This window comes from Scyliorhinus canicula, chromosome 6 (genome assembly GCF_902713615.1).
Source record: "Scyliorhinus canicula chromosome 6, sScyCan1.1, whole genome shotgun sequence".
Lineage (NCBI taxonomy): Eukaryota > Metazoa > Chordata > Chondrichthyes > Carcharhiniformes > Scyliorhinidae > Scyliorhinus > Scyliorhinus canicula.
The window spans coordinates 211,407,021-211,512,579 of record NC_052151.1 but is presented as its reverse complement, the minus strand read 5'-3'; the positions used below and the strand labels follow the sequence as shown (position 1 = coordinate 211,512,579).

General features: G+C 48.0%; 1 protein-coding gene across 2 annotated transcripts; it reads left to right on the top strand.

Annotated features, from left to right (window-relative positions):
• The first annotated feature begins 6,969 nt into the window (after positions 1-6,969).
• LOC119967861 (NACHT, LRR and PYD domains-containing protein 3-like) lies at positions 6,970-91,244 on the top strand. 2 transcript variants are annotated; one of them, XM_038800909.1, is made up of 12 exons: positions 6,970-7,370; positions 19,762-19,878; positions 28,958-29,048; positions 44,377-44,543; positions 47,692-47,854; positions 47,949-48,008; positions 55,206-56,940; positions 67,698-67,784; positions 80,760-80,930; positions 87,884-88,054; positions 89,271-89,438; positions 90,404-91,244. In XM_038800909.1, exons 3-12 carry the CDS (start codon positions 28,991-28,993, stop codon positions 90,489-90,491), a joined length of 2,868 nt encoding a protein of 955 aa, XP_038656837.1. In that variant the 5' UTR covers positions 6,970-7,370; positions 19,762-19,878; positions 28,958-28,990; the 3' UTR covers positions 90,492-91,244. The 2 variants fall into 2 exon arrangements, with proteins under 2 accessions (XP_038656837.1, XP_038656836.1); XM_038800908.1 differs by having other exon boundaries at positions 47,677-47,854.
• The last annotated feature ends 14,315 nt before the right edge of the window (positions 91,245-105,559 follow it).

Below are 105,559 nucleotides of genomic sequence, written 5' to 3'. Positions count from 1 at the left end.
TTCCATCCCTGCTATTTCCGGAAGTACAGATTTCCCCCACTGCAAAGAATTCGATCCAGGTGTATACCTTGTGCACCAGCGAAAAGAACGAGAATTCCCTCTCACCGCGGTGCAGAAATCGCAATGGGTCCACCATCTCCATCTACTCCACGAATGCTCCCAATGCTCTTTTTTCCCGTTCTGTGGTCCTGTATGCAGTTGAAGTCGGTCCCATGATCAGTTGGGGCGTTACCACCAAGAAAGCATGTGAATGCGTCTCTAATTCACTTGTCTCTCAGTCCGGAAGAAACGGTCTCGAACACGTTCGTACTTCAGAATATTCTTTATTGCGATCGGGGCAGCCCTCTAGGTATTCCAAAGGTCCACCTCGGAGAGTGCCAAAGTATTGCTCAAAACATCCTTTCTTTATATGTCTTTTTAAGAGTGCTGTCCCTTACATTCACTTGAGCTTGCCCCCATTACTAAGCATAACTTGTTTTTGCCACAGTTTCGATACATGATTTTACAGACTTTGAGGTTATCTATTGGCACATGAGTATGTAGCAGTCTTAGCATAAACAGCAGGTGTTTAGCCACAGTATCAATGGCTCCCACATTTCATATTCCGTCAACCAGCCACCTTCCTTGTTTCTCAAGGCTATTCGGCTTACAGTCATGAGTCGGCTCACAAATTCAATAACAACTCCCTATTTGTAGTTTTCCACTAATGTGTCCCATTAATTCTGGCTTGTTCTAGCTATTAACCCTTGCTTCACATTCTCAAGCACAACAGCGCCTAGACTTCCTCAGGAAACTAAGGAAATTCGGCATGTCCACATTAACCCTTACCAACTTTTACAGATGCACCATAGAAAGCATTTTATCTGGCTGCATCACAGCCTGGTATGGCTACTGCTTGGCCCAGGACTGCAAGAAACTTCAGAGAGTCATGAATACCGGCCAGTCCATCAGACAAACCTGCCTCCCATCCATGGACTCCATCTACACCTCCCGCTGCCTGAGGAAAGCGGGCAGCAGAATCAAAGATCCCTCCCACCCGGCTTACTCACTCTTCCAACTACTTCCATCGGGCAGGAGATACAGAAGTCTGAGAACCCGCATGAACAGACTCAAAAACAGCTTCTTCCCCACTGTCACCAGACTGCTAAATGACCCTCTTATGCACTGACCTCGTTAACACTACACCCTGTATGCTTCATCCGATGCCAATGCTTAAGTCGTTACATTGTATATCTTGTGTTGCCCTGTTATGTTTTTTCTTTTATTCCCTTTTCATTTCATGTACTTAATGATCTGTTGAGCTGCTCCCAGAAAAATACTTTTCACTGTACCTCGGTGCACGTGACAATAAACAGATCCAATCTGTCATAATATACATACAATTATATGATGGTGCACAGACAGGCATTGATTGACACACAAGGTGACCAATGAACACACAGAACACAGCAGCCAATCACCAGACAGGACACGACCACTATAAAGCCAGCGGGCACTAGTTTTCTCGATCTCTTGGGATCTGTAGCCATCTAAGATGGACACCAGTGAATACAAAATGGAAGACTGCAAAGAATGCAGGGAAAAACGGAGCAAACAGCTTGCAGAAGCTTTCAGCATTGAGACACTTGCAAAAACCGGTTTCCCGACAGCTGCAGAGTTCAGGCAGCGCTGTAAATGGGAAAACAGTTTATAGATTAATGAGGTGATACCGGGACAGTCCCAGGCACAATAGATACACTCAAGTATCAATCGATACTTTCAAAAGCGAAACAGACACGATGGAGCCAGCGAAACCAGGACAATGAGTCCTAAGAACCGCCCCAGCCATCAAGGAACGACCCTAGGATAGGGGGGTTCAAATCATATCGATTGGGAAAAGGCCCAATCGATCCCCAGCAGGTGAGGAAGTCCGCCCCAAGGGGCACGGACCTCCTGGGACATATAAAAGAAGGTCCCGCACATGGTTCGGTCTCCTGTCTCCGGCCTCCGACTCCAGCCTCCAGACTCCTGTCTTTTACACCAGCCGTCGAGCAGCAGCCATCGATAAGTAAGTGCCAAACGATGATCGCTACCTTGACCCAGGCATTACTCATACCCGTGCCGACCAGTAGTAACAAGAAGTTGCAGACCAGAACGGAACAAAGGCCTTGTTCCCTGACCTTGCCTGTTCCTTCTTAGATAAGTATTAGTCGTTTAATGGTAGAAGTAAGTTAGTCTTTAGCGTGTGCATGAGTGTTATTATATTTGTTTTATAATAAACTCTAATTGTTTTGGACTTACTAATTGGTGTATAGCTTTATTTCTTTGAACTTGACCTTGATACTTGTGACGGTGTCTCTTACGGCACCTGGCGACTCCAGAGCATAGAAACGAGAAACAGAGCCAAGCGAGTGTTCAGCTCACTTCCTCTGCTGGAGGAGTGTTAAACACACTTACTCAGAATGAACAACAGATCCAGCCTGTGAGACAGTCAGAGCCTGTGAGCAGCAGCTAGAACATACACCATGTGGCAGTAAGATAGTCTGGTCAGCTTAGCCTCAGGTCTCCAGTCAACTCAGCATAGTATCACCCCACAGTTTAAGTATGTTTAATAGTTAAGAGTTCAATAAAATAGAGCTGCACTTCTCCAAGTGTTGGAAGCCTGTCTCTCTCACTGCTATGGTAAACGCAGTCCTCGCAGACCCAGCTTACCCAACACATCACAATCCAATCCAGTTGGCATGTATCAGTATCGGGGATTTCCGCCATGGTGTTCTTTGTAAACTCTGTGACTTCCCAGTTAGGCACATACACATTTAGCAGCACCAATGGTGCCCCGCCTAGGACACCACAGACCATGACGTACGGACCCCCTTGGTCCATGACCATCCTTATCTCAGTGAATCTTGTCCTCTTGCTAATCAATATGGCTACTCCCCTCACCTCCCGTAGCACGAATGGTATGTCTGTCCCACCCCGCTCCTTCTGATCCACAGTCGGTCCTTCTCCATCAGTTGTGTCTCCTGCGGGAAGATTCGTCGATTTTCAGACTTCTTCAGTCAGCAAAGACTCTGGACCTTTTCACTGGGCCGTTGAGTCCCCTGACATTCCAGGTAATAATCCTGGCGGAGGGGTTTTTGTCACCCCGTTCCTGCGGAATTAACCATATTTACCTGGTGGACGCATCCCTGCACTTTGGGGTCGCCCTTTGTTTAGGGACCCATCAAAGTGGCTGTTTGTGTTTCCTCAGCTTGCTCCCTACCCGCTGAAGCCAATCTCAGAACCAACTCTTTTTTTTCTTCCCGTCCTGTTTCCTGTGTGTTCCTTTCTCCACCTCCTTCCATATCTCTTCCACTCCCCCCTCCCCCCTCCCCCCCCCAACAGCCCTCCCCGTCCCTTAACCAATGTTCCTCCCCGCTCTGGCCAGGCGCTCCCTCTATGCTCTTGAGGTGCGCCATAGCCCCCTTACTGCCTGTCTTCCCGTGCTAGCTATTCCTGCTGGTACGGTGGCTCCCCTCCTGGGACCGATCTAGCCCTTTGCTTATGCCCACTGACTGTCTGCTTTCTCTGTCTGTACACTCTGTCCTCACTCTCTCCTGTGACACGGTCTTTTTGATCAGAATGAGGCAGTACAGTTCCATGCAAACATGGTAACTGTTTAATAAGTCTCTGCTTCTTTAGCCATTTTCCTCCGATGCGCCTTCATCGCTGCCTCACCGGCATTGTGCCGAGGCCATTAGCCTGCGCAAAATCGTTTTGCCTCCGCCGGGGTATTGCAGCAGTGCTCGTTGTACTGGTGTCTGACCCAGAGTCTGGCTGGGAATAGCATGCCAAACCACACCCCATTTTTGTACTGCGCTGACTTTGCCGAGTTGAACTCAGCCCTTCGTTTCGCCAGAGCTGCCCCAATGGTAGATACGGATTCTGTGTCCTTCCCATTTGCTCTTTCTGATCGCTCTTGGCTGCTGCCCCCCGCCCCCCCCCCCCTCCCCACCCCTGGCTTTGTTCTGAGCCTGTGTGTCCTGTTGAGCTCTGGGGGGTTGGGATGCTGTCTCCCCACTAGGTTGCCCAGCATTTGGGCGATGTAGACTGTCGGGTCTCTGCCCTCAATGCCTTTTGGCAGGCCCACGATCCGCACCTTCTGTACTCGGGACCTGTTCTCCTGGTCCTCGACCTTCCCCTTTCAGCTCCCTTGGGTTGCCACCAACCTTTTGACTTCTGCTTCCAGTGTGACAATCCTGTCACTCTGGGCCATCAAGGCTCTCTCTAAGTCGCGGATCTTCCTCTCCTCCGCCTCCACTTTCTTCCCAAACCCGTCGATTGTTTTTTATAAGGCGACCATCGCCTCCGTCACCGCCACTTGACCGTCACATGGATTTCAATTCTGATCGCCTCTTTCATGGCGGCCAGCTCCTTCCTGAGGAAGGTCTTCCATCCGTCTCCATGTGGCAAGGGGGAGTGTGATGCTCGGGTCGATGGTCTCCCTCTCTCTTGGGTGACCCAGGGCCACCTCGCCTCGTGGGTCCACCGGTTCATTCGTTTGCTGTTCGTGACCCTTTCTGCCACTTCTGCCGTCCCTTCGGCCCCTCGAACTTCCCTTTGCTGGCATTCCTTTTGCGGTAATTTTCTTTTCTCCTTTGAAGTTACTTTGCTATCGATTTTTTTCGGGCACAATTCGCCTAAAAGTGCCTATTTGATTCTGGTTGGGAAGAAAGCCACCTGATGTCCGTCTGCTCAGCACACTCACCAGCACCGGAAGTTCGTGCGCAGATATGTATGGACGACTGCTACAAGAGATCAAGGCCCCACTAAATGAAACAATCGAGAAGTGGAAGATCTTGGCATTGCAATAGGTTAAGACTCTGGAGTGAGATACTACGCCGGGTGAACACCACCTATTCACACGCGCGAGGCTCACCTTGGAGCTGAAGAAGGTGGTGCAGAGGGCTCACCTGACCTGGACACGCATAAGCAGATTGCTCCCAGAGATGGCAGCCAGATGCAAGCGGTGTCAGGGGGCGTCTGACCAACTACTCGTATATGTCTGGTCTTGCCCTAGGCCGAACAGATTCTGGACCAGACTCTGGGTGGAGCCAGGCCCATTAGTGGCGGTCTTCAGGGTGTCAGAGCAGCCAGAGCTCTTCAAAGGGACGGGGGGCCGACGCTCCGGCCTTCACCTCCCTAAAAGCCCAACAATGACTCCGACTCCAATGGAGTTCGACGATGCCTCCCTAAGCCTTGGACTGACTGTCGACCTGGCAGAATTCCTGAGGCTCAAAAAATAAACTTTGCCATCAGGGGATTGTATGAAGAGTTCCAACTCACACGGAGGCAATTCCCCACCACCTTCAAAGACCGGTTTGTGATGAGCAGTTGAGAGGGGGAGCTAAGGGTTCATGGGGGTGAGGGGGCGGGAAACATTTATTCGCACCACTACAAAGCAAAATAAAAGTGCACCACACCCATTGCACAGGTGCTTATATGCAGCATTATGGTAACATTGCCCTGCAAATTGTTGAATTTCCATCCTTTTTACTGATCTGCAATTATTCAGGATCTTATTTACTTCAATCAACTCATCCCTCTCTACTAAACCCCACTGGAAAAAAAGTCTGTTGAACAATTTTGTTGCAAATTAAATAACCAAGGAAACTAAATCAAATAAACTGAGGAACAAATTAAAGAGACAGCTCCTTAAAGGGATCCTGCCAGAAACAAAAACAAATCACCAAAGAAACTGAAATCATCAAATCAAAACTTGATTACGGGGGTCAATAAGACGGCGCTCACTTGGCACAGAAGGCCTTGACTGTGTCGTTGAATGTCGTGTGTTTCCTGTCCATGGACACCCGGCCGTTAATGTAGCCGCGCTCGAGGGTCACACAGCTGTCTCAGACGACTACCTGGTTGCCTGGACCTGTGTAGTTGGCCAGGCCTGGTAGCAGGTTCACAAGGAGGTCCTCCTCCTTGTCTCCTGCCCTCCTCTGGGCGGATGCCCGTAGATCAGGGGCTGGGGCAGAAGTGCAAATACAATTGTAGCAATCGGTTTTGTAAATAACTAAACAGGGGTGCAGTCAAAAATAACCTAGGTAAGCATGCATGGTCCATGACCTCCCGAAGGCTGCAAAAAGGTTACTTCTCCAAAGACGACCCACGTATCAATCCAGTAAAACTCCTCGGAACCTTCGCCAACATATTTAGACCACTCCTTAAATAAAGAGACCGGGGCGGCATTCTCCGCGAACCAGCGAGGCGGGCAACTCCGGCGCGAATCCACCGCACCTTCAGGGCCAGGCCGGCGTAGGAGTGGTTTGCGCCACACCGGCCGGCGGGGAAGAGGCTTGGCGCCACGCCAACCAGCGCCGACGGGCCTCCCCCCAGCGATTGTCCGACCCAGCGGCGGGTCGGTGAATCCCGCCCCAGAACTGTACACATTTTCAACATTGGGGCTGGATTCTCAGTTAAGAGTCTGCCCCAATACCACTGCTGGCGAGGACGTAGAATTTGGCTGTGTCTTTTGCTGGCAGCGAGATTCTCCCCTCCTTCCACTTGTCAATGGGATTTCCTATTGAAACCACCCCACAGTGCCAGGACAGCTGAGGGCAGGGGTGCGCTGTCAGCAGGAACAGACAATTACGCCCGTGCACTGCATCACTGAAGCATTAAATTAATTTTTATGTTCACCACTTCTCATAATAAAAGATGGCATTCCATTTCCCGTCTTAATTACTTGCTGCATCTGCACACTATGCTGGATTGGGATCAAAGGATCAGTAAGCGCAGGGTGGAGAGTTCAAGAAGCAGCTGGGGTGAATATGGGCCAATTGTAGAATTGCAATAACAACCGATGATTGACCAATTGCGACCAATGCACAATATTTTGTTTCATCCAACTGCACTTCTTTTCAGCACTTAAATGGTTAATGTGTTTGCCTTTCGGTGTAACAATTGCCTCATTGAAACATCCGACACAGGCTGTTGGGCGTTGGTCTGAGTTGGTGGAGCATTGAATAGGTTCCGGTGGAGACATTAAGATTCATTCTCCACAGTTATTAATAAGGAATTGTTTGATACCAACTTCGTTCATAGTAGAAACAGCTGTGAAAACAAATCCATTTTTATTTTTTAAAACATCTTTTTTCCATCAGAGGACAGAGACAGATTCATTCCAATTCGATCATTTGAACAGCGGTTTTCAGGCAGTGGGTGGAGATAGTCAGATTCATTACAGCACAGCAGTCTTGTCCAATGGCGATGTGACCAATCTCAAATTCGAAAGATCAGTTCCAATTACTAAACTGATCAGGAGCAACCGCCAAATTGGTGGCCATGAATTTACAAGGACAAGAATTGGCAGGTTCCACATGGAAATGGAGAATCTGTGGATCAAGGTAACATTAGTATAATTTCCTAGCCTGTACTCTGTAACTTTCTTTCTTCATGTTAAAGAAAACCCAGTGAGATTATGTTGCACAGACTGTACAGCATTCCTCTTCCCTGTGGCTGTATCCCATCATTACCTAACTGAGCTTGGACAGTGTCAGGGGTAATCTGTTTAACAACCAACGCTCTGGATTTGCTTGTTGTCTACCGCACCTTTCAATTTTAAGAGGGATAAAGTGAGATGAATCACTGCGCTTTCCCATCTGAGCCTGTTCACACATGACTGGGCCCTGCATTTACCTTCCTCGATCTGGATATTTATCACAACATGTCTCCTTTGGGGAACATTTTGTTTTGAAATTTCTGTACAGGAAAGATTGACGCTTCGGGACTTCATGGGCTGGATTCTCCGTTATTTGGAGTATGTCCCCATGCCAGCGTCAGAACTGTGGACTTAGTGCCACATATTCCTAGCCCTGCAGGGGGGCTAGCAGTGACCTGGTGTAGATCTAGCAGCTTTTGCTGCAGATACTGGCCCTGCACTTCTGGGTTGGAGGCCGCGCATGCGCACGCCGGCGGCAGGCCTCCAGCAATGGCCCCCATCCAGGTGCTATGCGGTGTGGCGTACTCCGAGATAACGCTGTCTTTCGGGGCCTGCAGAATGGGGGAACCGACGCCGGTCCAGATTCAGTGCGGGGAAATGGATTCTCCGCCCCGCCCCCGGCCGGCCATGATTTCGGCATTGGGTTGCGGAGAATTGAGCACCACTTTTATGATGTAGTCCTGCCACCTGATGTTCATAACACAATCAAAGACAGCATTGCTCCCTCCCGCCCAAAACAAATACCAGGTCAGGATTCTCTGAGACACCTTCAGACTCTGCACCAAGCGATTTTCATCCTGGCTGATTTTAAACTCTTCAAAATCATCACGCTGTCTCACCTCCCGAGTTCACTTAGCTCCATATGACTCACCTGTCCATAGTCACAGTGCCCTCAACGACCTAGCCATCTCTAGTGGCTTTGCTATCTGATCACTTCTATTACTTTCAAATTATTTTCCCAGCGGTGAAACTAACTTAAATTTCCCACCTGTTCGTACATCGCCAGGAAGTAGCATACCTCAGGCCGCAATTCTCCGGCCTTTGGGATTCTCTTTTCCCGCCATGGGTTTCCAACCAGTGTGGGGGTCGCTTCAATGGGAGATCCAATTGACAAGTGGCGGGAGTAGAAAATCTCGCCGCCAGCGAATGGTGAGCGCCGAGAAATACAGAGCTAGGCGAATGAAGAAACCAGTCTGTAGTAAATTGACCTCAAATTTATGCAGAGATATTAATGTAAAAATGTCTGCTCCAAAACTTCCTTTATCAGCGAATTTAACGGAGGTGTTAATTTGTTATGGAATTGTACGTGAACGAGGATCGAGTGCCGTTAGTAGGAGGAAAAATATGATAACATAGATTAAACTCTAACTCCCTTACTGTTGATGAACATTCATGAAAAATATTCATAATGAATGGCTGTCTCTTCGTAGTGACAAACTAGCACAAGTGAAAAGAAAAACATATCTCCATCGTTCACACACATACGTACACAATGCATCTAAGATCCCAGTCCCGTATTCCAGCCAGGAGATAGGAAGAAGGAAAAAGTAGATATTATATAATATATATCCATGTCAGTCTGGCTTCTTTATAAAATCATTTCTTTCTGTTCTTGAAACTGGACAATTGCTGGGCTGATAAAATAGCTGCATTTGGTTACATGCTGGCTTCTGGAGGTTTCGGACAGCTGGAAAGCAAGCAAAGGCTAATACCCTACACCTTCTGGAATGTGACACTCCTTTCATTGCATCAGTCAACATAATTGATTAGATCTGCCCCAACTAGCTATGGTCAAGGGCAGCTGTTTGTGATTGTTTGCTGAGGTGGTGCTAATGGCCTCACCATAACCGGCTCCAAAATACAATGGGTTTCAACCAGAGGCCTTGCTGGTCGAATAGCTCAACTTGAAACCACCCTGTCACATGGTCAGGACTTGAGATGTCTGAACTTCATTAGGAATATAGATTTTGGATTTTATCTTCAATCGTTGCAGTGGCAAGATACACAGTGGTTAGCACTGCTCCCTCACAGCGCCAGGGACCTGGGTTTGATTCAGACCTTTGGTGAATGTCTATATGGAGTTTGCACCTTCTCCTCGTGTCTTCATAGGTTTCCATCTGATGTTCTGGTGTCCTCCCACGTTTTTTCATCCAAAGATGTCCCTCACAACATCACACAGCAGAGGGACGATGTGCTGGATAAGGAGGAGTAATACTATGCCTTGTCCGACGAGGAGGATGCAGGACATGGAGCCCAGGCAGGCACGGGAGGCCGCACAACATGTGCGCCAGGGCCAACGCGCACGGACCGCTCTGATCGCCTCCAGGTTCCTGTCCAGGAGAGGTGGTAGAGGGGCACAGAATCCGCAACCCAACCACAAACCCCCTCATCCCCACCCCCTCACTTCCAACCCCAGTAACCCCACCACCTGTAACCCCCTCTGTAATACATACCTGCCTCATTACAGGGTGGGGGTCCTGGGTTGGCAGTAAGAGCAGGTTTGGTCCATGGGTTGGATGATGGTGACAACCCATTCTGCATTGAGCTCTGGTGCTCCGCATCATAGGACAATGTCTGCCCACTGTAGCAGTTTCCACCATCCGCCTGGCTGATCCCTGCATGCGAGCTGGATATTCCATCACACGGTGCCATCAAATGTCTGGGGTGGTGGTGGTGGGGACGGTCAGGGGGAGGGTGGGGGAGGAGTAGGGTGGGGAGCACAGGCCACCCACAGAGTCCACACCATTTTGCCCCCCCCCCCTGTCCACACATTCCCACCCCCCCGCGCCGCCCGACTTAGCACCGAGGCAGATTGTAACTGTGGTTACAGGTGTTTATTGTGAACAAATATATACAGGTTTGTGCCCTAGCCCCTATAACTGAACTGTGCCATGCACCCTTGCCAACCTAACGTGTGTCTACCTTTCTGGCCTTACAGGCCCTAATGCTATGCCTCGGTGATTCCCCTGACGGTACAGCAGGAGTAGATGCTGCCTTCTGTGATTCCTGCCATGCGACCTGGGCCTTGCAACACCAGATTAAGAAATCCAGCCTTCAGAAGAACAAGAAGCAGGAGTAGGCCATTTGGCCCTTCAAGCCTGCTCCGCCATTCAAAAAATCATGGCTGATTTTTGTGGACTGAGCTCCACTTTCCCGCCCGAGCACCATAACCCTTAATCCCTTCATTCTTAAAAAAACAATCTATCTTTATCTTGAAAACAATTGCTTCACTGGGCAGGGAATTCCATAGATTCACAACCCTTTGGGGTGAAGAAGTTCCTCCTAAACTCAGTCCTAAATCTACCTCCCCTTATTTTGAGGCTATGCCCCCTAGTTCTGCTTTCACCCGCAAGTGGAAACAACCTGCCCGCACCTATCCTATCTATTCCTTTCATAATTTTATATGTTTCTATAAGATCCCCTCTCATCCTTCCAATGAGTACAGTCCCAGTCTACTGAACCTCACCTCGTAATCCAACCCCCTCAACTCTGGGATTAACCGAGTGAATCTCCTCTGCACACCCTCCAGCGCCAGTACGTCCTTTCTCAGGTAAGGAGACCAAAACTGAACACAATACTCCAGGTGTTCCCTCACTAACACCTTATACAATTGCAGCATACCCTCCATCGTCTTAAACTCCATCCCTCCAGCAATGAAGGACAAAACTCCATTCGCCTTCTTAATCATATGTTGCACCTGTAAACAAACATTTTGCGACTCATGCACAAGCACACCCAGGTCTCTCTGCACAGCGGCATGTTTTAATATTTTATCATTTAAATAATAATCCCTTTTGCTGTATTCCTACCAAAATAGATAACCTCACATTTGTCAACATTGTATTCCATCTGCCAGACCCTAGCCCATTCACTTAAACTATCTAAATCCCTCTGCAGACTTCCAGTATCCACTGTACTTTTTGCTTCACCGCTCATCTTAGTGTCGTCTGCAAACTTGGACACATTGCCCTTGGTCCCCAACTCCAAATCATCTATGTAAATTGTGAACAATTGTGGGCCCAACACTGACCCTTGAGGGACACCACTAGCTACTGATTGCCAACCAGAGAAACACCCATTAATCCCCATTCTTTGCTTTCTATTAATTAACCAATCATCTATCCATGCTACTACTTTACCCTTAAGGCCATGCATTATCTTATGCAGCAACCTTCTGTGTGGCACCTTGTCTAAAGCTTTCTGAAAATCCAGATATACCACATCCATTGGCTACCTGTTGTGTACCCCACTGGTAATGTCCTCAAAATATCCCTCTAAATTTGTTATGCACGACCTGCCCTTTATGAACCCATGCTGTGTCTGCCCAATGGGACAATTTCTATCCAGATGCCTCACAATTTCTTCCTTGATGATAGATTCCAGCATCTTCCCTCCTAACGAAGTTACGACGACTGGCCTATAATTACCCGCTTTCTGCGTACCTCCTTTTTTAAACAGTCGAGTCATGTTTGCCAATTTCAAATCTGCCGGGACCACCGCAGGGTCTAGTGAATTTTGGTAAATTATCACTAGTGCATTTGCAATTTCCCTAGCCATCTATTTTAGCTCTGGGATGCATTCCATCAGGGCCAGGAGACTTGTCTACCTTTAGCCTCTAGTCTCCCACTCATTGGTGCCACTTTGTATGCTTTTTCCTTCAATTTGATACTCTCCCTTATTTCCTTAGATATCCACGGTCGATTTTCCCTCCTTCTACAGTCCTTTTTTGTTGGTATAAACCTTTGCTGAGCACTGTGAAAAACCGCTGAGATGTTTCACCACTGTTCCTCAACATTTCACCGTAAAGTCTTTGCTCCCAGTCTACCTCAGCCAACTCTTCTCTCATCCCATTGTAATCTCCTTTGTTTAAGCACAAACCATTAGAACATACAGTGCAGAAGGAGGCCATTCGGCCCATCGTGTCTGCACTGACCCACTTAAGCCCTCACTTCCACCCTATCCCTGTAATCCAATAACCCCTTCTAACCTTTTTGGTCAGTTCAGGCAATTTAGCATTGGCCAATCTACCTAACCTGCACATCTTTGGACTATGGGAGGAAACCGGAGCACCTGGAGGAGACCCATGCAGACACGGGGAGAACGTGCAGACTCCGCACATACAGTGACCCAGCAGGGAATCGAACCTGGGACCCTGGCGCAGTGAAGCCACAGTGCTAGCCACGTGTGCTACCGTGCTGCCCACTAGTGTTTGATTTTTCCTTCTCACCCACCATCTGTATTTTAAATTGCACCGTATTGTGAACGCTCCTTCCGAGAGGATCCCTAACTATGAGATCATGAATCAATCCTGCCTCATTACACAGGACCAGATCTAGGACAGCTTGTTCCCTCATAGGTTCCATTACATACTGTTCTAGGAAACTATCATGGATACATTGCATAAACTCATTGACCGATCTGGTTAAACCAATCAACATGTAGATTAAAATCCCCCATGATAACTGCTGTACCATTTCTACATGCATCAGTTATCTCTTTGTTTATTGCCCACCCCACCATAATGTTACTATTTCGTGGCCCATAGACAACTCCTATCAGTTACTTTTTTGCCTTACTATTCCTGATTTCCACCCAAATGGATTCAACCTTATCCTCCATGGCACCGATGTCATCCCTCACTACCGCCTGGATGTCATCCTTAAATAACAGAGCTACACCACCTCCCTTACCACCCACTCGGTTCTTCCGAATAGTTTGATACCCTCGGATATTTAACTCTAAGTCGTGACCATTCTTTAATCATGTTTCAGTAATGGCCACTAAATCATAGTCCTTCACGATGATTTGCACCATCAACTCATTTACCTTATTCCGAATACGACGAGCATTCAGGTAAAGTACCCTTATGTTGGCTTTTATACCTCTGTTTTAGCCGCTCCTTTTAAAAAAATTAACTTAGAGTACCCAATTCATTTTTCTTTCCCAATTAAGGGGCAATTTAGCGTGGCCAATCCACCTATCCTGCACATCTTTTGGGTTGTTGGGGCGAAACCCACGCAAACACGGGGAGAATGTACAAACTCCACACGAACAGTGACCCAGAGCCGGGACCGAACCTGGGACCTCAGCACCGTGAGGCAGCAGGGCTAACCCACTGTGCCACCGTGCTGCTCTCAGTAACCTCTCCTAAGCTATTTTTCCCTTTAACTTTTCACCTATCTTTCCTTATCGTTGAACCCATATCTTCATCTAATAGCCTGCTGCTTCACTTTCCATTTATGTTTTTACTTCCCGTTTTATTCCTTTTAGTATTACAGGACCTATTCACTGAGCTGTCCTCAGTCACTGTACCCTGTACTGTGGCCATTTTTGATTTTTGACCATGGCTTCTCTGCCTTACACTTTCCCCCTTACTGCCTTTGGTTTCTGTCCCCGTTTAACTTCCCTCCCCCGGCTACATTAGCTTAAACCCTCCCCAACAACACTAGCAACCCCCCCCCCCCCCCCCCCCCCCCCGCAAAAGGCCATTGGTTCCTGTCCTGCACAGGTGCAGACTGTCCAGTTTGTACTGATCCTACCTCCGCACAGCCAATTCCAATGACCCAGGAATTTGAATCCCTCCCTTTTGCACTCTGTGCCTAAATTCACCTGTGCCCAATCTGTGCCCTCCCAATACGTCTAGATGTATTCCCGGAACACACATCCGAAGTGGAGGCGGCCTGCTGCTTTCCGTACCCTGTTGCCTGAGAAGAACCTGGCGGGCATCTTCTGGAGGGCCAGGACCTGGAGGTCACAGGCTTTTTTTCGAGTGACACTGACGTTGCTGCATGCCCCTCGGATGCGCCTGTATCAGGGAGGGGGGATTTAGAAAGGCTGGTCATTCCCTGGGTGGAAGGCCCTGAGAAGTTCCTCAGTGCTTATTCCTCCCTCTAGGTGCTCATGAGCCCCTGTGTTAGTCTGCGTTACGGAGGGGTTATTCCATGGTACAGAGGGGCAGTTGGAGTAAGCTCGAGAAGCCTCAATGTCATCTGGTGCTACCAGTTCTTAAAGCCCATCAGTGTCTGCAGGATGGTGTTAAACTACTCAGCCACGGTACTCGGGGACTGAGCTATGCTTCGGAGTTCTCCAACCATGACTGATGTCTTGCCCAAGGCTTTCCACTGAAAATGCCACCCTTGTAATGTTGGCCTAGGTGTCATACAGTGGCAGCAGTATCTCCTGGAACTGAAGGCTTTGGGACTCCTCCATTCAGCCTTGCAGTTGCAGGGATGTCACTGGTATTCCAAGATCTGCCTGCACACCTCAAGCAGCTGAAGGACAAATGTGTCCAAATGTACGGAACCTGACTGGAACACAGCTAAGTTTTGGAATTCAGCAGACCTCTGACTGTCTGTCTTATCTCTGGGACGTTCTTGTCTTCACCTGATGTGCATTGGAAGCAGTGTGTGCTCAGAGATAGTAACCCAGAGGCCTGTCTGCTAAGTTCACCCACCCAGGTCCTTGTCTCTGCGATGCTAGATGGTGCGGGTGATAGCTGTGACGGGTCATCTGTGTCGTCCTCGGAGATCCCCTCCTCGGTGCTGTCGAGGCTGGCGGGGAGGGGGGGGGCACTGCTGGTTGACGACCAAGGCTCATAGGTTGATGATCCTGCAAGACAAGGGTCGTGGTTTTAGTACATGGCCTGGTCAAGGGTATGGACAACAAAAAAAACTATTTTGAGGCTGTCATCTGGATGGAGGTGGAGTGGCTCGTCACTTTTCTGTTACAGGCCAGGTCTGCTCCTGGTCCTCCCCTGCGAGTTCCGTCGCCCTCTCAAACAAAGTCGAGATCCTTATTAGGCATTCCACCAGCTGTCTTCTCTCTCCCTCTGCAGTTGTGTGCAATCTTCTCCTCCAGGGACACAAAAGGGGATAATGTGAGCTGGACGTCTCGCAGGTCAGAGGACACGAACAGCTGGCATATGTGGGCACTGCGCTTAAACTTGGAGAAGTTCTGATGAGAATGCTGGGAGATCAGGTGCTGGGAACCCGCGAGGTGGTGGCATGTTGGTTCAAGGTGACATTCCTGGGGTTTATGGAAGGGTGGAGTGCTAAGAGGAGACAGGGGGCGTTTACATTGAACTCCCTTTCTCTTGGTCAGGTTGTTGGCACTGACCAGTGCTGTCACTGTCTCCCAGGTGGGATTGGTGACCTTGGATTGGCTGGAGGTTCTCCTGCCAACCCTTGGGGAAATTATGGCCTGCTTCTCCTCCCCAGCATCCAGCAATCCAGTGAGGGCCCCCTCCAAAACTTTGGGAACTGTTCTTCCAGCTGCCAACCTCTTGACTTGAATGAGATGAAGTTCTGTGGAGCCGGTTCGATGACCACCAGGGCGGGTGAATCAGTCCTTTGTGCCACAGGCATGGCGTCTTTCACATGGAACAGTTTTACGAAGTGTCCAGATTGCGATCCGGATCGCGCTGCTCGGGGCCAGCAGGATTCTCATCAATTTTCACCCCGAAAATCACACTTTGCCTTTTTTGGAAAATTCTTCCCCTAGTCTCTGAAGGGATCAAGGTGCATGGGAAGGAGACAGGCCTGTGGCGTTGAAATAAAGCATCAGCCATGATTACATTCAATGATGGAGCAGGCGCAATGTGCCGAATGGCCTCTTCCTCCTATGGGCTGAATTTTCTGCTCCTGTTTTCGTTGGAAGGGTTTAGTGATGAGAATGGAAAATCTCTTTATTAACAATGGCATGGAGTAAAAGAGCAAGGAGATATGTTGAACTTGTACTGGACAGTCGTTTGGCCTTAACTGAAGTATTGTGTACAGTTCTGGGTGGCGCAGTTTGTGTTAATTATTCTTAGTGACCAAGGCCAGTTAGATGCTATCAAACTGTTTCTGCTGGCTGGAGAGTCTAGGACCTGGAATCAGGTGAAGGGGTGGTCAATTTGGCGTCAAGATGAGAAGGAACGTCTTCAATCTGAGGATTGTGAATATTCACAATCCTATACTCCAGAGAGCAGTGGATAGTCAGTCAAGGAGTATATTCAAGAGATTGTATCACATTACAGGCTTCCCATCGGAACAAGGGCAACATTGGCTGAGTGACAGGAAACAGAAATAATCATGAATGCTGGTTGCTTTTTTCAGACTGGAGGAAGGTAGTTATTGAGATTCAGCATTACAAGAACCACTGCACTAACTCGGACATCGGAGAACAGGGCGCATTTTAAAAAATTACAGATGACCCAAAACTTGGAATTACCGTGAACTGTGAGAAGGATCGAGACAGACCTCAAGGGGATTTTGACAGGCCTGAGGCGTGGACAGACATGGTGGATGTTATTTGATGCAGAGCAGTGCGAAGTGAACATTTTGGTCTGGAGACCCAGGAGAGACAATATAGAATAAAGTTCACTGTTGCAAAGTAGTTGCAGGAATGAGAGACTTGGTGGTATATGTATACAAATTGCTGAAGGTGGAAGGCAGGTTGAGAAAACGGAGAAAAGGACACAAACAAATCTAGAGATATTGAGTACAAAAACTAGATATTTTTGATGATTGAAAAAGCACAGTCAGTTTCAATTGTAGTATTAGGTGAGATTCAGCGACCCATTTGTGCCCGGCACGGATCTGGGCACAATGGGTTAATCGCGCTCGAGCCCCAAATTGGGCTCTGCGCTGAGTGCAGTGATCCGACTCGCTCCACCTAATGGCGTATTGGCTCATTTAAATACTCGGATGCCAGATTCACCCGGGACTCAATGGCCACGTTTGTGAGACCTCGCCAGGGCTCCGTTTAGTATTGGACCACACAAACATGGATCAGGCATAACGGCACCTCGGAGAAGGGGGGTGGGGGGTCTCTCAGGCCATTGTGATATGATGGTTGGGGACAGGGTATGATACCCTGCCACTCCCTCTGGCAGCTGGGCACCTTGGCACTGGCAGTCTAGCATTGCTACTCAGGCACCCAGGCAGTACCACCCTGCTAGGGGCATTGCCAGGATGGCACTGCCAGAGGTTGGCCGAAAGGCCAAAGGAATTGAGGGAACGCAGGCCATGAAGTGTGAAGTGAGTATGCATGGGAAGGTTATGGGTCCTTGACCGACCCCCTGAGGTGGATCGAGTGCACAGGTCGCTGAAGAGGAGGCCGAAGGTAGGGGAGCAACCGAGGGCAATGGTGGTACGATTGGTTAGCAGAGATATGGCTGTTTGGGGGGAGGGAGGGGGGGTGTGGCGGCTGGGCACCCCTTCCCCGACCCGGCTGATTTCATGGCATGTTCAGGGATTAAATGGGCCGGTTAAGAGGTTGCGCGTGTTTAAAGAGTTTGAAGGCGGACGTCCTGTTCATACAAGAGACTCATTTGAAGGTGGTGGATCAGCTGAGGCTGAAGGAGGGACAGGTGGGACAGGTGTTTCATTCTGGGGCTGGATATGAAGAATGGGGAGATTGGCGGCGCTCTTTAATAAGAGAGTTTCATTTGCGGTGGGGGAGCAGAGTGGCGGACCCTGGGGATAGATTTGTTTTTTTTCAAATAAATTTCGAGTACATAATGTCATAATATGCACCCATGCACATCATGAGGTAAAAGCACGCAGTGACAGACACCCAGGTGAGCCAATCAACATACAGAACAGAACACGACCAATCACCAGAAAGGACACCAGAGAGGGGCTTCCACCTATAAAACACACGAGGCATCAGCACTCTGCCTCTTTCCACTGGTGATAGCTATACTGATAGTCAGGGTGTACAAATCATTCAACACCTCCTACACATGGATCAGAGCTAGCCTGGTCTAGATAGTTAGCTTTAGTTACTTAGGGTAGTAGAGAGTCAACCCACAGGCAGCTGTGTGTTTTTTTACTAGAGTTCAATAATTCTCATATTGAACCAACGCCTTCGTTTGGTGTATACCTGATCAGTTAATTGCATCGTGTGCAATCCGTGTTACCCCAGGCTGAACAACACAACACCTAATTCATTTTTTTTCCAACTAAAGGGAAATTTAGCATGGCTAATCCACCTACCCTTCGCATGTGTGGGTTGTGGGGGTAAGACCCACGCAGACACGGGGAGAATGTGCAAACTGCACACAGAAAGTGACCCGGGGCCGGGATTGAACTCGCGTCCTGGTGCCGTGAGGCAGCAGTGCACCATCATGCCGCCCTCTTGATTTGTTATGGTGAGCGGGAGGTGTGGTGCTGGTGGAAATTTCTGCCTCAAACTGTGACAAGTGGAGTTTAAGAGGCGAGTCTTTGCAAAGGTTCCAGGCCTGGACATGCACCGGCGAATCATGGGGGGTGGATTTTAGTACGATGCTGACCTCAGGGTTACCTCCCACTCACCATAACAAACCTACCCTCGAGGTCGGCATGATGGTGCACTGCTGCCTCACGGCACCGAGCACACGGGTTCAATCCCGGCCCTGGGTCACTGTCTGTGTGCAGTTTGCACATTCTCCCCGTATCGATGCTGGATCCTCGGTGATACCGGTCGTGCCTCGGTCTATGAGGGTGTCAGCAATGGCGAAGGAGTTGTTGGGAATTATGAAGTGAATGGGGGCGAAGGACCAATGCGGTTTGAGAAGAAAAGGGCAAAAGGAATTCAGGGGTTACTCCTGGATTGGTTTTTTTTTTGTCCTGGACTAGGCACTGTTGGCGGTGGGTGATTGGGACTGAGTATTTGGTGATTGTGGTGTCTGACCACTTGCCACAATGGATGGACTGGCGTGTTGAGGAGGCGAGCTCCAGAAGCCACAGTGGAGGTTGGATGTGGGGTTGTTGGCTGATAAGGAGGTCTGTGATAGGTATGGGGTAGATATTTGGAACTATGTGGAGCATAATGACACGGGGGAGGTCTCTGCGGCTACATTGAAGGAGGCATTGAACGCAGTGGTTAGAGGGCAGCTTATTTCGATGAAGGTTTTATAAGAGGTTTGGGTTGGAGCTGGAGCTCCTGTTAGTGGAGATGTTTAATGAGTTGAGGGGGGGGGGGTAGATGAGCTTCCTCCCACACTGTCTCGGGCATCTATCTCGCTCATTATAAAGAAAGACAAAGACGCAGAACAGTGTGGGTCGTACCGCCCATTATAGTTGGGTAGTTTTGGTTCAGCCCCTCCGAATAAACAGTTGGCAGTTACTCCAGGACTTTTGAGCTAAAGTAACTGGTAATTTAGAAAACGGGATGGGATTCATTGGGAACTGAATGGTTTTGTTGTTGGGAGAATGGACACAAGACAGACTGTGGCAAAAGGACGGAAACAAATGGACATCAGGGCCGTGTTTGTTGTGTGAGTCTGTAATTCACACTGTGAACATTTGTCTCCTTTTCTACCATACTATTAGATATAACCATGAATGACGGAGTGATGGAAGTGAACCGGATTGTGGACTGAGAGACAACCAGCACAAGATTGAGAGAACTCTTCTAATTCAGAGTTCCCGCAGATCGCCTGAGGAAAGGTAAGAGAAAGTCCCTTTTACTCTAATAAACGCTGTCCCTGTAGACAGTACACAAAGGTTACAGGCCAAGGCAGGAAATAGTGAGAATGAGAATGGGAAAGTGACCATGGAGAATAGATATCCAACATGAGGCTGTGTTCAGGAATGTGAAGTGAGATCAGTTTCTGACTTAAACCATAGTCACAAGTGGAGCAAGTGTGCATTTGGAGAGAATTCCAATCGAGGGCAGAGCCTAATTTAATGATACATGCCTGTTTATTGGGTGTGTTTGAACATACACTCACTGACTTAGATCTCAGTATTAAGATATTCTGAGACTAGTGACAAATCATATGGCAGATTGAACTGAGAAAATATTCCTGTGAATTCACTGAACATGATGCACAGTGAACCTCAGATCACCGCGGCCTCTGTAGAAGCAAAGATAGAATGGTTACAGCACAGAGGGAGGCCAGTTGTGTCTGTACTGGCCCTCTGAATGGGGAAATTCACCTCGTGCCATTCCACTTACTTTTCGCTATGGAGTATTGTCAGGCAGTGAAAACAGAACACAGCTTCATTACCTTTCCACATTCTCAATTTTTAATGCTGGGGGCTGTGAACATTAAACACTGGCTGAGTGTTTCTGTCTGTTTCGTTAGTCACAGTGGCACACCCTAGATTCATAGAATCCCAACAGTGCAGAAGTAGGCCTTTCTGCACGCCCTACCCCCCATTGATCATGTCCAAACCACCTATCCTGCACATCTTTGGACACTGAGGGGTAATTCAGCATGGCCAATCCATCTAACCAGCACATCTTTGGTCCATACAAGAATACACTATACAGGAACAGAGCAATACACTATACTAGAACAGAACAATATGAAGAGAGGTTGAGTAGATTAGGATTATTTTCATTAGAAAGACAGAGGTTGAGGGGGGTCCTCATTGAGGTCTACAAAATCATGAGAGGTATAGACAGGGTGGATAGCAAAAAGTTTTTTACCCAGAGTTACTCAATTACTCGGGGTCACAAGTTTATGATGAGAAGTTTAAGGGAGATATGCGTGGAAAGTTCTTTACGCAGAGGGTGGTGGGTGCCTGGAACGTATTGCCGGCGGAGGTGGTAGAGGCGGGCACTATAGCGTCATTTAAGATGTATCTAGACAGATATATTAATGGGCAGGGAGCAGAGGGATACATCCTTAGAAAATAAGCAACAGTTTTAGATAGAGGATCTGGATCGGCGCAAGCTTGGAGGGCCGAAGGGCCTGTTCCTGTGCTGTAATTTTTCTTGTTCTTTCTTTAATACACCATACAGGAACAGATCAATACCAGTCAAAGCAAACAGTGTAAGGGTCCTTCCTGTTGATTCCTTTCTTTATTTTTTGCTGTTATCATTTTGATCCATGGATGCTTAATAGACATATATCTTTAAGTTGAGCAGGGGAAATGGGGAATCCAAAATTTACAAAAGAGAACACCTTGCTAGCTTTGGACAGCAAAACTCAGACTTTGTGGCACCCAAGAGAAGGGGTGGGACTCGGTTCAATTGATTGGCTGGTGGCCAATGAATTGGCCTAAAGGCTGTTCTGTCAGGTAACAGGTGGTGGTTGGATCCTGCCTGAGTGGGATGATTTTCAGAGACCAAAGGAAAGCATAGTTTGAATCCTAGCCGCTAAAAGGGAAGGACATGCTCCCTCTCCCTCGTGTGCTCTCCAGAAGAGCTGCCATATTTCGAAAACTGCAGAGACCTGAATGAATCTACAGTGAAAACTTCGAACTGAAAGCAAAGTTTGGGGGGAAAAAAGGTGCCAGAAACAACCATCTGAAACAGACACTCTTATCTTTTTCCTTTCATCCTTATTATTTTCACTTCGCTCTTCCCCTCTGTGCTTATTTGTTGTGTGCGTATGTGTGTGTGTCTGTAGAATGGGGGCAAGTTAAAGTGAGGAAAGATTAGGAATTAGATAATAGTTAGTCAATTGTATTTGCTGCATTCTTCATTATAGTTCGTGTTATAAATAACAAGTAATTATGTTTAAATTTACAAACCTAGTGACTGTAATTATTGGGCAACTAAGGGCCAAAGACTTTGGGTATTTTTCTCGGAATTATTGTTTAATTCAATTGTATTGCAACTCCAGGTCAAATAGAGCTGGAATTGACCACACACTAGCCCAGGGGGCCATAACAGCAGGGAACATATTCCCACAACCAACATTAGATACAAAGCTAACTTCAGCTTCCCAGTGTGTTCTGAAATGGTAAGAACACAAACCAAGTAAAACAGTATGGAGTCAGAAATAGGGATGAATAATAGTATTAGAAACATGTTGGGAATACACAGTGCCTCTGGGGAGAGGAAAATGGGGCTAATGTTTCACCTCCATACCTCGTTCTGGATTGGTCATCAAACTTAACTGTTTCCAGCATTTTTTCTCTCTCTGCCACATACTTTCACTCCTCTGAGTTCTCTATCCTCCCTAAATCTCTCCCTCTAGTAAACGCCATTCTTGCGACCGACCCCGTGAACTTGCATCCTCAGGTGACCTCGTTACTCCCTTAGTTTAAATCTCAGATAATGCTATCTCTCATCATTTCCTTGTATCATTTTCCACCAACACCCTTTTTCAAGACCCAACCATATCTCCTTCATTATCTGGGCCTGGAAATAACTCATCCCCCAATTGATTTTCAGTTGCACTGTCAAAATCCCAGCTAATGCTTTTGACGCTGTTGTTATGGGAGCGGCGTTTTCGGAACCCCAAAATGTATCATGGAGTTCAACCAACCTCTCCCTTTAATGTATTGTTGCTTTTGAAGCACACAGCTTGGTCTCCGGGTGTGGTATTACAATTATGGACATGTGGGTTTTAAACACAAAAGAATGTTTATTCCATGAATTCAACTTAACCTTCTTAAATAAACATTGGATCCCTTAACACCCCTTACTTAAAATAATACAACACTAAATAATCCCTCAAAATGTTCCTTCAAACCTCCAAAAGACTTAACACCTTTAAACAGAAACACATCAGGTTAAATACATTACTATTATGAGTTTAAATCATCCAAATGATTCAGAGATAGTCTTTCATGGCAGAGATCACAGCAGACCCAGCTTACTGAAAACACAGACACACCCAAGCTCTTTTCTCAAAACAGGCTTTCTCCTTTCAAAACAGCTCACAGCAAAGCAGCCAGGCACTTTTTAGCTGCTTTCTCAAACTGAAACTAAAAACAGAAAAAGCAGAAGTGAGCTTCCCCCACCCTCTGACATCACTTCAGTAATGTGAGCTGCTCCATTTCTTAAATGTACATTACTTAAACATCCATTTCTTAAAGGTACTCTCACATGACACTGTTTCTAACAACAATTCTGCAGCTCCTGAATTATTCCACTCCACCCTCAACATCCAGCTTTGAAGGCCCAGGTGGCGGTAAAATAATTACTCTCTCACTCTGGCCATTCCTACAGCACAGCCTTGGTGTATGTCCCCTTAAGTACAAGAGATGCACATTTGAAAGGAAATGGGCGACAACTGATTAATGGTCACATTTCGCTGGACCACATGAAACACTGGTTCCATAGAACCATAAAATCTCTACAGTACAGAAAGAGGCCGTTCAGCCTTTCGAATCTGCACAGACCCCCCAAAAGAACATTCTACTAAGTTCACCCTCCACCCTATCCCTGTAACCGTGCACATTGATCTTTTCATTCCACCAAACTTGTACATCTTTGGATGCCATGGGACAATTTAGCATGGCTAATCCTAATCAGCACATTTTTGGACTATGGGAGGAAACTGGAGCACCCGGAGGAAACCCACATAGACACCGGGAGAATGCGCAAACTCCACACAGTCACCAAGGCCAGAGTTGAACCCAGGTTCCTAGTGCTGTGAGACAGCAGTGGTAACCACTGCTTCTGCTAAAACTGGTGATAAAGGAGTCCATTAATTTCTCACACTTATTGTCAGAGGTGAAGATGGAGGAGATAGAGGAAAGGGGCGAAGAAGAGAAAATTGACAAAATTGGCGTTTTGTGATAATCCTGGAAGAATTATCACAAAACGCCAATTTTGTCAATTTTCTCTTCTTCGCCCCTTTCCTCTATCTCCTCCATCTTCACCTCTGACAATAAGTGTGAGAAATTAATGGACTCCTTTATCACCAAGATCAACACCATCCAATTAGTTGCCTCGATCCTTCCTCTCACCCATCGGGGTGGAGCTTCCTCTAAAGTGCCCTCTGTCCCAGCCCTGAACTTGAATCCTTGTCTTGTTTCTCTCCACTCCCTTCATTCCCCCTCAGAGGATGGGTTTTCTATCCCTCCCGAGGCAGGTTCTCGCCCCGTGGATGCGGTGAGCCATTCAAATTTCCATCTATTTGGGAGGACTGGAGAATCCTATTCAGATCCTCTAATAGAATCCCTACAGTATGGAAGGAGGCCATTCAGCCCATTGAGTCGATGAGGCCGTTAAATCTCTTGATATGCCTCCCGTGAGATTTGCGGCACACTTCCTGATGTTAACAGATGTTTCTCTCACGTGCTGTCATTCTCTCCTATAAAATTTCTGTCCATATATTTTCTAACCTCTGTGAAGTTCATCCAAACTCCACTGTCCATGTCTTAACTCGCACTAAGTCCCATTCACCGTAACCCTCTGTGCTCATTAATTCCTGATGGTAACCAATTATTCTTCCTGGTGACTACCAATCATACCGATCCCTGGAAATTGTCTGAAGTTGAACCAGATTGCTCGCAATCTTTCTTGACCCCGAGATTATCTTGCAGTCATCTATCTGAGCCATTACTGAAATCACCGATTTCCACCTCAGTAACATCAATCGACTCCATCAGTTCATTAATTGAAACCCTCATCCATGCCTTTGCCTGTCTAGATCAGAATATTCTTATACTGTCCTGGTCAGCCTCCAATATTCTGCCATCCACAAAGTAAACTTCCTCCAAAGCTCTGCTGCCCATGTCCTAACTCATATCACTGGCGGGAATTCTTCGGAAACCGCCGGGATGGGCAACCACTCCGCACCTTCAGGGGCTAGGCCGCCGCCGGTGGTTTGCGCTGCGCCGGCCAGCGTGGAAGTGGCTTGGCGCCACCCTAACCGGCACCCAAGGGCCTCCGCCGGCCGGCGCAAGTGGGCGTATGCGCGGGAGCGCCAGCGTGTGCTGATGTCTTCCCAGCGCGTGCGCAGGGGGGTTCACCTCTGCGCCTGCCATCGCGGACTGTTACACCAGCCGGCACGGAGGAATAAAGTGCCCCCACGGCACAGTGGGCTCCGATCACGGCAGGGCCACCATGGCCACCATGGGGGCACCCCCCAGGGCCAGATCCCCTGCACCCCCTCCCCCCGCGAGGACCCTGGAGGCCACCCGCGGAGCCAGGTCCCGTCGGTCAGTACCTGTCGTAACATACGCCGGCGGGACCGGCCGAAAACGAGCAGCGACTCAGCCCATCGCTGGCTGGAGAATCAGTGGGGGGGGGCGGGGGCCGCTGCTAGCGGCCGCCGACCAGCGCGGTGCGATTCCCGCCCCTACCAAAACCCCGGCGCCGGAGAATTTGGCAGCCAGCGGGGGCGGGATTCACACCCGGCGGGGGGTCGGAGAATCCCACCCCACATTCTTTCTTACTGACCTATATTAACTTCCATTTTCATGACACTTCAATTTTCAAATTATCATCTGTAATTTCAAATCTATTCATAGCCTTGGCCCTCCTATGTTGATAACCTCCTCCAGCTCTACTACCCCTTTCTCTAACAAAAACAGTCCCAACTTGTCGAAAGTACCTTCACAGCTGCTTCCTCATCCCTGGAGCCATTCTGATTAATCTTTTCGGCACTTTCTCCAATGCCTTCACATTCTTCCTCAAGTTTGGTGACTGATATGGGCATACAACTCCAGCTGACCGAACTTATACAAATTCAACATACCCTCCTTGCTCTTGTACTTTATACCCAATTAATGAAGCCTGGGATACTGTGTGCTTTATTAAAAGCCCTCTCAACCTGTTCTGTCACCTTCAATGAGTTATGCACATAAACAAGTAGCAGCTGCACACCCTGAAAATTGTACTCTTTATTTCATATTGGGCCCGACCGAATGTCCTTGTCACGTCCAACTAATAGAAGCCCTAAAGTACAGAAACAGGCCATTCATCCCATTGAGGCGATGAGGCTGTTAAATCTCTTGATACGCCTCTCACGACGTTTGCAAAGCTCGGGCTGCCCCACAAGATCTAATGAGATCTTGCAAGACATCGCAATATGGATCTTGCCCTCATTGGGCGGGATCCTGATTTACAATGCTCACTTAAATATGTCAGCACCGGATTCTCCCAACGCCTAGGAACAAACGACTGCACCTGGAAGACCCTACCATGGTGCTGTTTAGCACTGGTTCACACAAATGTTGACCATGCATAACGGCACCTGGGGGGGTGACCCAGGTCATTGGAGGCCCCCAGCTGGTTGGGCTCTGGCCAAGGTGGTCCCCAGCTCTCCCGGGTTCCTGGCACTGTGAGGCAGCTGTGGTAACCATTGCTTCTGCTAAAACTGTTCGTTCTTCCAGGATTACAATTAAATGCCAAGTTAACTCAATTTTCTTTCCAGGAAATTATCTTCTTCGCCCCGTTCCTCCATCTTCACCTCCAACAAGTAGTGTGAGAAATTCATGGACTCCTTTATCACGAAGGTCAACGCCATCCAATTAGCTGCCTCGATCCTTCCTGTAGCCCATCGGGGTGGAGCTTCCTCTAAAGTGCCCCCTGTCCCAGCCCTGAACTTGAATCTTTGCCCTTGTTTCTCTATTCTTCCTTCATAGAACATAGAACAGTACAGCACAGAACAGGCCCTTCGGCCCTCGATGTTGTGCCGAGCAATGATAACCCTACTCAAACCCACATATCCACCCTATACCCGTAACCCAACAACCCCCCCTTAACCTTACTTTTTTTTAGGACACTACGGGCAATTTAGCATGGCCAATCCACCTAACCAGCACATCTTTGGACTGTGGGAGGAAACCGGAGCACCCGGAGGAAACCCACGCACACACGGGGAGGACGTGCAGACTCCACACAGACAGTGACCCAGCCGGGAATCGAACCTGGGACCCTGGAGCTGTGAAGCATTTGTGCTAACCACCATGCTACCGTGCTGCCTCGTGCTGCCTTCATGTTCTCTAAGAGGACGTCTTTTCTATCCGTCCCGAGGCGGGCTCCACTATCGTGGATGCAGTGAGCCATTCAAATCTCCATCTACTTGGGAGGGCTGGAGATTCCTATCCTGAGATCCTTTTCTCCAGGAGACACACTTCCTGAACCTTTGACCTTATTCTCCCTAAACTGCTGACCAATCAATTCCACCCCACACCTCCAAAGGTCCCATGCCTTCACTCAGTCTTTTTATTAGTTGATGATATTAATAGTGGTTTTTCTCAGGTGCTGTAGTTCTCTCCTTTAAATTTTCTGCCCATATATTTTCTAACCTGTGTGAAGTTTATCCAAACTCTACTGTCCATGTCTTAAAAGGGACTCTGTTTTTTCCCCCCGTAAATCACGGGGGGGGGGGGAAATCCCACCAAAATAAATCACTTCACGTGGAACTGTGGAGATCAGTGAGTCCCACTGGATTTCAGTAGGCAACTTGTTTGTGTCATGCCTGATGTTTTTTTTCTTTGTTGATGGGATGTGGGTGTTGCTGGCTGAGCCAGGATTTATTGTTCATCCCTTAGAGCATTTAAGAGTCTGTGGGTCGGGAGTCACATGCAAGTCAGACCAGGTAATGATGACAAATTTCCTTCCTAAAGGACATTCGTGAACCAGGTGGGGTTTCACGACAATCGACAATGGTTTCATGGTCATCATTAGACTTTTAACTCCAGATATTTATTGACTTCAAATTCCACCATCGATTCCAACCTAGGTCCCCAGAGCATAACCCTGGGTCTCTGGATTCATAGTCCAGTGACAATATCACTGGATCACTGCCTCCCCAGAGGGTGAAGAGTTGATAGTGACACTCGGGAAATGTTCGATCTCAGCTGTTGTATGATTGGGGAGGATGGACTTGTGTCAGGTTTAACAATGAACCAGGGGCAGCACGGTGGCGCAGTGGTTAGCACTACTGCCTCACGGCGCCGAGGTCCCAGGTTCGGTCCCGGCTCTGGGTCACTGTCCATGTGGAGTTTGCACATTCTCCCCGTGTTTGCGTGGATTTCACCCCCACAACCCAAAGATGTGCAGGGTAGGTGGATTGGCCACGCTAAATTGCCCCTTAATTGGAAAAAATGAATTGGGTATTCTAAATGTATTTTGAAAAAAGTTTAACAAGGAACCTGTGTTTCTTCTCATTTTTATATTTCTGTCTGACCCCTCATTAATATTTTTTATATTATGGGCACAATTTTACATTTCCCCATTAGCTGGTTTGTGAGTGGGGGAGGGGGAGCATAATATTTATTCGATAGCCTTCCTCCAAATTTGCAACCCCCAAGACTCTCTGTACTTTAATGCTTGGCCAGACGAGCTCCCCTCCCCGCCCCCCCCCCCCCCCCCCCCGCCCCCCTCCTCCCCAGTTCAGGCCGCCACTTACAGAGCATTTCCCCACCAGCCTCGGTGTTCAGGCTGGCTACAGGTGCTCTGAGGCAGTGGGGAGGCTGAAAATTAACCAGATTCAGGCCTTTGAGGGAAGATGGGGTGTGCTGATGAGGGGGCACGTCCATCAGCGGCCCCCTTTTTGATGTCAGGCTTCTCCACTGACACTCTGCACCCCTCTGCCTTTCTTGGGCCTTCCCACCCGGGGACAATTACATTTTACAGTCATGCTGCATGCAGTCCCAGTCCTGTCCACTGCAGCTTTTGACATCCCGGGAACGAGAGAGCTTCCAGCCAATTCGTGACAGGACTGCAAGTGAGGGGGCAAAAGTCCTATCTCCAGTCAGTCAATGCACATTGGAGCATCAAATGTTTGTGGGCAGTAACTATTGGCAGGAATGTGTTTGTTGCTGACTCTTCAGATGATAAGGGAAGCTCCTTCAACCTAAAATTCTTGGCCTGTATTTCTTGCAGAGCATCAGAAATCTGGGAACGGATGTCAATGTAATGGCTGAAGGTCCAAACAGGGGAGAAAACTCAACATCTTCAACAGGGATAGGAACAGGTAGGTTCACAATATATTTGGAAGCATGATTTCTGTTCCGAAACAATTTGCATGCTTTGAGCAGGAACCTGCAGCTCACAGAGGAAGAGAGAGCAGGACAGTGGCTGAGACAAATCAGGGAAGTTAGTGACCATCTGGTGATCATCTCCATTAGCAGCTACCGTCCGCCTTTCTCTCTCTTCCCGCCCCCCCCCCCCCCCCCCCCCCAATATCGAAACCTCACCTTTCCTCCTTTCCCTCAGGCCCTAACTTTACCGAGCCCTGAACATCTGGAACTTATGCTCTTGTCCTCTGCAGCTTCTGACATTCCTCTGACTACTCCAATCAGATTGGCCGATATGTAAAGGGCTACCAAATGGAATATACTGATGCATGACAGAGCTAGAGGAAGTCATAGAATTTACAGTGCAGAAGGAGGCCATTTGGCACATCGAGTCTGCACCGGCTCTTGGAAAAAGTACCCTACCCAAGCCCAAACCCCTACCCTATCCCCATAACCCAGTAACACCACCCAACACTAAGGGCAATTTTGGACACTAAGGGCAATTTAGCATGGTCAACCCACCTAACCTGCACATCTTTGGACTGTGGGAGGAAACCGGAGCACCCGGTGGAAACCCACGCACACACGGGGAGAACGTGCAGACTCCGCACAGACGGTACACCTTGTTGATTAGCCGCTGAACTGCATTTGTAGCCACAGTATGTATATGGATAATCTAGTTCAGTTTCTGGTCAATCATAAATCTCAGGATGTTAGCAGCAAGGGACTCAGCAACGGTGATGCCTTTGAACAGAATTTACAGTGCAGAAGGAGGCCATTTGGCCCATCGAGTCTGCACCAGCCCATGGAAAGAGCACCCTACCTAAGTCCACCCCTCCACCCTATCCCCATAACTCAGTAACCCCACCCCATCTTTTTGGACACTAAGGACAATTTTGCATGGCCGATCCACCTAACCTGCACATCTTTGGACTGAGGGAGGAAACCGGGGTACCCGGAGGAAACCAACGCAGACATGGGGAGAACTGCAGACTCCGCACAGACAGTGACCCAAGCCAGGAATTGAACCTGGGACTCTGGAGCTGTGAAGCAACTGTGCTAATGTGCTGAATGTCAAGGCACGATGGTTAGATTCTCTCTTATTGGAGATGGTTGTTGTCTGGCACTTGTGTGGCACGAATGTAACTTTTCAGTGCACGTCTGGAGATTGTCCAGGTCTTGTTACGTTTGGACGGACTGCTTCTGTATCTGAGGAGTTGCGGCTGGTGCTGAACATTATGCAAGCATAAGTGAGCATCCTCACTTCTGACTTTATGATGGAAGGAAGGTCATTGATGAAGGAGCTGAAAATGGTTGGGCCTGGGACACTACCTTGAGGTACTCCTGTAGTGATGTCCTTGAACTGAGTTCATTGGCCTCCATCAGCCACAACCTTTGTGCTCGGTGTATATCCAACCAGCGAAGAGTTTACCCCCTGATTCTCCTGGACTCCAGTTTTGCTCGGAGTCCTTGATGCCTTTCGTGGTCAAATGCAGATGATGGTGTAGTGGTAATCTTGTTGGACTAATAATCCAGAGGCTTAGGTTAGTGTTCTGGGGTCATGGCTACAAATCGCAGCGTGGCAGTGGTTAGCACTGTTGCCTTTCAGCACCAGGGACCCAGCTTCGATTCAGACCTTGGGTGACTCCTCAATGTGGGTTTCCTCCCACAGTCCAAACATGTGCCGGTTGGGTGGAGTGGTCATGCTAAAATTGATGTTGGGCGCTCAAAGGTTAGGGAGGGTTACGGGGCTAGGATGTGGCGCAGTGAACCAAATGGCCCTCTTTCTGCACTGTAGGGATTCTATGATGGCAAGAGCACCTCTGGAGTTCAGTTATTTTCTTCTTGTTCAAACCAAGGCTCTAACGAGGTGAGAAGCTGAATGAACCTGGCAGTACACAAACTGAACTTCAGTGAGCAGGTTATTGCTAAGCAAGTGCTGCTTGATAATACGATTGATGCCCTCTTCTAACACAATTATCAAGAGGAGACAAACGTGGGATTGCATTTTTCCTGCTTTTTGCGTACAAGACATTCCTGGGCAACTTCAATCATTGCAGGGTAGATGTTAGTGTTGTAGCTGTACTGAAACAGACTGGCGCGAGGAATATGTATGTTATGGAGCTCAAGTCTTCAGTTCTATCTGGTAATGTGCAACAAGTCAGGATTAATTATTGACCGCAGAGGCAAGGCAATCCTTGGTAGCAGTGAACATAACTTGACTGAATTTCGCATTCAGTTTGAGGGAGAAAAGATCGGCTCTTAAACTAGTTTTAAAAAATTCAATAATGGAAATTCTATGAGCATGGAGGAAGTGCTGGCTAAGTGAACTGGGAAATTAGATTGAAGAATGGGTAAGAAGATGAATGGTAAACATTTAAGGAGATATTTCATAATATTCAACAACGGCACAGTCAAAGATAACGAAATGGAAGAAACACACCATCTGGGGCTAACAAAGGCAGTTAAAGATAGTATCAAATTGAAAGAAAAAGCACAAAGTTCCACAAATGTTAGTAGCAGGTCAAAAGATTGGACAGACTGGAAAAAGCTACAAAGAATGACTGAGCAAAATGAGCAAGATATTAGTGTGCGAAAGAAAGCTGGGAACAGCTGGCAAGAATTTCTACTAGTAATCAAAATGGAAAAGTGTAACTAAAGCGAAACAGAAAATACTGGACAATCCCGAGTCTGACAGCATTTGTGGAGAGAAAAGGGAGCTAATGTTTTGTGTCTGGATGACTCTTTGTCAAAGCTAGAGAGGACTGGAAATGGAGTCAGATTTATATTGTTGGACTGTGGGACGACGTCACAGTCAGAGCAGGAAAAGGAGAGATAAGGAGGATAAAGGATTCTCTGATGGGATATAGATAGGTTAACTGAGTGAGTTAAAATGAGGCAAGGATGGACAATGTTGAAAAATGTGAACTTGCCCACTTTGGCAGGAAAAATGGAAAAGCAATATATTGAAATGGGGAGAAATTATTGCAGCATGAGATACGGAGAAATTTAGGTGTCCTGGTTCATGAATCACAAAAAATTAATACAGTAAGAAGTCTTACAACACCAGGTTAAAGTCTAACAGGTTTGTTTCAAACACTAGCTTTCGGAGCGCAGCTCCTTCCTCAGGTGAATGAAGAGGTAGGTTCCTGACACATATATATATAGACAAAGTCAAAGAATCAACCCAATTCTTTGAATGCGAGCAATTGCAGGTAATTAAGTCTTTACAGATCCAGAGAGAGGGGTAACCCCAGGTTAAAGAGGTGTGAATTGTCTCAAGCCAGGACAGTTGGTAGGATTTTGCAAGCCCAGGCCAGATGGTGGGGGATGAATGTAATGCGACATGAATCCCAGGTCTCGGTTGAGGCCGCACTCATGTGTGCGGAACTTGGCTATAAGTTTCTGCTTGGCAATTCTGCGTTGTCGCGGGTCCTGAAGGCCGCGTTGGAGAACGGGCATTGCGTGGCAATCACCAGGCAGGAATGTTCCCTTCCAGTCGGGAAACTTCAGCAGCCAAGGGCATTCAGCCTCTGATCACTGGGTAAGCGTACCTTTTTCGAGGTCATGTCCAGGGTTGTGGGGTGAGGTTGGAGCCGTGCCCACAAGTGGCGGTCTGCGGGGTACCAGAACAACCTGAACTCTTTACGGGGAGAGAGGCAGATGCCATAGCCTTAGCCTTCCAGATTGCCTGCCAGAAGCTCCTGCTCGGCTGAACATCAACAGCACAACTCAAGGCCGCAGACTGGCCGAATTCGTCAAATTAACAAATATAAAATTCGCCATTAGACATTCGGAGGAGGCTTCCGCAATACATGAAAGCAATTCACCAACCTGTTCATGACCAGCAACCAATGGGGGGGGGGGGGGGGGGGGGGGGGGGGGGGGGGGGGGGGCAAGGTGGAAAACACCAACCAGAACACAGGGAAAGCAGGACAGAGGGGCTAAGGGGCACCGAAGAGGTGAGAACCCAGAAGGCGCAGGCAAAGACAAGAGGGCGCACCTTGGTGACCCCAAACAAGCCCCTGGCATGTTCTAATACCACGGGGCCAAATGTAAATAGTGGAACAATGCAGTCGGGAGAATCAGCTACTGGGGCCTAAAGCCAACGGGCCTCAAATCTGTATATATGTTACCTATATGTCTCAGTTTTCATTATGTTTTATACTGTGTGTTTCTTTTGGGACTGCTTGTTCCCTTTTCTTGTATATTTAAACCTTTTTCAACAATGTTGTTACAAGTTAAATGTAAACCATACAAAACATATTTTGCAATAGCTGGCATTAGTGAAAATCCGCAAATAATCTGGTGGAAATCAACTCCAACCAGCAACGAAGATTGCAAAAGTTAAACGCAAGTTAAGGCGAATGTCAGTTGGGTTTCTGCAATTTTAACGTTGATTTCAAAATATTGCACTGGGAGCTGGTGCTGCCACCAAGCTCCTTTTCAAAATAATGAGTCGAGCTTCCATTGATTAATTAAGCTTGTTTCTTAGGTGCTCAGGCACCAGCAGGCAGAATTTTAAAGTTTTTACAAATTAAAGAATATTTAATTTACTAATAAGCTGATACCAATTAAATTACTAAATGTTTCAGTATTTTTTTCCAGTGATTTAAAATCGGTGATTTAAAATCGGGTGACTCCCAGGTAAAAAATTCATTTTTGACTGTCTTGATACAACTGCACCAGGTTACCACTATTAGGTGTACCAAAGACTATTGTTGAATGCATTGAAGAACACAGAACATAGAACTGTACAGCACAGTACAGGCCCTTCAGCCTACGATGTTGTGCCGAACTAGTCTGAAACTAAGATCAAATCCACTTCCTCACAATCATTCTAGTGCACTCCATATGCCTATCCAATAACCGCTTGAAAGTTCCTAAAGTGTCCGACTCCACTACCATAGCTGGGAGTGTGTTCCATGCACCAACCACTCTCTGAATAAAGAACCTACCTCGGATATCCCTCCTATATCTTCCACCATGAACCTTATAGTTATGCCCTCTTGTAACAGCTACATCCACCTGAGGAAAAAGTCGCTGAATGTCCACTCTATCTATCCCTCTCATCATCTTATACACCTCAATTAATTAACCTCTTATCCTCCTTCGCTCCAATGAGAAAAGCCCTAGCTCCCTCAACCTTTCCTCATAAGACCTGCAATATGTTGGTGTAATTTAAGACAATGGTTTTATTCAATTACACTGGTCATGGGAAGATTTTACATGTCTGATCATGTTAATCAACTTGGCACCATGACTTCATTGGAAAAGCAGTGCAATTTCAACCATAGTTTGTGCCCAGTTTAATGATTGCACTGAAGTAGAAACTCTATACCCAGGTCTTTTGTTATGAAGTGCAGCATTGTAGTTCAATATCGCACGCTGTTTATACCACAATGAACTGTTAATCCCCATGAAGGTCTTCAGAATATCTTTGGCACTGAACATAACGATAGAAGAACTTTTGTTTTTCCTCTTTCCATCTGACAATAGCTATAGTCAACATAATTCAGCCCCATCCAGAAATCGGCTGAGAGTGAATAAGTAATCTGTGTGTTTGGTGAAGCAAGCTAAACCATCTTCCAAACATTGTGGCTTGGTAATAAATGGTTAAATTACTTGGGAAATTTTTAGTATGCATCACCTTTTTTTTTCACTTTGTTATACTGGAATTGTTACCATGGCCACAACAGGAGCGCCTTTCTCCAACAATTGAATGCATTCTGTTTTTTCCGACTGACTTCAGCTTGTATGATGCTTTATGTAACCAAGGCTCTTGCTGCATTGTACAAATTACAGACTCTGATTTGCATCGACTGGATGTTACACGGTTAGATGAAGTTGGTTTGAATAGTTTCCCGGACCTCTATGATCATGCCAATGTAGCTTACCATATCAATTGTATGCAGTCCAAAGAAAGGTCATACATTTAAGATGTTTTCAAGTTTGCAAAAGAAAAAAAAAATCTTGACTGGATACGTATATTTAATGAAACTTGTCCTTCATTCTGAAGGTGTATAATGATGGCTACAGATCTTTGGTTGTTATTTAGTTGATTGTTTTATCCTGTTTCATTTTGTTGTGCCTTGGAAATATGTTGAAAAAATATTTTTAAAACCAATAGTTTCTCTCTAACTAAAAAGAAAACAAAATTACGAGTCTCCACCTTGGTTATACGTCTCCCCACCTGCATCATCAGCCATGACCCTCAGCGGGTATCCCTTGTCACCCACGAGCCAGCCTGTGATCCTGGGGTGGTCCTCGAAAACACCGGGGATCTCTGAATGCCCTAGGATGTAACTGTCATGCAGCTACATGGATAGTGGGGGTACATGTGCATGATTCAGAGACGGTGGTCGCATAGTAGCTGAATATTCAGGAAGTGGAACTGCTTCCTGTTAATATTGGGCACGCCCTGAAGCAATGGTGGTCGCAGGGTGACATGCATGCCATCTTTAGCCCCTGGACCTGGGACATCTCAGCGATGGCCGCAAATCCTGCAGCACAGGCATCTGTGGGCCTAGTCCAGCTAGAATGTGAGGTATTTGGATGTCCAGGCATGCAGAGCATCTATAACGTCTGAGGACTGTAGATTGCGACATGCCACACAGGTCCCCACTTGAGCCCTGAAATGACCGGGGCATAAAAGCTCTTGGCAGCAGTGACATTCACGGCCACCGGAAGCAGGTGTCCTCCTCCTCCATGGGATGCCATGGCCACGAAGCACAGGTGCCGCACTGTTTCCCTGCTAATAAGCAGATTCTGTGGCACATGGTATCTGGCAGTTCATTGAATGAACAACGACGCCTGTACACCTTAGGCCGACGCTGGCCTCCTCTTCGAGGTTCCTCCTCAGCCTGAAAGGCAGCCGAGCCTTTCAGGTGTGTGGCAGCACCCTGCACATGGGGTGCCATCTCCAGCCTGAATTGCTGCCATCTCCAGCATCTGTCCACCTTGTCTGCCACCAGCAACGCGAGAGCAGACTCCGTGGGATTGATTCCACTAGCCATCGTTATATCTGTAAGGAATTGGAGAAGGAGCGGTATGGTGTCACAGTGGTTAGCACTGCTGCCTCACAGCACCAGGGACCCAGGTTCAATTCCGGCCTTGGATGACTGTGTGAAGTTTGCACATTCTAGCTGTGCCTGTGCGGTTTTCCTCCGGGTGCTCCGGTTTTCTCCCACAGTCCAAGGACGTGCAAGTTAGGTGGATTGACCGTGCTAAATTGTCCCTTAGTGTTCAACGGTTAGGTGGAGTTACTGGGATAGTGGACGTTGGGCCGAGTAAGAGTTCTGTTTCAGAAGGCCGGTGCAGACTTGATGGGCTGAATGGCCTTCTCCTGTACTGTAGGGATTCAATAATTCTAAGGAGAGAGGCCAACAATTAGTTAGGACTTCCACCCCGGGACCCTCAAATCCTCCAAGCCTCTCGCCTACATGTCCCGCCTTCTTTCGGAGTACCATCCAGCGGGTCAGTGTGCTGGCAAGATCAGGAGCCCCTGGACACCAGGCCTCTGCTGGGAACATTAGTAGACCGCGCTCAGCTGCCCTCCACCGATCCAAACACTTACCCTTTGGTCTACAGAAGATCCACAGTGCTGAATTCCTGCCATTGTGTTTGATTGTTGGCAGCTGCCTCAATGGTGCTAACGCTCCTAGAGTTCAGGCACACTGTTCAGGCATCAAAGTTTGCTGGACATGCTATGCACGAATCATCCTCTGAGACATGGCTCCTGTGCCCTCAAGGATGCACTTTAGAGTTGAGGAGCATGAAATGCTATCGCAACTAAGAAGGTTAATTCCTTATTTGCCGTAGCCTTCAGCTTTGAAGCTAGAGGCTGGTCGCAGTCAAAGGGAGTGAAATCGAATTTCAGGACAGAAGCTGCAGCAGATCTCTGTCCTGGAAGAGTTTGATAGGACAGACAGGCTACAGCTGTGGCTGCCCCTGTTGTGGGTCTCCACAACATTTAAAGATGTCTCGAAGGCCTCAGACGCACAGCCCTTTACCCTACCGGCCCTGGGTGACCCCCATCCAGAACGCTTCAATTCTCTGACCAAGCCGAATCCCTCCCCACTGAGGGGGGCACCCACCCCCTCCGAGTACGGGGGCAGCATGCCAGATAATGGAAATGGCTACTCACCTCCTGACTACCCCTCAGTGGCCACTCCGCCAGCTTCACATTTCATTTTTCATTTTTTCATGAAAAGGCTGAATGATACCCGCGTGACTTCCCGCTGGTGAGTCTGGTAATTTCCAGGAGGTTGATGCGTTAACCTCGATCTCATTAATAAGATTGAAAGGAATGCAAATGAGGGTAAACAATAGTCTCACCATTTCTGGGTGTGATCCAGAACTTGCCATCGGGAGCAGCTCGGGTGAATCGCAAAATGGTTCGTGCCTGTTGTGTATCTTAGTTTTGGCCTTTTCCACTATTCACCCAGAGCGCCTGGATCAATGTCAGGCGCAATTCAGCGGTTGAATTGCGTGCCTCGTTTGTTTTTTTTTTGTTTTTTCCAACTGAGGGGCAATTTTGCATGGCCAATCCACCGACCGTGCACATAACACCATAAGAACATAAGACAGAGGAGCAGAATTAGGCGACTCGTCCCATCGTGTCTGCTACGCCATTCAATCATGGTTGATATTTTCTCATCCCCATTCTCCTGCCTTCTCCCCATAACCCCTGATCCCCTTAGTAATCAAGAACCTATCTATCTCGGTCTTTAAGGCACTCAGTGAATTGGCCCCCACAGCCTTCTGCAGCAAAGAGTTCCACAGATTCACCACCCTCTGGCTGAAAAAGTTCCTCCTCATCTCTATTTTAAAGGATCGTCCCTTTAGTCTGAGATTATGTCCTCTGGTTCTAGTTTTTCCTGCAAGTGAATACATCCTCTCCACATCCACTCTATACAGCCACGCAATATCCTGTAAGTTTCAATAAGATCCCCCCTCATCCTTATAAACTCCAAGTACAGACCCAGAGTCCTCAACCCTTCCTCGTACGACAAATTCTATAATTCCAGGGATCATTCTTGTGAAACTCCTCTGGACTCTATCCAAGGCCAGCCATATTCTTCCTTAAATACGGGGCCCAAAACTGCTCTCAATACTCCAAATGGGGTCTGACCAGAGCAGGATACAGCCTCAGAAATGCATCCCTGCTCTTGTATTCTAGCTCTCTCTACATGAATGCTAACATTGCATTTGCCTTCCCAACTGCCAACTGAACCTGCACGTTAACCTTAAGAGAATCATGAACAAGGACTCCCAAGTCCCTTTTGTGCTTCTGATTTCCTTGGCATCTTCCCATTTAAAAAATAGTCTATGCCTCCATTCCTTCTTCCAAAGTGCACAACATCACACTTTTCCACATTATAATCCATCTGCCACTTCATTGCCCACTCTCCTACCCTGTCCAATTCCTTCTGCAGCCCCCTTGCTTCCTCAATACTACCTGTCCCTCTACAGATCTTTGTATCATCTGCAGACTTAGCAACAGTGCCTTCAGTACCTTCTTCCAGATCATTAATGTATATTGTGAAAAGTTGTGGTCCCAGCACAGACCCCTGAGACACACCACTAGTCACCGGCTGCCATCCTGAAAAAGACCCCTTAATCCACACTCTGCCTTCTGCTAGTCAGCCAATCCTCTATCCATGCATGGATCTTACCTTTCGCACCATGGGCTCTTAACTTATTTAACCGTCTCCTATGCGGCACCTTGTCAAAAGCATCTGGAAATCTAAATAAATCACGTCCACTGGTTCTCCTTTTTTTTTTATAAATTTAGAGTACCCAATTATTTTTTCTAATTAAGGGGCAATTTAGTGTGGCCAATCCACCTACTCTGCATATTTTTGGGTTTTGGGAGCGAAACCCACGCAGACACGGGGAGAATGTGCAAACTTCACACGGACAGTGACCCAGAGCCGGGATCGAACCTGGGACCTCAGCGCCGTGAGGCAGCTGTGCTAACCACTAGGCCACCGTGCTGCCCCACTGGTTCTCCTTTGTCTAACTTCCTTGTTACTTCCTCAAAGAACACAAACAGGTTTGTCAGATATGACCTCCCGTTGACAAAGCCCTGCTGACTCAGTCCTATTTTACCGTGTACTGACAAGTACTCCGCAATCTCATCTTTAATAATGGACTCTAAAATCGTACCAATGACCGAAGTCAGGCGAACCGGCCTATAATTTCCCATTTTCTGTCTCCCTCCCTTCTTAAACAGTGGTGTTACATTAGTCACCTTCCAATCCTCTGGGACCCTTCCTGCCTCCAGTGATTCCTGAAATATCATCACTAATGCCTCCACAATTTCCTCAGCTATCTATTTTAGGACCCTGGGGTGTAGTCCATTCAGTCCAGGTGACTTATCCACCTTCAGGCCTTTCAGTTTCCTTCTCCTTAGTAATAGTCACTGTACTCACCTCTGCTCCCTGGTTCTCCTGGAGCTCTGGCATACCACTGGTGTCTTCCACCGTGAAGACTGATGCAAAGTAACTATTCAGTCTGCCTGCCATTTCTTTGTTTCCTATTATTACTTCTCCAGCCACATTTTCCAGTGGCCAATGTATATTTTTGCCTCTCTCTTGCCTTTTATATATTGAAGAGAATTCTTCCCATCTTCCTTTATATTACTAACTAGCTTGCACTCCTACTTCATCATTTCCCCCCTTATTACTTTTTTAGTTGTACTCTGCTCGCTTTTAAAGGCTTCCCAATCCTCTGGCTTCTAGTAATCCTCGCAATGTTGTATGCCTTTTCTTTAGCCTTTATGCTGTCCTTGACTTCCTTCGTCAGCCATGGATGCCTTGTCCTCCCCTTAGCATGTTTCTGTTGTGCCTCCCGAATAACCGCCAAAAACTTCTGCCATTGCTGTTCCACTGTCTTCCCTGCTAGGCTCCTTTTCCATTCAACTCTGGCCAGCTCTTCCCTCATGTCTTTGTAGTTACCCTTATTTAATTGTAATACTGTTACATCTGATTGCAGCTTCTCCCTCTCAAACTGCAGGGTAAATTCTATCATAGTGTGTTCACTGCTCCCTAAGGGTTCCTTGACCTTAAGTTCCCTAATCAAGTCTGCCTCATCACACATCACCAAATCCAGAATTGCTTGTTCCCTAGTGGGCTCTGTCACAAGCTGCTCCAAAAAAACATCTCATAGACATATTCCACAAATTCCTTTTCTTGGGATTCACTACCGACTTGATTTTTCCAGTCCACCTGTATATTGAAGTCCCCCATGAATATTGTAATATTGCTTTTTTACATGCCTTTTCTATCTCCTGATTTATTTTCTGCCCCTCATCCTGACTATTGCTAGGGGGCCTGAACATAACTGCCATCAGGGTCTTTTTACCTTTGCGGTTCCTCAACTCTATCCACAGAGATTCTATGCCTGCTGATCCTACATCGCTCCTTGCTATCAATTTACCTTCATTCCTTACTCACAATGCAACCCCGCCCCTTTGCTCATCTGCCTGTTCTTTCAATAGGACATGTATCCATGGATATTTAGATCCCACCCTTGATCCCCTTGAAGCCAGGTCTCTGTGATGCCCACAACATCGTACCAACCAATTTCAATGTGCGCAACAAACTCATTTACCTTGTTCTGTATACTGTGTGCATTTAGGTACAAAACCCTCAATCCTGCATTGGCCACCTCCCTTTTCACACTTGTCCCCTTTTCTGCTCTGCCTGAGGGTGATGTTATTCTTTTGTTTTGGTTCTTTATTTCCCCTTCAGTTTGACACCTGAGCTCACATTCTGGTACACAGCCCCCTGCCATACTAGTTTAAATCCTCCCAAGTTGACTCTAGCAAACCTGCCAGTCAGGATATCGGTGCCCCTCCAGTGTAGATGCAACCCGTCCTTCTTGTACAGGTCCCACCTGCCCCGGAAGAGATCCCAATGGTCCAAAAATTTGAAACCCTCCCTCCTACACCACCAGTTTAACCAAATTAACCCAATACCCTTCAATTTCCTTGTCACTTCAGAATCTGGCGAACTCAGCCTGACAATTATCCAAGACGCTGCCTCCATTAATCTCTCGGGAAGAGAGTTCTACAGGCTCAGCATCTCAGAGAAATATCTTTGTCTGAAATGGGAAGCCCTTATTTTTAAACTGTCACTAGAACAAGTCTCTTCAAAAAAGACAAAAAACAGCCTTTCAGTATCGTTGTTCGGAAATGTAGGTAGTTTTAAGTTATTGTATTTTGTGGTTATTAGAAATAAGGGACGAGCGGCACGGTGGCTCAGTGGTTAGCACTGCTGCCTCACGGCGCTGAGGACCCAGGTTCAGCCCCAGCCCAGGGTCAATGTCCCTGCGACATTTGCACATTCTCCCTTTGTCTGCGTGGGTCTCCACCCCACAACCCAAAGATGGTGATACAAATCCCTTTTCAAATTGTGGCGCGGGGGGGGGGGACTGATGTGAAATCACAGTAAAGCTGTGACCTGATTGTCTGGTAGGAAATCTGTTAAATTTGAAAAGAAGAATAACATTGGAAAAATAAACGAATTAAAATTTATCAATAAACTAGGTAGAGGAATTCAGACTTCAACCAGGAAATAGTGAATGCAACTTGATCTTATTGACTGGCGGATCAGGTCAAAGGACTGATATATCTTGGGCAAAATTCTCCCCTACCCGGCGGGGCGGGGTGTCCCGGCGTAGCGGAGTGGCGCCAACCACTCCGGCGTCGGGCCTCCCCAAAGGTGTGGAATTCTCCGCAACTTTAGGGGCTTGGCCTGCGCCAGACTGGCTCCCGCTCCGCCGACTGGTGCCAACAGCCTTTGGCGCCACGCCGCCCGCCGTCGGGGCTGGCCGAAAGGCCTTCGGCAGTCGGCGTGTGTCCACACATGCGCTGGAGCGTCAGCGACCGCTGACGTCACCACCGGCGCATGCGCGGTGTAGGGGGGTCACTTACGCCTCCGCCATGGTGGAGGTCGTGGCAGCGGCGGAAGAAAAAGAGTGCTTCCACTGCACAGGCCCGCCCGGCGATCGGTGGGCCCCAATCGTGGGCCAGGCCACAGTGGGGGCACCCCCCGGGGTCTGATCGCCCCGCACTCCCCCCTCCCCTCAGTACCCCGGGACCCGCTCACGCCGTCTACTCCCGCCGGCACAGAGATGGTTTAAACCACGTCGGCGGGAGAGGCCTGACAGCGGTGGGACTTCGGCCCATTGCGGGCCGGAGAATCACCGCGGGGGGCCCGCCGACCAGCGTGGCGCGATTCCCGCCGCCGCCGATTCCCGGGTGGCGGAGAATTCCGGCCACGGCGGGGGTGGGATTTACGCCGGCCCCGGGCGATTCCCCAACCCTGCGAGGGGGGTCAGAGAGTTCCGGCCCTTATTCTTGCTCCAAATTCATGTGTTCATATATATGTAATGACTTGTTTGTCGTTATGAGACTTTACTTAGCTGATGTAATACCAATGGGTTTTTCTGAATGAGAGTTTGTTTTTCAATAAACATTGAAGCAATAAACACTGAAGAACACTCAAAATAAAGTTACATTAAATAAAGTTGTATCCCATATTTGCATTGTCCTGAGGATAGTTGTGTTGACCCTTCAGTCTCTACAGGGTGTCAACTGTCATTGCGGACAAAGAGACACTTATAACCAAAGTTCTGCAGAACTGAATCTTTATTGATGTCTGAACATAGGAGCACTGGACATACACTAAACTGCTTTCTACTCTGTCACTAGATAGAATAAGGCTTACAGAAATCTCAAGGCTCACAGCTTGGATTTAGATATTACCCATACGAAGCAAGTTGATCAGGCTCACGTTGGAGGGTGATGGTCTTGATTGCATCTCAGGGCCTTCTTCGTGCTTGTTGCTTCTACATATCTCAGCCCCGGGGCTCTGAACCTTCTTTCCCTTTCACGGGGTCACTTCCAGCTTCCAGAATGTTCGAAGATGTGCTTAGTCGCTGTGACTGAAGAGCCTCATGACTTGAGGCCTGACTGTTGATTCAATGAAACTTGTAAACAGGACACATCTGCTCCATTGTTAATGGGTGTGACGAGAAAGCGGGACTGGGATACTGAATTTGGATGGTGGAGCAAGCCTGAAGGGCTGAATGGCCTACTCCTGCACCCATATTCCATGTTTTTAACCATGCAGACTGCAGCACTTTCATGCTGAGTATCTCTGGTCGCAATTGCAAAAAATGTTTTCCTCAACCAGATAGTCCTTTCAACTGAAATCATAGCTCTCTCCAGAGGTCTTTGGTCAACCACACTACAACATTGACCATTCTCCCAGAAGGCTTCAAAAAATTTAACTGTTTAGCCATATGGTAGATTTAAAGATCAAGGGTGGTAAGTGGGGGGTATGAATTGGCACTAAGTTGGCTTGGGGTTATAAAGGGCAGATGGGGGGCACACTTTGGCATAAGATCATGAAAGGCTTTAAGGACTGTTTGAGATTGACAAACCTTGACATGGAGGATAGAGAGACCATAGGGATATTTTTAGGGAGCATATCTTGGCATGGAGGCATGAGGCTATAGAGGGGGTGTGAGGGAAATTAGGTGGCATTGATGGGGCAAGGGTAGTGGGTGAAGCAGTAGGGGGTTGAGGGCTGAAGGAATATTTCACGTTCAACTTTTTTGGACACAGCGCCAGAGCTCCGAAGGCAGACTTGGCAGAAGGCCTTCTCCGCACCGGTCAACGTCCTCAATTCTTCCCAGAATCCTACCCACCGTCTGTACTGAAAATTGGAAGCTTCGGCAGACATTTTAGATGGAGGCTTTGGGGAGGCAATCTAGGAGCAAATATTTAGGCCTTGGTTTCTGTATTTTGAGGTCATATTAGTTAACCTTTGGAGATACAGAGGTTGATCCATCAGGGTGGAATTGATAAGCTGAAGGTAAATCGCGTGTGACAACTTTGATATATTTTTTAAGAAGTCACTATACAGGTCAGCGGAATGTGGTATATGTGCTTTTAAGTTGACGCTTTGTATCTTGGTTCGCAGAAGTAGTTGGTTGTTCATTATAAAATAAATTAAGAGGGCGCCGCACAGGTGGTTAGCATTGCAGCCTCACGTTACCGAGGACCCGGGTCTGAACCCGGCCTCGGGTTACTGTCCGTGTGGAGTTTGCACGATCTCTCATGCCTCTGTGGGTCTCACCCCCACAACCCCAAGATGTGCAAGCTAGGTGGATTGGCCGCGCTAAAATTAACCCTTAAATAAAAATGAATTAATTAATGAAGGCAGACGCATAGACAATGAGTAATGTATTTCGTCTTCATTGTGTTCACAGATCCAAACTCCACAGTCACTGAGTTCTTGACAAAGTACAATGATTACCAGCTGTTCCAGTTGACAAAATTCTACTGGGTCAGATTAGATCAGGCGATTGAAGAAGTGGTGGATGGAGTCAGCTTGTTGTTAACAGAGAAGAAGCATTTCAGTGGAAAAGAACATGGGGTAAGTGGGAGGAACACAGAAGGAGTTTGGGTTATTTTCTTATCACAAAACAGACAGAGTAATCACAAATGAATTGTTACATGTGGGGGGAAAATATCTGTCCGGATCACTTTCTAACAGGACAGTCATCGACTGCAATGATATTGAAGTTATTGACTAATCACCGGAATCAGTTCACAACAGACCCAGCCATGCAGTGAGGAAAATCCCCCCACAGAGCTTTTAGAACCACTGTCACCTATTTCTCCCAAGAAAGTTACAGAAGTCATCTCCCAAATTAATGATATACTGCATTCCAAAATGTAACTTTTTGATTCAAACGTTTCTTCTTTGCATTTAAATAATTTTGTACTGACAGCGACCACCTGAGGCCCCAGAGAACCTGTTTCTTAGATTCAGCTGCCGGGATTCTCCAATTGGATTTCACCCCACGACCACTGCCAGCGAGAATTGAGGATTTGGCACAGCTGAAACTTCATTCATTGCCATGCAACTGGAGAATGCCGCCGGCATGAAAGAACGGACAATCCTGTCCATGGTCAGAATTATAACTCTACGGTCGGAATTTCTCCAACCGTTCGCTGGCCGCAGAATTCTCTGGTTCCGCCGGTGGCGCATCCCCGCCCGCGGGTTTCCCGGTGGTGTGGGGGTTTTCAATGGGAAATCACATTGTCAAGTGCCGGGGATAGAGATTCTCCATCCTCGCTCACAGCACTGGTATGGGAGAATCCCAGCCTATATAGGTGAATGAGTTTTAAATTCGGTAAAGGGCTGAATTCTCTGTTTGGGAGCTCAATTGTTTCAGGTTTGAGCTGCTACCAAGAGTGGCAGTCAGAAGCGGTCCATTCTGACTCCATATCAGAGGCTCTCCCCACCTCACCCCCTCCCATATCAGAGGACACCCATATAAGAGACCCCTCCCCCATAACAAAGAAATCTTCCATCAGTCATCCCTGCCTGAAAGCTAAAGAGCAATCCAGGCAGAAACAGTGAAAAATCGCTGCTTTTTCGCTTACCTGCTCCTTACATCTTCTGCCTCAGAAAGATGTCCAGAAAGCAGCAGTTGCCTGAAAGCCAAAACGCGTCACAAGGCATTAAACCCTCTCAGACCCTTTGATCTGCAAGGCTTCCATTCTCTTTCAAAGAGAAATAATATCTAGTGGGCTACAATTGGCAGGGTAATAGCTTCCAGTGAGTTAGATGTCTGGATTGTTTATTTTAATTTCCCTTCAAGGAGTTAAGTGCTTTCACTTACTCTTTTTCTGAGCAGAAAGCACTTAACTGCTTTTGTTTTGGTCAGGAGCTGTCAATCATAGCGAGATGTTTATAACATTGCCATTGGGCTCACAGCAGGGGACTTGAGATACATTCAAATGTGAAGGATAATGAAAATAATCAAGCCAAACGTACTGCTGTCCGGAAGCTGTCAATTGTAGGCTACTAAAAGTTATTTATCTTTGAATGTGAAAGACATTCTTTCTAACAGCTGCTGCCTTCTGGACATCTCTCTGAGGCAGCAGGTGTGATGGGCAGGTAAGTGAAAATCAGTGATTTTTTTTTACTGTTTCTCCCTGGACTGCTCTTTAGCTTCCAGACAGGGACGACTGATCGGGTAGGTGGGGGGAGAATCTCTGATCGGGATGGGGGGGTAGCTCTGATCGGGGGGTGGGGGAATCTCTGATCGAGATGGGGGGGGAATCTCTGATCGGGGTGTGGGTATCTCTCCGGGGAATCTCTGATATGGGAGGGTTCGCTGTTATGGGGGGGAGCGTTCTCTGATGGGACTCTCGCTAATATGGGGGAAGGTTCTGATGGGGGGTCTGATGGTGAAGCTATGGGCCCTCCAATGGACTTTGGACCAGCTTCCTTGAGGGAGGGATCTCCTGGCTAATTATGACTGGGGTGGCACGAGTGTTATTACTGCTGCCTCACAGCGCCAGGGACCCGTGGTTTCCCAAAGGTTAGGTGGGGTTACGGGGATGGGTGGGTGTGTGGGCCTGGGTCGGTGTAGACTCGATTGCCAGTATGACCTACTTCTGCACTGACCTGATTCCATGGACTGTCAGGGGGCGAACTGCTGGTGAAAAATCCGGACAAATGTGAGGTATGCATTTTGGAAGGTCTAACGCAGGTAGGGAATATACAGTGATTGATAGAACCCTCAAGAGTATTGACAGTCAGAGAGATCTAGGTGTACAGGTCCATAGGTCACTGAAAGGGGCAACACAGGTGGAGAAGGTAGTCAAGAAGGCATGTGGCATGCTTGCCTTCATTGGCCGGGGAATTGAGTATAAAAATTGGCAAGTCATGTTGCAGTTGTGTAGAACCTTAGTTAGGCCGCACTTGGAGTATCGCGTTCAATTCTGGCCGCCACACTATCAGAAGGATGTGGAGGCTTTACAGAGGGTGCAGAAGAGATTTACCAGGATATTGCCTGGTATGGAGAGCATTAGCTATGAGGAGCGGTTGAATGAAATCGGTTTGCTCTCACTGGAACGACGGAGGTTGAGGGGCGACCAGATAGAGGTCGACAAAATTATGAGGGGCATAGACAGAGTGGATAGTCAGAGACTTTTTCCCAGGGTGGAGGGGTCAATTACTAGGGGGCATAGGTTTAGAGGAGATGTATGAGGCAAGTTTTTTTACACAGAGGGTAGTGGGTGCCTGGAACTCGCTGCCGGAGGAGGTGGTGGAAGCAGGGACGATTGTGACATTTAAGCGGCATCTTGACAAATACATGAATAGGATGGGAATAGAGGGTTACGGACCCAGGAAGTGTAGAAGATTGTAGTTTAGACGGGCAGCATGGTCGGCACAGGCTTGGAGGGCCGAAGTGCCTGTTCCTGTGCAGTACTTTTTTTGTTCATGAAAACTCAGGGAAGAGAACCCCGAGACGTCCGGGATTTTTGCTGGGGGCCATTTGGCTGCAGTTCCAGGCGCCAGGTGTCCCTACCCCATCAGAGTAATAGCGTAAACCACGCCCACTCACTTAAGACAGAATATTCTGTGCCAAATCCTGCCGACTCTTCCGTTATTCTCGACACTTTGGATTGACACTTTGCCATTTTTTGGTTGATCCCACCCGCAGTGTTTATCTTTCACTCTGCTGTTCCATATATTCATTATTATTCAGTATTATTCTTTTCAGAAAGTCACTACTCAGGCGGAGAAGGGAAACCGTTCCGATCTTCTCCTAAATCTGGTGATGGAGAAAGGCTCTCAGGCTCGAAGGATGATGTGGGAAGCCTTTGTGCAAATGCGCCAATCTGTACCTAAATTGGACAAAATACTGAAAGAAATACAGGAATCTGGTACGGTAAAATCGCACACTGAATTCAATTTCAGCTTCAGATATTGTAACATTACACAGATCTAAATTCATGAAATATGAATTGATTCAAACAGGTTTTGATTCAGAAATGAACTTGAAGCGAGATATATCCGAAATACCCAGTCACCTGAAAGGTAAATGATGAAATAGAGATTTCAATCCGTTTATGTCCCCTTGTCTGCGTGCGTTTCCTCCGGGTGCTCTGGTTTCCTCCCATAGTCCAAAGGTATACAGGTTAGGTGGATTGGCCACGGTAAATTATCCCTTGGTGTCAAAAAGTGGGGTTAATAGATTGCAGAGTTGGGTTGTGGTCATCAGCCTAGGTGGGGCGCTGTTTTTGGAGGATTAGTGCAGATTTGATGGGCCGAACGGCCTACTTCTGCACTGTAGTGATTCTCTGATTCTAGGATTTCACTTGTGAAAATCACTTGTTTAGAGATTGTTAGAATCTGGATAAAATTTCAAAGTGAGGGTAAAGAAGACTGAATTTACTTTGGATCTGTTAAAATTCTCAAACTTCCTGCATAACATTAAAATGCACACCCTGATATTTGCCATTTTTTTTTATTCAGGAATTTTCATAAAAACAAACAAAAGCAGAAGAAAAATCAAACATGATAAATAACCAACACCCACTCCCCACAACCGTTCTCTTCTCCCATTCTGCCTTCCCCATTTTAGCCTCCTTCCACCCCCCGCCAACCCTTTGCCGACCCTTCAACCCTCCTTCAAGAAGTTGGCTTCCACCTCCGAGCGAACCCATCAAGTGACCCCACAGGATGACCTTGACCTTCCCAAGCCTCCGGAATTCTGCCAGGTCCCTCACCCAGACCCTCACTTCCGGCAGCTCCGAGTCCTTTCATCCATGCAAGATCCATCTCGGGGCTGTCAGGGAGGCAAAGGCCAAGACATTAGCCTCTCTCTCATCCCCTGAACACCCGGGTCTTCTAACATCCCAAATATCGCTACCTCTGGAGTCGGGGCCACCTTCACCCCCAGCACCTTGGACATTATGTCCGCAAACCCCTGCCAGAAACCCTTTATCTTCGGACATGCCCAAAACATGTGGATGGTATTTGCAGTCCTCGCCGCGTACCACCCACACATATTCCCTACCCCCTTAAAAAACCTGCTCATCCGTATTACCGTCGTATGTGCTCAATGAATTACTTTAAACTGAATGAGACTTAACCTCAAACACAAGGATCCATTCACCCTTTGCAGGGCCTCAGCCCGCGTCCCAGCCTCCAACCCCCCTCCCAGCTCCTCCTCCCACTTCCACATTATATCCCCCACCATGGCCCCCCCCCTCCCAATCCATCAACTCTTTGTAGACCACGGACACCTTCCCCTATCTCCTCCCTCGACAGTACCTTATCCTGCAGCCCCAGGGCGTCTCCTCACAAAATCGCGTATGAAATGAAAATCGCTTATTGTCATGAGTAGGCTTCAATGAAGTTACTGTGAAAAGCCCCTAGTCGCCACATTCCGGCGCCTGTCCAGGGAGGCTGGTATGGGAATCGAACCGTGCTGCTGGCCTGCTTGGTCTGCTTTAAAAGCCAGCGATTTAGCACAGTGAGCTAAACCAGCCCCTGGCACCTCATATTCTTCCGCCAGGTCCTCCAGCTTTGTGAGTCTGCCTCCTATAAACAGATCACTGAATCACTCATTCCGTGCCTGCCATAACACCCCTGAACCTCACATTCAGTCTCCTCCCCCACCCCACCCCTGGCGCAAACCCTGTGCCCACACCAAGGCACCCTCCAAGCCCAAATGCTGCCTCCACTGTCCCACACCCTTTCGGCCAACACCAGGACGGGCTCACGGTGTGTCTGGCCAACGAGGAAGACAGAGGCACGGTCAACAGCATCCTGAAGCTCGTTCTCCGACACAAAGCCGCTTCTATCCGACCCCCCCCCCCCCCCGCCCCACTACCTATTTCCTGACCGTGACAATATTTGTCACCCAGTAATAGTTCACCATGTTCAGCAAAGCCAGCACCCCCCCTCCTCACCCTCACTCCAAAAAAACCCTCCTGACCTGCAGGGTATTCCCTGCTCACACAAACCCAGAAATCAGCGCATTGATCCAGAACTCCTTCAGCACGAAGATTGGGAGAAACACGAACAGAAACCTTGGCAGCACCATCATTTTTACTGTCTGCACCCGTCCCGTCAGCGACAATGGCAGCACTTCTCTTGTCTTAAAGTCGGCCTTCAACTGCTTCACCAATCGAGACACGTTCAGCTTGTGCAGCTGCACCCAATCTCGCGTCACCTAGCTGCCCAGGTATCTAAAACTCGCCCGCTCTACTTGAACGGCAGCTCCTCTAATTTCCTCTTCTGCCCTCTCGTCTCAATCGGGAACACCTCGCTCTTTCCCATGTTCAGCTTGTACCCAGAAAACCAGTCAAATTCCTCCAAAATCCCTATAATTTCCCCGATACTGCCCAATGGGTCTGAAATGTATAACAGCAGGTCATCTGTGAACAGTGATATCCATTGCTTGCCCCCCTACCCCTGCGGACAATCTCACTCCAATCCCCCGATGCCCTAAGTGTCATTTTCAAAGCAAAGGCAACGGGGAGTGCGGGCACCCGTGCCTCGTCCCCCGATGTAGCCCAAAATATTCCTAACTCGCACAGTTCTTCAGCACACTTACGACCGGTGCCTTCTACAGCAACTGGACCCAATCAACAAATCCCTGACCGAACCCAAAACCGCCCCAGTACCTCCCACAGATATTCTCACTCCACCCGGTCAAGCGCCATCTCCTTGTCCATTGCAACCATCACTTCCACCTTCTGCCCCTCCGAAGGCATCATGATTACATTGAGTAGCTTCCTCACATTCACCAACAGCTACCTCCCTTTCACGAGTTTGATCCTCGCCTATAGCCTTCAGGATGCAGTCCTCGATTCGCGAAGCCAACACCTTCGCCAACAACCTGACGTCTACGTTCAATAATGTTATTGGGCAATACAACGCACACTGCTCCTTGTCCTTTTTCAATATTAGGGAGATGGAAGGCTTCGACAGTCTCAGAGGGAATTCCCCACTCTCCCTAGCCTCGTTAGACCCCCTCACCATCAGTGGCCCCAGGTCCCTTCCAAACATTTTATAAAACTCCAACTGGAAACCTGTCCATCCCTTCCCTGCCTGCATCGCCCCCATACTCTCCATAACCTCTCTCAGCCCTATTGGGGCCCCCAATCAATGCCCCAACCTGCCCTTCACCCTGGGAAACTCCAGCCCATCCAACAACTGCCGTCCCTCCACCCTGGCCGGGGGCGCTGACTCGTATAATCTTCTATAAAACGCCTCAAATGCCATTCGTCCCATCCGGGTTTAACACCACTCTACTCATCTCGTCCTTTACTCTGCCAATCTCTTGCTTCCTGAAATGGTGGGCCAGCATCCTTTTCACCGTATGCCTTCTCACCGTATGCATAGACTTCCCCCTTGACCCTCCGTAGCTGCCCCACTGCCTTCCCCGTAGACAGTCCAGCTGGACCCCCTGCCTCTCCTTCAACAGCCCAGCCTCCGGGGTCTCAGAATACCTTCTATCTACCCTCAGGATCTCATCTACCAGCCTTGCCACCTCCGCCCACTCCGTCTTCTATCTATGCGCCTGAATTGCAATAAACACCTCCCTAACCACTGCCTTGAGTGCCTCCCACTGCGTCGGCCGTGACCTCTCCCATATCATTCAGCTCCACATATCCCCGAATGGCAGACCTCATGCCAACCATCCAATCTCCATTGCGGGTGCTTGCCACCCCCCCAAACCGGTCTCCTTGTAAATCCACCCAATGCGGCGGGTGGGAAGCTGAATACTCCGAGTCAACCACCCCCACCAGCAACACCTTGACTAACACAAGAAAACCAATCCGGGAGTGCACATGGGAGAAGTATGTAAGTCCGTCGCACTTAGCCTCCCAAACCTCCATGGGTCCAAACCCCTCCCCCGCCATGTACTACATAAACTTCTTCAGCTCCTTCACCACTGCTGACACCTTTACTGACCTCAGGCTTAACCGGTCCAAACTCGGCTCAATAACCATTTTAAAATTGCCCCTCATGATCAACCGGTGCAAGTCCAGTTTAGGAATCTTCCTCAACACCCGCCTCATAAAGTCTACATAATCCCAGTTTGGGGCGTAAACACTTACCAGGACCACCGGTATCCCCTCCAGTTTCCCACTCACCAGTACGACCCTCCCCAAATCTGCCACAGTATTCCCCACCTCAAACGCCACTTGCAAATTCACCAGCACCACCAGCCCCCTCATTTTCATATCCGGTCCCGAATGGAACACCTGCCCCACCCGTCCTTTCCTCAACCGTGTCTGGTCCCCGACCTTTAAATGCATCGCCTGCAAAAAAGGCCACGTCCACGTTCAGACTCTTCAGGTGCGACAATAGACGTGACCGTTTCACTGGACCATTCAGCCCCCTCACGTTCCACGTGACCAGCCTGTTCTGGGGTCTCCCCAGCCCCCCCTCCACCGCCGATCAGCCATACCCTTTTTTTGGGCCAAACACGGCCCATGTCGCGCGACCCTCCAGGCCCACCCTCGGATGTCCACCCGCCATCAATCCATTTCTAACTGCGCCGCATCAACCACACCCTTGTCAGTAACCCTCCCCACCTATACTCTATAAGAAAACATCAACCCCATCATTCCCCTTCCCCTGGGCCTACCACCTGACAGCCCCCATGACACTCCGGTTAACTAGCCCACCCAGCTAGCCTGGTGGCCCCCGCCCAAGGCATCCAAATTCCCTACTTCCCCAATTCCCCTCCCCACTATCCACACTCGCCTAAAAAAACAGCAAAAGGTGCCCTCACCCTTGGTGTTCCCCCAGGACCAGCCAGCCCTCCAAAATCCCCGCCATCAAAACAAAGGAAACACTTCAAAGGGATAAAACTTTTCAGAAAACAAACAATCAAACACATGCACAAACTCCTCCAAAGTTCAATGTCCTCCCTCTCTTCCCAGCCCATTGTCCGTCAAGAACTCCATCGCCTCTTCTGCCCTGCCTAAATAGTACTCGCGCTTCTGGAAAGTCACCCACAGGTGGTCCGTGTACAGAACTCCAAACTTCACCCCTTCTTAAAGAGGTCAGTTTTGACCCGATTAAACCCAGCCCGCTTACTCGCCAGTTCTGCACTCAAGTCCTGATCACCTGCAGCTCGTTCCTTTCCCAGTTGCAATTCACAGAGCTCCAGTTTAAGAGAGGGAAAGTGGGAAACCAGATGGGAGCTCACTGAAATGGTCCATTGTAGAGGTACAAAGGGATTGATTAATGCATAAGCAGCAGATGACCTAAAGCAAGAGTGGGAGGCGATGGTGACATTATGGGGTTGGAAGCTCCAATGTGGAACAAGTAAGATTCGAGAGAGTACCCTTTAAATCCACCCCTCACCCAGTGTACACAATGCACCAGAGAAACTGTTGATGGTCTGATATAGTAACAAGCAAGCTCCTGTCCAAATGCAGTCATTTGTGTGCAAAATACGCAGATAACTTGTACAAGATTAGACAATGTAATAGTGAACCTCCTGAGCTTTCCCAGCACTTTCACATTGTGGATATCCCATATCCTGTACCCCAATTCTGCAGAAGTTTACTATCAATGGCTGTTTTCAAGCTTGACCCATGAGAACAGTGCTTCTCAAACTATACTCCAATGTGACTCCTTTTTAGCACTTGCACATTAATGTGACCCCAAACTCCATCAAGAGTAAAATGAGCAATCCTCAGACTCTCTCTCCACTCCCGACTACAACACACACTGAAAACAGCCCCTTCTCCCGTTCCATTCAGCAGACCTATAATCAGCCTCTGCCCCTTCCATCCAACACCCTCTATAATCAGTCCCTCCTCTTCCATCCAATACACACTGAAATCCGCCCATTCCATCCAATACCCACGAGTCTCAACCCTTCTTCCCTTCTATTGTACACGCACTGAAATCAGCCCCTCCCCCTTCCATCGAACACATAGGCTGGGAATCTCCAATCCCGCGGCAGAGTGTCCACGCCATCGTAAACGCCGTCGCGTTTTCCGATGGCGTGAATGGGCCGCTCCCAGTACGATTTCTGGCCCTTATATGGGGCCAGCACTGCGCTGGAGCGGTTCGCACCGCTCCACCTGCCGATCCCGGCGTGAACTGCGCGCCGCAGGATCTGCGCATGTGCAGCTGCGCGGCACCAACGCGGACATGTGCAGCGGCGCCGGCACCAACGCGGACATGTGCAGCGGCGCCGGCACCAACGCTGACATGTGCCGTGGCCTCCTTCAACATGCCAGCCCTGACGCAACATGGCACAGGACTACAGGGGCTGGCAGTAGGAAAGGAGGCCCCCAGCCACTGAGGCCAGCCCGCCGATCGGTGGGCCCCGCTCGCGGGCCAGGCCACATCAGACCCCCCCCATCTCCCACAGGCCGCCACCCGACCCTTCCATGCCGAGGTCCCGCCGGCCCAGAGCAGGTTAGAACGGCGCCGGCGGGACTCGGATCTTTTCTTACGGCCGCTCGGCCCATCCTGCCCGAAGAATCGGCAGGCCAGCCGCGTAGAGCGGCCCGCAACCGGTGCCACGCCAACCGCGCCGCCGCCAATGGCCTGATTCTCTGCAGCCGGCGTTGGGGCAGCATGGCCTGCTCACGGGGATTCTCCGGCCCGGCCCAGGGCTGGGAGAATCCCACCCTTACTGTAATCAACCCTCCTCTTTCCCCAACTCACACTGTAGCCAGCCCCCTCCACTAAATCTCAGGCGATGAAATCAACTTCTCCCCCCTTCCATCCAACACATACAAAGCAGTCTCTTTCCCCAATTCAAGTTGTAGGCAGCCCCCTTCACTAACTCCCTGACTCTGTAATCAGCCATCTTCCCTTCATCCACAATTAATTTACAAGGTGTGTGAATTGCTGGCTCGGCTAGTATTTACAGTCCATAACCTCGTTCCCCCTGAGAAAGTGGTCGTGAATTGCCTTCTTGAATCGCTGCAGTCCCAGAAGTATAGATGCATCCACAGGGTTGCTAGGGAGAAAATTTCAGAATTTTGACACAATAGTGAAGAAACAGCAACCTATTTCAAAATCAGGATGCCAATAACTTGGAGGGGAACCTGCAGGTGATGGTGTTCCTAGGTATCTGCTGCCCTTGTGCCCCAACTACCCTGGGGCTCACTGTAATAAGCCTCTCTGACCCCCAGACCACATTACTCAGTCCCTTCCTCCTACCCTGCCCCTTCAGACAACACAGTGATCAACCCCTTTCAATAATTAACATTGAGAACTACTTTCTGTCTATGCTCATTGAAGATGTTCAACAGAAACACAAGGAGACACTCCGAGTACAAACTGAAACACTGAGAGTGAACACTATCCTAATAAAGGACAAGATTAAGATTTTCCAGCTGGTTGATCGATACGCTGAGCTGACGATCATTTCTACTGTTCGAGATCGGACACTTGTAGAACATGAACTGCTGGCAAGAGGCCGAGACCACGAAGAGTGGAGAAAGAAAGATCTCCGGAGAGAACTGGAAAAAATCCGAACTGATCAACTGTTCCACCGCAGTTTTTCCCTGAGAAAATCTAAATCTGGGAATTCAGCCGCAGTGAGTGGGGTCCCGGGAATTGGAAAAACAACAATGGTACAAAAGATTGTTTATGACTGGGCCATTGGGAAAATATACCCACACTTTCAATTTGTTTTCAGTTTTAAATTCCGGGATTTGAACAACATTAACTGCAGAATAAACCTGAGGAATCTGATCCTCAGTTTCTATCCTTACTTCGGGAAAGTTCTGGGAGAGCTCTGGAAGAACCCAGAGGGATTGCTGTTTATATTCGATGGTTTGGATGAATTTAATGACAGCATTGATTTTGCTGACAATCGGAAAAATACAGAACCTCAGTCCATGTGCACAGGTCCCGAATGCTACTGTGAAGTGTCTGACATTGTGTACAGTTTAATACAGCACAAGGTGCTCCCAGGATGTTCAGTGCTAGTGACCAGCCGCCCCACTGCATTACATTTATTGGAAAAAGCTGAGATCAGTGTCTGGGCTGAAATCCTGGGATTTGTTGGTGATGAACGGAAGGAATATTTCAACAAGTTTTTTGAAGATCAGACGGTGGCAGGAGCTGTTTTCAAATATGTGGAAGAGAACGGGATCCTGTACACTATGTGCTACAACCCTTCCTACTGCTGGATCCTCGGTCTGTCACTGGGTCCCTTCTTTACACAAAGAGACAGGAAACAGCAGCGAGTTCCCAAGACCATCACCCAACTATATTCCTACTATATTTACAACATTCTGAAAAACCATGGCCGAGAGATTGAAAGCCCCCGTGATGTGTTACTGAAGCTTGGTGAGATGGCCTTCACAGGAGTCTCCGAGAAGAAGATTGTGTTTAGAACTGGAGATTTGATAAAGTCCGAACTGCAACCTTCCCAGTTCCTGTCTGGGTTCCTGATGGAACTTCTGGAGAGAGATGTTTCTGCCCAGAGTGTGGTTTATACATTCCCACACCTCACCATCCAGGAGTTTGTAGCTGCAATCGTACAATTCCTGACTCCACACCCTGTGGACATTGGGAAACTACTCTCTGAAGCCTACAGCAAGGTAGATGGGCGATTTGAGATATTTCTTCGTTTTGTTGCTGGTCTCTCCTCCCCACAGTCAGCTTGGCCCCTGGAGGAGTTTCTGGGTCGATTTGATCATGAAACAACCTGTCGAGTGCTTGACTGGGTGAAGGAGAAGGTTGAAGGACAGACTGGGAACACAAATGAAGCTGGTAAAAGGAACCTCCTGATCGCATTGCACTATCTGTTTGAGTCTCAGAATAAAGCACTGGCTCAGAAGACAGTGGGCTCCATGGAAACGCTTACATTTCAAGAATTGCGGCTGACCCCAATTGACTGTGAGATCCTGTCACAGACCATTGAACTCTGTGAAACAACGAAATATCTTCACCTACAGAAGTGCTACATTCAGTGTGAAGGACTACAGCGGCTGGGACCCATTCTGCACAAATGTGAGGGGCTGAGGTAACTGGTATTTTTATTATTGTAAAACCATTTACCGTGTTGCAAAGAAAAAAATACCTTCCAGTTCAAACAAAGAGAGACAGTGTCAGAAAATATTCATGTAATAAGAAGATTTGTGTCAGATTCCAAGGTGAAAAATAAGAATGATGACTTTGGTAACAAGTTGTTGGTTTATACATTGGTGACTGAAGAGTTTGAGTATGGAATTGAGGTGAAAAGGAACAATAACAAACACCAGTTCAGAAAAAAATTCTTCAAAAATACCAATAATAATTAACCACACAAACTCTAAGCTGTACTGATCACAAGGGAAAATAAGTTGTATACAGCACCATAAATAATCAGATGGTTTCTAGTGGGGAGACTGAAATATCTTAAATTTTCATAAATACGTAGAAAGACCTTATCATGTCTAATTATTTAAAATTTGTTTCAATTTTGATTTTGTTTTTCATTTGTTCATGATGTGGGCATCACATGTCGGCCAGCATTTATTGTCCATCCAAAATTGCCATTGAGAATCTGGTGTAGAGCTGCTTTCTTGAACATAAGAACTAGGAGCAGAAGTAGACCGTCCGGACCTTCGAGCCTCTGATTATCTGGGCGACCCCTCCCAAGTGCCCTATTGCCTGTTCCAGTGCTAAACGACACCACGGCAGGGTGTCCGAGGTGAGGCCGTTCAATCCCGAACGTTGGGTAACTCGGGCACAGACACAGACTAACTACTCACTTGAATATGGAAATCTGGATCACACCCATTGAGGGAAAGATTCAGATCGCGACGTCCTGCGAGATCCCGATAAAGGCCTCTTATGAGATTTAACAGCCTCGACAAGGCCAGGAGGTCCCGCCACTAATCTCTCCAACCTTTCCTCAGAAGTCAACTAGCCCATTCCTTGCACTAGTCTAGTAAACCTTCTCTGAACTGCTTGTAACCCATTTACAGCTTTCCTTAAATAGAGACTCCAATACTGTACAGACGGTCACAGCAATACCCTCCGTACATGTGTAACCAATTTCCCTCACAATAAATGATAACATTCCATTAGCTTTCTACTTGCTGTACCTCTATCCTGGCCCTTTGTGATTCCTGCACCGGGACACCCAGATTCTTCTGCATCTCAGAGCTCTGCAATCTCTCACCCTTTAAATAATAAGCTTTTTTATTCTTTTGCCAAAATGGACAACTTCACATTTGTCCACATTAACTCCATTAACCAGATCTTTGCCCACTCATTTAACTCTGCCCTTTTGTAACCTGTTTACAGTTTACTTTCCTACCTATCTTTGTGTCGTCAGAAAATTAGCAACCACACCTTCAGCCCCGACATCCACGTCATTTATATGAATTGGAAAAGGTTGAGGACTCAGCAATGATCCCTGTGGCATGCCATTCATCACATCCTGCCACACAGAAAAAGACCGATTGATTCCAACTCTGTTTCCTGTTGGATAGCCAATCTTCAATGCATGCCAATATGTTACCCCCTACACCATGAGCTTTTATTTTATGCACTAACTTTGTATGTGGTACCTTATGAAATTCCCTCTCTCAATCTATGTACAGTACATCCCACATGTTACTCCTTCAAAAGCTTCTTATTGCTGAGAAAGTGCTGCTTAATAGCACTGTTAATGGCACCTTACATTGCATTACTTTGGGGCCTCACGGTAGCATGGTGGTTAGCATCAATGCTTCACAGCTCCAGGGTCCCAGGTTCGATTCCCGGCTGGGTCACTGTCTGTGCGGAGTCTGCACGTCCTCCCCGTGTGTGCGTGGGTTTCCTCCGGGTGCTCCGGTTTCCTCCCACAGTCCAAAGATGTGCGGGTTAGGTGGATTGGCCATGCTAAATTGCCCGTAGTGTAAGGTTAATGGGGGGATTGTTGGTTTACGGGTATACCGGTTACGTGGGTTAAGTAGGGTGATCATTGCTCGGCACAACATCGAGGGCCGAAGGGCCTGTTCTGTGCTGTACTGTTCTATGTTCTATGTTCTATTACTGATGATTTAGAGCTGTGTTTTTCAAACTATTTTGTCCGGGACCCATTTTTATCTACCGACCATCCTTCGGGACCCACGCCAGCCGGCCAAACTTTGCGACCCACCCCGCTGACATTTGCGACCCACCCCACTGACCTTTGCGACCCACCCCGGCTGACCTTTACGACCCACCCCGGCTGACCTTTGTGACCCACCCCGGCTGACCTTTGCGACCCACCCCGGCTGACCTTTGCGACCCACCCCGGCTGACCTTTGCGACCCACCCCGGCTGACCTTTGCGACCCACCCCGGCCTACCTTTGAGACTCACGCTGGTCTACCTTTGAGACTCATGCTGGCCTACCTTTGAGACTTACGCTGGCCTACCTTTGAGACTTACGCTGGCTTACCTTTGAGACTTACGCTGGCCTACCTTTGAGACTTACGCTGGCCTACCTTTGAGACTTACGCTGGCTTACCTTTGAGACTTACACTGGCCTACCTTTGAGACTTACGCTGGCCTACCTTTGAGGCTCACCCTGGCCTACCTTTGCGACCCAGCCCGGCCTACCTTTGAGGCTCACGCTGGCCTACCTTTGAGACTCACGCTGGCCTACCTTTGAGACTCACGCTGGCCTTACTTCGTGACCCACACAGCCCGAACCTCGCTGTCCACCATTATCGCTTATTTTTAATGCGACAGGTGAGCCTGCTTCGTCATCATGATCTCACTTGCTTTGTCATTCAATGTTACATTTCTTCCTTACTACAAACTGATGCCTCTTCAGTTCTTCACACACTCCTGTTGCTTACTTGCTGTAAGCTACAAAATGGAGGAATCTCTCCTCCGTGATTTCATGGCCAAAGCACGGATCGGGTGACGTCAGTGGAGGTGCTGGGCAAATAACCTGCTCTCGCCTGTCTATTGGCCAATGGGGCACCGGACGTGACGTTAGGAAAGCGAATCACCCATTGAATAATCTGGGTGCCAATCAGATGGAGCCACACAAAATGCTACATGGGCAACTTTCCACATTGCCGGGTGGATGCCAGTCATGTAGCTGTACTCCGGAACAGCTTGACTTGGAGCCCGGCTTGTTCTGGAGCTTCCGTGATGCTAGGGACCCAAAGAGGAGGAAGATGATTCAACCACTCCGTACTTCTGGCTGAAGATAGTTGCAAATACTTCAACCTTATCGTTTGCACTGATATGCGGGGTTCCTCTATCTATTTTATTCTTCCTGCTGAAATCAACAATTTCACATTTTCCCACATTATTCTCCATTTGCCAGATGGCTGCACACTAAATAACCTATCAATCTCCCTTTGTAAACTCATTGGACTGGATTCTTCCTCCCCACGCCGCAAGATCACCATGGGCGGGAAGCGGACTATGTAAAGGGCCATTGACCTTGGGTGGGAATTTCCGGGAGACATGTGGGCCCGGCCAGAGAATCCCACCCATTATGCCTTTTTAATTGCTTACTTTCTACCTCTCTTTATGTCATCAGCAAATTTGGCAACATTCTAACCCTAATCCAAGTCATTTATATGAATTGTGAACAGTTGAGGTACCAGTGACACACCACTCATAGCTTGTCAACCTGAAAAAGCCCATTAATTAGCCAGCCAATCTTTATTCCAAGCCAATATGCATCCCCTATAACATGAGTTTTTATTTTCCGGAATAAGCTTTGATGTGGCCATTTATTAAATATCTTCTGTAAATGTAAATACAATACACCCACCAGTCAGGTTCCATTTATCGACAGGGCATGTTACTTCCTCAAACAACTCTGAAGCTGATTAAATATGATTTCCCTTTCACAAACCCATAGGCGCGATTCGAAGTGTGGTAATCAGCGGGAACTGTCGCAAGCTTCCTGGCTCTCGGCACAGGGAGGCCGGCAGCATTATTCAACGTTAATTTGTCCACTTATTGAGGCCCCAAGTGTTTAGAATGGCAAATGAAGGCTCACCAGCTGATTTGCCGGGACCGCGCTCGCCGGCCCCCAGCGAACAGCAGCATTTAAACAACACTTGTACAGCCAACCCGATGCTGGCCTAGCGAGGTTTCGAGATGGGGTCGAGGGTCCCGGAGGGTGAGCCACGGGCAGCCAGTGCAGCCTGGGATGAGATGGCGATGGCTGCAAGCTCGGGGAGTGTGACCAGGAGGACTGGCCTCCAGTGCCATAAGGTCAACTGGCAAGCTGACACCAACTGCCAGAGTCATCGAAGGTAAGCAGCTGGCATGTGTGGCGTGGCGTGCCTCCTGCAGTGTTCAAGCACAGTGTCCAAGGTGTGATTGGGATGCAAGGCAATGAGCCACATGGCCCGCCCACCCATGGGAATCCACTCGGGTTGTGTGAGGTGCTCACTTAACCACGATTGCCAATTCCCTCTTAGCAATAGCTTTCAGCCGCACTGCCCGAGGCCTCGGCAGTCAGTAGGGGTTATGGGTGGTCAGTGGGGCAGACGGGCAGGGACTGGGGTTGTTCCCAGAATAGGGACGCACAATCCAGGGGTTGGCATGGCGGAGCTGCATGCGGTTCTCCGCCCCCCTGCCGCATAGCGGCTTCTCTCCCACACCCCACTCCTGCAGAGGGTGTCCCCACCCATCGTGGCAAGCCCAGCGCCATCGGGCTCTTTGCCCGTGAGCAAACGTGGCTACTCACCTCTCGGCTCTCCACAGAAGCCTTTACACCAGGTTCACATTTTTCAAAAGGAGTGTTAATCGGCGCCAGCGTGACCACTTGTTGGGGAGGCCAATGAATCATGGGAGGCCATTGGATATGGGGTTGCTGCAGTTAATTGTACGGAAATAGGGCATAGGTGGTGATAATTGGTTTCTTGCCACGCGATAACGAGATCTCAATTTTGCCTGCAGAAGTGGGCAGGTTGCATCGCAAACTGTTTGGTGCCTAGCGTGGTTCTCATTTTTGGCTTCTCCTGCTATTCACCAGCCTCGTTTCGCTCGAATGAGAGCCCAACAATGCCGGAGAATCGTGCTTGACGTTGGCTCTGCCTGATTACCTTGAGCTTCTTAAGGTTCCCTGCTACAACTTCAGTAAAGCCTCTAACATTTGCCCTACGACAGATGTTAAGCTAACTGGCTTGTCGTTTCCCACTTTCCTCTCCGTCCCTTTTTAGATAATGGAGTGACATTTGCTATCTTCCAATCTAATGGAACCTTCCTCGAATCTGGGGAGTTTGTAAAATTAAAACCAGTGCATCAAAGCTCCCTTTGCTTTTCATTGCTGGATTCTCCGGTCCCCGTTTGCTGGCGGCAGAATTCTCTCTTCCCTTCACGTATAAATGGGATTTCCCATTGAAGCCACCCCAATCCGCCTGGAAACCTGTGGGCAAGGGTGCAGCGCCGGCGGGAACAGAGGGCGCGATTCTCCCAGCACTGCGCCAGGCCGGAGAATCACCGCGGCACGCCGGCGCGCGATTAACCGGGGTACGGAGAATCGCCGCCATTTGCGCCGGTGCATTTGGCGCAGCGCCGATCACGGACCGCTGTATGCGGTGAGCCTGCCGATTCTCCGGCCCGGATGGGCCGAGCGGCCACGCGGAAAAAGCAGAGTCCCGCCGGCGCCGTTCACCCCTGGTCGCTGCCGGCGGAAACTCTGCCCCAAGGGTCAGGGGGAGGAGGGCTCCATCCCCGGGGGGGCCTCCGATGGGGTCTGGTCCGCGATCGGGGCCCACCGATCAGCAGGCCGGCCTCTTCCCCCCCCCCCCCCCCCGAGCCTACTTTGTTCTGCGTCCGGCCCCGGAAACGCCGCGCCAGTTGCGTCGGGGCTGGAGCGTTCAGTAAGGCCACCACGCATACACGGGGTGGTGCGTCGCCACAGCACATGCACGGGTTGAGCGGCATGAATCGCTCCAGCGTCGTGCTGGCCCCCTATGGGGGGCAGAATCGCTATTGGCCTTGCCCGTTTCGCGCCGTCGTGAAACGCGGCGGCGTTCACGGCGGCGCGGACACTCTGTCCCGCGATCGGAGAATCGCGCCCCAGAGAATCCCAATGGCCGGAGAATTCAGGCACAATTTTCTCTATGATCAATGCTCACTTTTTTTAACTCTTTACTTTTTAAAATATTTATAACTATTTATAAAAAATTCTGACTGTGTGTTTTCATACTTCTGGCCAGCTGATCGGTTCATCTAATTTTTCCCTCGTTATTCTTTTTGTCATCCTTTGTTGTTCCTTATATTTTATCTCATTTTCTGACCTGCCACTGATATTTGCACAATTCTATATTTTATCTTTACGTTTGTTCCTGTTACCTTTCTGCTTAACCATGGATGGTGGGTCAGTCCTTGGATGTATTTTACTCGTTGGAATGTATCTGTTCTGTGAATTCTGAAATATCACCTTACAGAATAGCTCACTGCATCCCTATTAACCTACCACTGAAGCTAAATTGCTAATTCTTTTCAGTCAGCTCAGCTTTCAAGCCCTCATAATTGCCCTTACTTAAGGTTACAAACAGTGGGCCGACATTGGGGGGGGGGGGGGGGGGGGGGTTGGTGTGATCTCACACTCACTTCTCTCTCCCTCAAATTGAATGTGATTGTTGCTGCTACCTGGGGGTGCCTTTACTATGAGATTGTTAATTACTCCAATCTCATTGCACAAGGCTAGACTATCGCCAGCTGTCAATCACCTGAAAATATTCAATTTTCTCCTCATCTAAGCTCCCTTTGCCCATCTGACTTTTCCAGTCTGTATGTAACTAAAAATCTCGGGTGGTCATTGCCATGCCTTTCTGACAAGCTCAAATTATTTCTTCCTATCTGCTCCAAATTAAAGTTACTGTTAGCGGGCATGTACACGACTCCCACAAGTGACTTCTTGCCTTTATCATTTGGCATCTCTACCGAAACCACATCCTGATTGTGGAGATAATCACTGTATATACCAGGGGTGGGCAAACTACAGCCCGCGGGCCGCATGCGGCCCGCCAAAGGTCTTTATGCGGCCCACCAAGTCATTTAAAAAATTTTTAAAAAATGGGGGGGGGGCTGTTGGGTTACTTACTGGTATAGGGTGGATACGTTGACTTGAGTAGGGAGATCATTGCTTGGCACAACATCGAGAGCCGAAGGGCCTGTTTTGTGCTGTACTGTTCTATGTTCTATATGAGGCGCCCAGAATCATAACCGGGTGAAGTAATTATTTTACTTAATATACTATGCGGCCCTTTAAAATTGTGAATTTCTGAATGTGGCCCTTGCACGGAAAAGTTTGCCCACCCCTAGTATATCCACAAGGGGTGAATGTAAATACACTACAGCTAAGTAACCACTAGAGGGAGCACCAGAGACAGAACATAGAACATAGAACAGTACAGCACAGAACAGGCCCTTCGGCCCTCGATGTTGTGCCGAACAATGATCACCCTACTTAAACCCACGTAACCCATATACCCGTAACCCAACAATCCCCCCATTAACCATACACTATGGGCAATTTAGCATGGCCAATCCACCTAACCCGCACATCTTTGGACTGATGTCATGACATGCAGACAGACAGCCAATGGGTTATTACAAGACACAACCAATGGGTAATCAGGACACCCAGAGGTGGCATTACCACAAGGGGGCACTTCACAACCCATATAAAAGGACAGGGCACACCTGCTCTGCCTCTTTCCACAGACAGACATCCAGAGAGTACATCAGGGTTGATCAACAGCATCACACTCAGCACGTGGCTTAGAGCAGGCTGGTAAAGATAGACGGAGTTACTACAGCTAGATTAGCAGAGAGTCAAACTCATTTAAGAACTGTGTCAATAGTTCAATAAACAAGTTGAACTCATTTCATAGTCTGGAGCTTCCTTTGTCAAAGCATCCATCAAGGAAGCAGCTTTACACGAAGCAGCATAACCCAACACTGGTTTCCTGAAATTAGGTCATCCCTCTATTTGCTAATACCATCATTAATTAACAGAGTCACCCCTGTACCTTTTCTATGTTTCCTGTCCTTCCTTGCCATCCTGTACCCAGCAATATTCACGTCTCAATCCATGTTTTGCTGTAGGTGTGTATCTGGAACGGCTATCAAATCATACTTATTTTTCCTATGTGCCCTCTACGTTCATCTGTTTTGTTTCAAATGCTATGTGCGTTCATATACAAAGCTTTTAGTTTCATCCTTTTATAACCTGTAGTTTCTTCCATTGACTCGCTATTGGATTTGTACTCTTTAACTCTTCCTGTCATAGACTGTTTTATTTTTCCCACAATAATATCTTTCTCTTTTGCCTTGTCTCTGTTCTTTGATTGACTGTATCTTCCCAAATTTGATCCCTTGTCCCTACTATTTACTTTAAAACCCTCTCTTCATCCCTGGTTATGCAGCTCACAAGAATACTGGTACCTGCACGCTTCTTTTCTTGACTGTCCCAACAGTACAGATCCCAGTGCCCCACAAACAGAATCTGCTTCTTCCACACCAGTTTGAGCGTCGCAGCCATCTCCCTAATTTGATTAGTCCTGTGCAAATTTGCACGTGGATCAGGTAATAATCCAGAGATTATGGCCTTTGAGATTCTGCTCCTTAATTTGGTGCCCATGTCTACATATAGACTGTGTCGAGTTTCCTTCCTTTGACCTGACTATGTCATTGGATGGCGACAACCAGATCTACCCCCTCTCATTGCAAGTTTGTTTCAAGGCCCAAGTGAATGCCCTGAACCCTGGTACCGGTAGGTAGCACAACCATCTGAACTCATGCTCTTTGCCACAAAGGTCAGTGTCAACCCCCTTGACTATACTATCCGCTACTTCCACTACATTCCTTTTTGCTCCCCCCACTTGAATGGGGGAACCATGGGGCCCAGGTCAGTTAGGTTATCCAAACAGCCACCTCCACTCTCATCCCAGCAAGCTGAAAAAAACCTCAAACCTATTGGACAATTGTAAAGACTGAAACTGCTCTGCTACTGCCATCAGAATTCGTTGACCACCTCATTCACAGTCACACGCACAGACGCAATGGGCCGAAGAGCCTCTTGCTGTGCTGTCAAACTCTATGGCTCTCCTGTTCCTGACCAAATAAGAAGACCCTGATCTATGAAGTGTGACTGCCTCCTGGTACAATGAAGCCAGGTAACTTTCCACCTCTCTGATGAGTTGCAGTATCTTTAGTTCAGCCTCCATATTGTAAACTCTGGGTCAAAGCTGCTCGAACTTCAAAGACATACTGCAGACTTGTCTGCCCTGGATCAAACCTGCCCTCAAGAGCATCCATATGCTGTAGCTGTGACACATTAGCTGTCCTGCCATCTTCAGTATGTTTGAATTAACTATTTATTTATTTTTTTAATTGTATAAGAACATAAGAATTTGGAGCAGGAGTAGGCCATCTGGCCCCTCGAGCCTGCTCCACCATTCAATGAGATCATGGCTGATCTTTTGTGGACTCAGCTTCACTTTCCGCCTGAACACTATAACCCTTAATCCCTTTATTCTTCAAAAAACTATCTATCTTTACCTTAAAAACATTTAATGAAGGAGCCTCTACTGCTTCACTGGGCAAGGAATTCCATAGATTTACCCTTTGGATAAAGAAGTTCCTCCTAAACTCAGTCCTAAATCTGCTTCCCCTTATTATGAGGCTATGCCCCCTAGTTCTGCTTTCACCCACCAGTGGAAACAACCTGCCCGCATCTATCCTATTTATTCCCTTCATCATTTTATATGTTTTGTTTTTACCACCAGTTGCGAAACTATTTTCGCACCTTATAAACAGAATAAACTTTAGTCACTTACTAAATACTCACCAAATGACAAGCTTCTCATGTAACAGAGTATGGCCACTTCCTGAAAGGGGAAGTTATTAGCAAGCAGAGGGCAAAGCAGCATTGATTTCCCTTCCTTCCCTTACTCCCTTCATTTATTAGCACCCCGCACTTTATTCTAAGTCCCACTTCCTGCAGTTGAGTACGTGAGAAGGTTTCTTTGTGACATCTCACTTCCCTCTGGTGCTGTGGAGACTTTGACACAAACTGCAGATCTCTCCCTCAGGGTAAACTGTGTGGTGATATGCACCAATGTAAATACACAAGGGGTTAATGTAGATACACTACAACTAAGTAAACACGAGAGGGAGCACCAGAGACGTCATATGCAGACACACAGCTAATGAACACTTAGAATAGGACACGACCAATGGGCAGTCAAGACACCCAGAGGTAACACTACCACAAGGGGGCATTACACAACCCATATAAAAGGACAGGGCACACATGCTCTGCCTCTTTCTACAGGTGACACTGAGAGATTAGGACAGGGACAGATCAGAAGCATCACACCCACCACGTGGCTTAGAGCAGACTGGTTAGTTAGACTGAGTTACTACAGCAACATTAGCAGGAGAGTCAAACTCATAGAGAACTATGCTAATGGTTCAATAAATCACATTGAACTTACTTCAAAGTCTGGAGTATCGTTTGGCCAAAGATGCATCGAGTTGCAGTCTGTGTTATCCCAGAGTACATAACACAACCAGCAGCCTCAATGCTGGCTGCCATGTGAGTGTGAATGAGTCCACACTTCATCTGACCCTCCTCCATTCCCTCCACCCCAACAGGCTGTAAGTGAACAGAAAACTCACCTCCATAACAATTAATGGCGTCCCCGCAGAAAAAACTTCAATCAGTTCCTCACCGGTAGTGAGTTTCTTATCTGAAAATAAACCCAGCTCTGTTCTTCACCTCCTGAGGTGAAAATTCAGCCCATTTTAATGTGTTTCTCACTCTCTTTAGGCTGAGTTCCAATAATCTGGAAGATGCAGGAATGAAAGTACTGTCTGCGGCTTTGAAGAAACCAGACTGTAAAATACAGAAACTGGAGTAAGTACCAGACTGTGCGAGATTATGTGGATGTCTGACCTGTAAGTTATCAGTGTCAGCAATAGTGTCATGAATAAACGCTGTACATTATTATTACTGTCAGTATTAATGTTATGAATATAGACCATGGATTCACTCTGATTCCGGTAATGTTTCTCTCTCTGATCTCCAGGCAGATAGTAACAACTGAAACCTTTAAATGATCTGTACTGTCAAGTGACACTTGCTTCACACTTGCAATAACCTGCTCACAGATGCTCAGCTTGAATTCTTCCAGCATTGCCCAGCTTCTGACCTCCGTCCAGCCTTGGGTCAAACATGGGCTGGTATCTCTGGTTCCCCCAGCCGCATGTTTCTTGGCGCAACACCATTCGCTGGGGGGGGGGGGGGGGGGGGGGGGGGGGGGGGGCTGCATTCTCTACTCATACCGTTTTTCTTTTTTTAAAATATTTTTATTCCTTTTTTTACTTTTTACACATAAAACAAAATGCAATCCAAAAAGAATAACAAACGGAATGCCCCCCCCCCCCCACACTCTACCCACCAACATACACATAACTCAAAAAATAACCCCACCCCCCGAATCCCTACCTCCCGAACTCCCTCTCCCCTTAGCAGCTGACAGTAACCAACCATTTAGAGTGAAGAATAAACAGACCCCATCTCTTCTGGAACCACTCAATGGCCCCTCTCAAGGTCAACTTAACCCTCCCAGTGGTCGACGGAACAGCTGGTGGAGTTCCTAAATGGCAAATTCTAGCAGCAAAGGCAGGACTCCCTGGAGGGTTTGACCAATGTGGTGGAGCTGTTTAGGGTGGCGATCGAGTGGGTGTAGCAGTGGCAGGAGGCTCAGGGCCTGGGTTCAAAACATTCAAAGTGCAATAGATCAGTTTTACACAAGATCTAGTGTACTCTCATTTCAAATGTAACACGTCCTTTGAATTCCATCAGTACGTAAGTGCACCAAGGGATTTTAGTTGACACAATTTTCAGACATGTCCTCCTTTGTTCATATGCTAGAAAAACAGACGGCAAATATTCATCCATAAACATCAACCCATTTTGAATGATAAAACCGTCTCTATTAATGTTGTGTTATTAGTCACAATTGCGGGTCCATTCTCATCATTAGAACTAACACACTTCCTTTGGTTCAATCATTTTGCCAAATGTGTGCATCTTATCAAATGTAACTCTCTATCAGTTGCGCCTGACCTCAGCAATGATTCTAAAAGGTAAGAGGAGTAGGTGGTGGAACATGAGGATCGGATGACTTCGCTGGGGGCGGAGATGGGGTTTGTGATGAGCAGCCAGAAAAGGCTGAGAAGTTGGAGGGCCCTGAGAACCGCTCCAGGAGGCAGAATTTGAGGATCGTGGGGATGCCCAAAGGCATTGAAGTTGCGGAGACTGCCAGGTTTGTGGCGAGCATGTTGGAGAAGCTGATGGGGAAAGAGGCCTTTGACCAGTCCTTCGAGGACAATCAGGCATGCAGGGCGCAGAGGAGGAGGCCGCAGGTGGGGGAGCTGCCGAGGATGATGGTGGTGAGGCTGCATCCATTCCTAGATAAGGAGAAGATCTTGAGGTGGGCGAGGCAGACCACGAAGTGCACCTGGGAGGGGGGTGAGCTGCGGATTTCCCAAGACCTGGGTGCGAGCTGGCCATGCGGAGGGCCGGGTATAATCGGATAAAGGCCGCCCTCTACAAGAAGGGGGTGAAGTTCGGGCTGTTATATCCTACTCGCTTGTGGGTGACGCATCAAAAGCAGGAATTTTATTTTGACTCGCCAGAGGAGGCGATGGACTTTATGAGAGACCATGGACTGGGAAGAGTGTGAGGACATTGAACTTTGGAGAGGAGTGCTGTGCAAATTGTGTGGCAGAGTAGGTGGGTAGATTGGGGCAGGTTGCGATAGGGGAGCGGTAATGGTGAATGTGCCTTTTCTTTTTCTTTGTTTGCTGGTGGTTGGGACGGTTGCAGGGGGAGCATTGGATTGTAAGGGGGAGGGGAAGTCAGAGGCCATGGGCAGGGGCCACTATGCTAGCTGGGGGGCTAGTTAATGGGAGTGAAGTGGGGGGGAGGGTTGTCAGGAGGAAGGTGTGAGTGTGTAGGTTGGTTCTCTGCATGGGTATGTGGTAGGCGGAGGGGGGGAGCGATGCTGACATGGGTGTGGTTGGTGTGGCGCATTTGGTCGGGAGGAATAGCGGCGGATTTGGGGGCAGGTCTGGAGGGGCACCTGACATGGGTTGGGTTCTTAGAAAGGGGTATGACTGATCAGCAGGGGAGGGGTGTGGGGAGCCACCCGACCAGGCTGGTCACTTGGAACGTGCGAGGATTGAATAGGCCGTTGAAGCGGTCTCGTGTTTACGCGCACTTCAGGAGTTTGAAGGTGGACGTTGTGTACTTGCAGGAGAAGCACTTTATATTGGGGAGATTAGACAAGACTGAAGAAGGGATTGGTGGGGCAGGAATTCCACTCGGGAGTTACATGTGAAGACGAGGGGAGTGGCGGACCATCACCTCCCTCAACCCAATTGGGGCCCCCAGTCCCTCCACCGTCTCCTCCATCACCCTGGGGACCATTGTGGCTGATCTGGAGGGTAGACATGTGATGGTCAGTGGGAAATTGAGGGGATGCCGATAGTCCTGTGAACGTTTATGCCCCGAATTTGGACGACGTGACCGTTATGAGGCGGGCTTAGGGGACGGATCCCGGATGTGGACACACACAGGCTGACCATGGGGGAGATTTCAATCTGGTCCTAGATCTGAGTCATAAGTCGACAAAAGCTGCCGGTGGTGGCTGGGGAGTTGAGGGGGTTCATGGAATGCATGGGTCGGGGTGGGGGCGGGGGGGAAGGGGGTGCGGACTTGTGGACGTTTGGGAGGCCGAAGCAATTCTCTCTTCTCACGTGCACTCCCAGATCGATTTCTTTGTGACGGATAAGGCGCTGCTGACGGGGGTGGCTGACTCGGAGTACTCTGCGATCGTGGTTTCAGACCGCGTGCCGCACTGGGTGGATTTGAGGGTGGTGCAGAGGGAGGCCCCACAGTGGAGGGTAGATGTGCGGCTGTTGGCAGATGAGGCTATGTGTGAGCGGGTGAGGGCGGCCTTCCGGGCTATGTGGAACTGAATGGCACGAGTGAGGTTACGGCCGCCACGCTATGGACGGCACCTAAAGCAGTAGTTAGGAGTTAATTTATTTTTATCTGGGCGCCTATGGAGAGATGGGTGGGGCAAGAGGTGAGGGAGAGGCTGGTAGATGAGATTCTGAGGGTCGATCGGAGGTACTCGGTGACGCCAGAGGCGAGGTTGTTGAAGGACAGACCGAGGATCCAGGTCAGGTTCGGGTTAGTGTCCACAGGGAAGGCGGTAGGGCAGTTTTAGAGGGGCAGTATATGAGTTTGGGGAAAAGGCGAGGAGGATGTTGGCTCACCAGCTGAGGAAACAGGCAGATTGGTGGGATGAGGGATGAGATGGGTAAGGTGGTGTTGGACATAGAGGGAGTGAATAGGGTATTTGTGTCCTTCTACCTGAGGAGGAGGAGGGGTTGGGGTTCTCCAGGGTGGAGGAGGGGAGGGTCCCAATTGGGTTGAGGGATGTGATGGACGGCATGTGTTCAATGCTGGCGGGGAAGGCCCTGGGGCCTAGCGGGTTCCCAATGGAGTTTTACAAGAGGTTTGGTGCAGAGCTGGAGCCTCTGATATAATGAAGCTTGGGATGGCGGGAAGCTCTCCCCCAGATTGTCGCAGACTTCCGTCTCCCTGATTTTGGAGAAACATAAGGACCCGGAGCAGTGAAGGTCGTGCCACCCAATCACAGCTTAATGTTGATGCGAAGTTGTTGTCAAAGGTGCTGGCATTGCGAATAGAGGGCTGGTGCCAGGGGTGATCGGGGAGGACCAGGTTTTGTGAAGGGAAGCCGTTGTCGGCAAATGTGCGCATACTGCTTAATGTTATTATGATGCCCTCGATGGGGCAGAGGGTAGAGGTAACAATGGCAATGAATGCTGAGAAGGCCTTTGATCGGGTGGAGTGGGCGTACTTGTTGCAGGTGTTGGTCGGTTTGGATTGGTCAGGGGTTCGTAGATTGGATTCAGCTGCTGTACAGGGCGCCGATGGCGCGTGTTCAGACTAAAAGGATGAGTTCAGGGTATTTCAGGCTACATCAGCGGATGAGGCAGGCTGCTTTTCGCCTTGGCGTTGGACCATTGGCAATGGTGCTCAGGGCATCGAGGGGTTGGTAGGAGATAGAGCTGGGGGTTGCTGACCACAGAGTTTCACTGTATGCGGACGCCTCCGGTATAAGCTGTTGTCGGAGGATGATATTGGGGAGGACGTTGGATATATACCGTGAGTTAATGGAGAGGGAGTTCGCTCCGGTGGAGTCGATTCAGCGCAAATGGGAGGAGGAGAAGTTGGGAGGCGAGGGACATGGAAAGAGGCCCTGCGGAGGGTAAACGCGTCCTTATCGTGTGCGAGGTTAAACCTCAACCTGTTTAAGGTGTTGCATCGGGCCCACATGACGGTTGCAAGGATAAATTGGTTATTTGCGGAGGTGGAGGACAGTTGTGGATATTGTGGGGGGGGGGGGGTGGGGGGGGGAGCCCGCGAATCACGTTCATGCTTTGGGCGTGTCCGAGGTTGAAGGGGGTTCTGGCGGGACTCTCGGATGTTATGTCCGAGATTCGGGTCGTCGGGGCCCCCCAGTGCGGAGCTGGCGATATTCAGTGTGTCGGAAGATCCAGGAGCCCAGGTGGGGATGTATTGCCCTTTGCCTCCCTGAGAGCCCGGAGACGGATCTTGTTGTGTTGGCCGGATCCGGAGCCGCCAAAGGCGGGGATTTGGGGGAGTGACCCGGCAGGATTCCTGTGGTTGGAGAAGGTCAAGTTTCCTTTGCGAGGGGTCAGAAGAGGGATTCATCCAGAGGTGGAAGCCGCTCATTGATTTCCTCAGCGGATTGAGGGGTCAGCAGAGTGTGGGGGGGGGGGGTCTCGGGGTTGGCGGTGGGATGTTGGTATCAGGGGAGGTTGGGGGCTTCAGGTTTCAGTTCATGTTGATGGTCTTCTGATATTTTCATGAATATATGTAAAAAGCCTCAAGTGAAAACACAAATTGACCAAGTATGTCCTGTACTCACAAAGCAGGACAAATTCAATCTGGAAATTTACCATCGCGTCAGTCTCCTCTCAATCATCATCAACCTGAGAGGGGGCCTTATTCTCCATCTTTGATTTGATTTATTATTGTCACATGTGTTAGTATACAGTGAAAAGTATTGTTTCTTGCATGCTGTACAAACAATGCATACCGTGCATAGGGAAGGAAAGAGACTGCAGAATATAATGTTACAGTTACAGCAAAGTGCAGAGGAAAGATCAACTTATCATGAGGTAGGTCCGTTCAAAGGTCTGATGGCAGCAGGGAAGAAGCTGTTCTTGAGTCGGTTAGTACATGACCTCAAACTTTGGTATGTTTTTCCTGACGGAAGAAGGTGGAAGATAGTATGTCCGGGGTGCGTTGGGTCCTTAATTATGCTGGCTGCCTTTCTGAGGCAGTGGGAATTATAGATAGAGTCAATGGATGGGAGGCTGTTTTACGTGATGGACTGGGCTACATTCACGACCTTTTGTAGTTTCCTGCGGTCTTGGGCAGAGCAGGATCCATACCAAGCTGTGATACAACCAGAAAGAATGCTTTCTGTGGTGCATCTGTAGAAGTTGTTAAAAGTCGTATGTGACATGCCAAATTTTCTTAGTCTTCTGAGAAAGTCGAGTCGTTGGTGGGCTTTCTTAACTATAGTGTCGGCATAGGGAGACCAGGACAGGCTGTTGGTGGTCTGTACCCCTAAAAACTTGAAGCTCTCGACCCTTTCTACTTTGTTCCCATTGATGTAGGCAGGGGCATGTTCTCCACTGCGCTTCCTGAAGTCGATGACAATCTCCTTCATTTTGTTGACATTGAGGGAGAGATTATTGTCGTCGCACCAGTTCACCAGATTCTCTATCTCATTCCTATACTCTGTCTCGTCATTGTTTGAAATCCAACCCACTACGGTGGTGTCATCAGCAAATTTGAAAATCGAGTTGGAGGGGAATTTGGCCACACGGTCATAGGTATATAAAGATTATAGTAGGGGGCTGAGGACACAGCCTTGTGGGGCATCATGGTGCCTCACTGACATTCTGCAGGAGTTCATCAGGGTAATATCCTCAGCCCAACTACCCTGAACTACTTTGTCGATGACCTTCCCTCCACATAAGGTCAGAAGTGAGGATGTTAGGGCAGCACGGTGGCCTAGTGGTTAGCACAACCGCCTCACGGCGCTGAGGTCCCAGGTTCGATCCCGCCTCTGGGTCACTGTCCGTGTGGAGTTTGCACATTCTCCCCGTGTCTGTGTGGGTTTCACCCCCACAACCCAAAAATGTGCAGAGTGGGTGGATTGGCCACGCTAAATTGCCCCTTAATTGGAAAAAATAATTGGGTAATCTAAATTTATTTTTAAAAAAAGAAGTGAGGATGTTTATTGATGATTGTATAATTTTCAACAGTACAATACTGTTCACAATTCCTTCGATCTGAAGCTGACCATGTACAGCTAAACCTGAACAGCATTCAGGCTTTGCCTGATAAGTGGCAAATAATATTTACACGACACAAATGGCAGATAATAATCTTCCCAAACAACAGAGAATATAACCATTTTCCCTTGACATTTATTGCTGAAAACACTGCCTGTGATGGAGACAGATGCACTTGGTTTTAAAAGAAAATTGAATAATCAACTGGAGGGGAAACATTTGCAGCGATATGGGAAAAGGCAGGTGGCTACATCTAGCTAACTACCTCATTGCTGGCATAGAACACGACGACCAAATGATCTACTTCTGTGCTGAAATGATTCTATTTTATTCTATGAATCCCCCAGCATCAACATTCTTGTGGTTCAGTGTGGGTGGGTGGGTAGGGAGAAGGACTAGTGGAGGGTGATGTGTTATCTGTGTTGGTCCAACATCGACTGCAACTGGATGCAGTAAAACGAGAAACAGGCTTCCGACACAGGAGATGGTCCAACACTGTTTTAGTGCACCTGTTGATTGCTGCACATAATCTGCTGTGGGTTGACACTCTATTAACCTATCTGATAATCTCCTACTGGCTTGACCAGACTAGCTCGCTACCACATGATGATGTTCATTGGCCTGTGCACTGCGACTATCTCCCTAGCAGTGTCCTGTGAGAGAGGGAGAGCCCTAATGCCCTGTGGGCTTTATAGTGGTGATTGGTTGTTCTGTGTCGTGTGTGTTCATTGGTTATCCTGTGTGTCAATCACTGCCTGTCTGCATCTCATGATATATATGAATGGATATTATGACAGAGGGGTCATTGATGCACGGTTGTTGTTGACCAGACAATGAAGTGTGAATACTGTGGCTCCAGGAGCAGCTGAAAGGCTGGGAATTCTGAAGTGAGTAGCTCATCTCATGTTTCCCAAATACCCTGTCCACAATCTACAAGTAAAGATAGTGATGAAGTACTCTCCACTTGCCTGAATTAGTGCAGCTCCCACAACACTCAAGTTCAGCACTATTCAGGGCAAAATAATCCACTTGGTTGGCACATCCTGCACCAAATTAAGCATTCACTCCATCCAGATATACAGTGGCAGCGGTATGCACCGTGTACAAGCTGGACAGCAGCAACTCCTTCAATAGCATCTTCCAAACACGTGACCTCTACCTCCGAGAAGGACAAAGACAGCAGAAGCATGGGGCACTGCCACCTCAAATTTCCATCAAGGCCACTCACTGTCCTGGTTTCGAACTATATCACCGTTCCTTCTCTGTTGTAGATCGCTTCCCAATAGCATTCTACCAGATGGATTGTGGCAATTCAAGAAGGCTGCTCACCACTTCTTCAGGCAATTGGGGATAAGCTTCAAATAATAAAAGCAAATTACTGCAGATTGCAGAATCTGAAACCAAAGAGAAAATGCTGGAAGATCTCAGCAGGTCTGGCAGCATCTGTAGGGAGAGAAAAGAGCTAACGTTTCGAGTCCAGGTGACACTTTGTTAAAACTAAAAGGCAGAGGTCTTTATTGGCCTTGCCAGTGACGGCATCATCTGATGAAATAATTTAAAAAGGCAAGTGTTGACCATTGAAAGGATGGATCCTTGTACCTGTGTGAAACACAGGCATGGTTACAGAGGAGAGATACAACAGATGGAACAGGGAAACCTGAGTGACTATTGAGCAGGTCACAAGGTGGCTGAAGATGAAATTCTGCTGCCTTGATAGATCTGATAGAGCTTTTCAATATACCCAGCAAGGTATATGCCTCACAGAATACTGAAGTGCAGAAGAGGCCCTTCAGCCCATCGAGTCTGCACCGACACATGAAAGGCCCTGACCTGCCCACCTAACCCCACTTGCCAGCACTTGCCCATAGCCTTGAATGCTATGGCGTGCCAAGTACACTTCCAGGTACTTTTTAAAGGGTGTGAGGCAACCGCCTCTACCACCCTCCCAAGCAGTGCATTCCAGACCGTCACCACTCTCTGGGTAAAATCGTTTTTCCTCAAATCCTCCCACCCCTCACTTTGAACTTGTGTCCCCTCGTAACTGACTTTTCAACTAAGGGGAACAGCTGCTCCCTATCCACCCTGTCCGTGCCCCTCATAATCTTGTCCACCTCGATCAGGTCACCCCCTCAGTCTTCTCTCCTCCAATGAAAACAACCCAAGCCTATCCAACCTATCTTTATAACTTAAATGATCCACCCGGCAACATTGTGGTGAATCTTCTCTGCATGCCCTCCAGTGCCATTACATCTTTCCTGTAATGTGGTGACCAGAATTGCACAGTGCTCCAGCTGTGGCCTCACCAAAGTTCTATACAACTCCAACATGATCTTCCTGCATTTCCAATCTATGCCCCGATTGATAAAAGTGAGCGTCCCCCATGACTTTTTCATCACCTTATTAACCTGCCCTTGCTCCTTCAGAAATCTAAGGACAAACACGCCAAGGTCCCTTTGTTCCTCGGAGCTTCCTAGTGTCAGACCTTTCCTAGTATACTTCCTTGTTAAATTACTCCTTGCAAAGTGTATCACCTGTAATTTTTCAGGGTTAAATTCCATCTGCCACTTATCCGCCCATTTGACTAACCTGTCTCTATCTTCCTGTAACCCAAGTCACTCAACTTCACTGTTAGCCACCCGGCCAATCTTTCGGTCATTCGCAAACTTACTGATCCTACCCCTATTTATATAAACGACAAATAATAGGAGACCCATTACGGATCCCTGTGGTACACACTGGTCACTGGCTTCCAAACACTAAAGCAGCCGTCTGTTAACAGACTCTGTCTCCTATCGTCAAGGCAATTATGAATCCACCTTATCAAATCACCCTGTATCCCATGTGGATTTGCTTGTTATTAAGTCTCCCATGTGGGACCTTGTCAAAGGCTTTGCTGAAATCCATGTAAACTACATCAACTGCAGCACCCTCATCTATACACTTGGTTATCATAGAATTTACAGTGCAGAAGGAGGCCATTCTGCCCATCGAGTCTGCACTGGCTCTTGGAAAGAGCACCCTACCCAAGGTCAGCGCCTCCACCCTACCCCCATAACCCAGTAACCCCACCCAACACTAAGGGCAATTTTGAACACTAAGGGCAATTTATCATGGCCAATCCACCTAACCTGCACATCTTTGGACTGTGGGAGGAAACCGGAGCACCCGGAGGAAACCTACGCACACACGGGGGGGATGTACAGACTCCGCACAGACAGTGACCCAAGCCAGAATCGAACCTGGGACCCTGGAGCTGTGAAGCGTTTGTGCTATCCACAATGCTACCGTGCTGCCCTGACATGCTCAAAAAATTCAATCAAAGTTTTTAGGCATGACCTCCCTCTGATAAAGCCATGCTGACTACTCCTGATCAAACCTTTCCTTTCCAAGTGGGGATTCAGCAGCACAATAGCACAGAGGGCAGCATGGTAGCATAGGGTTAGCACAGTTGCTTCACAGCTCCAGGGTCCCAGGTTCAATTCCTGGCTTGGGTCACCGTCTGTGCAGAGTCTGCACATTCTCTCCATGTCTGCGTGGGTTTCCTCCGGGTGCTCCGGTTTCCTCCCACAGTCCAAAGATGTGCAAGATAGGTGGATCGGCCATGCTAAATTGCCCTCAGTATCCAAAAAGTTTGGGTGGGGTTACGGGGATAGGGTAGAGGTGTAGGTTTAGGTAGGGCGCTCTTTTCAAGGGCTGGTGCAGACTTGATGGGCTGAATGGCCTCCTTCTGATCTGTAAATTCGATGATTCAGAATCTTTTCCAGTAGTTTCCCAACCTCTGACGTGAGACTCACTGGTCTGCAGTTTCCTGGCTTGTTTCTACAACCTCCCTTAAATAGTGGGACCATATTAGCTGTTCTCCAGTCCTCTGCCACCTTCCCCGTGGTTAGAGAGGAATTTAAAATTTGGGTCAGAGCCCCGGCAATCTCCTCCCTCGCCTTCCACAGCAGCCTGGGACACAATTCATCCGGACCTGGAGATGTGTCCACTTTTAAGCCCGCCAATACCTCTAATACCTTAATCACTCCCTCTGAGAATTTTCTCACGAACTTCACAATCTCTTTCCCCGAGTTCCTTAACTAACTCCTCATTCTCTTGGGTGAAGACAGATGTGAAATATTTGTTCAACACCCTACCAATGTCCTCTGGCTCCACCCACAGATTTCCCACTTGGTCCTTAATGGGCCCTACCCTTTACCTGATTAACGTTTTCCCATTGATATACTTGTAGAATATCTTGGGATTTTTCCATACTTTACCAGCCAGTTAACTCATATGTCCCGTTTGCTCTCCTAATTGATTTCTTGAGCTCCATCTGCACTTTCTGTACTCCACTCATGCCTCTACAGATTGTCTCCCCTTATTCTTGTTGAAAGCCTCTCATTTCCTCCTTCTTGTATCCTGAATGTCTCTCTTCATCCATGGTTCTCGGTGTTTGTTACACCTTCCCATGACCCAAGAGGGAACATATTGGGCCTGTCCCCTCCCCATTTTATCACTGCTCTTCTGTAGGTTTCACCACAAGTAACTCTTTCCAGTCTATCTTGGCCAGAGTCTCCCCCCAATCCAAAACCTTTGTTTGCAAATTGTCTATTTCTTTATCCATATCAAATTTAAACTGAACCATGTTGTGGTCGCTATCACTAAAATGCTCCCCCCCACCAACAAATCAACCACCAGCTTCATTCGCCAGAATTAGGTCCAGCGCTGCACCATCCCTTGTTGGATTTTCTACACATTGAGAACAAACGTTCTCCTGTATACATTTTAAGAAATCTACTCCATCTAAGCCCTTAACATGATGGCTATTCCAATTAATTTTGGGAAAATTGAAATCACCGAATATAATTACCCTCTTATTATTTTTACACCCCGCCGCAAATTGCACACTTATTTGCCCCTCAATATCCCGCTGACTATCTGGGGGTCTATAATAAACGCCTAGCAATGTGGCTGTCCCTTTTTTTATTCCTAAGCTCCACCCACAAAGGTTCATTTGATGCCCCCTCCAAGGTATCATCTCTCCTTGCCACGGTAACTGCCTTCATAACTAATAATGCAATGCCTCCTCTTCTGCTACCCCGTCCTCTGTCTGCATAGTAGATACAGAATGGAGAAGGATGCCCACTTCCTCAACAATCTCCATCCACATTAACAGGCTGATCTTCTCGCAATCGTAGGGAACAAGATGTCCTCCAAACCCGAGCGCATCAGTGAATTTTTGGGGAGTAACCTTTAATCTCCCTCCTGCTATTTCAGCCCTTTGTTCACTGACCAGGGCTCCTTTTCTTGCCCCATCCCCCAGAAGTGCTACCTTTGAAAATGCTGCTGGATGCCGTCAATTATGACGCCAGCATCGCCTGAACCGCGACTTCCCTTGCAACAAGTGGTCCAGGTCTGGAATGCACTGCCCGAGTGTGTGGCGGAGACACGTTTAATTGAAGCATTCCAAAGGGAAATGGACTCTCATCTGAAAAAGAATATGCAGGGTAATGGGGAAAAGGCAGTTGAATGGCACCCAGTGAGTTGCTCATTCGCAGAGTCAGTGCAGACACCATGGGCTAAATAACCTCACCCTGCTCTGTGACAATTCTCTGATTCTGCTTGCGCTGCCTGAGTGGATGCCTTCCCCTTATCTGTCAAACATTAATTCGCTAGCTCTGGCAATATTGTGTTCATAACTGGAGTTGGATAACTTAGTTGGCTAAGTGGCTAGAGTGTGATGTAGAATGACGCTCATGTCAAGGGTGTGCTCCACATACCAGCTATGGTAGTTCATGGAGTCGTGACTCCTGTGGCCTCACATTTCCTAAGTTGTATCTCGAATGCTGTATTTAACTAATTGTCTCTGTCTCTCCAATGGAGAGGAATGCCAACCGTGCTTTATGGGCTATGTTTAAATTAGCTAACCCTGTTCACACTACCACATCACCAGTTTCCAGTCCAACTATTGGTAAATCCCCAGCCCACTGACCATCCCATGCCCGTCCCTCGTGATGCAGGGTAAGGGCATGGGGATCCTCTGATTTTGTCCTAAACCATCATCCCTTTTGTCATTTAATCACTGCCGTACTTCCATTTTGTTCATTCCTTGCCAAAGCCCATCCCCATCTCCTTGTCACTTAAAACAATTCAATTTGCCGTTCCCCTGTTCCAATGAAAGCTCATCGAGCTGAAACATTAACTGTTTCCCTCTTCTGATAATGCCTGACCTGACTATTTCCAGCATATCCTATTTATGTTTCAGATTTACACCAGCAGTAGTATTTTTACTTCTGTATAAATGGAAGTTGTCTTTCTTGATTCGACACTGTACATCATTATTGTTAATAATGTTATTCTGAAAAACAGTCTGATTTACTCTGATTTCTGTTATTTTTCTTTCTTCGATCACCAGTCTGAATGAAAACGCTCTCACAGCTTCTTGTGCTGACGATCTTGCCGCCGCTGTCCGTGCAAACCGGTCACTGACAGCTCTGGAGCTGAGTCGCAATAACCTGGGAGATTCAGGAGTGAAACTACTATCTGTGGCTCTGAGGGATCCAGCCTGTAAAATACAGAGACTGTGGTTAGTGTCAGACTGTTTATAATGATTAAATATCGACCAACGTGTTTCATCCAGCCTGTAAAATACAGAGACTGTGGTTAGTGTCAGACTGTTTATAATGATTAAATATCGACCAACGTGTTTCATCTGCTGTTATTAGTATAATAAATAAACACTGTACATTATTAGCAGTGTCAGTAATAGGGCTAGAACTTGCATGGAGTTGTAGTCAGGATCAGATTAACCCTGAAATGCAAGTCCATCATCAATCAACCCTTCTCGTCTCTCACCCTCCCAATATCCCTCTCCGCTGCCTACTTCCTCAGCTGATGGGCCAGCATCTTGCTCGCCTTTTCATTCACTGTCCCTCTGGCCTTCCACAACTGCCCCACCACCTTCCCTGTGGACACTAACCCAAACTCTATCTGGAGCCTCTGCATCTACTTTAACAGCCCCTCCTCCAGTGCCACCGAGTACCTGCGATCTACCCTCAGAATCTCCTCTACCAGCTTCGCCCTCTCCTCTCCTTTCACCCTCTCTCTATGCACCAGGATCCAAATGAATTCACCTCTAACTACAGCCTTAAGTGCCTCTCACAATGTGGCGGCTGTGATCTCCCCCCATATCGTTCATCTCCACATACCCCTGAATGGAGCCCTCACCCGCTCACACACACCCTCATCTACCAACAGCCCCATATCTAACCGCCACTGTGGCCCTGGACTCCCCCCCCCCCCCCCCCCCCCCCCAACCCCCCTCACTACCTGTAAATCCACCCAACGTGGCCTGTGGTTGGAAACCACAATCGCCGAATGCCCCGAATCAGCCACCCCCGGCATAACAAAAAAGTCGATCCGGGAAAATACCCAGTGCACATGGGAGAAGTATGAGAACTCCTTCGCCCTCGGCCTCCCAAACCTCCACGGGTCCGCCCCCCCCCCCCCCCCCCCCCCCCCCCAATGAACACCCTCAACTCTCTCGCCACCACCGACACCCTTGATGACTTAGGACTCGACCGGTCAAAACTCGGACCTAAGACCATGTTGAAATCACCCCCAATAAACAGCCAATGCGTGTCCAGGTCTGGTATCCTCCCTAACACCCACCTCATCCACGTCCCAATTCGGGGCATAAACATTCACCAGGATCTCCGGTATCTCCTTCTGCTTCCCACAGACCATCACAAATCTACCCCCCAGATCGGCTGCAATGCTCCTCAACTCAAAGCCACTCACTTATTAAGCAGCACCGCCACCCCCTTTGTCTTCATGTCTCACCCCGAGTGGAACACCTGCCCCACCCATCCCTTCCTCCACCTCGTCTGATCCCCCAACTTCAGGTGCATCTCCTGCACAACATCCGCCTTCAAGCCCCTCAGAGGCGCGAAGCAACTGTTTTTCCAGCTCATTCAACCCTCGCACATTCCACGTGACCAGCCTGATGAGGGGACTCCACGCCCACCTCCCCTGCTGATCACCCATATCACTTTTTAATCTATCCCCAGCCCGCGTCACAGGTCCCTCAAGGCCCACCTTTATATGTCTGCTGCCATCCCTCCCTTCTGAACTGCGGCACACCAACCACATTCATGTCAGCAACCCTCCCTCCTCACCTTACAACCAAACAAAGAAAGAACACAATCCCCCCCTCCCATGCCTTTTTCCTGACAACACCCACCCCGCCACCAATTCACTTGCGTTAACTAGCCCACTCGTCTAGCATGATGGTCCCCACCCAGAGTCCCTGCCTTCCCCTCACCCTTCCACTCAACACCCCCACCAACCCTTCCAACCACCCACAAACAAAGAGAAACACTCACGATACCGCTCCCTCTTCAGAACCTACCCCAATTCACCCACCCAATGTGCTCCACAAAAGGAGAGATTGAACAAGTTTAGGCATCTACTCTCTCGAGTTTAGAAGAATGAGGGGAGATCAGATCGAGGTGTACAAGATGCTAAAAGATATGGATAACGTAGACATGCCAGAGATGCTTCCTCTTGTGGGGCATTCTAAAAAGAGAGGTCATCATCTTATAATAAGAGGTACCAAATTCAAAACAGATTTGACCCCCCAAAAGGGTTGTGAATCTGTGGAATTCTCTATCCAGCATGCGGTGGATGCTGGGATAGTGAGTAAAATTAAGGAGGAGTTAGATAGATGTTTAATTGGTGATGGGTTGAAAGGTTATGGAGAACGGGCAGAACGGGGGAGTTGAGGCCAGGATGGGATCAGCCATGATCACATTGAAGGTGCTTAGGCTCCGGAGGCTAAATTGCCTCCTCCTGATCCTAGGTCATGCGTTCTAGAGAGGAAATGCTTTTGCTGATTTTGCAATCCAGCTTTTGGGCTGTAGCATTGTGGGTAAAAAATGATGAACATATCAGCATGATAGAATGGTGGAGCAGTCAATGGGCCAAATGGCCTAACTCTGCTCCGAAATCTAAAAAACTTATGAAACCTCCTCAAAGAACTCTAGTGAATTTGACAGATATGATTTCCCCTTCATGAAACCATGCTGACTCGGCTTGATCAGATTATTACTTTCCAAATGCACTGCTATTGTCTCCTGTTATTGATTTGAATATTTTTCCAATAACTGAATTTGGACTAACTGGCCTGTAGTTTCCTACATTTTGCATTCTTCCCTTTTTGAACAAGGGTACCACATAATATAATAATAATAATAATCGTTTATTGTCACGAGTAGGCTTCAGTGAAGTTACTGTGAAAAGCCCCTAGTCGCCATATTCCGGCGCCTGTTCGGGGTGGCCCGGTATGGGAATTGAACCCACCCTGCTGGCCTTGTTCTGCATTACAAGCTAGCTGTTTAGTCCATTGTGCTAAATCAACCCCATATTGGCAGCTTTCCGGTCTTCTAACACAGTTCCAGAATCCAAGGATGTTTGGAAAATTACTACCAATGCATCCAGGATCTCTGTACCCCCTTTGAGATCCCAGGGTGCAAACCATCAGTCCAGGTGCCTTGTCAATCTTTAACCTCATTAGTCTGCCTAAAACTAATTATCTGGTGATGCTGACTGTATTAATCCCCCCCTGTTCTTTTGCACTGTTTCTCGGATGCTTGCAGTATCCTCTAAGCAAAGACCAATGCAAAATATCTATTGAACTCCTCTGCCACTTCCCCAGTTTCCTTCTCCAAGGGGCCAGTACTCACTTTGACTTCTCTCTTCCTTTTAATGTGCTTAAAGGAAGCTTCTATTGTCTCTTTTTATGTCTCCCTCACGCTTCCCCTCGTAGTTTATTTTCTCCTTCCTAATTATCTTTTCATCCTCCGTTGCTGCATTCTGAATCTATCCCACTCTTCCAGTACCACTAACCTTTGCCATTTTATATAGAACATAGAACAGTACAGCACAGAACAGGCCCTTCGGACCTCAATGTTGTGCCGAGCCATGGTCACCCCACTCAAACCCACGTATCCACCCTATACCCGTAACCCAACAACCCCCCCCTTAACCTTACTTTTATTAGCACACTACGGGCAATTTAGCATGGCCAATCCACCTAACCCGCACATCTTTGGACTGTGGGAGGAAACCGGAGCACCCGGAGGAAACCCACGCACACAGGGGGAGGACGTGCAGACTCCACACAGACAGTGACCCAGCCGGGAATCGAACCTGGGACCCTGGAGCTGTGAAGCATTTATGCTAACCACCATGCTACCCTGCTGCCTTAAATGTTTCCCTTTCAACTTAATACCCTCCTTCACTTCCTTGATTATCCACGAGAGGTTCTTCCTCCTTAAAGAGTCTTTTTTCGCCACTGGGATGCATTTTTGCTGGAAGTATTGACACCATGAGATGTGGATATCAGGGGCCAGGAAGATCTATACTATTCTTACCCAGGAGGTAGAAATGGTTTTAATTATTCTAACCTTTTAAGGGTAACTGTTACTGTAAGACAGTCAGAATTATCTGAAATTTGAAGTTTAAATCGGAGTATCAGATGGTTCCCGTTGCAGAGCAATTGCCCAACTAAAGTTTGAACTTCCAGAATATTTGTCATGCAATCCTTTGAGCAGACCTCAGGTGATGTGGTGGGCAGGATTAGGGTCTTTGGATCTTTGGGGCATCCAGCAGGGACGAGGCCTGGGTAATCAATGTTATGGACCAACACCGCCAGTTTCACTGACTCCTGTTATTTCTCTCACTGATCCCAAGGCAATGGGATGTCATTCCCACAGAATTTTGTGCCGGGGATGTGGGAGATTAATGTGATGGTGAACCCTCTGAGGCCCCTTTCACCTGCTCACAGGTTGATGGCTGTCTCTCCATCACACAGCCCTTGAATTGTGAGAGGTGAAGAGTAATTAGAAGAAAATGCACTTTCCAACATGTCCTTCAAACATGTGACCAGTGACCGACACAGGAGCACTATGTTCGAAGGTTGCCAGAAACTCTCCTGTGTCTATCCATTAGACCGCCCACACTCTCAGGTCCACAACCCATCGACCATCATTGATTGCTCGCCGTGCTTCCAGCACTCCCAGCTTCAACCCTTCATCTTCTGTGGGCAGGAGGATACACGGTCTGGGTGCTGCCACCCTTCATCGTTCATTCCCTGATATTGTGTCCTCTCTTCTACTCAACTCATAGGCCAGGATTTTATTTTGCTTAAGCGATACATGCCTGACCCAAATGTGTGTGAAATTGTACAAGAAGACATGAGGGGCTGGATTCTCCAATTTGGAGACTAAGTCCCCAGGCCATCGGGAAAACTGGGGTACTTTACGCCAGGAAACTGGCGTCAAACGGCTACAGATTCCCCGTTTCGCTGGGGGCTAGCATGGAGCTGCCATAGAGCCCGCAGCTCTCGCTTCCGATACAGCCCCTTGCACTTCCGGGTCAGAGGACGCGCATATGCATGGCGGCGGCCTGCAGTGGCACGCGTGCTCCATGGCGGACTCAGCCCGTGGACCCGGACCACCCGCACACATTGCCCCCAGCCCCTGAATGAAGTACTTCCTGCCCGTCGATCAGCCCTCCCTGACTGTGGCAGCCCCGGACTGAGTCCGCAGCCGCCTGGCGAGGTTCACGAATGGCTGGACCATAAGAGTCCCACGCCGTCGGGAATTCGGCCGGCCAGGGATGGAGCATCGCGAGGCGGGCCTCAGGCAATGGCCTGAGGCGGTGGATGCTCGACGCGGCGTACTCCACGAGTACACCGATTTTCGGGGGCACGGAGAATTTAAAACCTGTGCCGCTTCCGACTTCGGCGGCAAAACGGATTCTCCGCCCCGTTGCCAAACGCAATTTCGGCGTCGGGGAGCAGAGAATCCATCCCCAGGTGTGCCTCCCGCCGTGATCGCTCATTTGTGCGGTATTTCAGTCGGTGGTGTGTTGTTACTCGTGTCTTAATAAAGCTCGTAGTCTCAAATGTGGAGAAGATGCTTTATTGTGAGTTCGTTCTCTCTTCAGAGCTGTTACCTATGGCTACCTTCAGTGCTCCTAGCTGGCTTGTGTGTGTGCTCCAACTTCTGCCCTCTGTGAAGTGTGTCCTCACTTCCTGTCCCCGTCTATTTATATGGCTCTCCCGTGCCCCCTCTAGTGTTTGCTCAGTTGTATTGCATCTAGTTAACTTGTGATCACCACATCCCCCTTTTTCTCTTTACATATTTTCTGTACATCGTTAAAGAAAATTGTACATCCTGTCCCGGTGTATTTATAGCTCTCCCTCTGGTGTTTGCTCAGTTGTTTTGTATCTTGTCAATCTACGATCACCACAGGTGGGTGAGCGTGATGGTCGGAAGCGTGCCCACTGAAAATTAAGCCCATCAAGGAGCCAATTGAGAGATACTTTGTGTGACTCATCTACTTTTACTGGTGGCGGGCAGGCCGATTGGACAGACAGCCCTTTACGTTTTAGCTACAATCACGTTCCAGAGTGGGATGAAATATCAGGCAGGGCTGAAATAAAATTAAAGAAGGGGTCTGGGGACTGAGATTTGTGCAGCCCAAACGCAGTTTGCTGTTTTTTTTCATTTGGATTTAATTTTTACACTTCTGCAGTTGCTCGAGACAGCTCAGTAGCAGTCCCCTCAAGCAAGCCCACCCCACATCATCCCTTTTCTCTCTGTCCTCCCTGGCAGCGGTTCATGTTGGCTACCAGTTAATTGGCCAGTCAGTGTGAAACTGCATTCCAGAACCGATCATGACTGAAAGCGTATTTCATGCCGGCTTTGGGGCTCGTCGAGGGTTTAGAAGCCCAACTTGTGAAAGATTCAGGGATATATATTTCCATTGTTACTCACCTAAAGACACACAGTTGCCTATGTTGGTGTCAGCCTGACCATCTATCACGGCATCACAGGGATGCATCAAGCATGGCATAATGGGCATCAACTCTGACTGACCAGAGATGCTGAAATGCCTCTGACAGCCAATACTGCTGCCTGGACACTGCCAGTGCCTGTGTGAGGATGATATTCCTTATAATTTCACTTTTATTTACATATAAGGCTTTCAGCTTAACTTTGTGTGCTGCACTTACAGCCATTATCTTTGCCTGCCACAAACTCAATTTCTTAACCATCAACCCTCCATGCATACACAGAATTGACACCAGTTTAACGTGTGAAGGGCTATGTTTTGTCTTTTACCATCACTAATATCACTTTAATTACACTTGTACTTTCATTTTACTCTTCCCTTGCCACTTGCCCATCACCATTTCCCTTCACTTCAAGCCTATCAACTCACGGTTTTCTCCCATTCTGACGAAAGCTCATCAATCTGTTTCTTCTTCAACAGATGTTGCCTGACCGATTGAGCATTTCAAGAATATTTATTTATTTTTCAAATTTACATCATCATTTGTATTTTGCTTTAATGCTCAGAGATTTTTTCTTGCATGTTTCACACAAAACATCTATATTGTTATTAATAGTATTCTTCAAAATATTGCAGATTTTCTCTGATTTTTATTATTTTTCTCTCTCTGATCTCCAGTCTGTCTGATAACACTCTCACAGATTCTTGTGCTCAAGATCTCACCTCTGCTCTCAGTGCAAATTGGACACTGAAAGACCTGGACTTGGGTTGGAATAAACTGGGAGATTCAGGAGTGAAACTTCTGTCTGAGGCACTGAGGAACCCGGAGTGTAAAATATGGAAACTGGAGTAAGTACAAGACAGTATGCTATTATGAGCTGAACTTCTCAATGGTCGGGTATGCACTTATAGGGTCCAGAAGCTGATGTCACATTGGCTGTCCAACTAATGGCAGCCAGTGTGAAATGCGCAATGGGAAAGGCCTATTGTGCCACACTCACCTCCATCAAGGACGGTCACCTCAGCACTTGGCTTTACCGCATGCCCACAGATAACCTCACGATGCTCCACTTCTCCAGCTTCCACCCTAAACACATTAAAGAAGCCATCCCCTATGGACAAGGTCTCCGTATACACAGGATCTGCTCAGACTAGGAGGAGCGTAACAGACACCTACAGATGCTGAAAGATGCTCTCGTACGAACGGGATATGGCGCCCAACCCATCGATCGACAGTTCCAACGCGTCACAGCAGAAAACCACACCGACCTCCTCAGAAGACAAACACGTCGTCCAGTACTTTCCCAGAGCGGAGAAACTACGACATCTTCTTCGCAGCCTTCAACACGTCATCGATGAAGATGACCATCTTGCCAAGGTCATCCCCACTACTTACCTTCAAACAACCGCGCAACCTCAAACAAACCATTGTTTGCAGCAAACTACCCAGCCTTCAGAACAGTGATCATGACACCACACAACCCTGCCATGGCAATCTCTGCAAGACGTGCCAGATCATCGACATGGATATCACCATTACATGTGGGAACACCACCCACCAGGTATGCGGCAAATACTCATGCGACTCTGACAATGTTGTCAATCTCGTAAGCTGCAGAAAAGGATGTCCAGAAGCATGGTACACTGGCGAGACAATGCAGACGCTGCGACAACGAATGAACGGACATCGTGCGACAATCACCAAGCAGGAATGTTCCCTTCCAGTCAGGGAACACTTCAGCAGTCAAGGGCATTCAGCCTCTGATCTCCGGGTAAGCGTTCTCCAAGCGTTCTTCAGGACACGCGACAACGCAGAATTGCAGAGCAGAAACTTATAGCCAAGTTCCACACACATGAGTGCGGCCTCAACCGGGACCTGGGATTCATGTTGTATTACATTCACCCCCCACCCTCTGATTTACAGTATTAACAGTGGTTTCCTTCAATAGGAATGGTACTTGTGCCTTTTGAATGTTTCATATGGTACATTATTATTGTTATTAATGTTTCAAACACTGGAGATTTAATCTGATGACTATCATTTTTCTCTCTGTCTGATCCTCAGGCTGTACGAAAATGATCTCTCAGATTGTGGTGCCAAGGATCTCGCCTCTGCTCTCCGTACAAAGCAATCCTTGGTGCATTTGAACCTGCGGGCAAACTCCTTCACAGACCAATGTATCCCTGTCCTCCGTGATCTCATACAGACGTGCTGGAAAATGAAGATGATCATGTGGGTGTTTGTGTTAATTTTTAGTGTATCAATTAAAATATAAGTGGGATTTTAAAATATAAATTGGCCTTAATAGTCCAAGGAGCGGCAATGCTAAGCGGATTGCCACTGTGCGCGAAGATTATCCTAACCTGAAATTACTGCATAAATCTTCCGGGATCTTCAGTGCAATGACCCCGAGGAGCTTGATCGAAGAAGAGTAGAGTCAGGAAGGAGAGGCTAGTGTGATGCAGTGTAGTCAAGTTGGGGAGTTTCATTAGAATTGATCAAGGGCGTGTCTGCGTGGATTTCACCCCCACAACCTAAAGATGTGCAGGCTAGGTGGATTGACCATGCTAAATTAAGGGGCTTAATTGGAAAAAATAATTGGGTACTCTAAAAAAAAATTTTTTAATTGATCAAGGGAGTAATGGGGGGGGGGGGGGAAGAGATGAGTTGTGAGGTCTTAATCGGGTTGAGGGGTATTTGGTATGGATTAGGGGCACAAGTCGGACAGTGGGCTGTGTGGTATGGTGGTCAGTGGGTGGTGTCCGGGCACGAAGTTGCTTCGGTATTAGACCAGGTTTTACATTGTCTGATATCGTCTAATATTTTCTGAGTAACTATCCAGGGAAGTCCTGTGGATCTGTCCCAAATCTCCGATTCTAACTCAGAGTCAGAGACATTCACGCAGGGTCCCGGGCAGTAGGAAAGTTTCCCAATGAAGGTTTTAAAACTCAGGAATTCCCACAGTGGTCTGTGCGTCGGGATAGCCAGGGTATCCCAATGAGAATCTTCAATCGTATGACTGGTCTCCTGCAGTCCAGAGATCAGAAAATTTGTGTTCTGGCTGCTGTTGAATAGTCAAGAGTTCTGATCCTTCCCCAAACACTGATAATCCAGAGACCAGAAGATTTGTCCCGTTAACTCGAGTCTGTTATTTACACTGTTGTTCAATCTGTTCATTAATTTTTCATCTCTTTCAGGCTGGGAAGTAACCAGTTCAGTAAAGATGGAAAAAATCAGCTGACGTCTCTGCAGGGTATTAGACCTAGACTGAGAGTGATAGTGTGATCATTTCAATTTATAAGCTCTCGTTCTGTGAACATTTTTCTCTGATTCCCTGTCCGTCCCCTTTAACCGGCCGGGCTCCAGGTTGAAATTCCATTGGCCGTTTCCCAGTTTCCAGCTCAAGCTGAGTGAGGCTCACCTCCCTCCTGTTGCCAACCTTGTTTTTAAGTGAATCGACATCTTGGTCCCTCTGTTTGCTCTGTAACTGAGCCCAGAACCCTGGAGGATAACCTCTGCACTGATTCTAGTCTTGAGGTTGTGGTCTAAATGCTATCATTACTTTCTCAAGGGGCAATTAGGAGACAGACAATAAAAGTTGGTGTTGCCAGGAACATGCAACCTACAAATGCATTGTTAAAAATGTTTTTGCACTTCCTACGGAATGAGACAAAGACATGCCCGCGACCACCATGACAGACACTACGAGAGGACATTCTCGGCAGAGCGAACTGTAGTGCAATGTACGAACGACTGATAGAGAGGGCCGACACCGAACTGGACGTGAATAGGAGGAAATGGGGTTTGAATTACGGTGAGGATTCTGGAGCAAAGCACTGCACAGGGTTATCTCTACCTCCACATGCGCGAGGCTTAACCTAACGCAGCTTAAAGTGGTACATAGAGCCCACTTAACAAGAACTCAAATGAGTAGGTTCTCCCTGGAGGTGAAGGATAGATGTGAACGGTGCTAAGGAGGCCCGACCATCCACGCCCACATGTTCTGGTCTTGCCCCATACTAGCTGGGCACTGAACAGCCTTCTTTGAGGCAATATCCAAAGTGGTGAGGGTGGAGCCATTCCCGAAAGTGGCAGTCTTTGGGGTTTCTGACCAGCCAGATCTATTCCTGGGGAGGAGGGCGGACGCCCTTGCCTTTGCCTCCCTGATCGCCCGCCGTAGAATCCTGCTCGGCGGTCAGCAGCACCACCCAAAGCTGCAGACTGGCTGTCCGACCTCTCGGAATCTCTCCAAATGGAGAAAATCAAATTCACCATCCGTGGGTCGGAAGAGGGCTTCCACAGAATGTGGGAGCCATTCACCCCACTGTTCCGGGCCCTGTTTGTGGCCACCACATAAATAAATAAGTAGCCAGAAGCCAGGGATAAATAGCCAGGACAAGATAGAAGAGAGGAAAAGTGAGGGAGGACCCAGGGTTGGGGGAGCAATTTGAGGTAGCCAAACCCAGCAGGAAAGAAAGGGGGCAGCAGCGAAGAAGGGGGTAAAGGGGGAGGAACAAAAAATGGGAAGCCAGAGGGGGAAGAGAAAAGAGAACAAAATGGGTAGCGGGGAGAGCACAGGGAGGACAATGGCGGCAACTACCACATCGCAGCGAGACAAACTAAGGAAAAACGGCAAAGGGAAACGGGCAAGGGCCGACGCCGGGGCAAATGCACTGAACAATGTAAATAGCATGAGGGGCACCATCCAGGTGCCCCCTCCACCCTAGTTTGATGTTCTGTAAAAAGAGAGGGGAAATAGAAGAGGAGGGAACCCTTGTCTGGTTACATATTCTCTAGATCTTTTGTGTTTTGATTTGCTATGTTTTGACCTGTATTTGTGTCATGTAGAAAACCCAATAAAAAACATTTTTAAAAAAATGTTTTTGCAGCCTGAGGTTTAAGCTGGGGTGGATTTGAAATTAATGTGCTCCCTGAGACCATCAGGAAAGACAGACTGAAGCTCTTTCCAGCTGAGAGAAAGGTTTAAATTATGCAAGAGTTTGAAATATCAGAAGCAAAGAAGATGTTACAACTTGTGAAGGAGGCAGAAACTAAATATAAAATATATATAAATCCAGTGAGAAATTCAGGAACAATTTCATGACCCAGAAAAGGATTAGTTGTGGTGGATAACAGATACTTTTAAGGTGAATCGAGATAAGTAAATGAGAGAAATGAACAGCGGGGATATTCTGTTAAGATTTAATGAAGGCGGAAGAAGTCTTGTATGCAACAGAAACACCAGCACAAAGCAAACGGGAGATTGATCACTTGGTTGCATGATGTACCGGAAACAACCTCTCTCTAAATGTTTGAAAGACCAAGGAACTGATCATCGACTTCAGAAAGCGTAGCACGACTCCCCCTCCCACCGTCTGCATCAATGGCTCCGAAGTGGAGATGGTCGATAGCTTTAAGTTCCTGGGGCTCACCATCACCAACAGTTTGTCCTGGCTCACTCAAGTGATGCAACAGTCAGGAAAGCCCAACAACGTCTCTACTTCCCACAAAGCTAAAGAAATTCAGCATGTCTGCATCGACTCTCACAAACTTCTACAGATGTGCCATAGAGAGCATCCTATCCGGTTGCATCACAGCCTGGTATGACAACTGCTCAGCCCACGATCACAAGAAACTGCAGAGTGTGGTGAACTCAGCCCAACGCATCGCACAAGCTTGCCACCCTCACATTGATTCTGTATACACCTCCCGCTGCCTCAGGAAGCAGATAGCATTGTCAGAGACCCCTCACACCCAGGCTTTGCCCTCTTCCAGACCCTTCAATCAGGCAGACGATACAGAAGTCTGAAGACCCGCACATCCAGACATAGGAACAGCTTCTTTCCCACAGCTACTAGACTCCTCAATGACTCTCCCTCGGACTGATCTGTTCCCTGTAAGAACATTATTCATGACTCCCTATGCTGCTCTTGCTCCTGTATTACTTGTCTGGCCCTTGTTCTGCATTGTAACCAATCACTATTTGTTGATGTACCATTTGTTAATGTTCTCTGTTGATTATTCTTTTGCCTACTATGTACGTACTGTGTACGTTCCGTTGGCCACAGAAAAATTCTTTTCATTGTACTTCGGTACATGACAAATATCAATCAATCAATCGAAAGGCCTGTTTTTGTGCTGGAAATTCAATAACAGTTCTGTGTAATGGTTTGCTGATTCAAAATCAAGGTCTACATGTTGGGCATTACCCCCTGAACTCCAGCATTATCCAGGTGCAACGAGCACCAGGATTACAATAAAATCTGTCCACTGACCTCTTCAGGATCATACGGGTGAGCTGTGTACAACCCAGGCATCTCATCAAGTGAAAGTTTCTGCTTACGTCCACAGCACTTACTGTGTCACCCAACCTTGTGTCATCAGTAAATTGATACATTGCTCTCTAGTCTTTTATTCACGTTATTTATTAATAGACTGAAAAGTTGAAGCTGGGTCCATCACAAGTTACGTCCTCCAAACTTCAGCACATTCTCAGAATTCTCTGTCCTCTACCTTCAGGGAGTCGATATCAATAACGATGTATTTAGCTACCACATCAAGTGAAACCAGTGCCACTGGGTAGAGTATCGCATTCATGTACCAGATTCCCAAATCAACTGCTTTACTTGGAACTCAGTCATACTTTAGAGAGTTCAAACAACTCTCTAAAGTATGAAGAGGTGAAGCATCTCCAAGACCTCATAGGAATCTCTGCCTTGCAACCAACCAAAATGAAGGTTAATTTGGAAAGGAACAAAACAGATTAAGAGGTTTCATCAGGAATATACATAGGCAAATTTGAAATGTCAGAAAAATCTTCAAACAACTCATTTAACTGACCCGCCAAACATCACTTGGCCCATAATTGCTTCACAGCTCCAGGGTCCCAGGTTTGAATCGTGGCTTGGGTCACTGTCTGTACGGAGTCTGCACGTTCTCCCCGTGTGTGCGTGGGTTTCCTCCGGGTGCACCGGTTTCCTCCAACAGTCCAAAGATGTGCAGGTTAGGTGGATTGGCCATACTAAATTGCCCTTCGTGTCCAAAATTGCCCTTAGTGTTACTGGGTTATGGGAAAGGGTTGAGGTGTGGGCTCGGGTAGGGTGCTCTTTCAAAGAGCCGATACAGACTCGATGGATCAAATAGCCTCCTTCTGCACTGTAAATTCGATATGTGGCAGGCTGAAGATCACACATTGGATTTATTATCAGCCATCTCAGAACACAATAAATCAGAGTGAAAGGAAGCCAACTTTGATCCTGAGGGACTTCTGGGGAGGTAAATGATTAGGCTTATTTTTTATTTGGAAACTATTTTATTGAGGCATTTATAATTTTAACACTTTTCAACAATAACATCCAACAGAACCTGCAACGAAATAACCATCATTCCTCCCAAACACAAACCCCAACCAACATGGCTTATAAAAACTCCCCGCCGGCCCTCCCGCCATTAGTTTTCCAACCCTAATTCGCCCCCTCTTTTTCTCCCCCTCACCCTGCTTACAGACTCATTTTTCTAGAAGAAGTCGATGAGGGGCTGCCACCACCGAGCGAACCCCTCGAGGCGAATTTAAATTTCTCCAGCCTGAGAAACCCCAGCATGTCGCTAACCCAAACCCCTGACTTGGGGGGGCTCCAAGTCCTCCATCTCAGTAAAATCCGTCTCTGGGCCACCACGGAAGCAAAGGCCAAAACGTCGGCCTCTCTGCCCCCTGCACTGGGACCACGGTCTTTCGGCACTCCAAAGATCGCCACTTCTGGACACGGAGCCACCCTCCCTTGCATGACCTCTGACATGACGTCAGCAAATCCTTGCCAAAAGCCCCTCAGCCGTGGACATGCCCATGATTTGAGGCCTTCCCCCACAGCACCCACACCGGTCCTCCACCTCCTCAAAGAACCTGCTCATCCGGGCCATAGTCATATGAGTCCTGTGGACCACCTTGAATTGGAGCAAGCTGAGCTTGACAAATGACGAGGACGTGTTAACTCTCCGCAGGACCTCCTCCCATAACCCACGCTCCAAATTCCCCCGGCCACCTCTTCCCACTTTCTCTTCATCATCCCTATTGGGGGGCTCCCTCCCACTCCATCAGCTCCTTATAGATCCCCGAGACCTTCTCCCCAATTCCTGTTCTCGACATCACCTTATCCTGTAACCCTCTTTGCGGGAGGCGTTGAAAGCTCGAGACCTGCCTCCGCACAAAATCCCTCACTCACAGGTACCGGAACCCGTTCCCACCTGGCAACTCAAACACCTCATCCAAATTTGGAAATCCCTCAAGAAAGAGATCCCTAGGCAACACGGTGGCACAGTGGTTACCATTGCTGCCTACAGTGCTGAGGATCCGGGTTCGAATCCTGACCCTGGGTCACTGTCCGTGTGGAGTTTGCACATTCTCCCCGTGTCTGCGTGGGTCTCACCCCCACAACCCAAAGATGTGCTGGTTAGGTGGATTGGCCATGCTAAATTGCCCCTTAATTGGAAAAATGAATTGGGTACTCTAAATTTAAAAAAAAGAGAGATCCCCAAATCTCTCGACCCCTGCCTGCTGCCACCTCCGAAACCCCCCATCCAGCCCCCCCAGAGCGAACTGATGGTTATCGCATTTCGGTGCCCACACTGACGCCCCCTCCAACCCCCTGTGCTGTCGCCACATCCTCAGGGCTGCCACTACTACCGGGCTTGTGGACTACCGAACCGGCGATAACGGCAGAGGTGCCATTAACAATGCCCTCAAACACGTGCCCTTACAGGATGCCACCTCCACCAGCTCCCATACCGACCCCTCCCCCACTTCCTGGCCATGGATAAATTTGCCACCCAGTAATAGTTCGGATGAGCCAGCCCAGCCCACCCGCCCTCCCCACTCACCCGGGGTTTTACTGGTCCAAATAAATCTGAAAATTACTGCATTCATCTTCCTAAAAACACCCTGAGGATAAAAATTGAGAGACACTGAAAAACAAGCAGCAACCTCGGGAGAACTGGCATTTTCACAGTCTGTACCCTCCCCACCAGAGACAGCAGAGCGCGTCCCACCTCCGGAAGCCCCCTTTCATCTGCTCTATTAGCCTACCTAGATTCAATTTGTGGAGCTTTCCCCATTCCCGTGCCACCTAGATACCTAAGTACCTAAAGCTCTTTCCCACCACCTTGATTGGCACCTCCCCCAATCTCCTCTCTGCCCCCTTGCATGGATCGCAAAAACCTCACTTTTGCCCATATTCAATTTACACCACGAGAAGCGGCCAAATTCGTCTGGTATCCCCATGATCCTTCCAAATCCCCCCAACGGGTCTGATATATACAAGAGCAAATCATCCGCATAGAGTGAGACCCTATGCTCCAACCCCCCTCATACTATTCCCTGCCAGACCTTTGAAGCTCACAGTGCCATCGCCAAAGGCTCTTTGGCCAGGGCAAACAGCAGTGGGGAGAGTGGACATTGCTGCCTCATCCCCCGGTAAGATACTCCAACCTCACCTGATTCGTGTGCACGTTTGCCACCGGTGCCTGATAAAGCAACCGGACCCAGTCCACAAATCCCTGCCTAAATCCGAACCGTCCCAGGACCTCCCCACTCCACCCGATCAAAGGCCTTCCCTGCATCCATAGCCACCACCACCTCAACCACGAGCCCCTCTGTAGGCACCATAGCATTCAAGAGCCTCCTAATATTGGTCGCCAGGTGCCGCCCCTTAACAAACCCCGTCTGATCTTCCAGTATTACCCAGGGATACAATCCTCGATCCGTGTGGCCAGGATCTTAGCCAGAATTCAATATCCACATTCAATAGGGAGATTGGTCTATATGACCCTCAGTTTTCCGGGTCTTTGTCCCGCTTCAAAATGAAAGAGATCGATGCCTGCAATGTCAGGGGGAGCACTCCCAACTCCTTTGCTTCGTTGAAGGCCCTTACCAACAGCAGTCCAAACACCCAAGTTTCCATTCAGTCCCGGCGGGGCCTTACCCGATTGCATCACCTCCAGCCCCCCTATTACCTCCCAAGCCCAATTGGGGCCACCTTCGGGAACTCCAGCACTCCCAAAAATCGCCTCAACCCCTCTCTGGCTGGGGGTTCCGATTTATACAGCTTGCTGTAGAAATCTCGAATTATTCCATTTACTGCTTGCTTTTTCCCCATACTCATACACCGTCTCTCTCACCCTCCTCAGCTGTCCCACCGCCTTGCCTGTAGATAGGAGACCAAATTCCAATTGGAGCCTCTGGCGTTCCTTCAAAAGCCCTTCCTCTGGGGCTCTGCGTACGTCCTGTCCACTTGTAGAATTTCTCCCATTAGCCTCTCTTATCTCCATCCACTCCGCTTTGTCCCTGTGTCCCCGAATAGAAATAAATTCCCCCCTGATAACTGGCCTCCCAGACCATACCTGCCAACACATCCCCCGTATCGTTGATCTTAATATACCCCCGGATGGCTTCCCTTACCCGCTCACACACCTCGTCCTCCGCTAACAGCTCCACATCCAACTTCCATTGTGGGCGCTGGGCCCTTTTGGTCACTCGCAGGTCCAGCCAATGAGGGGTGTGGTCCTTCACCACTATTGCTGAATATTCAGCAGCTATCACCTTTACGAGCAGCGTTTTATCCAGCACAAAGAAATCTATTCGGGAGTACACCTTGTGCACATGGGAGTAGAACCCTGATACTTTCCCCGACCTAGGACTCGACCGGTCCAGTCTTGGATCCAAGACCGTGTTAAAGTCTCCCCCCATCATCAGCCGATGAGAATCCAGGTCCGGAATCCTCCCCAGCACCCGCCTTATAAATTCCACATTGTCCCAGTTCGGGGCATAAATATTCACCACTACTCACGGCATTCCCTCCAGTTTCCCACCAACCGTGACATATCTCCCCCCGCCCGCCTCCCCGGATCCGCCTCTATATTCCCCACCTTGAATGCCACCCACTTATTGACCAAAATTGCTTTGTTTTAAAGTCTAACCCTGAGTGGAATACTTGCCCAATCCATACCTTCCTCAACCTGACCTGGTCCCCCCAATCGTCAGGTGTGTCTCTTGCAGCATGGCCTTCAGTCTTCAGTCGCCTCATTTGTGCAAACGCATGGATCCTCTTGACTGGCCCATTCAAACTACGAACGTTCCATGTGACCAGCCTGGTCGGAGGGCACCTCCTCTCCCCTGCCAATCATCCATAGCCCGTCTTGGCCCAGCCTGTGTCCCATACCTCCCTTGGCCGGGTGCCTACCACGGTCAGCAGAGCTACCACCTCTCCCCCCCCCCCCCACCCCGCCAGCCTCCCTCCCCATCCACACTCCCTTTGCTAGGCTTCAGCTCACCCCCCACTGTGCTTCCATGAACTAGCCCGCCCAGCTAGCCTGGCAGCTCCTGCCCCTGACACCTAGCATCCTACCCCCCAAGTGATTCCCCTCTCCCCCGCTCAAACATTAGTGAAAACAATCAATAGAAACAGAAAAATGAAACCAACCCCCATCCCTTGACAAAGAACAAAAAGGGAAACAAACAGAACTAAAGCCAAAAACAAGGGCGGGGGGGAATGGCCCCAAACAAAAGTGTTTACAGCAGCGTAGCAACTCCTCCACCAAAGTTCAAGGTCCACCTTCTCCTGCCAGTCCATTGTCTCATAAACTCCGCTGCCTCCTCCGACAATCCAAAATACAGCTCCCTGCCGCCATGAGACACCCATTGGTGCACCGGGTACAATAGTCCAAACTTCACCCCCTTCTTGCAGAGGGCTACCTTGACCTTACTAAAACTTGTCCTCTTCTTGGCCAGCTCTGCTCTCAGGTCCTGGTACACGCGAATCTCTCTGCCCTACCAGGTGCAGCGCCTCATCTGCCTGGCCCACCTCATGATTCGCTCCTTAATGAGGAACCGGTGCAGCTGCACCACCATCGCCCTCGGCGGCTTGTTCCCCCTGGGGCCTCCCCATCAACTCCCTGTGTGCCTGTTCCACCTCCATCGGCCGGTCAAACGTACCTTCACCAAGAGCTTCTCTTGCATCTTCCCCACGTACGGGCCAGCATCGGCTCCTTCACACCCCTCCGGTCGACCCACAATCCGAATATTCTGCCTGCGTGACCGGTTCTCCAAGTCCTCCACGTTCTCCTCCAACTTCTTCTAGTGGTCCCACCTTAGACCCATCTCCGCTGCCATTGAGGCGAACTGTTTGTCGTGCTCCCCCGTCAGCTCCTGCAACTTCTGCATTGTCTGACCCTGAGCTGCCAGCCTCATCTCCACGCGGTCAACCATCGCCTCGATCGGGTCCACCGCCTTAGCCAGGTCCTCCAGACTCTCCTTTCGTTGCTGGGTGAACTTCTCGTTCAAGAAGCTCACCAACCATTAACTCGTCAGGGCCGCTCCCTGTCCCTCCGCCATCTCCACGTGCGTTGCCAGCTCCACACCCACTTCGACCGACTTATTCCTTCTTTTTCAGGCACCTCAGCTCCATAAACTAGAGGGTCAGTCTCCTCCACTCACACTCCTGAACCTTTTTCCTTCTCACTTGCACTTGAAAACCGGGGGAAAAGCCCAAAAAAGACGGACAGTAACGGAAGCTACCAAATGTGCGACTACTCACTCCATGGCTGTCACCGGAAGTAAAGATTAGGCTTTGTTAATAACAATCTATCAGAGCACTTAGCAATTATTCTGAGGGATTTTTGAATCTATACAGTGCAGTATGGGATACTAAAGTAGTAAAAGACAATTTTACAAAGATGTTGATTAAAAGTTGACATGGCACCATCTGCAGCAGTCAACATAAACGTCAAATAACATGCTTCCAGTTCAACTGATTATCAGTGACCCAGTTTGTTCTGAAGACCCAATCTACATGTAATCCGGATAAAGGTTAACAATATGTTTTCCGAACTCGAACTGAGGGCCACACACATCTATTGGGTCTGGCACCAAGTGGGGATGTTCGGGAGGAATCCATAGAAAGATGGAGGGATATAAAAGTCGATAAGACTCGCTCTGCCTGGATGCATATATGCAACCTATTTAAGTGATGTTTAAAACAGATATGATCAAATGTTAACAATATTCCTCCCTACGTAACTAGCACTGTACAAATGTTATCTTATTTCTTACTTTGGGCAGAGTCAACTCCAGAAGTCTTTCTCTGAAGTTGTGCTCTCACAACATGTTGGTCAACAAATGATCATTCTGTGCCTGAGACTCCTCCAGTTATTTTGTGAAAAAAAGAAAAATACCACATACCTGGCACCAGGGTAGAGGGCAGAGCTATGAAGACGAGCTTGTGAGGCAGAATCCGCACAAGAGAGGCCAGGCCACTATACGAATGAAGGGGAAGGCATGAGGAACATCAGCAAAGCTGGATGTGACTGGCGCCCTCCTGAGCGTCTCGTCGAAGCCACGTAGGCGTGAATTGGCAATCAAAAGCCGTGCAGGCGCTCACCCGGCCATTCGGTCGAGGCCATGCAGGCATGGTGATGTCGCCAAAAATCACGCAGGCGTGACTGCCGGCCACCAAAGCATCTGGTTAAAGCCGGGGCAACCGAAAGCCACACAGGCGTAATCAACGCTCACCTCAGCGTTCAGCCAAAACCGCACAAATGTGGCTGACATCACTGAAGCCTCATAAATGCACCTCATTTTCCTTTCCTTTTTATTTTTAAATTTCCTTCTCCATCAGTAAAAGAAAAAAAAGCCTAATTTAAAGAAAGGAGAACATTGTAAGTTTCAACTGGAGAGCTGAAAGCTCCATCATGAGGTTTATGGCGGAACAGCAATCGAAATTAATTCAGAAATTGCAGAAAATTGGCTGGGGCCCACACCTTTACAGCTAGGGAACAGAAAAGCTGCTGTATGGGGCAGAAGAAGGATAAAGAACAAAGGGGAGTAATATGATGAGCAGCCTATATTTAGATAAACTGTTAGACAAAGGAATGACAAGATCCAGTACAGCCGGTGGCTGTAGTTTGCAGTGACACAATTGTCATATAGGAGTGGGGCCACCCCTGTATGATAATACATTGGCCCGGGGACACTAAGCTCCATGTCCCAGTGGCAGAAGTGCCTCACAACACCAAGTACCCGGTTCCAGATGGTAACACGTCATATTTTAATTGACATATTTGTAAAATTACCCTTTACTGCTTTAATACCTTATGTGTGGGCATACAAAGATTCAAAAATCCCAAAGGATAGTTGCTAATTGCTCTAATATATTAATAAATCCTAATCATTTTCCTGCTCACAACATTTCTCTCTTTTGACTCTTGGCCGAACCCATGATGCCCAATATACAGATGCCGATTGTTTCCATTATTCCCGCCAGCACAATTATTGGCCAGGTATCTAGCCTAGTCTGTGTTCAGACTATCTATGTTATACGGTCCCTGAATACAGGCATGATCTCCTATCTTGTTACACTGTTATGGACCAGGGTTTAAAGAACATCAAAGTATATCATGGAGTTCACCTGACCCACAACGTTTAATAGATTTTGATTATGGGGAGCACAAGGGACCACCTTACAGGTGTGATGCAACAGAAAACTAAAGTATGTTTAACCCAAAACAATATTTATTCTATGAATCCAGATAACATTTTATAAACACACAAGAAACATCTTATCAACTACCAACACTGATAATTAACACAGATACTGTACTCTATAGGTAACCCTTAGTAACTTTCCTAACAATATCCACAAGTCAAAAAACCCTTTTTAACAAAGACAAAAGGCTTGCATTCCTTACAGAAACAGGTATTGCTTTGAAATAATCAAGTAACCTGGAGACATTCTTTAGTAGGCAGAGAAGCCTAAATACCTCCTTGGTTCGAATGCAGCTCCCCAGCTGAAAATGAATCTAAAACTCAGAGCCAAAAAACAGCTTCCAGCTCAAACCAAAAGTAAAAAGCCAAAAACACAGCTCAGCTCCACCCACACAATGACATCACTGCAGCTATTTGATAAACACACTTTTCTTAAAGGGCCTCTCACATGCCAACCCCAAGTACTAAACCTAATTCCCCATTGACATTTCTTATGTGTCTCTGGTCTGAAAGATGAGATGACTTAGGTAAATATCATTTGCATGATAACTATGGCATGGGAGATGATGCAAAGCCATGGACATATTGTGTGTTTGTGCCCCAATTTCACAGATACTGCACAATGTAGAGGAATCTATTTGTTCAATCTCTTTTGCTAAACATATGGAGATGCCAGCTTTGGACTGGGGTGAGCACATTAAGGAGTCTTACAACACCAGGTTAAAGCCCAACAAGTTTGTTTCGAATCACTAGTTTTCGGAGCACAGCTCCTTCCTCAGGTGAATCTTATCATTCAGCTGAGGAAGGAGCTGCGCTCCGAAAGCTAGCGATTCAAAACAAACCTGTTGGACTTTAACCTGGTGTTGCAAGACTTCCTTTGTTAAAGCCATGGCCCATTGTTGGAGTATACGGTATAATCTGTACACTCATTGGGTTTGCTTCAAATTCTGGTCAGTTGCTCGGGTAGTGGTGGGATTGTACAAGAGAAGTGATTCAAGTATTGTGTTAGGTTATGTTCGTGTAAGCAAAATGAAACAATTCAGCTGGTCAAACTCTAAATGATATACAGGCTTGTGTCGCGAAGGAAAATTCTGCCTGTGATAAAGCATTTTTTCAAACCTTAAACCAAAGCCATTCAGAGCAAATTGATGAAGAAAATGCGATTACTAAGGGAGAAGCTGCCCTAAACATTCAGTCATATATTCTCCCCTCTGTTGTATTAGTCAGCTAGGAACAGGTAACTTTAAAACTGTAACAAATTAATTTACTGTTCTGTTATGGGATATGCTAGTAAGACGTTTGTCATTGTCGTGTTTAGTTCTGAAAGAAATGTTTTAAGTGATTTTGGCAAAGAAACTAAACTTTAAGGTGAAATCCTGTTCAAGAGAAATTCAAACTGCACCAGGATTCAAGAGATCGGTTTGAAAGTAAGCAGTCCATGTTCAGAAAATTGTTCCGGCAGTCTGTTGCAAAACAAAGATAAGGTGAGTTTGGTAGCAATCCAATTTTATCTTCCCAGTACTTTTGAGTTGTAAAAGATGTTCAGATTCAATTAACAACTCATTTCACAAGGTATCTCTTGCAACTTTGGTTAAGTAGCAAATATTGGAAATTGGAGCAACTGGAACAAAATAAGTTTTTACATTACGTAAAGTAACACAATTGCGTCCAAGTTTCTCCGTCCACATCCCACCCCTTTAGGTTCTGTAGCATGTCTATGGTTGTGGATATGTCTATGTTCATTTATGTACGGTTTAATTGTGGATTTGTTGGACCTCAACAACATCAGTTAAATGTGGGAATTAGGAGAACAGCAATGTTAATAGTGATAGTTACAGGAGGCGAGATGTCAACGAGATGACGCACGGGCTCGGGTGAAATTAGGCCATGCTACAAGTAGTCAGGATAAAGGTTAACAACATGTTTCCCTAACTTGACCTAAGGACGAGACACATCTGTTGGGTTTGACACCAAGTAGGGATGTTGGAGAGGAGTCCACAGAAAGGTGAAGAGTGGATAAAAGTAGGTAACACTTACTCTGCCTGGGTGAACATATGTAACTTGTTTAATATAACATTTAAAACAGATATGATCAAATGTGAACAATATTCTTTTCTACGTAACCGGAACTGTATAAATGTTACCTGATTTACATTGGGCAAAGTCAACTCTGGAGGTCTTTCTCTGACATTGTGCTCTCCCAACCCATTGGTCAATAGATGGTCATTCTGTGCCTGAGACTCCTCTGGTTATTTTGTGAAAAAGAAAAAAATACAACAACAGACAGCCTGTGAAGAAAGAAAAATAAGAGTATCTGCTGAAAAATAAATCAACTTGGTTCATTCAACATAACATCCACTTCACAGACAGATCAGTCCATTTTTGTTCAAGTGCTCAGGCATGTTCTGTTGACTTCCGAAATTCGATGATTTGGTCGATATGGGCTTGCACTTGTTGTTCTTTCTCTTTCACGCAATTGAATTTCAAAGTTTGTGGGTTCTCTCGGAGTGACAAAATCACCTCTAATTCGAGTCCCGTCAAATGTTGCCAATAATATTGCCAATTAATAATGATGCTCTTTCGAGTCAAATGATACCACCACAAGGCTTTACCGGATATCGGTCAAATGACCAAACAACGAGTTAGTCAGTTCAAGTTCAAAGATGGTTTATTTACACACAAGGATTATTTCGACATGCAACACAAAAAACTACAAGTTAAACTAAACCTAACAACTACAATAACCTATTCTTAACTTCAGGGCAACCGTCTCTATGCAGATGGATAAGGCCTTTGTCCGGATCTTGCATAGCTGGGTGGAAGAGGTGGCTCTGTTTCTGCTGGGCTCATCCGTCTGGTAGCGATCGTTGGTCTTCAACTTGTCTGTCTGGTCGTTATGCTGCATTTAGGTTGGCATAGGCCAGATCTAAGAGAGACCGAGCACATTGCTTCGCCTCTCCTTATCCCTCGGGGATTTCATGTTCTTTTGGGGCGGTCCTTAACTTGGTCCCAATAATTCGACAGGATTCGATCACTGCCTTCGATTTTGGCCAATAAAGGGGTGGGTGTGTTGATGGGTGGGTGTGTCCTTAGCTGTCATTGACCTTGGCTGTTTGTGCTCCCCGAGTTAAGGGAGTGGTGCCGGTTAGTCTGCATCTGTATTGGCTACCTGAGTACAGTTCTTTTGTTCTGGGGAAATGGGCCATTAGAATGCAAACAAGCGGGGGTTTCGATCGCCTCCAGCTCTCTGGGTTGCAAATACAAACACAAGCTCTGAGTCTGTCTGAGTCCTGGGTTGGCCATAATTCCCATGGTCCTTTTCAGGTGGCCATCTGAGATGGCTACACTTTGGATCCGGAATACCTAAACTGCTCACAGAGGCACCCAACTAGTCACTGGCTGCCAAACTGAAAAGGACCCCTTTATCCGCACTCTCTGCCTTCTGCCAGTCAGCCAATCCTCTATCCATGCCTGGATCTTACCCGTGACACCATGGGCTCTTAACTTATTTAACAGTCTCCTGTGTGCCAATTTGTCAAAGGCCTTCTGGAAATCTAAATAAATCACATACACTGGTTCTACTTTGCCTAACTTCCTTGTTACCTCCTCAAAGAACCCGAATAGATTTGTCAGACATGACCTTCCCTTGACAAAGCCGTGCTGACTCAGTCCTATTTTACCATGCACTTCCAAGTACTCCGCAGTATCATCTTTAATAATAGACTCTAAAATCTGACCAATGACCGAAGTCAGGCTAACCGGCCTATAATTTCCCGTCTTCTGCCTCCATTCCTTCTTAAACAGCAGTGTTACATTAGCCACC

Coding starts and splice junctions, on each gene's coding strand:
- LOC119967861 (XM_038800908.1), top strand. CDS start 28,991: ATGGCTGAAGGTCCAAACAGGGGAGAAAACTCAACATCTTCAACAGGG. Junction 29,049..44,376: donor TTCAACAGGGATAGGAACAG/GTAGGTTCACAA, acceptor TTGTGTTCACAG/ATCCAAACTCCACAGTCACT. Junction 48,009..55,205: donor AATACCCAGTCACCTGAAAG/GTAAATGATGAA, acceptor TGCTCATTGAAG/ATGTTCAACAGAAACACAAG.